Here is a 143,049-nt window from a genome sequence, read left to right on the forward strand (position 1 = left end):
CCATTCCGACGCTAGAAAGCGTTAGGGTCGTGATTCCGGTTGAATATGGCGGCATTCGGGCCCCGTACGTATTTTCCGTACAATATGGCGGCGCTCCTGCTCTTTACGTATTTCCGGTTTTAAATGGCGGCGCCCATGAGCGTCACGTGCTTCCGGTTCAAAATGGCAGCGCCCACCATCGTCACGTGCTTCCGGTTCAAAAATGGCGGCGCCCATGCCCGCCACGTGGTTCCGGTTCAAAATGGCTGCGCCCATGATCGCCACGTATTTCCGGTTCAAAATGGCGGCGCCCATGATCGTCACGTGCTTCCGGTTCAAAATGGCGGCGCCCATGATTGCCACGTGTTTCCGGTTCAAAATGGCTGTGCCCATGCCCGCCACATGGTTCCGGTTTAAAATGGCTGTGCCCATGATCGCCACGTGTTTCCGGTTCAAAATGGCTGCGCCCATGCTCGCCACGTGCTTTCGGCTTAAAAAGACGGCGTTCATGCTCGCAACGTGCTTTCGGTTTAAAATGGCGGTACCCGTGCCGCCACGTGCTTTTGGTCAAATATGGCGGCTCCAACGCGGCCACTTGGTTCAGGACAAGTATGGCTGCGACTAAATAATCACGTGTTGCCGGAGATTATGGCGGCGGCCCTTCGGCCTTGTGATTGGGGACATTTCGTGCGGCGCCAATGAACGTGGTCGGGCCGACGGGGTGATGTGGGACGACGGCCTCACTCGATGACATGGAGGGCAGGCCGACCCCGTGACGCGCGGGAACGGTGACGGTGCCGGGCGGGCCGACCCTATAACCCGGGGGGCGGCGGGCCGTGCCGCGGGGGGCGGGCAGTCGCTGTGAGGCGAGGGGCGGGGCCGTTGCTGTGGCGCGGGGGGCGGGGCCGTTGCTGTGGCGCGGGGGACGGGCAGTCGCAGTGAGGCGAGGGGCGGTGCCGTTGCTGTGAGGCGGGGGGCGGGCAGTCGCTGTGAGGCGAGGGGCGGGGCCGTTGCTGTGAGGCGGGGGGCGGGCCCGTTGCTGTGGCGCGGGGGGGCGGGGCCGTTGCTGTGAGGCGGGGGCGGGCAGTCGCTGTGAGGCGGGGGCGGGTCCGTCCCTGTGGCGCGGGGGGGCAGTCTGTCGCCGTGTCGCCGTGTCGCCGTGTCGCCGTGACCCGATGCCGTAGTGCCGTGGGCGGAGCCCGGGCCGCTGAGGTGGGTTCCCCAGTGGGACCGGGGTTCCATTCGGGTGCTGTCGGTGCCGGCCGGGGATCCCGTGCCGAGCGGTGCCGCCGCTCCCTCGGCGGGCGGAGCGCGGGGCTCGGGGACCGGGCGGCATCGGGACGCGCGCCGGGGCTGAGCACGGCGGTGCCGCTGCCGCTCCAGGGTCCCGCCGGGGCTCTGGACTCGCTCCCGCCGCGGCGCGGGGACCCGGGGCGGAGGGGCGGTGGCCGCGATTGCCCCGCGCTGACCGGAACCGGCCGGGGCGCGGGGACCGCCCGTGCCGGCCCCAGCACCTCCAAACCCGCCGCTCCCGGCGCTGCCGGGGAATTTGGTTCCAGCGTGGACAGAGAATTCTGTACACCTGTAAGTAATTTCTGATGTGATTGTGCCACTTTAACAGTATTTGAAATGCCTCTCCATGCCCTGGCAGCAGCATTTTTGAACTAAAATGGAAATTCAGCCCTTCTGCCGGGGTCTCTGCACAGAATCATGGAATCCCAGAATGGTTTGGGTGAGAGGGCTCCTTTAAGCTCCTCCAGTTCCACTCCCTGCCGTGAGCAGGGACACCTTTCAGTAGCTCGGGGTGCTCCAAGCCCCAGTGTCCAACCTGGATTTGGACACTTCCAGGATTCCAGAAGCAGCCGCAGCCTCTCCTTGCTGGACAGCAGCATTGAAAGGCAGAGGGAAGGTTCAGCTGTGATGCTTGTGTTGCATTTAACATTGTACTGTGTGACAAAGGTGCCTTTCATCTTTTTTTCTTTTTTTTTTATAAATTAAAAGGTTGCCTTGTATTCTTAGAGTGTTGCATTCTACCTCTGTTGTTTTTCCTGGTAGTCTGGATCCTCTGCTTAGTTTTTTTTCTTCATTTATTAGATGCCCTGTGTGTGGTGGATGTCCTGATTTAGGGCAGTGATGACTTTCATGAAGAAATCTTTAAATGAAGACATGATTATCCAAACATTTCCCTTCCTTGCTGTTGTCCATGCTGCATTAGAAGCTACTGCTTCAGTCTGAGGATGGAACAGGTGCAGGTTTTTTGGTATTGTGTAATTTCTACCAGTGGAGTGAAAGGGGCATCATTTTTACCCATTTTTAATATTTTTTTACCATTTTTTCCTTGAGCTGTTTTATTGTCTTCCCTGCAAGCAGAAGGGGGTGCAGATCCATGGTATTTCCTCCTCAAGAGAGGCATTGAAGCTCTGTAGGTGCTTCTGCCCTTTTCCCCTGACCCTAAAGAGAAGAGACACTGTCCCTGCATGGACCACCTGGCTTCTGTCACAGTGTTTTTAGGACAGTGAGGTGATCAGGAGAGGAAGGTGGTTTCCGTGGCTGTGGGCAGCTCTTCCTGAGATCAGGGAGAGAGGACTGTGCTGTTAAGTAGGAAATGGATGCATTTTCCAGAGAAAGCTTCTTCAGGAATGAAGCTCTGGTGGCAAATATTGCACAGTTCTACCAGCTCCTTGAGGAAAGTCACAGGGGAGTCACAGGGGCACCAGTGGGCTTGGAGCAGGATTTGCCAACCCCACAAAACCTCACTAAGTTCTCTGTGGGTATTTGGTGCTCAAGTAGCACCTGGGATGACTGAAAGAAAATTCTGTTTAACTTGTACATGTTAACTGGGGTGTGCCCCCCAGTACAAATCAGTTCTTCTCCAAGGTGGTGCTTGGCAGGGGGCTTTTCCTGTTAAAATACAAGCATGCTTGGCACAGCACAGTGAGGATGGGTTATTTACTTCAGCAGGAACTAATGTGTGGAGGATTTTTCAGGTTCCTCAGTGGTCAGGAACTCTTGTCTAACACTTCTTGATCTTACTCAGTACTTTTCTGAATGATGCTCTGTGGGCTGCTGCCAAGGCCCAAGGTAAGGAGGGTTGCCCCAGTGTCTGCTCAGGTCAATAGCTAAATTTGGTTTTGCTTTTCTAAGAACACACATAGTGGAGTACCTTGTTGCTGTTTTCACTGAGCTCCTGCTCTCTCAGAGAGAATCTCTTGCTCTCTGCTTGATGCTCCAACTCTATGATAAAGATCTTGAGTCCCTGAAAGTTGCTAAGTATCCTCAGCTCTACCAGTTTAACCAGTACTATAAACTCTGGATACCCAAGCAATCTCAGGAACCTGTGGTATGAAGCCACTGAATTCTTGAGCCAGTATTCCTATCAAACCCTCACAGTTTATAGAGGTCACATTTCCATCAGAAAGAGCATTTCTATATCGAGCTAATTCTGTATTTCTTGTTGATCATGTTAGACACAGATTTGCTGCAGGGCTTTTCTCTGATGACACAAGAGGTCTCTGTGGTGTTTGGGAGGTGGCTCAGGGCTCAGGGGTGGGTCGTACACAGGTTCCTCACCGGGCACAGCAGAGCCTGGTGCATACAGTGGCCTCAGTTCAGAGTGCCTGGAGTTGCCCCTGGCTGGGTTGGGGATCACAGGCCCCCCGGGCTGGGTTTGGTGTTTTTCTCTAAGGCCAGCAGTGAACACTACAGATTCCCTGGGGGCACTGCTGGATGGCTCTGTTCTAGCAGGACTGCACACTTGTGCTCCTGGAGCTTTGCCCTGGGTTCAGCCCACAGCTCATCTCAAAACATGGGTAGCTGAGGAGATTTTTGTTTCATATGCATCACTGTTTTTCTCTTATGCTTTTTTTTTTCACTTTAAACAATTTAAAAATTACAAGGAGGTAGACGAAGAACCTGCTGTGCCCCTGGATTCTGTATTTACCACTTTGCTTCCTCTCTCATAGGCTCTCTTTAGCAATACCCTACTAGAAGGTGGTGTTCAGACAAAATTGGCTTTCTGGCTCCCACCTGACCAGCTTTTGTTAGGAGTAAAGCACGTGCTGTTATACCTGAAATCCACAGTGGAGAACTTCAGCACTGTAAGAGCAATATTGTAATAATATTGTGGTTATGTTTGGTTTATTTTCATGCAGAAGGTACAAATTACTTAGCTGTTAAAATTTAGGTTCCAGTTCTGTAGCTCTTTTTTTCTGTACTTGTCTCTGAGGTTGCACAGCACTGTACAAAACTGCATGTAATTTGTAAACAAATGCCAGTTCTTATTATTGAGGAGCTTTGCATTTACTTTGCATGGGTCACCTTGCTGATTGGTGTGAGTGCAAATAAACTCGAGATTTTAATCCAGCTCCTGGGTCTCCCTAAGAAGCCTTTGCAGAGAGTAAAATTCACTGGTCTGTGTACCTCCAAATGTCACAATATAAATAAAATTCTATCACTGTTTATTTGGCAACCTGAGACTTCTCTTAGAATCAAGTTTCTACATAGGGAAGTGGTTCCTTCCCCCAGAAGAGGCTGTTGTCTATGTAGTTCTTCATTAACTCCTATTCCTGTTGTTTAAGTACCCTTCTGCTCCCATCCTCTTTTCTACACTTCCAAGATGTCTTTATTTTCATAGCTTGGTAAAACCTTGGGTCCTCAGCTTGCTGACCTCTGTGTGGACCTGCTGAGCATCCTGTTGTGCCGGGGCAATCAAATAAAGCCGGAGCAGCAGCAGGAACAGGAAGAGCGTCAGGCTGATGGGATCTCTTTGTGGATGAGGAGCCTCTGATGACAGAAGTGTCTTCAAATGATAAGGTACCAAATCTCTGCACACAGAGGTACCTGTTAGTAAACTTGGATTTGGCTGATTCTCTAGGGAATAGTTTGGCTGATCAGAGAGCTGTTGTTAAGCTCTTGGAGGAGAATTTAGGAATGTAGAGCGTGAGGTTGCTAAACTACTGTGTGGAGATGTGACCCAGCTGCATCACCCACAGTGCCACCCTGAGCTGGAACATGTCAGGAGAAGTCCCAAATGAGATCATCTTTGCAGAAAAAAATGTATTCCCTCAGCCCTGTGTAAAGCCTTATTGAAAATTATGTACCTGAGGAGGGAATTTTCCTCCTTTCATCTGTTCTGTGAATTTGTGGAGATTAGAGTGTGTAGATGAACCCCAGAATACTCAGTTTTCCTCTGCAGATGAGCTCAGACATGTCCAGAGTGTTCAGTATAACAGCATAAATCCCACAGCATAAATGTTGGGAGAATGATATTCATGTGCTTGTAATTCATTAATATTGTTTATCCTCTGGCCAGCGAGTAGACAATTTCATGTTCAGTGAGTGTAACTGATAAACTGTGGAAAACAGGCAGATGAATGAGTTTATTTTTTACCCTGCACCATTTTACCCATTCAGTGACACTGTTACCTCTGTGTGTTACAGACCCTGGAGGATACACTCACCTTGATTTTCAGACAGCCTACACTGGAGAGCTGGTTCCTGGCGTTGGAGCTGCGCTCTGTTCCTCAGCCTGGTCTGAACCCTGTCCCTGTGAAGCTCCTGTCAGCTCACCTCAATTCTGGGGTGCTCCAGCTGCTGAAATCAGGCACCCCCGCCCTGCAGAGCATCATGAGGGATCACAGACACGTCTTGTCCAAGTATTTCAAAGCCGTCACCAAGAGTGTCCGGGAAGAGCTGCTGACTGTGGGGCAGGACAGAAGCCTGGAACTCTCACCAGCTGCACATGTACATGACTGCAGCCCAGCTGAAGGAGATCACTTTAACCATGCTGCAACTTCCTGAGAACAGCTTGACTTGTCAGAAATCTGAAAAATCCCCTAAAATAGGGAAACAGTTAAGCTTCTATGGACAAATCTTGGTGCAGCTCCTTACAGACAGCTACCAAAGACATCCCCAGCAAGGAGAACTTCTGCTGTCCGCAGAGCACGTTCAGGCTTTGGGGAAATTGATGTCAGCATCGGCCAGCAAAGATTTGGAGCGAGTTTTCCTTCAGGCTCTCCAGAGTGAGCCAGTCCTGGCTCTCGCAGGTGGTGTCGAGGTGCAGGCTCACTGTCTTGCCCAGTGCTCACACAACTCCCTGGCCATTGTGGCCATGCTGATCCAGCACTCCAGGACTCACCTGCTGCGGTTGGAGCTCTGGGGTCTGAGCAGTGCCACTGGGAAGTACCTGAGGAAGCACATGGAGAGCTTTCTTCCGCTCGTTCACGTGTATTTGCAGTGCAGAGACCTGGATGGTTTCAGCCAACCTTCCACAGGTAAAGGCACCTCTGAGCCCTGCCAGTGATGCAGGAGCCACATTCCCTGTGCAGGATCTGCTGGCCTTAAGAGCTGGCAATCTTCACAGCACAGATAAAGGTGATAAGACTTGGATGTCTGACCTCTAGTGACTGTCTTGGAAGTACCTCTGCAGCACTAAAGGTGAAGAGCTGTTCTGAGGCTTGCCTGTTAGACTGAAGCCAAGTGCTCTTGCAGTTACTGCTGCCCAGATTTCTCTTTTGAAGCCCTTATTTAATGCTTAGTGATTGTGGAAATCTGCCATTGTGCTTCTCCTGGTTTTCTACGGGAGGTAAAACCTTTTTCTCAGGCACGGATAGAAGAGTGTCATATGTACAATATTATTTTTATGATTTATCATATACATAATCTTTATATTGCTAATATTTTTTCTATTTTATGTATATCTATATCTTGATATATTATATATTTGTATGTTTCTAATTTTAGTATTATTTATTTAAAAGCCCTACCTCTAACTAAATACAAACAAAAAAACCCTTTATTTTAAACAATACTTAAATATATGTTTCTATTTATATTTTTCATATTTATATCTTTAATATATCTCACCAAGATAGGGGACAGTCAGGGAGGAGAACTGGCCAGTAGTCAGACTGGACAGAGCTCCTTTAGGACAAGAATATTTACAGGTAGAAGCAATTCCCTCCTTTGCATCTCCTTTTTATTTAGCCCCCCAAAACTCAATTCCTATCACAAGGAATGTGCAGTCCTGTCTTTTCCCTGCACAGTGTTTGTACAGAGGACCTGGGCCCAGCAGGCACCCGTGAGTCATTGAATAAATCCAGGTTTATATTTCAAAGGTTCTCCTTCTGGCACTGCATGTTTGGAGATCTGGGCTGGCATGTTTGACTCCCCTCACGGCCACAGCCAAGAACAATTGATCAGATTTTGCAGAGAATTCCCACTAAAACTCAGGTACAATCAGTGAGCAGAAAATCCTTTGGGGTTTAGCTCCATTTCTCACCTCTTCCAAGTGGAGGAAGATGGCCTTTTGTCACACATCACAGCAGCAGTGACAGATCAGGGTTGTTTTTTTTTTTTTTTATTTAATAAAAGGGGAATAAAAATAAACCAGGTCTGATATAAATGTCTCCAAACCCCATTAAAGCTTTTTAAACCCAAGATGACCATAATGATTCCCAAGTTCAGTCTTCTATTTGTACCGGTTTTGCTATCATGAAATCAATCAGGTTATTTTAAGAAATAGCAAATCATCATGACTAAACCTCTGGCTCTTCGTTATTTGCACTTACAGTCCCTTGTAGGAAGCACTGCAGCCTTTTTCCCATACTACACTGGAGAGAGGATGGACATTAATGACACACATATGCACAAACAGTCTTTCTGGTTCTTCAAAAAGTTTAAAAAGCCTGTAATAAAAATGATGTAAAGTAATAATGTGTCTCAGACTGTTCAAGAAAAGGGAAAGCAGAGCTTTAATATCCCACTGAGAGATGTTGAATAAATCTTCCCCATAACTTTGCACACAGTAATAAAATCTTTTTGTCCAAACAAAACCAAGATTTTTTTGACCAAACAAGTTAGGTCTGTATGAGAACAGCTCAGGAGGCTTTCAGGGCTCACAGTGATGAGACTATGTTTTAAAATAGTTCCCTAACTCTTTTCCTAGATGGAAAATGTGCAGTACCTTTGCCCATGCAAAGCCAATGATCCTGCCCTCTTTAAAATCCCATTAAAAAAACCTTCAAAATCCCCCAAATACTCCAAACCCTCTTTAAAATCCCTAAAAAAACCACTAAAAAATACCCCAAAACCCTTTAAAATTCCCTAAAAAAACCCTTTAAAATCCCAAAAAAATTCCCCAAATTCCTCCAAAAAGCCCCTAACCCCCCCAAAATAACCCCAAAATTCCCCCAATAAAACCCAAAAAAACCCTTTAAAAATTATTTTAGCACCCCCCAAAATCCCCCAAAAATACTCTTTAAAATCCCCTTAAAAAAACCCCTGAAAATCCCCAAAAACCCTTTAAAATTTCCTTAAAAAACCTTTTAAAATCAAAAAAATATCCCAAAATTCCTCCAAAAATGCTTTTTAGAACCCCTAAACCCCCCCACCCCCAAAATAACCCCAAAATTCCCCCAGTAAAATCTAAGAACTCTTTAAAAAAATCTTTTAAACCCCCCCCTAAACACCCCAAAATCTCCCAAATTTCCCCAAATTCAGCAAGCAGCAGCACGAACCCTGTCGGGACCTGTCGCGAGCAGAGTCTGGCTACCATGGCTTGGAAGGATGCTGATAAAGCATCCAAATGTGACAAAGGTAAGAAAGGTGGACACAAATGACAGAACATAGGCACAGATTACATAAGATACACTAGTCATTTACTCAGAGCTGAAAGGAAATGGAGCAGCCATCAAGTGGAGCATTTACTATTGAACTTATGTTTTAAGGCATCTCCAAGGGCTATTGCTTGGGATTTAATTTTTGTGAGGGAAGATTCCCTTGGCTTTAACACTGCTGTTGTGTGATGTCATCAGGCTGAAAAGAAAGGGATTCAGGGTGGGTAGTACACACTTGGGTGAGTGTGTGGGAGCTCTGAGAGGTTGGCACTGTGAATTGTTCCCTCCACAAACACAACATGCTGACATTCCCACGTGCCAGCTGGTTTCTTGAGGTGTTTCTGGGGTGTTGGTGGGATCTGTCTGGGGTGACGGATCTCAGGTGCCTGTTCAGAACAGCCCATCACTGAGGAGCTGAGACGAGAGCTTTATCTGTGCCCATCCTGTCAGGGCATCCCAGTGCCCACCATTGTGTTCCCATCCCTGGGATGTGTTTTGCTGAGGAGCTCCGGCTGGGAGACAGATCCATCTTGTGCCAGATGGAAGTAGCAGCCTGCTGCTTCTCCATCCCTGGCTCCCACAAACCTGTGCCACGAGTTCTGTGGCCAGCAGGGCAGCAGCTTCCCACCACCCAACCCAGCTGGAGCTGCTGGGACTGAGGGGGATGTGGCACCGGTCCCAGGCGACCCGCTTAGGGCTCCAGTGGTGCTAAATTTTTTGGGAATTGTGCAGCATCTTCAGTGGTCATGAAGAGATGCATTTCAAGAGTTTTTACTCTTACTGAATTCAGGTATTTTGGTTTCAAAGAAAATCAAGAAAAGACCATACAGGAGGTAATTCCATTTTAATAATCTCCAAATCTCCAATATGTGAAAGGAAAAATAACAAAGTGTGGCAGTATACAGCCATTACCAATAGAAGCAGTGTTAGTCAGCTTCTCAATACTGCTTTTTAGTATTTCATGGCAAAAAAATCTGGCCAAAAACTTCTTATCCATGACTTGTTGGGGGTTATAGGAGGTGGAACCTGACACTTAGTAAACTGCTTGAGAACCACAGCTCAAGGTTACTCGATGTCTTCTGGCCTCACAGGATGAGGCAGAGGTATAACTGATTTCTTCTCTGTATCTCTGGAAAGAGCTTTTCTCATATCTACAGCAAAAGGAAAAATGTTGCAATAGCAATGCAGTCATTGTAAAAGGCCATGTTAAATGAATTCTCCATTAAAATAAGATAATTTTTAATCAAAAAAAATTCCTAGAATCATGAGACTATCTCAAGTTGGAAGGGGCCCATAAGGATCCAACTCTCTGCTCCACATAGTGCTACCTAAAATTATACTGTATGATCAAGAGCATTGTGCAGATATTCCTTGAACTCTGATGGGCTTGGTGTCATGACCCTTTCCCTGGAGAGACCACTGCAGTTATCAACCACTGTCTCAGTGAAGAGCCTTCTAACAACCAGTTTGAACATTCCCTGACACAGCTTTGCTCCATCTCCTCCTGCCATGTCACTGGTCACCGGAGAGAGGAGATCAACACTCCCCTCTGCTGTCCTCTATACACTATGATGAGGACATGTCTCAGCTTTCTCTTCTCCAAGTGGAACAAACTCATGGACATCAGCTGCTCCTCCTAAATCTTGCCAAGACCTCCCATCATCTTGACTACTCTCTTCAGGACACACTAATGTCCTTAGTGTCAATGGCAATGATAGTAACTGATATAAAACACCGCATGAAACTCAGCTGAGTGGAAAGAAAATGACAGGCTAAGGGGACAAATATATGATTTAAGTCACTTGCAGCAATGTGTAGGTGTAGACAGTAGGTGTCTATCCTAGCCCTTGTATTCCACAATACTCCTACATAACAAATAAATAGCTCAAGAACAGAAATTATAAGCAGTCTGGCCATGTAAGCCTTTGGGAGGATAATTTTAAAAAGGATCTGGAAAGAGGATGCACCTGATTGTTCACTTTTGTTAACATAATTAACATGCTCGAATTTCCACATTCCTTCCTTTTTAAATTGAAAATGTCACACAATTCTCTGTCATTGTTGAACACTGCCAATTGTTAATTTATAGGCAGACATGTGAGAAAAACAGTCTCTGTTGTGGGATGAAAGGAAGAAAGTACTGACATTCCTTCTTGTTTATTCTTGTTCTGCAGTTGATTTTGCCAGAGAGGGTACAAAATGTGTAAATGACAAGATTAAGTTTTGTAACTGATATAATCTTAAGTAAGAAAAGTTACCTAAAGGAGGATACATAAATGCCATTAACCTGCAACTGTCTGAAACTGTTTCACAAGCCAAAAAAATAATAATTGTCTTACAAACAAGCCCAGGAACCCTCAACAAGAGAATCGTTCCATTCAATTTGGGACTGAGCATGAACTTACCATAAGCATCTTCATCTGGCTCCCCACTGCTAGCTGAGTAGTACTCTAAGACTGTCCGGTACACACTGTAGCCTAGTTGCTTATACATATTTACAGCAACCTGATTTGATACTCTCACAAAGAGATCGACAAAAAATCCACCCTTTCTTTAGGAGGGGAAGAAAAAAACAAACAAAACAAAACCACATTAAAGAAATAGTAGGAAAATGTATTTCTAAGTAATAACCCATAAATTGTAATGAAACCAAAGCAAGTCTAATGCAGTATGCTAATCAAACATCTTTCATGTAATGTAATGTAATAACAGATACACTCCTTTACCAATGGAAAATTCAAATACAGACACGGATTTCATTTTATTTTTGTCACACAGCCCTTCTACACCAATCGGTGGGCTCAGAAATTTGAAGAGAAAGAACAGGACATGCTAAATGCTCCCACTGGCCTAAATCCATGAGATATGATTAAAAAAGTATCCACATTTTACATTGCCTGGATTAGAAGGAGTGGAATCACTCACAAAATTCAGTTACTTAACAGGAGATGACAGACCCTTAATTTCACAAGGCAACTTTTTCAATACATCATACTATTCTCCAATTTCACCAACCAAAGTGGAGTTGCTCTACCAAAATCAGTTAAGGACATTTCCCAGTGGGTTCATCTTACACTAAACTAAATTTTCTCAGGTACAAGTTACCAAGCACGGGATGGCAAGTAAACTGAGATACTGTCTGCAGTAGAAAATTTTTTCAGGATTGTGTCTGAGTGCATTGCACATAGCCCACAGTTACTGAACATGTATATTGGAGGGGCCCTACAGGAAACAGTGCTGACATTTCCCAAAGCTCTTTTCCTGCCAAGAAATGTTCTTCTACACAGTATCTCTACTGGAATTCAGGCTATGTCCTTCTCACTCTGGCATGTTAACTTTCACAGACACCCTGAGATTTTAAACTGCTAAGCAACTTTCATAACTCTTTTTCTCCAACTATGAGAAATTTTATAAAATCAAAACACCACGTAAACCAAAGTTCTACCACATAAACCAGGGACAGGTGTCTGTAGAAATACTACTTTAAAATATTACTTTAAAAGATAAACTTAAAGACAGACATACTACTCACTTTTCTGAAATTTCTTCCAGGAGCTCCATCAACTTAGCAGCCAAACCCAGCCGTCGAAATTCTGGTGCAACAGAGAGAGCAGTAACATGTCCATGCCATTCTTCCCTAGCCACAGAGCCTTCGGCTTTGCCCATAACTGTGAACACACAGAGCATCAGCACAGCAGCGCCTCTGGGGTAATGCAGTGCCTGTAGCCAGACAACTTCATAAGAGGAATAAACCATGGATAAACACACAGTACAATGGTTGTTGCAGAGACTAAAACAGGGATGTCTACCTTTTCTGTCTATGATTCAGCAGCCACTAAAAATGTTATTTTGATCAAATATTACAGCAGTTTCTTGACTAGTGTAAACAAACACCCAAGAATTTTGCAAATTCCTTGCTTGAGGTGATTTTTAAATGCAAATATTAAGCAATTCTCACAAATCTTTTACTGAACCAAAATTTAATCTCTGACTAAAACAGAGGACGAACAGAGGGCTAGAAACCCAAAACTACCATTCCAGTAACTATTTGAGACTTTTGGAGATTATGGGGGAATAGAGCTTAGGACGCTTTACCAATCTGGCAATAGAAAGCTAAGGCCCTACAAACATGATGTGTTCAAGGTGGAAAAAAGGAAAAAAAACCCAAAAAACAAAAAACAAAAAACAAAAAAAAAAAAGAAAAGGAGTGGAGGTAGGGATGGTGTTTTTTTTCTAGTTTCCCTCCTCTCTACACTGGGCCAATCCAATGTCAGTTCATTAATAAACATTCACACTTCCAATATATCTTTTAGATATACTTATATAGACATAGATATAGATATCACAGTCATTGCCAATATGCAACAACTATGGTGAGTACAGAGAAACATTCTATACACCACACATTTTTTCAGCTTTAGCATGTCAAATACTTTTATTTCCTGGGTCCCTGCAAAAACCATTACTCTGCTCCACCCCGCCTCCTGCCAGCTCTCTTTGGCATGATTTCTGAAAAACACAAATATTCCACAGCAAATTACATCCTGGCACAGAGCTTTCCAGTACAGGGAAATGCAAAACACAAGCCCAGCACTTTTACGCACTGTGTGTAGGGAGTGTAGGGACTTAATTTCAGATTAAAGAAATACCCATTCACCGAATAAAGCTGGATGTTACCATAGCTAAGGCTCCCCGTTGCGCTAGGAACATCAAACTGGAAGCTACGGCCATGAATCCTGCATTATACCCTAGGACATTTAAGACACGGGAAGATGCAACGCAACGTTCCTCTTCCATGTCGAACATTTGGTAAACGCGAAGAGTAAGAAAAGCTCCCGCGTTATAATCCCCGAGATAGGCAACGAAGGGAGACGTTACCGCCGGAACACCCGGCACTCACTGTAACCCATCAGCTCCCCGCCGGGCGCCTCGGCGACGATGAAATACTCGGGCCAGTGGGCGAGGTACTGCAAGTAGAACGGAATCCCGTACTGCGCGCTGGGTTAAGGAGCAACTGCGGCCGCCGCGGCTGCGCCGCCCGCACCCGACCCCGCGCCCCGGAGGGAAGGATACGGTCTCGGTCAGCGGGTCCAGATTGCTGTGGGGGGAGAGAGTGCGGCGATCACCCCGGGCCCGGGCCCTGGCCCGCCCGGCCGGCGGGCCATCCCGAGGACCCCGCGCGGCGGGGAAGCGCGCAGGAGCTCGGGGGCAGGGAGAGGGGACAGCCGGCGCTCACATGTTGTTGAATCGGAAGAGGTCGTCGCAGGTGAAGGCGCGGAGCGTTGTCATGATGACGGTGATCACGACGATGCCGGGGAGGATGACGCTAAGAATGACGGTGAGGATGACGGTGACGACGCTGCCCCGGAAGCGCTCCCGCGCCCAAGGGCCACTTTTGCCACGGAAAGGCGGCAGACGGGGCGCCCCCGCCCCCCTACACAGCCCCGCCCCGCGGAACCGCCCCGCAGAAGCGCCCCGGCCTCGGCCCGGCCCGTGCCTGGGGCCTGCCGCAGCGGGCCGCGCCGAGCAGGGGCGGCGCGGGATTCCGGGCCGAGAGCGGAGGGCGGGCGGCTGGCACGGCCGGTCCGGCCCGCAGTGGCGTGAGGCGCGGTGGGGCAGGGCCCAGTGGGGCCGCAGTACCGGGAGAGCCCTGAGCTTGTGCAGATTTACCCCGAGCGCACGCGGGCTGCACGTAACGAGACGTGACCGTAATGTGGGAGACTGCCACACGCAGAAAAAACAATGTATCTGGAAAGATGCCGCCGGACGAGGCCGAACACGGGCGGGAACTGCTGTGCACAGCACATGCTCGCCTCATGTGCAATGAATGCCACACCTGTTATCAGCACCAAAACATGACTGATCCTAAACGCCCCTCACCACTGCACTGATTTAAGCACCTCGCCCGTCCCACTCTGCAGTCTCTCCACTTTACCCCGCAGACTTCTGGCCCCTCAATTTTGCTTTCAGAGGGCTGCGCATCAGAATCCATGCTCGAGAAGGACAACATCGATTTAACTGGCATGCTGTTGCCATCAGCAGGTAGGTGCTTCTTCATCATTAGCAAAAACACAGGGCTGAAGGCCTTCCCAGCCAACACTGACCTCTTCCACAAAAGTAGTCCTCAGTAGCGGACAATACTTCACTCAAATGTTGCACAGCATTTCCTGTGGCGCCCAAAAAACCAAAGAGACATGATGTCCACTATGCCCATAAGCATTCACCTATTCCACATGACCCACTGTGCCATTCCTCTTACCTCCATTGGCATAATTCAAATGCTGAGCTATTTCTGAACAAAGTTACCACTGCAAGGGACCCAGATCTCTCTGGATATTCTGAAGGAAGGTTTGGTTCAAGATTTGCTCAAAAGTTTGAGGCTATACTGTGGGTTTGATTTTTGTCCTTTAAAATTCTGCATGAGATGCACTGTTTTGGGACAATGAAAGATGCCTTGACCTAGAATTCAGAATCAGGAGATGCTGGCAAGGCTACAACAGACAGAGAGTAGCCTATCACACTCGAGATCTGTCAGAGTTCTGATAATTTAAGAGTTAACTTTTTGGTAGAAGAAAGTTGATGCAAGGTCTGTAGTTGTGGTAAAACAGTCATGTGGGATTTCAGAGTTGACAGAAGCAGGAAGAGACTGCTTTTCAGGATGGTGGTGGATGTGTGAGGGGGGAATATGAAATCTGGGAGAAGGAATAGGCCGCTTCTAAGGTTGGTTCTTGGTCCTTTCAGGTGTTAGGAAATGTATAGTTTTATAGCCCTCTCCTGCTTGAGGTATTCTTTTCCTGCAGAACTACGAGAATGATACAAACTGGACTTTGGGATGTTTTGCTGTACTCAAGATAAAGCCTTTACTTCTAAAGTTCTGGAAGGCACTTCCGTTACTGTGGCTGAAGTTTGCTCAAGAGCTGGTCATGGCTAGAGTAGTCTTTACTATTATTACATGAATCTCCAATATTGTAGCCTAAACAAATTTTCTATTCAATGAGTTTGGGTTTTTATTTTAAATGACTGCACATTAATATATAGTTCTGCTAGTATGAAAACTGTGCAGGCCAAATCTTGGGTGGCTATCTCTGCTGAGTACACATGAAACAACTTTAGGCCTTACTTAAGCATAAGTACAGAGATTATCAAAGACTTCCTCCCCTTCATAATTACCTTTTACTGTATATTACAAGTGGAATATCATACAGTCTCAGCTAGCATGTGTGGAATGTAAATTAAGAGGCAATTTTAGCACTTCTGTGAAGACAAAGAGGATTTCACCCTTCAGAGAACAAGTAATTTCCACAGTTAGTTTTATTTTCAATTACTCCATAATCAAGTGTTGACAATTACTGTCTTAAAAGCTACAAAATCAGGGTTTCAAACCAGCAACAAATCTATAATCAACTCTATGTTGAATTATAAGTCACTGTCCAACAGAAACCTCTAGAATGTTTAATGTTGCAAGTTTCACTATGCATATTCAAGGTATGCTGTATTTCGAGTATCGGTGGAATTTTGTATAAGGGACGCATCAATAAATGAAGACATTTATATATTTAAAAGAACCATAATTACTGGTACCATATGACTTGGTTTTACTGGTATCAATTACTGTGAGAAAAAGCAGCTGTTTCTCAGTACAGAAGTGTGATGGTAAATGTGAACAGGAAGAATCAAATACATAAATGTGTGGTATTAAGTGCATGGCTTAGGTAGGATTGTGTTTTGTTGGGGTTTTTTGCGTACTTTGCATGATCCACCATCAAAAGAGGCCTGTATGAAGACCAGCAATAGCATGGTTGATATTACAGGAATAGAAAAGTTAAGCATTCAGAGTCAAGCTTTGATTTTAATATTATATTAAAAAAAAAAAAAAAAAAAGCCAAGGCCCATACATTTAGATCCAGAATTGAAATTTCTACACATCTTGAAATACAACCAAAGAACGTTACACTCAGATTATGAGAACCAGCCTGTTCTGATACAATTTATAAAGTGACAAACACAGCAAAGCCATTGCTTTACTTCCATGATGTAAACACATCTGAAGGCAGAATATGCTAACAGTTTCACAGATGAGATTATAAATCAGTAAAACCAAAGTAACTGGTCATACAAACATTTTGTCTCTACAAGGCTTAGCTTATAAGCTCAGGCTGTACGTTTATTCTTCGAAGGACATCTTCTGGCATACAAAAGACAGGATTGACATCCTTAATTTGTTCTTCTCCTAATAAAGATAGTCCAGCAATACCAAATAAGGTGTGAAATGGATCCACCTGAGAGAAAAAAGAAAGCTTGTGTCTGTTTCCAAAATCAATCAGTTTTTCACTTGTATGGAATGAAACTTTTGTTTGCCACCAAGAAAACTGAAAATCTCTATGGCTGGGAAACACAATACAACTGAATAAACTTTCATTTGTGCTAACATGTGTTGACAGGCAAGACAATTTCCATAGCATGCATCGACAATACTATGATTTACTCAGGAATGCTTGTCAGTTATCTGCTGCTAAGACGATTTCCAACTCTGAGTTAAGACAGAAAGCACTCACATTTGTCTATTAGCATTCAATATCACAGTGTAGTAGAAGCAAAGATAATTAGCATTTTAAAGTAAACTGGTTGATCTACAGGTACCACTTCCATAAATTCCCCATTTGTTCTTCAAAAACATCATAGTGCTCTTTAATGGTCTCCAAATACAGAGCTGTGCTGTATAAAAACCTTGGGAGGGAAGCAGCAATCTATTTTGCTAGAAAACCTCCCAGAGCTATAAATAAAAACAAAATCCACCACCCCAAGTTCTACTCCTAAAACCACATGACCACCACCCCCTCTCCCCCCAACAAAACAAACAAATGAAAACAACAACCCAAACACAAAATCCCCCAAAACAAGGAATATTAGGAATGAGTTTCTGCGGGAATAAATAAAAAACATGAGCATCAACATTTCTACAAGAGTAGAAATTTCTACACTTCAGCAATCAAAGATAGGTAAAAATAATATTAAATGACTGCTAATATATCATAGAAAAATTCTCACAAAGGTGCTCTCCTTAGATATAGAGAAGAGGCTCTGCAGAGCTGCTCTTTCAAAAAGACACAAATATCTCAGTACTCAAAGCTAGAAAAACATTTGGAGTTCAAGTTCTGGGCTTTTCTTGGAGAATTCTGAAAGGGGAAAAGGTCTTCCTGTAAGCTCCTTAGAAATACAAGCTCTTCCTATTTTAAGAACACAAAACCACTTTCCAAATGACAGGTCAGAGTTATTAGATTTCTCCTCAAAGTGGGAATAGAGTAGCTGCTTGAAAAAAAAAAAAAAAAAAAAGTTACTTTATTTTTTAATGCATTTGTGGGTAAGGGATCAGACATGGGCAGCTGCAACAAAGAAAAGCTAATACCTCTCCAGACTATAAACAAATAAGCCAAGTGTTTGATAGGAACTGCAATGAAGTCTCATAATACTTTTTACTTTATCTGCCCAGCACTCTTGGAAGATACAAACTTTATTTGCCATTTCACTGGGACAGTATCAATTACTTCCCTCTTGAAACCAGAGAATAGACCAGCTAAATCATAACTGCTCTCTCAATGAGCAAAAAGTCCATACCACCAGCCTCTTGATGATGTTATCACAAAAGCTTCTTCCTCCCTCTGCCAGACAAATGCCAGCTACCATACTTATTGAGTGTCTGGGCTAGCAAAGTAAGTTACTGTATAGGAATTGTTAATAAAAACTCATTATTTCTTTAGATGAGACAAAACCACCAAGATAATTGAACACTACTTAACCTACTTACCAGGATTTAGCTTGCAGATCATTTCACAAAACAAAATATTAAACCCCAAAACCCCACACACCCACCAGAAAACCCACCACCAAAAAGTGTTTTTACACAGAACTTCCAAAAGGTCTTGCGAGACATGGTTTGTGTTGCATGTGTTATGCGAACCGAACCAGATTGTGTAAGGAATGGCAACTGACTTCCTCAGGGGATACAAGTGCATTGTGGAGAATGTGCTCCCCAGGTACACCTTCAATGGCAATTCTACCCTACTCTTTCTTCAGAGTAAACTGCAGCTTTTGCAAAACCCACCTGGACCATGAGTTGAGTTACACTCAAAGTTGAAACTTAAAGTTGAAATTTCCATGTGCATTTTATTCAGAAAAAATATTACTTACCATATCTCCTGGTCTGTCAGCAAATCCTCCAGTTTCCTCATCCTGGCAAGCCAAAATAAAGCAGCGCAGTTTCTCTCTGTCAATCCACTGTATCCTACCAATCATCTTCAAAGAAGCTAGCACCCACCATGAATAACATACATCAGGTAACTGGCAAGCAGAGAAGCAGATTAATATTTGATTTGGTTTAAAACATAATGTTGCAAATTTTACTGGTAATTCTGACCATTATCAGGTGTGCCATCATAATACTCTTGCAGAGACACAACACTTAGGAGTGTCTTTAGAGTAAAGGAGTTTCTTGACAGTCTCTTTTCAAAAAGGGACATTATCTTTTACAAACTTCTTCCCTTCTTCAAGAAACAAGACCACAAAAATGTGATTTTTAAAGACTTCACCTTCTGTGAGAGAGGCTGAAAAACCACAACACTTTTTTCAAGAAGAAATAAAAGAAGTTCATATCAACTATTTGTATTTTGGGGGCAGGGGGGAAGCAGGGGAATCTGTTGGTTGATTATCTATTTGGCAGAGATTATACTAGGTTAAACAAATTTCTAGTGTGATGTGGAACACTATGACACTCTGGATTTACATCCAGTAGAACAGTAATTTTTATACAAATACTATAGAAAAGATTATTCCCAAAGTCAGAAAATATTAAAGACCCAGTTTAACAGGATAATGGTTCAAATGGTCAGCAAGACATGCTTCAGGATGTGTACTTTCCTATACTGAGGACTCAAACAAAGCATAGCTAAGGACTGCATGACAAGTGTTAGTAACAAAAGAAAGTATCAGGATGAAGGCCTGACTTCTTTGAAAAATTTACTAACTGTTTTATAGAAGTCATGACATTTTGCAGAAGTAGTTCAGCTGCAGAAAAACCCATCTCTATTGAGATTTGAACAAAGAAGCCACACAATACCTTCTCGGGTCGTCCGTTGAGACCTCCCGAAGGTAACTGACGTTCACAAAGCCACCAACCCAGCAAGTCAACATTTACTTGATGTAACTGGTCTGTTATAGCCAGAAATCCTGTGCAACAATAGATCTAAAATTACAGACATAAATTCTGTGTGTATTTAAAAACTAAGTAAGATTAGCAGACTAAATGCAGGAAGATCTCAAAGCAGCAATACAGTCATGTAAACAATACAAAATAAGCTAACATTTTAACTTTTAGTTTCAAAGACTTTTCCTTCAGAAAAGTATGTTACTGTTACAGTTGCTTCTGCAAAAAGTACTAGTAACACAATTTTATTACACAGCAGTAGTATTTTACTAATATAAAACACTAATGCAAGGTTGGGAAAGATAATTTCGCAGAGCAGATAATTCCTGATTTTATAAGGCCTTTCTTCTGTAATATCTTTACCTGCATGTAACAGATTCATGTCTCATTTTTATTTGGGTTCATTGGCTGATAAATCTCAAACATACTATATGATTGACCTTTATGTCTCATTATGATCTATGTCAGAAGTAGTGATAAATCTTGTCCACTCTCTCCACTGACACCCATTTAAAATTCTCTAAAAATTCTGACGCTAACAATTTCAAAATTGCTATGTGAAGACTGAAATACAATCCTAAAAGCTGTTCCGTTATGATCTTTTTTCCTACCTAAACTAAACTCTCAAGTCTCGACTCACCTTCTCAGATTAGATTACGTATCTGTTCATTTATTTTAACTAAGATACTAAAATCAGGCATTTGGGAAACGAGAGGTACATCAATTGTCATAACTGATACATGTTGTAAAGAAACATGTATAGGCAGTATATGATGCTTGCTAATTTAAAATATTTCCATACAAAGAGAAACTCACCTGTCCTGCATGTGATTCGGAACCTGGTCTACAACCAAATCCTCCATCAAAGTTCATACAGGACAAAACGAATTCTACTGCTTTTCCCACATCAATAGCATCCAGCTTTCCCTGCAAGTCAGAAAATAAGTAATGCACTTGATATTCTACCAAGCTGATCTTCTGCAGAAACTTCAGCAGTACCAAAGAGCAGTATTAGTCAATTCCCTACTTGTGCAGGTGATGGTTTAGGACTTACCAGAAGTGCAAGAGCTGCTGCAGCACAGAAAGAGAACCTTGTATCTATTTCTCCTATAATGTGGGGGGTAAGGAATGAAAGAAGATTATTTTTTCAAAAAACATACATTTAAATCACTATTGAAAATACGGAACAAAATGTTAAAATCCCAGGTTCTACATCGAAAAACAAAAATCAGCTTAAACCCCCCCAAACAATTTAATTTTCCAGCTTATCAATTATTTCCCAAGTAATTTAGAAAATACACATTACCATTTAAGTGATGTGTATGTTTCACTATGCATAAAAGTCAACAACTCATGTAGAGCTGGACAGCTGTATGTCCAAATCAATTCAGCTAGTGGTAATTTACAAGTAACTGTTTTATTTTATCTGTAGTGCTCTACAGATAATTGCAGAGCAATGGAAATAATGCAAAAATAATCAGACAACTCTTGCTCTGCCTTAAACCTGGCCAGAAGCAGGAGCCATTTCTTGTTTTTGGTGAAATCTAATTAAAGTTACAAGGTTTCCTTTGCATATTCAGACCAAGAAGAAAAACCAAACCCCCTATGCCTATAACAGAATGATTGTTTGACAAGTCCATTTTAACTCTTGTAGCACAAACTCCAGGCAATTAATTCTTGAAGTCACAATTTAAAATTGAACTGAGCTGCAAACATTCAGTTTCTTGTTCAAACTTATGTTTCTTAAGAAATTCACAAGCTGAAACACATAAGGCAAACATCTGCTGCTCTGTCCTACATCAGGGAACCCAGTCCTTCAGCTGCACCTCTTGGAAATAATGTCAATCCATTGTGTAATCAGTACACTTGTGACAATGCTTCAGCAAAAACAACGCAGCAAACTGTGAACCAATTTAGCAAATAGCATATCATCTACATATCATATAATTTACAGTAGCATACATACACTGCTAAGATCTCAGTTGCAGAATTTTACCTGAAGAAGACGATATGCAGTAGATTTTCTTAAAATTTAGGTCTTCCATGGTGAGAAATACTTTTAGAGTGACTAAATATTTACGCCACAGATTAAAAATGCCATGTTTGTTCATAAAGAATTTATATCCAGAAATAAAAATCAGTATTAACAGAAGTTCACGAGTACACACCTAGTTTTTCTCACTCCCGCACAGGGAAAAAATCCTTTCACAGTTGACATGGATATAGATCATTACTAACTACCATCAAATAGCAGCTATAGAACATTGATTATGAAACAGTGTACCTAGTATATCAGACTACTGTTAAGTTAAAAATGCCCATACATTTTTTTTTCTTTAAGAACTGAACACTATTCTTAGTACAAGAATGGAACTGAAGTTGAGAATATTTATGAAAGGAATGAAACCTAATTCTGTCCTGTCCTTCTTTATCGTGACTCAGAAAATAAGACTGTTCACATACATGTGCAAAAAGACCATCCAAGGAAACTTAAGTTTACAGACCTAGACAAGTCAACCTAGACACTACATTTAAAAGACCTAAAAATTACCCCATTCATCTCCAGCAAATGATCCATCTTCTTTCTGCAAGCTCTGTATATATTCAACAATTTTATTTACATCAACTACGTGGAGACTATCATACAAGATCAGAATCTGAGAGGAGAAAAAAAAGGACACAGTAACAATCAGAGAGAAGCAAAAATCTTTAAAGTCTATTTCTTAACCAAAAAAAAAGGATTTATAAAAGTCTTGATTTAATTAACTCTGAATACTGTTTGGTAAAGTTTATTAAACTTTTTTTTCCACTGTAGTAGTTAATCTCTGCACTGTAGATTATCTCTGTCTAAAAACTTTAGGACATTCTCAAATGGAGATACAAATAATTCAAACAGAACTCTTTCATGCTTTGTTGCTTTCCAGTATTGAGTTCTCTTTCAAAAGCATAACCAGGTTTATTTGTTTTATGTTAGCAAAATGCAGAACAAAGATTTGATTATTGTTAATAATGTAATGGGACAATGACACCTTCGATGTACCAATTTGTAGTTTTGCACTGTGGCTACTTGGATATGTGTACGTTAAGATGCTAGTTACTAATTCCATTTACAGTACAAACTTGCCAACAATTACTAGTTTCAAGTTATTATTTTTATTTACATTTACATTTTTAAAATATAACTAATAGAACCAATAGAAGCAATAATTTAAGACAAAAAAAAATTCTTAAATTATGATTATATATTACTTCTTAAATAACGACTATGCACCAACTGTACAGCCAATATATTCTGGAAGAAAAAGAAAGGTTATAGTAGGGAATACAATTTTCCAAACCAGCAAATCTGTATGAACAATTTCATGTAAAAACAGCAATACTGATTCTGAGCCCCATCTGACTTCATGTTTTAGAAGTAAAACATTCTCAAATACAACAATTTTTAGAAAGTGATACAGCTAAACCCTACAGTTTTGTCCATTAGGTTATTATTTTTTTTTAAATAAGATCCTGAAATAATTTTTGCCATGGACTTCCAACAGTAACTGGTTCATAAATCCGCAACCATCAAAATCTTAATCACAAACAGTTTTTTCTAAAATTACCCTGCTACACTTACTTGGACAGCACTGAGGGTATACAGAAGATGAGGATCATGACCTATGCTGGCACTTATTCCACCACATTCATGTTGACACGATTTGATGAATGATAGAATTTCTTCTTTGTTCATTCGGTGCAGCTGCCCCATGAGATCCATTGCTGTCAATCCCCAGTACACACCACTCATCCTCAAATACTCCGACATACAGTATTCCTAAACAGTGCATTATTTTAGTTCTTGATCAGATAAGCACACCATCTATATAGCGCAATGAAAATATATTAAACTTTCACAAACAGCTTCCAGTTAGTCAACCATCTTCCATCCATTTAGCAACTACACGCCAGCCACTCACAGACATTCCATACATCATATATGTGTGTAGATATACACTCATACATACAGGAAAGTGCCTATGTAGATATCAACACATACTGCACTCCCTTCCTCCCTGTATTTTTCTAGCTCAAAGCATCAAGCTCAATGTCAAATTAGGCGCAAACAAGTAGTTGTGTGCTAATTCACTTCAGATCATCTATTATCTTGGCATTCAAAGAAGCCCTCAAATTGCCACCCCAACTAGTCTCAAAAAATAACAAGTCTATTATTTCCAAGTGCTAAAGCTCTCACGATTTGAAGTTGCACTAGTAAGTGAAGTTTTATAATAAGTTCTCTTACACCGATTACATCACTACACTACATAAACATTATTTTTCACATGCAGTACAATCAAAAGCAGCAGAGCTTGGCGTGCTTTTATGAACAGTAAAGGTAACTGCAATTTTTCTTCACATAAGCTGTTACTGACAATTTTCACCTGCTGGAAGTGGAATTCCATTGTTGAGGGCTACATCAGACCACTTATGACTATACAATTGATATAAGTTGTCCCATCAAAAGAGTAACACGCAAATGCAATTCTATTTGTGCATTCTAGTGGATGAAGAAACTAGTAGCTTGTTTCTCAGGTCTCAGAGTAATTATAGAGCTAAAATGATAATCTTCAAATTTATAGTCAGATAATACATGCCAAGACTCATCACAGACCTTGAGAAATTAAAGGCACCTTTATTTTATATTTTGGATTGCAGGGCAAAAAACAATTAGCTTGTCAACATACATCTAACCTTTAACTCTGAGCCAATAAATAAAGGTTATTACTGTTAACAAAACCACAGCTGTACTGTAACAAACTGATACCTACATAATCATCTTTCTTTGTTCCATATGAAGCTATATAATCCGCATGCTTTTCTGAAAGTAATGTGCTTGGGGCATCCGGTTTTATTATAACATCCTTTTGCGGTGTCCCCTGTCAAAAGCACCAAAAAGTCAGTCGCAATGTTAGGTCAAAACGTTTTAGCAACTTGGTATAATATAGCCAACACCGGTGACTGTGACTCTGGGGAAAAAAACCAAAGATCTCTTCAATATTCTGAGGCCAGGTCAGGTTGCGAATCTCACGCCATCACTGTTCAGCACAGCTAAACCCTTCCCCGGGGAAGGCTGCGAACCAAACCTTGCAATAAAGCTAAGAAATAACACCAGCTCGACAAGAATAACCCGAAGTGCCGGACGCAGGAGCCCTTCCCCGGGCCCGGCCGTGCCGCCCCGCGCTCCCACGGCCCCGCGAGGCCCGGCCCGGCCCGCTCGCTCCCGGGGCCGCTGCAGAGACGAGTGCCAGCCCGTCCCCCGAGCGGCCCCACTGCGACGCGCGTTCCTCCAAGGCGAGTACAGTCGCGCGCTAGAAGGCAACGCGTTCGCGCAGGCGAGACGAGCCGCAGCACGGAGGGCACTCACCATGGTCCCCGCAGCACAGGAAGAGGCCCAGGGCAGGCGGCGGCGGCGCGGCCTCGCTGTGCCCGCCCGCGGCTGCGCGGAGCCGAGCGGCGCCGCCCGCCCGCGCCGCGGCCTGCGCGGGGCCCTGCAGCGCTGAGGGCGGGCGGCGGTCCTGTGGCGTGCTGCCGAGGAACTGTGCTATGAAACGGGTAGTAAATTTAAACTACACTAACTCCTCCTGTGCAATTTCTTGCATCACGGCAAACAAGGCGGCATTTAGAATAACTTCGGTCTCCTTCCTCAGCTCTATAGAAAAGAAAATCCAATAATTTAGTCACAAGCAAAACAGGAAAAGACAAGTGTCGTTTTGCTCAAAACCGTCTCTCTTGCTTCCTAATTAAAACAGTCTTGGGTGATTATGTTCACGATTACCAACTCTTGGTGCTGGCACATGTTCCCCTTGAACTATACCAGGCAGGAACATCAAACAAGTATTATGTATAATGCTGGGTTGCATAGGACAGTCAAAAATAAGGTCTATGTATTATGTATGTCAAATGCGTATCAAAGACGTTGCATTATGAGTCTTCCTGGAGGAAAGTCGGTAATTTATAGAGACTAAACTTTCTTTAAAGAACTAACTTCCAGGTAGCTTACCTAAGAAGTAATGATTGCAAAGCTTATACCTGATGACAGTAATAGTACCATCCAGCACTAAATTCAGATGAGACATGAAAGAGACCAGACAGAGCAAAGACATTTTGGAGGGAAATTGGAAATTAATTAATAGAATTACTGAGATTTAAACATACCTCTTCAAATCATGGAGCACAACTCACCTATACCAAGTATGCTTACCTAGAGCAGGTTGTTCAAGACCACTCCCTGTTGAGTTTCATGTGTCAGATGGAGACTGAACCACCTCTGCCAGCATAAGACACCTCTCACACTAATAAAATAAATTGTGTTCCAGTGGAATGTCATGTATATTGTCTCCATTGTCTCTTGTCCTGGCTGTGGGTACTACTGAGGTTGGCTCCCTCCTCTTCATTGCATCCCATCAGGTATTTATGCACATAGATAAAATTACCCAAACTCTCTTGTCCAGGCCAAGAAGCCTCTTCTCACATGACAGATGCTTCAGGCCCTTAATATTTTTATGCCCATGTTCTAGACTCCCTCCTTTAAGTCCCCATCTTTCTTATACAGGGGAGCCTAGAACTGGATGCAGTACAGCCTCATGCATCCAGTAATTTGTTCGAGAACTCCAGGGAATGTCCATTCTGCCAGCATTGCCAAGAAGGGTCTATCCAAGGTTAAAAAAAAAAAAAAATCTAATTCTTTCTTTTCGCTGCTCTTGCTGCAAACATAGTTAAGTAATACATTGATGGAAAGGAACAGGTTTATATATACAAGAAAGACATGAAGCTATTAGAGATCATGCAAAGGAGGGCAATGAAGGTAGTGAAGGGCCTTGTGGGGAAGCTGTATGAGGAGAGGCAGAGGTCACTTGGTCTGGTCAGCATGAAGAGTCGGAGGGGAGACTCATCACAGTCTACAACTTCCTTGTGAGGGAAGAGAGGTAGACACGATCTCGTGTCTTATGGTCAGTGGCTAAAGGAATGGCTGGAGCTGAGGCAGGAGGCTTAGGTTTGGTATTATGGGAAGGTTCTACCCCCAGAGAGTGGTCAGGTACTGAATAGGCTCCCTATGGCCGTGATCACAGCTCCAAGGCTGCCAGAGCTCAAGCAGCATTTGAACCATGCTCCCAGGTGCAGGGTGGGGTTTTTGTGCAGGGCTAGGAGTTGGTCCTTGTGGGTCCCTCCCAACTTGGCGTACTCTGTGATTCTGCATTTAAATATACTAGATTTTAGATAAAAAAACATATTGTAAGTAATAGATAAGGGAAAGCTACACATTTTCACATGAAGTGATTCATCCTTAATATGTACATGCTTCAGAGTGTGAAGGCCATTGATTCTCTCAAGCTGAAACTGCTTCTGCTGGACAGTACATAAACCCTCAGGACAGACACAAAGACAATAGTGATGCAGACGTTCCTGCTGGTGAACTGGAAGGGCTGTTCAGCTGCTTGGGGCAAGGGCATAGAGAAACTGAAATACAGCTAATTAACCTACTTCAGAAAGTGTATTTTGGGTTAGTTATTCCCGTGTAAGTGATATGACAAGCAAAATGAATACAAACCAACCATACTTCTCTTAAAAATATTTTAATAAAATGCAGCATTGACTGTCAAAAATTACATTCTGATTATCTTATAGTGAGAACAGAATCAGTGCTTAATAATGAACAGAATAATAATATTTTGAAGGCTTTTTTTTCTTCATCCCTTTTTAATTCTATTGAGAAACGCACTAAAATGTTTTTCCATATAAACTCAGAACACTACAGCAGAACCAAACACACTTTATACATTTCTTTAAGCCTTAAATTTGCCAACATGTTCACGAGCTATGATCATCCTTTGAATCTGAGCAGTTCCCTCATAAATCTGCAAAGAAGAATTGCAATAATGTTACTGAGTGATTTTAAAAAGGGCTTTAACAGGTATACATTTGTAAACATCCATGGCACTAATCCAGTGTGGATTATGATGTGCAGGAAGACAGAAAAAACAGAAAATTTCAGTGTGACAGAGTATTTACAGTGGGCTAAATGAAACGTAACTCATACAAGATACTGAAAAAGTCTTGTTCACTCAGGTGCTCTTAAGTCAGTAGGGCTCTCAAGAAAATAGACAGGTGACAACATTCCTCTTATTTGAGGAAGAAAATACATTATTTAGTTTTCAAAGTAGTATCTGAAATCTTGGTTGGAAGGGAAGAGATTACTTGTCCTTAAGTGTTTTCTTTGGCTAGCCTTTCAAGGTCATAGCATATATTGGTTGATCCATTTATTTCCATTGCTTCTTGTTAACTAGTACTCTCTCCCATACAGTTTTGTTTATGGTTTTCTTTATTCTTGCATTTTCTTCTAGAAACAGCCTGCATCATCCCTCTGTTCTGTTTGTTTGTCAAAAGTAGATAAAAAAGCACCTAAAAAGTTCTAATGCCAAAGGAAGAGGTATGCTCCACAGGCATACTGCAATGTAATGCAAGGGCTTAGGCAACATAGTTTAGTTTTAATGTTTCAGCTCCCAGTTCTGCCAGAACTTGGTTTGACAAATTGTTGAAAATCATACAAACTCATGTATAGGAATAATCTTTCCAGGAACCATTTTAAAAATAAGAATGCTATAACCTGTATTCACATTAATGTTCTGGTTCAGAAGAAGTTGTTGATTCCCAAAGTGAATTCTCTGCTGCTGCTTGCCCCATGTTGATCCAGTCTACAGAGCAGACTGTGTTTCGTGAATAACAGGTGCCTTCTGAAACCAACTGAAATAGCAGCTCTGTTTTCTCTCTATACTAAACATTGACCAATCCCTAGGAAAGCCATAATGGTACAGGCCTGCACCTGGACCCTAACAACTGGATGCCTATCAGGGACATACATTCCAAGGGACCAAACAGGCTTGTTATGAACTCAGTCTGCTCAAACTGCTTAGAGCGCAGCTGTCAGGGTCTTGGCAGCCCTTCCTCCAGTCTTCCAAACTGCTCCTACTGCACTAAACTTGCACTTGCTTATGATGACAGCCATGGAATTTAATTGTAAAGACATCACAGCTCACAATCTTCTTAAGTAATTACGGAAAGATTTTGGTTTAGAAGCTGATGGAAATAGTTTTATGATTGCTTGATAATTAAAGAAGTTTTCCAAATTTCCAAACCTAAGAGTTTCTACCAAAGTAGCTTAGATTTGTAGCCAGAAAAAACTAGGGCAAGTAAGGACACATAAAAACGTTATCAGTAAACTATAAAAGGATCATGTAACACCAAAAAAGATCAAACATATGAAAGACTAGTTGAAAAATCAAGCTTTTTTGCATGCAATGTATGGCCAAAAGTATACACCATCTGGAATTGAGCAGTAATACAGCAAAGCACAATGAACTGCAAGATATAATCAAGAGACATGGGTAAAATAATTACTAGATTAAATCCTTTCCTAAAATCTTTTGGGACTGAAATGGAACTGACAGTCATCAAAAATTTAATATGAAATTTGATTAATTTCAAAAACAAGCCTACTTAGCCATGCACTTGAATCACTGTAATGAAAAAACTAAGTAATAATAGGGTTCTGTCAAATCAATTTCAATCAATCTGAGTTTCAACCCTCGCACCATCATTCTCTAAAAAAGCATTCAATCTGACTGGAAAAAAATCCCAATCATAAATTTCAATTAGTCATTCATTTCCTCACTCATGGAAGTGAAGTTAATTATAGGGACCTTAGATTCCAGCATAGCAATTGTCTTTCCTTAAACTGAGAAAAATTCTTGGCTAGTGGCAGTAATTGTTTGCATTTTGAAGTCAGCTGTAAGACAAATATTAACTACCTATAATCTTGGGAATGACAACTGTTATAGCTAACAATCATTATAGGTCATGGTCTCTGTGTGTTTCTTGATATATCTATTTTGGTATGTTTTATCTAGTCACTATTAGTGTTTGATGTCAATAAAGATTACTGGTTTTGCTAAATGTAATTAAAATATTTGTGCTGAATGAAGAACTACAGCATAATATATGCCAATATACTAATTACAACAAGACACAGAATAATTTCTTGACAGTAACACTGCAGTGAGAAACCTGGGGATTACAGTGAACTATGGGCTAAACATGAGTACAAAAGAGTCTTGTTAAAAATATAGATAATCACTCTAGCTTGTATCACACTTCTGTTGATACAACACATGCAAGGTAATTATTTTGCATGTCATGGTGTCAGCTAGGATAAGGTTAATATTTTTCCTAGTAGCTGGTCCAGTGCTGTGTTTTGTGAGAATAGTGTTGGTAACATGTTCATGTTTCAGTTCTTGCTCTGCAGGGCTTATTCTCAACTTACTCCAGGACTCTTACTCTTACTCCAGGACTTTTCAGTTTCCTCTGATCTGCCAGGGAGGAGGTGCATAAAAATCTGGGAATACAGCCAGAAGTGCTGACCTGGAATGGCCAAAGGGGTATTTCATGCCATAGTGTCACACCCAGTAATATAAACGTACTGGGAGTTGACCAGGAGGGTGCTGATTGCTGCAGGTTGATGGGGAGGGCATTGGTAACTAGGTGAACAGCTCTATGGTGCATCACTTGTTCTTCTTGGGTTCTATTCCTATCCGTCTCTCCCTTTAATTACTATAATTTACTTTATTTGTATTATTAAACTGTTCTTATTCTCAATGCATGAGATTTACTTTTTTTCCAATTCTCTCCACCATCCCTCTGGAGCAGGGAGGAGAAGGGAGTGAGCAGCTTAGTTGCAGTTAAACTGCAACACCATGATACTCAATACCACTGATACCTCAGCCACAGCATTCTATACAGTTTATAATACCAAAATTTGAAACAGAAAGTTTAACGGAAAAGAAAAACAAAAACAAAAACCCCAACCAAACGAAAAACACCTCTTCCCTCATAAGTTGTTGGGGTAAGAAACTGCTTTGGTGTTCAGGCTAAGAAGACAGCTAAGCTATAAGCAGACATCAATCCAGGATACAGATAGGTGGTCAGAAGATTTCAATCTCTGAAGGTTTTCAAGAGCAGTATGATATGTAAACCAACTCTACTCACAGAACACCAGAGCAAACATTGGTATTTTGATCAGGATCTTTTCCCTAAGAGTTCAAAAACTTCAAAATTGAGAATCCAAAAATTGCAACGAGTTACCACATTGGGGCAAAAAACCCAAACACACAACAATTTATTTCTCTTACATGGTTTCAGTTTTCGTCAAGTGCAATGACTTTTGTATGGAAGTAATTTCCTGATTTGAGGTAGTTTCCTGATTTGAATGACTCTTTCTTTAAATGGAAGGATTACTGCTTTCATTCTAATTTTTTTTAATGTGTACATCATAATTTGAAGTAAGTAGCCAATAGTTTATTCTATACAAAATGTATGCATTAGCATATTTTCTTTTACTTACCTGGTAGATTTTAGCATCCCTCATTAGTTTTTCTACAGGATATTCAGTATTAAATCCATTTCCTCCAAAAATCTGTACTGCATCTGCAGCTACTTGGTTTGCAATGTCACCAGCAAATGCCTTTGCAATGGAAGCATAGTAGGTATTCCTGCGACCAGCATCAACTTCCCATGCAGCTCTCTGGTAAGCCATCCTAGCGAGTTCAACTTTCATTGCCATTTCAGCAAGCAAGAAAGACACTGCTTGATGCTATGATGAAATAAACTGCGTTAATATTGCCTGCTTTAAATTCTATGACATCCAAGAAAGATGTAATCTCCTTAATACAGTGATTTTTTTCAAAAAACTTAGTAAGTTATACGAGAGAAGTTCTACAGCATATGCATCATGCTCTCATACACATATATTGAATTATAGTCTTAAGCTTTTGATTTCTAAATCCATTTAGTCATAGGGAATAAATACTGATTAAACAACAGTTGAAGTTGTTCTTTCCTATTTATGAGATTGGTATTTACCTTGCTGTTTAATAGTATTTTTTCACATCTGGTAAGCAGCACGATGGGCAATGTATTCTATTGGTGTTCGTTAATACTATACGTCTTGTTTCACATACCTCAGATGTTTTCTTGTCCCCTGAAAATCTCTCTTTACTAGCACTGAAAAACTTAAGTATGCCCTGCTGGTATGTAAGTTCTGAGCTTCTGGGCAGAGTTTTCTTTCTGCTTTTACTACTTGATAATTTACCAAAATTGATAAATTATCAAAAATTCTTGAAGATACCACGTAGCTAAGTTTACTTACGGTGCAGCCTATATGCTTGGAAACCACAAAATGGAAGAGATATAATATAAAAATTAAGGAAATATAAATATCAAGGAATAACCTTGAATAATTGGTAGTAGTATATCAGGTGAGAAAACATGAATTTCTGTTAAATTCTGTCTGCCCCTACACTTACTTCAACAATTGGTTTCCCAAAGGTTTTTCTCTCCAAAGCGTATCTAGTAGCTTCATCGAGGGCTCTTTTTGCTAATCCAACAGCACCAGCTGCTACCTAAATTGAATACAGGCCAGAATGAAAAATCAGAAATTCCTGCTGTATTTTATAACAAAGGTTTTTTTGATACTTACAGGTGGTCTGGTCTTATCAAAAGCTCCCATTGCAATTTTAAAGCCAGCTCCTTCACCTATCAATACATTTTCTTTTGGTACTCTCACATCTTCAAAGACAATGCCTCTTGTATCTGAGCAGCGTTGACCCATATTCATTTCCTGAAGTGGGAAATTTACAGATGTGCTATTAAATTGGAATATTGGATAATTCAAAAGTACAGTATGTTTTATTATTTCATTCAAAGCATATAATTTTTCTTCCCCAAAGCACTTAATCTAAAAATTTCCACATACAAGACAAATACTAGTTTTGTACTTCCAGACGCAGAATGCTCTTAACTTATCTAAGCTGGGCAGTTTACTTTCTCCTGTCACTGTAATCAGCCTTCTTGTGTTCTTCTAGTTCAACTATCTTTGAGATGCAAGTGGGAAAAGAAAAGAATCTAATGTGCAGGAAATTCTGGTATACTACAAGTAAATAAATAAATGAGCTTTTCAAGTTTTCAGATTTCTTGCCTAATGTTGAACATTCAGTTTCACCTACTATTAAAAATAGTACTTTTTTGTAAAGAGAGAATTAGCATCAGTATATCTAAAGCCTCTTCTTTGACCAGCACTATCTAAAATTAAAACTCACTACGTGTGTATTTATAGTCAAAATTGTCCAACTTGCTTCTTACTCTGTCAAGGCATACTACTTCTCATTCATTGGCACCTGCCAATACAGTAGTTCCCAAAGACTCTTTTGCAGCTGTTCAAAGTAGTCATCTTACTTTACGCCATTCTGAATAATTCCTTTTCTGAATTGATACCTTTAAAATTGTGTTTTATGAATAGTTCCTCTATATTGTGAAAATGAAAGGATGGTTGTACATAAGCATATGAAACTGTTCAGTTGTGTAAGTCTTTTTTCTTTAGTAGTACATTTGTTTTATTATTGGTTTAGAACTGAACAATAATTCCTGGCTTGTCAGTCTAGAAATATAATTTTCACCTTTCTTCCAATTTGGATCCCTGGGCTGTCTGCTTCCACAATGAATCCAGTAAAGGCTTTGCTGGCAGGAGCTTTTGGATCTGGATTGGTCCGTGCTAGCAAAAAATACCTAGTATAAAACAAAGTAGATGGATGCAGTTTATCCTCACAATTAACAACATATATTTATCTAGCACTTTAAACATTTTAATGTACATTTCTACCATATAATGAATTCTGTCTGTGAGCTAACAACCTTCCTTTCTTGTCCATCCTGAAATTAAAAGGAGAAGGAACAAAAAAGTAGAATTTTCAAAGATTCAAGATTTCATAACATTTAATAAAATTATTCAGATGAACAGGCAAAGATACCCTACCTTTTCCTGTATCATAAGTCTTTATGATATTAACAGCTTCCCTAATAGACTAAAGAAACCTAGTTCATAGCATGTACATAAAAATTAATGCTTAGGACATACATTCTTGGATGTAAAAATTGTCACTTGATTTCAAAGATCTTGATTTTGTTTTTCTAAGTGTATGTTATAAATAAGTATTTATCTTAGAAACTGAACAGCTGTAAATCACTTTTATGGTATTCAATAAGGCAAAAAGAAATCTGATAGATTGTCTTTGGTGGGTCTGCCTTCAATAACAAAAAAACTAAAAAATGAGGTTTTGGGTAAGTGCATAAATTTTTTTCCACTTGAATTCAAGGAAATTTCTGTGTTGTGATTCAGCATGATGTAAGACACAATTAAAGAGGTTTACATTGTTAAAGCATGCTCCAGACAAGACAGCCACATCTGCAATCTTTGACAGATGGAAAATGTCTTCTTTTCAGAAAATAAAAACATAACACTATAATCTAACAGTGTTTCTAGCTTCACTAGGAGTAAGAGGTGTTTCTAGTAGAATAACATGTAATTTTGATAGCCACAAGATTCAAGAGGCCATTCTTGAGTGTGGAGTCATGATGTCATCACTCATTTTCCTTTTTAGCCTTTCCATAGCACTCAAGACTGCATTTGTATATGCTATCCTGATAGCTATCCTGATAAACTGTGCAGAGATTAAAATGTAGTCTGCTGAAAAACAGAGAACACTCAGATTTTTATCTGAAGGATAGGTTGAAGGATGGGTCTTTAAAGGACAGGTCTTTAAAGAATTTAACTGAGGTTGGAGGGGTGGGGTAAAGCTACTACATAACAGCATAGAACTATGACACCAGTTGACATACCAGTTTGCTTTCCCCCCATTTGTGATCCACATCTTCTGACCGTTAATAACATATTCATCTCCTTTCTTCTCAGCCTTTGTTTTTATACCAGCCACATCAGAGCCTGCTCCAGGCTCTGTTACACAGTACGCCTAAAAGAAACGAAGATGAAAAATCTTGGAGAATAAAAGTTTTATCTTTAGTCAACTGCAAATTATGTGCATCAAACTAGTTGTCAAAGGTTAAAGTGAACTGCATGGTAAAATCCAAACACCAAATAAACAAAATCCCCCAGTAAAACCTCAAAACAACCTGACACACAGCCCCCTCCCCCTTGCAAACAGCTGGCCAGGTAAGGGTCCATTTTCTTTATACATCCATAATAATACATAAAATTGACTTTTAATCACATAAACATTCTGTAACCCATAAATTATTACTTCCTTCGGCTTCAAAAATTCGGATGTGAAAGCTGAGGATCTTTAAAGTCTGAAAATAAGACCACTAAGTAACATTTTATATTTAGGAGGCCTTCAATTTAGGAGGCTTAGTTGTAGATTTACATACATTGCACAAAAATCTTTACTTCTTTCTATGTAACAAGTACTGTTTATGTAATATTTAAGATCACAGGTAGAATTTCATTCCCATCTAATTTAATGGTCTCCTTACACAAACCTTGTATTTTTTCTTTAACGTCTTCAACTCTTCTTGAAAGGGAAATAAAAACTATTAATTTTTTGTAAGTGTCTTAGCATGAAAATAAGTTTCCAAGTAATATCTTCTGTTTATTTACTGGATGTATCTCACTAGGTATTCTCTAACTTTCAGTAAATTTCGCTGTTTACATACAAATCAGAAAGGGCTAAGTTGTGAGTACATTTAAATGTTAGGGGGAAAAAAATCACAAAAAAAGAGTGAAAAAAAATAAAAGGAGTAACACTCTTAATATGGTTTAGAAACATTCAACAATATAGAAGTCATACTTACACACATTATTGGTTCCTCTGTCATTCTTCCTAAGTATTTTTTCTGCTGATGTTCATTTCCTGCAATGATAACTGGCATTTGCTGAAAGTAAATATTTAGACCGTTAATCTGGCTCTTTCAAGAACAGAGATAGTAGTTTAAGGGATGTAAGAAAAGACAGAACTTACCCCTAGGGAGTTTGCTTCAATGGCAGTTTGAACCCCTGTACATCCATAAGCTAACTCTTCTGTAATAAGGCATGCTTCAAAACTGCCAAGGCCAAGGCCACCTATAGTCGAAGTATTTAAGTTACTCAAGGGGATTTAAATAGCATATTAATATTAGTGATTTATACAACACACTTAACAAAAATGTAGTCTTTCATATACATGCGATTGTGTACTGTGTTTGGTTAGGCATTCTCATGCAAGCTCTTTAAATAAACCTTTGTCAAAAGAGTAACAGGTGATTTGAAAGCTATGTATCATGTGTCCAGAGTTACTGTTTCATTAATATGGGACAACTTGCACAACGTGCAAGAATGTACCACTCATGTTGTTTTACTACAGTACATTCAAGAATAAAGAGTTCCTAAGAAACAGAAAAGGGGCTCCTGAGCCAAAAGCATTTGGGAACAAAGAAGTGCCCTTATTAGTAGACGAGCAGTGAAGTAATCTGTTTCTGAAAGAAGCAAACACTATGGAAAACTGGCCAACACTACATAAAAATACAATAACAACTACCTCAAAAATATTTTCCATAACTTTCAGGTGACTTCCTTGGTCAAAGAAATAATTCTCTTTGGTATCGTTGTTATGCCAACCCTTGACAGACATCTGTTACATGAATTTGTCCAGTTTCTTTTTGAATCTATGTAAAATTTTAGCATCTATATCCCACAGGGGCAATGAATTGCAAATTATTCCATGCAAGCAGAACAATCTCCTTTCACTTGTTTTGGATCTAGCATCTGCTGACATAATTTGATGCCTTCTGATTGTATTGAAAGGGACAGTGAACTATTAATTCCTTTTCACACTCTCCCATGACACTGACATTTTAGCCATTTCTCCTATAGAATTTACATCTCACATAGAAGATAAAACTTTTATAATCTTTGTCATCCTTTTAAAAACCTTCTCCATTTCCCCAATGCTCTCTTGAGATGGAAGGATCTGACTGTATAATGACTTAAAGAGGCAAGTGCAATTTGGATTTAGGAAGCAGCATAATCACAGCTTCTGCTTTTTTCTTCATTCCCTTAAGGGTCCCTCTTGACCTTAGATTTTACAGTTTTGACTGATTCTGAGAATTATGCTCATGTTCACAGGATCCAAAGATATATTTTCTGACAGGCAGTATTTAATGCACAGCATACCTTTTCTCTGTGAACTTCAGCTTGCTTCTTTCCCTTCGCATGTGCATCACATTTTCTTTTTGGAATTGCATTGCCATTTAAACTCTCACTCTCTTTCATGACCTTTTCCTGCAGCTCTCTGAACCAGATCATCTTTTCTACACTGAATAATTTAGTATTATCAGCGAACTCTATCACCTTTGCATTTACTCCCTTTTCCAATTTATTTATAGACATCTGACATAGCACAAGACCTAGCAAGGCTGTGCTGCTAATTTTGCCAGTATGAAAGGAAGTTCAGGCATTCTCTATCAACCAGCAGTCCCTTGTTCACACGTTTATTAGCTACTTCAGAAAACTCCAATGATTTTATGAGGCAAGAGTTCCTTTGACTAAAATCCTTCTCTAGCACATCATGTTTGTCTGTATCATTCATGCATTTTATAAGCCAGGAATCTGCTGTACTACACTTAATCTAAACTGAAAAACTGTCCTTCTGGGACAAACTCTTAAATTGCTTCAGCCTGTATCAGAGACTAGAACAAAACATGACCTTCTAATTTCTCTGCCTAATCAGCTGACACTGCAGCAGAGGAAATTAAGCAGCTGTAATCATGGTAGAAAAATCTGGTCATAAATTACGAAACCATAATCTGTCTAATTTGTCTCCTGATTACACCCACACCTAGTAATACAGTTGTGTGGCAACCTGCCTACTGATTAAATTTAGATTATTCAAGTATGCGACTATTTATTCAGTACAGAATCCATAATTACACATAAGAATCTCATCTAATGTCTTTTCATTGTTTCATTTTATGGATTAAAAAGAATATTTACTTACCACAGCTTTCTGGTATGTGTGAATTCATAAGACCAAGCTCCCAAGCCCGCTTTATAAGTGGAACAGGATACTGAAACATGGAAAATCACCTTCTGATTCACCACAACCAAAACTTTAAATTTTATGCAGGTTAAGATAAAAGTCTGGTTTTTCCCAGTTTTTTTCCTTACGCTATGGTAGATTTACCTCTCCAGTTTTGTCATATTGTGCAGCAACAGGAATAATTTCCTCCATAGCAAATTTACGAGCAGTAGCTTGAAACTCTTTCTGTTCATCAGTAAGTTCTATTTTTAAAAAGGAAGAGAAAAAGATCATAAATCCTCTGCTGTCTTTTATTTTGCCAATTGTCAAGACTACAATTGAAAAAAAAAAAAAAGCGCATCCTTCCAGGACAACCCAAACCACCACTATTTGGGGCTCTCCAGGAAGAAAAAACTCAGGGTCTTCTTCTTCCTGGGAGAAAATCTCCACTGTTCTCTGATCAGCCCTACAAGCACTTAGTTACATCTGATGAAATTATCCATAAAATATTGAAAACAAAGTAGAGAGGTGTAATATAAAATGTATTACCAAAGGAAAGAATACTGTGTTAATTAAATGAATAAAAAGAGAGGTTGCCTAAAGATCCTGACTCTTCAGTTTCAAACATCTACCTCTGACCCTCTACATTTGTTTGTAGTTTCATTCTATATAATATGCTAAGATAAAGATTAATTTCTTTTTTTACATATCTTGATAACCAAGTTCAACTATGACTACATTAAGGTACTGTAACATTGAAAAAAGCAATATGAGGTAAGTATTCAAAGGTAAAATATTTTGGCAATAAAAATTCTTAAGACAGACATGAGTTAAAAAAAGAAAAAAATCTTAAGAACACTACACATATCTGCCTTGCCTCAGCAAAGGATAAAGTTACTTTGTTTTTTAAACTAATTTTCAAATAGATACATGTTTAGTACAAACACCTTCATTTTAAAATCATGGTGAACTATAGTATTGAATATATTGGGTATTTAACTCTGCAATTTGCTTTATTGTTACATTTCTTTCAAAAACTGTACTACTTACCAAAGCTAAAACCAGCTCCAGGTTTGCCTACATGTAAGTTTTGAGCAGGTTTACTAGAATAGGACCTCCATCCATGCCCTGCAATGCTTTGCAGCATTTGCTAAAGAGAAAAGAATACGAGGTATAAGATCTTTACAGCTCAAGGCTCCTAAAACTACTAACCTATCTGCAGCACAACATTAAATGTAGACTCCCTCTCTAGAAATGGTATCACATCAAGTATAATACAATTACTACAGTGATGAAAGAATTACTGGCTACGTTGTTTTCCTCCTGTGGCAAGCAGCACTTACATGAACTGACACCTCTGCTAGCAATCTCAGGCTGTAACAGGACCAAGAGTGAGTGAACTGTTGTATGCATTTTAAGTATTGTGCAATTGCGTATTTAAAAATTACTAAGCATAATTAAAATTTGTGTTCACAGAGACATAGCAATATATATTTCTTTAATTTATACATACACGTATCAAACTTCATTTTCTGGCCCTCTAGTGAATATCTATTACTCAGTGTTTACCTAAATACAGATTTAGCAAGATTTTAAAAACAACCAATATATCAGAATATTCTGATAATGTCCTAGACTTATCCCTGCTTTCTTTTAATATGCTGCTGCCACTGACACTTGGTGACCCTCCAAACAGGAGAGAACACAGCAGACTATCTGAAGTCTATTTTTCCTCCTAATACTTATCACAAATTTATTCTCTTCCATTATAAATACTTTCTCTGTTTTTTAAAGTTTAGAGCCCCAAATACTGTTGTTACAGCTATTTTCAGAATGTGTTAATACTGGCAAAAACATGTCTGAATTTGTTTTAAGAGGATGGTTTACTCTCTTTCAAGAGCTATGAACCTCTGAAATGTTTGGAAATTAGTGAAAAATATGTAACTGCTAATTTTTTAGAATGATCCAAATCGATATTGCAAAAACAAATTTGCCTGAACACTATGGAAAGGCTTCTTCTTAATTTTCTTTTGTGAAAATGTAGACTTCATTTTTAAAATTGTGATCGGAGCAGTCACTTATTTCCTAGCATTAAAAAAAATTGAATTATTGATAGCAACGCAAAAAATATTGCAGAAATTTTACTTGGAACTCTGGAAGACAAGCACATTTCAGAAAGTTACATAGCTGGGGAGGCAACAAGTATCTTCAAAAAAGTTATGGTAGATGTCCACCGGTAGCTGTGTCCACCGTTAAATGGGAGGCGCCAGACGCGGCCTTTGCCACATGAGGAACTCCAGGGAACTCTGAAGAACATCAGATGGTAACACCCACTCGAACCGTGAGGAATAAGGCAATAAACTGGGGGTAATACTGCGAGGCAGGAAAAGCAGCACAGCGGGCGAATTCCCCTCTGCCCGCAGCTGTTCCGCCGGCACGGCGGGCGGAACCCAGGCTGGCCCTGCCTCTTCCGCCCTTCGCCCTTCGCCCTCTGCCACACCGCGGCCCTTGCCCGCCGCCCGGGCTGCCTCGGCCGCCAGCACCGGCAGCGGCTCGGCTCGGCTCGGCTCGGCTCGGCTCGGTCCGTCCCGTCCCGTGCCTTTTCCCGGGTCTTGTGTCCTCCGAGCGCCCGCCCGCCCCAGCCACTCACCCGCGTCGCCCTCAGCGCAGCCATCTCGGCGGGAGTGCCCGGCAGCCGCAGCGGCTTCGGTGGGGCGGTGCTCGGGAGGCCGGGGCGGTGCCACGCGGGCCGGCCCCCGAACCGGGCGGCCGGGGAAGCCCTGGGCGGGACGGGCCGCTCCGCCCTGCGAGGGCCGCTCCGGCCGGGTCGCTGTCCTCCGGCCGCCCTGCGAGGGCCGCCGCTCCCCGTGCCGGCCCGGCCCGGAGCAGCGGCAGTGTCCGTGCCCCAGGCTTGGCCGGTTTGTTGCCTGTTTGCCGAGTGTCCTGGGCTGGCTCAAATCACCTACATCATTCACCTCCTAGCAGAAAAGCCCGTGTAAGCAGTTTTACTGTAATTTGCGCCTCGGGGAATCATAAACTCGTGTTTCGGATTTGTGCCAGGAGCTGGAGAGTGACTGGGCCTGGCTCACGGGAATTGTTACCGTGTTGATAGTTACATAAAAGGTGCTTATAAATGCTCTTAATTCCGGTTGTATTTTAAAGGAAGAGCAATGCTTTTGGAAATTACCTGCGGTTCGTAAAAGCACACGCTTTTGGGTATCATTGTTTCCCTGTTTCACAGCGGTATTTTTTAGGGGTTTATTAAAACAAGGATTTCAAGAAAAATGGCAGCCATCGATATTTCCATTAATTCCTTATTTGGTGTGAAATTTTAACAGAATTTGCAAAATATTTTTCTGGAAGCTGGATTTTGAATAATATTTTGCATAATAATAACAATAATATGCAACAAATATTTTTTCATCATTATTGCCTTTTTATGTTTGGCTCTTAATTGCTTGTTTTGTTTCTGATAGTTGAGAGTACTGATTTTGTAGTTAATACCAAAGAAACAGTTTGATAGAAAACTAGCCATATAAAAATTTCCAGACATATTTATTAACTGTCTGAAAGGAGATGATTGTAATGTTTTATGTTTTAAAGACTTCATACTGTTGTGATTGCAAGTGATTACCTAAGGGAGGCATGTAGGCAGCTTTGATTCAGGACTGCTGCTTTTTCACTCTAATATCAGTAGAAATTTTTTTTCTGTACTTTAAGGGTAATTGAGTAAAAGACATAAGCATAATTTATAACTCTGTGTTGCTTAAGTATTCTTGTGGATTCAGTATGTTCCTATATCAAGTATACCATACCTTTGGAATGTAAAGCTGTAGTGGGGCTTTTAAATACCAGCACTCAAAGTCTGCATTTTGTGTTCCATTTTATGTAGGGTCAAGTTTCTGAATATAGTGTGGGAATTTCCTTACTGAACAGTCAATTTTCTGTCTATATTGTATAACTATTCGTGTGGTTTGTGTGTACGCAGTATCTTTGTATTCCTCAGTTTAGTTATCATCACTACACTGTGTTGTGATGATATATAAGGAAATATGCTGATCTCATTTGAAAGCTTTCAAGTTTTAATTTTTGATTTGCAGCATTTACTAGACATTAATTTTTTAGTGAAACGTGTATACTTATTTTTATTAAGTGCAGTAAATGACAAAACAATGTCTTAAATGACAAGACTTCAGTTTCTACAACAGCTGTCAGAACTTAGGCCTGTATAATAAAGACAGAATTCAATCATGATTATAGCTGTTGCCTCTTGTTGAATTGTATAAGGTAGAGTTTAGAAACGCTAGCTGAGATTATAGCCCTATTGAGCACATGCAGTGAAAAAGTTAAGAACGGGAGAAATCTTGGGTTGGAGATTCTGAAAGGAGAATACGGGGATTGAGAATACAAGCACAAGAAGGTGGCGATTGAGATTTTCATCTAACATTCATGTGACAAACAATGAGGCCTTTTACAACATGAATAGCTGAAACTTGGACTAGGTGAGACCAAGGATCCATTTGGCATAGTATCCAGTTTATGGCAGTGCAATGAAGAATGGTCAGGAGATGGTTCCAGAACAGAAAATTTACCAATAACATAGTGATTATTCTTATCTCTTTTTTTCTAATTTTTTCTACACTCCAAACATTTTTCAATTTACAAGTTTCCTGATCTGGAGGTGATGCCTTTGTGTTTAATAATGCTTCATAGATGTCTATTCCATTAACTTGACTGGTTACTTTTTGAATGTGTTGGGAACCACACTTAGTTGCTACACTATGAAGAACCACTTCATGTTGCTTCTTTTTAATCAGACATCTGCTAAATTCATTTTTGGTCCCTACTGCTGGAATTCAAACAGGCACATTCAAACATAACATCTTTGAGGCAGTCATCCTCTTTGGATCAAAGATTTAATTAAAAAAAAAAAAAAAAGTGTTGAGATCCCCATAGCAATTACTTTTCTGAGCTGAATAATAATATTTGAGTACTTTCAGCAATATCTTAGCTTTATGTCAAAGAATCAGAATCATAGAGTCGCTCGTGTTCTTGCAAAAAGATAAGAGTATAATTTCTGTGGTCTTTTTGTGTGATTTTCTGTTAAACTTTTTTTAATACCTCTGAACACCAAAGTGAAAATTTTCATATATTATCTATGATAACAAGATGTGGACTGTAATGGTCAACTCAAAGCTCATCTTTGTACATAATTATTTCTCTGCATCCCTTGTCCATGACATTTAATATTTTATTTGCCCTGAATTTACCTGAAATTCTTTCAGCCCTGTAACTATTGGCATCAAATTTTCCCACTTCAGTATTCCTCTCCTGTTTTAAATCTTTGATGAGTATCTGGAATGAGAGTCCCAACATGCAAACTTTTGAAATTCCATGGGTGACCCCACCAATTTAACAATTTTTTTATTAGTTTTCAGATTTTAAAAAGTATTTTTCATAAGGATATGTGAAATGAACATGTGTGCTTCCTTAGGGATATCTGGTCATGAAACTTTGCAGTGCAGAAACGGAGGAAGCCATAACCAAGAACATGAAGAGACAAGAGACCTGACTGACAAATGGTAAGGGAGTCAGGGATGAGACACAAATTAGACAGTCACACTAACTGATAAAGAAGGTTTATTTCAGTATGATTATTTGATCAAAGGTCTTGTCAAGTGAGATAAGAAAAGGTGGAAAGTTGTAAACAAAATATAGAGACACAAACTTGACAGAGATAACAAAGACAAGAAACAAACTGCCTCTCAGTAAACTGCAGGCAAACTGGGACTTTACACTTGATAAGATGCAAACCTGAAGGTCTATAATGTTGGAAATGTATCTGTGGAGATATTCAAACTAATGAAGGAATGTGCAGAGGAAGGGCATCTGGAGAAACAGAGGAGAAAATAAAGAATGGAGCATTAAATGGACCAGTCATGTAAAAGGGCAGTCAGTACACTTGTCTGACTGAGCCCTATCTCACTATCCCATGTGTATGTGTGTTGTAAGGATTAAGTAGCAACTACTGAGGGTCCTCTCTGAGTGGATTTTGTACCAAGGTTACATTTAGGAATGTGGGTGGCCACTGGTGCTGCTGATGTTGAGGAGCTCTCAGTATCTGCTGCTGGAGAGGTTGGAGGTCTTAGCTGCTGAAGTGGGAACAGTGCATGTCCTGAAAATCTTTACTGGGAGGGACTGGTGTGGGTGAGGTGAGTGAGGGGTTCAGCACCTGTAGTTGGAGAATGACCACATCTCAGCTTGTGTACATGGTGCTGGATTCTGAGGGTGCCATTATCTTCCCCAGAGTGGGTGTGTGTATCTCATTTCCTGGCAAACTTTAAGCTGGACTTGCCAATGAGTAGGAGACATGGGGTCATCAGATGGGCAGGGATGCATTCCATCATCCATGGTGATATGTGAGCGTGATATGTGAGTGCCTGTGAGATGTGTAAGTGCAATATGTTTGCAGCAAGCACCAAGCTGAACCGGCCTTGAAATCGGCACTCCTGAGGCAGGTAAGGAGGCTGGGATCTGGGCGGGGGTACTGGGTGAATGTGCGTGTGCTGGGGCATCCCGGGAGTCTTGTGTGTGCGCCTGCACTAGTGGCCTTCTGTCTCTGCCAGCCCAGGAGGAGAGGGACGTGGCTGCCTGTGCCCTGTGCTGGAGCTGAGGGTGAGTCCTGCGTGTAGGTGCTGTTGAAGACTGTGCACCACAAACAGGAAGGTGGCAGCAGCCGTGTCACTGCCTGCTAGGGACTCTGCATCCTGCAGTGGCTGTGCAGGACAGAAAGGGTCTGGAGCTGCAAGAAATCACAGACACTTCTAACAATTTTTAACCATAAAATGACTTTCCCCTCTATGCTGGCTTATTTTATTTAAAACTTTTTTCATTAGGAACTGTTTGGAATGTTTTCAGATACCCAAATAACTTGAAAATGAGCTGTATTCCCTCATTTTCATGTCTGCTGGCTCCTTGGGAAGTTTTCAATAGATCTCTGAATTTGACTTTTCTTTACAAAATTATACTTTGCAATATATTGCATATTCCAAATCCGTCTGCATTATTGCAGTTTTCGCCATTTGCAACATGCAGAGGCAAGGTCTGCAGTTTTATGGATTTTCATTGGAAGTATTTTCAAAAATTTTGAAAATGTTTCTCACCTTCAAATTTATATGTGCATAGGAAAATATCCTATTAACTCTACATACTTGGCCTTTAGAAGAAAAGGTTCTTTTTAGCATCCATACTTTCTTGCAAATTAATGGTCAAACTCCTTTTTGGCCTGCCTTACTGTTTTTTCACATTTAATCTGCCCAATTTTGTGATCCTTTATCATTTACTCACTTGAACACAACCATTCCCTATTTTGATAGGTTACAGGAATATAGGAATATTCCTCCTTGTTTGTAGCTACTCCCCCTTTAATTCTGTCTAGTCCTGGTGACTTGTTTCTGCCCTTTCTCAGGCTTTTTGGAGAAACATGAATATACAAAGATGATCTGATGTGTCCCAAAGTGGTCTCCTTACATAGCCTTCTATCTATCTGAATAGCTGTCTTGTAGTTTTTAGCATTATTCTAACCTTTTGAATTCTTTTTAGCAACTCTTCTCTTTTATTTTAGAGTATTTTTAAGTTAATCCTTGGTTCTGGTAGTCAGGACCAAGTCAGGACCTTCTTCTCCTGGAGGATATAAATATTCTATAATATAAACTGTGTAGTATAGACAAAATATAGGCATTGTATATGCTCTGTGCTATATATATATGTATCATATGTAATACTTATGGATTTTATATATTTATGTGTACAAGAGGCTATACTACATGTATTACCTGTGTTTTTTATTGTTGAGATTCCAGTATTCATTCTTGAAGGTAGGCTATTGTTGTGGATTGACACTGGCCCGAGGCTGGGCACCTGCGAGGCCATGCCAAACCAATACAGCTATATATAGTTACATGCTCTGCACAAGGGGAGCAGAGGAGCACTGAGCTGTAGAACTCAAGCTTTCCACTTAAGCTCTGACTATCAAATCTGGTCATGCCCTGCTGCCTTTAGGTTGCCATGCCTTATCAGAATGAGCCAGAAAACATTAATACACCTCCTTCCTTCTTATAAAACTGTCCTATGCCACTTTTCTCACGTTTGACTCAGTCTTTGACACAAGAAGCTCTTTCTTCTGTAGGTGAGATTGTCTGAATTGTTTTCCTAGTCCACATCACTGAGATGAAATAAGAATTTTTCTTAGATAGCAAAATATGTCAACCCTTTTCCACATTAGGTATTTACTTGAGATCCATTTCCTGGAACACAGACAGGCATCTTGGGTAGCTAGGTTAGGTAAGTTGCCTAGAGGACAGGGGGATGAGGTTAACAAGGAACTCTTGTTAAATTTGTTCACCACAGGCAGTGCACAGAATCATAAACCTCTGCCCAGGTAATACTCTGATGAAGTGGGATGACTGAAGGAAGCAAGTACTCATTTGAAAATATAATGTTTAAAAGTATAAATTCTAACAATTCAATATATGGGCTGGGAGGGAACAGGATGACTGACTCCTAGTATTTCTACTACTAGCAGACAAAACTACGTATGTGAAATTCAGTAATTATTGGAGTGACTGGCCTGAACTGAGCCCTCTAGGAGAATGGATAAGGCCGTACATATATGCCTGATTTAGTTTTCTTGAAACTAGCCAAGGCAGCTACCTCTACAAGACCTGATGATACACAGACCATGTATGTAAGAGGCACATACCTTCACTAGCGCACAGATGTTTGGTTTACATTTCCATGCAAGCATAGCAACAACTGCCATGATCTATAGGCATTAATTTACTCATAAATAAATAAGCCATGTGCTTTTGAGGTCTTGAGCAAATTTTTGAAAGGGTACCTTTATTTGCAAGCCGTGGAAAGTAACTTTTCCTCTAAGGCTCATATCTGAAAATATAAGTAATGGCCGCCAGGTGCACTTTTGTAATTTCAGAATGTTTTCTCTTACCAAATACTCTGTGTGTTGGACTTAGTGACAACAGACTAATAGCATCATGACATCTGCGTATAGTGGCCTTTTGCTGTAGTGATGTTTTGTGCTGTATAAGACTTTCAGCAGTCAGACTAATTGCTCCTAAGTGGCCGTTGCCCCATTCAGATAAAACACATGGAGGAGGATGTCAACTGACGGAAAGTTTATGACCAGAAATGCGTATTTCTCAGTACTGATTGTGTTTTTTGACTGAATCATGAAAATGCCCCAACCCAGAAGCAACACGGTTCCCCCCGTGGGGAGGCAGACGCACGGCTGTCGGTGAGCACGTAAGAACGCGTGGCCTCCTGCAGCCCCGGCGGCCCGTGCCGGCTGCTGGGCACGAGGCTGCTGCCCGAGGGCGGCCCAGCCGGCCCGGCGATCAGCACGGGCGGCACGGACAGCTCCGCCAAGGCAGCTGCTTCCCGGCGGGGCCCGGGCGGGCGGCGAGCGGCTTCGGGGCCGGCCGGCCGCTTCCCACCAGCGACAACACCTCCGGGCTCCGCGCAGGGCAGGGACACAGACGGGCAGCGCACCCGGCTGCGGCCAGCGGCGGTTGGTGCGGGAGGATGGAAACCGCGCAGCCAGGTACGGCCCCGCCGGGTCCGGCCCCGCTCTCGTCGGATGTCGAAGTTGCCGCCGGGCCCAAGCGAAGTTGGCGACGTACGACCCGTCCCGGCTCCTCTCGCCGCCCGCGGCGCGGCCGCTCCGCCTGCGCTCCCCCTCCTCTCGACCCGGGCACCGGCACCGCCCCCGCGGGTCGGCGCAGGCGTCGCCGCGGTGCCGGCGGGACGGGAGGGTGGGCGTGGGGTGCGGGCGGTGCTGCGGGCGGCCGCGGCAGAGCGGAGCGGGAGGCTGCCCGGCCGCCGCCGCCGCCTCTCATGCCTTCACGGCAACAAAGAACGCGCTGAGCGGCGGGCGGAGGCGCCGGGCCCCTGCCTGTGCCCCGGCAGTGCCGGCGCGGAGGGCGGCGGGAGACGATGGCGAGGAAGGGCGAAGCCTCCGCACATCTCTACGGTGAGCGCGGGGCACGGCGGGGCGAGCGCAGGTGCTGGGGAGGGGGCGGCCGGCGCCTGTACTGCCCTTCGGCCTGTTTACAGCGCGGATCCGCACGGCGGGCAGCGGCGGCCAGAGACACACGGAGTTTGTTTCCCTTGGCGAATATGGGAGCGCAGTGGTCGCAGGGTCTCCCGTGCCGGAGGTAGACCCTGGGACGCCGGAGCACCTGGCCCGGCCTGGAGCAAGCAGGGCGATCGGTTCAGGGAAAGAGGCAGCGGGCGCAGAGATGGGGGCGGGCAGACCTGGAGCTTCCGCCGCCGCCCCCGCCGCGGGAGCAGGTGCGTTGTGGCCGCTTTGTCCGCGTTCTGGGGCTGAGAGGGGCCGGGCGGCAGGTGCACAGGCCGAGCCGAGCCGAGCGTGGGATGCCCGCAGCGCTGCGCGGGGCCGGGGGATGTTCGCGGCGCTGTGCGGGGCCGGGGAATGTTTGCAGCGCTGTGCGGGGCCGGGGGTTGCCCGCAGCGCTGTGCGGGGCCGGGGGTTGCCCGGAGCGGCGCCCGGGGCCGGGGGTTGCCCGCAGCGCTGTGCGGGGCCGGGGGTTGCCCGGAGCGGCGCCCGGGGCCGGGGGTTGCCCGCAGCGCTGTGCGGGGCACAGCCCGCTGAGCCGCGGTACCTGTGGGCTGCCGCTGTTCGGGGCGCGTACATCGGGAGCTTTCCGCTGGTCCTGCAACCGGCGCCGCGGGAAGGTCACCGGGGGCAGAACTTCATCTGGGTGTTTGGGCTCTGCTTTAATTGCTCCTTAGAAGGCGATGTATTTGCGATGGGGCACACGGGGTTTGCAAAGCCGCTTAGCCTGTTTGAAGGTGTCGCTATAAAGCCGATTTCCTCTTCCAGTGTGCGCGAGATTTCCGTGGCAAAACAAACGTGCGGAATGAGCAAACCCCCTTAGGACGGGTCTGCTGCTCCAGGATGAGCAATGAGCCGAGTTATACAAAAGGGTAAACGTGGCTTGGTGAAGCAGCCTTTGCCACGGTACCACTGGCATACTGTATGACATGTTTACACCTTGGAAAAATCTGGGTTTTTATTTCTCTGCTATGGTCTGAACCTTGATCTGACTAAAGGAAAATCCATGGCTTTGCTTCCTTTGAGAAAGGGAAATTTAACAAAAAAAAAAAAAAAAAAAAAAAAAAAAAAAAAAAAAAAAAAAAAAAAATTTAGGAAGGGAAGACAAGGCATAAGGCTAAAGTGAAATAAAAATTGGTGAGTCTGAAATAATTTAACTTCTGAGATAACCTTTTTCTACTCCTATGGAATTCAAATAGTTTTGGAGATTACTGCAAAGAGAGAGTGTAGTCCTAGGATCAGAGATATTCAGCACTGATGACAGAGTGCAAGTACTATTCTGAAAGAAGAGCAGAAACACAGTATTCAGGAAGGGGAAAATAGCTTTCTAATAGAGTTCAGTAAGTACACTTACTGAAGCAAGAACACTCTAGAAAAGTCATGATGAGTGATACCAAGTGTTTTACCGTCATAATACAGTAATCTTTTAATTTTGAAAGTATGTTGCATGGGTAAGAAAGGGTGAATCTTTTTATGCACCTGTAGGGAGGAAGGCAGCATTCTGAAGAATTGTAGATTTTTTGCTATTTGAGCTGTTTCATCAGTGTGTTTACTTCCTTTTACTTCATTTGCATGTATGGATATTAATATTGGTAATGTTTATTGTGTTACTACATTTGCAGAAATCTTGAGCAATTACTTTACTCTTGGGTTGGGAAACAAGGTTCTTTACCTTGTTGGATCACATGATGTTAAGGACTTATAAAGCAGAAAGTGCAGGAATTTCAAAATAAGCCAATGTAATTTTAAATTAGGTTGCTGCAATGGTTATTCTCTTGACTTTGTTGTCTTTGCCAGCCACTGGTTATTTTGCAGAGGAATAGATGTCCTAAACTTCTTTCCTTGGAATCTCAAGGATTCCTCACAGCATTTATAAGCAACAAAGGCAAATTCTTCAATGTGAGTGATTCACTTGATCCACTAAAAGGAAGCGATGCCATTCAGGGGGGCCATGACATGCTTGAGGATCTGCAAGCTGCTTGAAGTCAAGCAAGCCCAACTGCAAGGTCCTACACCTGGGTCAGGTGGATCCCCATTATCAGCACAAACTGGGGGATGAATGGTTTGAGAGCAGTGCTGTAGAAGAGGGACTTGGGATACTGGTGGATGAAAAATTTGCCATGGTCTGGCAATGTGCACCTGCAACCCAGAAAGCCAGTTGTGTCCTGGACTGCCTGAAAAGAAGTGAGACACCAGGTTGAGGGAGGTAATTCTGTCCCTCTGCTCCACTCAGGTAAGAACCCATGTGAAGGTACTGCATCTGTCTTCAGCATTCCTCACACAAGAAAGACAGGGATCCTGGAGCAGGTCCGTAAGAGGGTCACAAAGATGATTAGCAGAATGGAGCACCTCTGCTATGAAAAAAAGGCCAAAAGAATTGAGATTGTTCAGCTTTTTTGATCTGTATGAAGGGGGTTTGAAGGAAAAATAGAGAAAGGTTTTTTGTTTTTTTTTCCTTTTATATTTTCCCCTAGATTTATATTGACATGACACGAGGCAATGGTTTTTAACTGAAAGAGGATTTTTGTTGGACATAAAGAAGAAATTTTTTATTGCAAGGGTGATTAGGTTCTGAAACTGGTTGCCCAGAGAAGCTGTGGCTGCGCAATCCCTGGAAGTGTGTAAGGCCAGGTTGAATGGGATTCTGAGTAACCAGGTATAGTGGACGGTGTCCATGCCCATGGCATAGGGTGGGAATGAGATGAGCTTTAAGATCCCTTCCAACCCAAACCATTTTGTGGTTCCATGAAAATATGAAAAGTACTGCATACCAGAAATGCTTTGGTGTGTAAGTGAATAGGCAATAAAACTGGTAGGATTTAAGTAATACAAGTTTTCCTCATCTAGTGCTCTAGCACTTCTTTGTATTTCTTGAACCAAATTAATTACTGCAGATTCCAGTCCAACCAAGCTTCTAGAGTATCTGAAAGCGTCCAGGTTCTGCATTTGTTATTCTTTTAGCACTTGAGTGTTGTACATCTTTTAGCTTACTGACTTAAGCTGAGCCATCCTTGGTAGTAAGGTACTGGCTCAGCCATGAGCAAGGATGATCCAGTCAGAACATCTATAAGTAAGGAGATTAATGGAACTGTTATGCATAGTTATACACTATTGGGTGGGTTATGTATAACTGTCACTGAACATTATCTAGAAAGAATATAATAAGCTGGGCTTCTTGCTGATTAATTAAACTTGCTTATATCTTTTAACTAATACACAGTTGAGGGCAAATTCTCTCTACTATTACCCCAAGCCTGTATAGTATATTATTGTGCAATCTTGCACCTGTGCTTCTCAAAGTCTCTCCTGTTCCACCAGGCCTGTATTTCTCTATACTGTATCCTTATGTTAGAGTCATAAATATCTCATTCTGCATGGGCTAATTAGTTGTTACTCTAACATAATAAGCAAAAATAAAATAAATCTGCCATAATCATCTGGTCAGAAGGAAAAATGATGCTACAGTTAAACACACAGAAATGTGGAGGTGATTTAGTAAATTCAGTAACTAATCTTCACTTTTTTTCTTCCCATTCATCTGCTGTAGCACTTTGCAGCAGCTGGGATGCTATAAGCACCCAGGAATAAAGTCTCTCTTGCTTGTGGGGTAATCACACAGAGTCTACTGCTGATGTAGAAATTCAGTGCTGTCCACAAGCCCATACAAATTATGGGCAACTTTTCATGGGCAGAGATGGGATAGATCTGACTGTTCCTTTTAACTAAGGGATATTTTCATTTTTCCAGCCTCCTTCCACATAAATGAAATAATCCTTTCCCCCCTAGATTGTGCTGAAGAGAGCTGCAGCAAGTGACTGTACTATGAAGTCAAAGGTCTTCTGTTTTACTAAAACCTGGAATGGTGCCTTTGATTGAACTGTGACATCTGCCAAGAAAAGGAAGCTTTGCCTAAAGCGATCCTCTCCCTAAAGAGGACCACTGATTAAGGTTCCCAAAAGATGTTTGGTGGGCTATTTCTTCAGCAGGAAGTCCCATGCTTGTACCTACTTTTAACCAGTGGATATCTTTTAAAATATGATTTAGTGTGTACTTCTGATGTGATAAGGGTGGGGACCCATTCGTGCTTTAGGAGTATTTTTCACCAGAAAGAGGAGCTCTAACATGAGTGGACTGAGATACCACATAATTATCTCTTCTGCACAGCTGATTGTATATATAGAAGAAAGTAAGTGCTGCATGCAGATCATCTAGACTTGTACAAACTGATGTGCTGTGGAATTTGGTAGTGATTTGGTGTCCTCTATAATCCGTGTACTTTGAAGTAAATGAATATGTGGAATAATACCTCTGGTATTTATTATATAAGATTATTTGTAGCAGATATTACATGAAAATTAACTGGTATTTTCATCATTGATATTCTTCTGTAGGAGTTATAATTTCTTGGAGATGGTCAGGTTGCTAGCAAAGTGTAGCAAAATACAGTATTTATTTTTAGATTCCACCCCCTCCCTGGCAGAATGATAAATAATTTCTATGTTGTTGCTTTATTCTGTCAGACAAAAGGCAATAAGCTGTATCTGTGAATGCGCCTTTTTGTTGGTTTCAGTACAATGCAATATCTGTGCTAGCATCTAGGAAACTGCTATAAACAGAGAAATTATGTGCCCTGTGACCAATACTCTTGAACTCATATATTTACCCCATAAGTAATTTAAAGGTTGTGTAGGATTTGTGAGATAATACAGTTCTTCTATACATATATATATGTATATATATATGTGCGTGTATTTAGGTAAATATGTATATAATATGCATATATATATATATATTGTTATCAGAATTATTATAACTAGGAATGCATAATTTCATTTGGAAAGCAAGTAACATAATGTTGCATTATAATGTATTTCTAGTTCATGCAGAGCAGATCCTTGCTAGTTTATACTGATAGGCTCTTCACAAGTGGCTAATTATTGTGGCAAGAGCCATGTAACACCAGTCCATAAGCTTGAGATTAGCCATCATTTTGGTCTCTTGTTGGAAGGAAAACAAACATCTTGGCAGCTGTCTGGAAGCTTCTTTTGGAATTATAGAGAAGATAATAAAGAGATCTCAGCTACTGGAAACATGTCTTTTTCTTCTAATCCTTTTATAATGAAAAATTTCCTTTCAACTGGGGGAATCAAAAATCTATAGATAGTGAATGAGTGGTTTGGGATACTGACAAGCAGAATAGGAAGAAAAATCTGTGAAAGTTTTTTAGCAAAGTGAAAGTAACCCAAAATCAAGCGAATCTGTAAACAAATAAAAAAGTGCACTAGAATTCTGAACCAGTGACTATCAATGAAACTGTATAGTACACCTGGAAATGTGGCTCTGCAAGCAAAAAAAAAAAAAAAACAAACAAAAAATCTGTTGTGTACATTGTAACCACTGCCAGAATAAGATATATGAGAAAACGTACAAATGTTGTTTATTTATGCTCTGTGTCACTCAAAACATAAGAAAAATATAGTAAGAAAGGATGGCATGGTAAAGGAACAGTGTGGGGAAGTGTTTCCTTTTTGTCCCCACAGAGTGATTCCTGGGGAATGTTGATCGTCAATTAATGTATTTTTGGTCACCTGTTTTTTGACTTCTTTTAAGCTGTTGAGTCAGTTCAGTTAGTGGGACCAGTTAATGATAATATTGCACTCAATGTGGGAATTAAAGTTCATTAGATTTGACTAATCCTAATGGGCATGTGCTAAATGGTGTAGTCTGTAACCATTTTCTGTTATACTTCGAGGCAAAGTATCATAGTTTTATGTCTGTACCAAAGATTATCTTTAAAAGGCATCCTGCAGTGAACTGGCTTTAAAGTATTGAATTTGCCTGTATTGATTTTGCCTTTAAAATAATAAGTCATAGTTGTCCAACCAAACTAAGGCAACTGAATGACAGTGGTTCTTAATGCAGACTGCTATGTCTTTGGAAAGATTCTCTTACTTTTTGGTAAAATTCTGCTAGTAGCCTGCATAGTAAATGAAACTGAAAGAGGAAGTGGATTCTGTTCTCATTGTGTGACCCCAAGAGCCTTTCTGGGGCACTTACAGCTGTAGTCTGTATAACTGTGCCCTTTTTTGACCTTTCAAACATGTTTACACTGTCTTGGCCTGTCTGCTCATCCTCTCATGCAGACCTGATAAGCACTTGCAAACTCTTGAGATAGCTGTGCAGTACCTTAAAACATGTTTTCCTGATGTTAGGGCATTTTAACTTTGATATCAGTCACGATTAGTGTAATAAAGGGCAAAGCCATATGTGTCTGCTTTCCCTTGCTGTGCTCTTGTACATAATTTCCACTTACAGATAGGATTGGTTTATTCTTCACCTGTGTCCTTACCTTTTCTTTTTCTAAGATAGATGAAAGCTAAATATTTGGTTAGAAGATTAAATCATGTGTTTATATTTTTGTGGGCTATGTTTACATTTGATGACAGCTACATATTATGTTGTCTTTCTCTGCTGCTTTGGCTGCACTACAAAAGCTGTGGTAGGTTACGTTGTGGTTGCTCACAGCTTCCTCCTGACCATTTGACACAATCCCTCAACTAAATGCTGCTAATGTTACTAATGTAGATGCTTCTAAATAATTGTGAGGTTGCATCCTTGCAAGGATAAAAAAAGTTTATGCAAATTATTACTACACATGTCAACTTCCCGTACTATAGCTGTTGTCATTACAGGCCACTATTACACATCATCTATGCATTTAGCATCTGAAGTATCTGCTTTGTCTTTCATTATTGTCTGTTTTTCTCTCTCTGTTCTAGCAATCTGTCTTTTTGTTACAAAATGCAGTTTTACTTTTTCGCGTGCTTCTTCACTGTTGTCCTCTGTTTTAGAGGAATTTTGATTTTTCCATCCTATTCTCACTCTAATGGTTTCAATTCTACAAATCTGACCTACATCAAAATAAATATGAAAAAAGCAAGGAATTTGAAGCTTTTTTCTGTGTTGCATTTGCAGCATATTTCACCATCAGAACTTTCTTAAAAGTAATTGCAGATTGCCAAAATATAATTGTATTTAAAACAAAAGATTTCTCTCAGGATAAGTTTGTACTTGACTTCCAGCTGTGAATCCTCTGTAACGCCTGACGGACCCCTGTAGGAAAGCTCCCATTTTCTTTGGCAAAACCTCAGTACTGATAAGCATTGATCAAGAAGTTGTTGGAGGTGATTTTGTTAATTTGTTTTGCAGCTTTCATAGAACTAGGTAGAAAGCACTTTGCGATTTTCTATACAGGTGAAAGTTGTTTGCAAATCTTTTCCAAATCTACTGCTGAGTTAACATGCTGAATCTGTAATAAAATAAATCTTTTGGCCATGAGAAAATCTTCCTCTGGAAGTACTAAGAAGAATGTTGCCATGTACTATCATGTTAGAAAAAGATGAGGAAATGTTTATTTGGTAAAGGAAGCCTCTTGTTTGTTAGTTAAGTGACTTGTGCTCAAGATGGGAGACTTGCAGAATGTGTGAGAAGTTGTTCATGCTTCAGGACCATTTCCCAGTAGCACTCAAAGCAATTGTAAATGTAATTGTATTGATACTGTGTCAGAATGTCAGAGTATCCGAGAAATAACAGGTCTTAATACCTAATGCAAGCTCTGCTTGGCTTGGTGTATTTATTCCTGGTGATGCACTGAGCCAAACAGTTGAAACACTTCTATTCTGGGAATACCAGTAGGATGGAATGTGCACTGTGGGACAATTTTTCACTTGAATTCTCTAGTAGGTGGGAAGTATTAAAGAGTGGGGGGCCAATCCACTGCCATCTATTTTTTTTTTTCAAGTCTGAATGATGCTTTTATATGTTCTGTGAGGACACACAGTTGCTTCAGTGTTGCAGCACAAGTTGCATAACAAAGTAGGACTTAGCCGGGTAGGTATCCAAATCACAGCGAGGGAAAGGGGAACCATGTCTTGGCGTAAAATTATCAGCAAACACATATTTAAAAGTGTTCTGCGAGACTATAGAGTCACTGGCAAACTGATGTAATTTTCCCATTAGGACAGCAATCAAACTCAAGCAAATTTAAACTTTTTTTCCTAGCCTGTAATGAAGCAGGAAGAGAGGCTGAGGATAATTATTGGTATGTCTAAAAAAGCCTGGAATTGAAAAGCCTTGGCTTCCATCCTTAGAATAGAATAATAACTTGGAGCAGCCTTCTGGCATGTGAGACCAGAAAGTCAGTCTTCTGTGTCCTGGTATTACCAACTTGTCCCATTTAATCTATACTAATCCTTTCAGTTTGTATAGAAACTTTGATTAGGTTTAGTGATTGAGATGTCTCACAAAAGGTACTCTTAAGAAGAAAACCATTTTTTAGGCTTCATTTTGTCTGTTAATAATAGGAAAATTATTATGTTTCAGGTAATTTTCCTTCAGTCACATTCCTTATTGCATTTTCTAAAGCACTCAGGATATACACATTCTGTCACTTCATTCTGCATTTTACCACTACATGCTCGTTATCTTTAGATTTCTGTCTTTGTTGTTAGCATTCAGGAATTATTTAATTAGTGTATTATCCAGAAATCAAAATCAAGTTAGTAACATATTGTGGCTATCAAATTCTCATTTATGCACAGTTTACTGCAGTTACAGTTTGACTTCAGTGGATTCAGTGGATGAGTGTATTGTTAGTTATAAAATGTTAAATGCATTGAAAGAAATTATTGCTGATAGATAAGATTCAAGAAGCGACCCTTTGTAAATCATATTATGAAATATATCTTGAAGACTTGCTAGAATTTGAACTTCTTTCAGTTCACACTGTTGTTAATCATAAAATTCCTGTGCTTTAGATTCAAAATTTTGATTCATAAATTGATTTTTTGAATAGTTTATTCCATTTTGCACCTGTCAGGATAACTGAGGTCCAATTTGAACTTAATGCCTTTAGATTGCCTACTAAATACAACTTGTGCTGGACTTATCTTTAGTGAAAGGCATATGGATAATTTGCTGCTGTTTCTGGATATCTGATCTATCTTGTAAACTGCTACCCTTGTGCTACAGTTTGTTCTTCAGTTTACCCTTCTATATCATCTTGTTCCTGTTTCCCTTACTTTACCTGATTGTTTCCATTTCCACTTGCTTTCCACTCTCATTTTTTCATTCCTTTTTTCCCTCCAGAAGATTTTTTTATTCTACTTAATCATTAATCAAGCCCCATTAATCACAGTTTAGATGGACATCTGGTATTCTGTCTTTTAAGCTGAAGAACAAATATTGCTGTTGTTGCATTGACAGGGAAAGAAGTCTGGAAAGCTGAAAACATAAGCACAGTCCTGTATTAATACCCAACCAAACAAAAACCAGCACCAAAGAAAATACCCCACAATCCTGTCATCCTGGAAGCAGCACATAAAAAAAAGAAACACTGCTATAGCAGGCCACATATATTTTTTAGCAATGACATAAGTCTTGTTTAGGTGATTGGGGAGTCTGAATAGGCAAACATTCAGAAGAGCTCTACTGCTGTAAAAATCTTGACAGAATAATTCCTGTATGGGAATGCTCTGGCTAAAAGGGCAAAGAAAGTCCTGAATGAGTGAGTTTGTTTTTTGGTTTTTTTGGTTTGTTTTTTTTTTTTTGGGGGGGGGGGGGGGTTGTTGTTGTTTTTGGTTTGTTGTTTTTGGTTTTTTTTTTTGTGACGGGGAGGGTTTGGTTGGTTGGTTGATTTTGTTGGGGGTTTTTTTGTTAGTTTTGTTTGTGAATTTGTTTGGGGTTTTTTTCCCCCCCTTTGGTTTGTTCATTCATTTTGAATTTTTTTCTGAAAGCTCTTTAACATAAAATTAGTACTCTGAGATTGGAAACCAAGCATCTCCCACCAGGCAAGTGTATCTGTCAACCAGTCCTGTTTTCCTCTTGGCTTACTGACAGTGATCTTCACTTCTAAATTACTGTCTGTGTGGTCTGCTTGTATCAGGACCCCTAAATCTGCTTATTTACATTTTTTATGCCCCTAGTTCAGTTTATAGATGTCTCTTCACCTTAGGTGAGTCTATACTGGGTTACTAGAGTAGAGAAAACCTTCCAGAAAATAGCAAAAGGGCAGTCAAAAAACCTCTGATACTTATCTTTGGCATCAGTTTCTGTAGCATAAGGTCTGCTGCTTAAAACATGAGAAAAATTCAAAATTTCTTGCTATTTTCAGTGCATATGTTTGCAACTTTTCTTGGAATTTCTGTAGTAATTGCCACACAAATTTAGGTTGCTCTTTAAGAACTGCATCTGTCTTATAAAAAAACAAACAAGAAGATACAGTTTAGAAACTGTAGAGAAAGATGAAGTTTCTGAACCACTATTTCAAACTAGTTCAAATCTCATTCAACTTACAGGAAAGACTTAACCTGGGCCCTTTCCTGTGGAATCAATATGAGATACCTGTCTTTTTAATTGAACAAGTTAAAAAAGATTTGCAAGATTTAGAATCTTAACTTCCAAATTCATAATGCTGAATTATATCCAGAAAAAGAACATATATCAAAATGAATATATTTCTTCTTATAAAATAAAGTCCTTTTTTTTGACATTTCCTTTTATAGTCTGTCAATACAGGGTTGTTTCTACATAACATCTCTCTTTTTTCAAATTAGTTTCTGGTTAACTTACATAATTTACAATATTGTTCGAATGTTGATTTCACTCTTTGCAGTTATTTTCTGTGATAGGTTTCCAAACAGATTGACTCTTGACTGGCAAAATGTTTTAGGGGATATGAAGAGCTAATTTTGTTTTAATGGGCGATGGTAAAGTGTAAATCACACCATTTCAGAGGAGATTAGACAAATGCTACTTCTCACTGAGGTATTTAATTAGTACTATGCATTCTAAGATACAGAAAGCAGATTTAGTGCGCAGTAGTCCCTTTATTTGATTGGTCTTTATGCACCTTCTTAGGTAGCCTTTTGATTTTAGATGAGCTCTCCACATTAAAAAAGTATGAAACATTTTTATCTCTAAGGCTGAACAGAATGGAAACCTGTCATTGAGGAGCAGACTCACTTCATATATAGCAGCAGAATGGTAATAAATATTGACTAGAAAGTGACTAGGAAGAGAAGGGATAATAATTTGGGATTCAGGATGGAGAATTACCTAAGAATCTGAACTAGGAAATGAGGGTTGAAGGACATTGACAGAACAGAAGGAAACATATGACAGGACCTTGAATATTGGAGGTCACAGGTAATGGAAATAGCACTTATGAATCCTTGAACATGTTCTACTTATTTTTTAGCCAGAAGAATTCCATAAAGGTCTCCCTATTTCAAAGGGATTACTCTCCCAGCAGAACAGTCTGCTCAACTGCAAAGGAAGTATGTAGCATGCCAGCTAAATAAAGGTGAAAAAAAGTGTTATTTTGCAATGACATGTGAACACATGTCACCGAGTGTTTAAATCATGCATTTTAGAATCACAGTGAAGAAAATGCTTCTAATTAAAATTTAAAATATATGTGTTTACTCACAGACCATACATGGAAAGAAATGGTAGGTAAAATACAATTGTTGCAAAATTGCTAGTTAATAGTTGGGGGTGTTTTAGTTTCTCCAGAAATTTGGGATATTTAGTGAGTGCTGATAATAAATTCACATATTTCACATTTTTATATAATACAGTACAGATATAATGTCTTTCTGTTCACTTTCCATTCTTTAAAGAGATAAGTGGATTAACAGAATGTAGGAAGAAGTAGGGTCCAAGCATGCACTGTGAAGTCTTCCCTCCACACACTGCCACTTCAGTTTTGCAATACCTTTTGTTTGCATCAACCAGAGAGTGAACAACTATGTTGTGGTGTCTCACCAGAGCAGGCAAATTCAGACTACACACCATGACATTTATGTTGGTTTGCAATTCCCTCGAGGTCTTGAGATGAGATTAGGTGTCCTGTGGTAATGCTGTCTGCAGGCTCAGTCACAGTTTGGGCACAGTATCTGAAGGCCATAAAAAGAGTGTTGCGACCTGCGCTGGCACCAAGTACATGTGTCCTGAGGGCATTTGCTTAGAATGCTGTTAGGAAAGACAGAGTAGAATTCTTCATGGCACCAGTAGCAGAGTTACTAGCCACAGAAACCTTACTGCTATAAATTCCGTGTAGCAAAGCATGTTAGCAGCATCTTCATAGCTGAATGTTAAGCTGATGTGCTTTCAGTCCACCTCTTTGGTGGCACCATACATTTCAGAGAAAAGTATAAGTAACTTGGGTGTTAATGTGTAACACTAAAAATGCAGTTTAAATGGGGACTTTCAACAACAATAACAATGTATTATTTCTTTATTAGTAGTATAATATTTTTTGACTATACTTTTCAGTCCCAGATAACTCTAAGAAAAAAGCCCTGGAGTTGATTCAGCAATAAAATTGTAATGCTAAAGGCTCAATTTTCAAAATTTCTTCAGGTTCCTAGGGTTTCACAGGATATTACAACCTTGTCACATATAAGAGCAGAAACTAATTTCTAGTTATAATTTACGTGAATATTAATATTTATCAAATATAAGACATCATTTTCTAGGAGTGAATTGGAGATTAAACCAGAGATGAACTTTTAGTTATCTAGGCTGAATAGTAAGGATTTTTAGCTGAGGAAATGGTACCAGAACTTCCAGTCAGCAAGTTCTTATATACATTATGATTTCATTGCTTACTGTTGTTCTCAAAATGTTAAAGTACATCTGCAGTGCATAAAGCTGAGTCTAGGACTGTAAAATGCTTGGGTTTTGTGACTTTTTATAAGGAGGTGAAACTTGTTCTACTTCTGAGACTGGGAAGGAATTTTCTGATCTTTCATCAGGGTAAACCAAATTCTTATTTATACAGCTTCCATCTTCTCATATTTTTTCACAACTCTCTTAAAAGCTTTCTCAGTGTTGCTAAGATTAATACCTATGCTGAGAAATCTGCCCAAATCCCCCAAATAATATTTTACCTTCTATATTGGTCCAGTTTTGATTTGTCTTTGAGATGTTTCTTCTAAACAAATTACTTGTCAGTCTGTTAAATACTCATGTGTTCAACATTCACATTAAATGTTATTATCTATATTGGGCTGGAATTCTCTCTTTACTTCCTCCCTCTCCCACCAGCAGCTGAAATAAACTTTTCACATCATTTATGTATAACAAGTTGTATTATGTATTGTGTTGTATTATGGAGCTGCTGCAAATTCTGTAAAAATATCTCCTCCCTCTTAGAAAGCAGTGGGGGTCTGATCCAGCATCTGTTTTTACCCAAATGCCCAGCTTTTGGATCCTGAACACTTGTTAAGATGCTGGGAAGGCCCACGGCCCATTCCTGTAATGAAGCAGATATTGGGTTGGGTTATCACTGACTACCCCTTACTTTGAACAACAACAAGCATTGTAGAAATGTTCCCAGAGGATTTTATCTTTTGTGATCACATCTTCATTAATTCCACAAATAGCTAATACATATCTAATGATTCATATATAGGGGTTTAGTCCTATAATAATTTCAATCTAGACTGAGCATTTAGGACTGTTATTTATGCCACTGTGTCTAGGATTATGCTCTTCAGTTGTTTTGTTCTAAATTGATACACCACCAGCAATAGAAGACAAGTTTCAAATTAGGGTTAGGTTACCCATCACAAACTGGAAAATCTTAAAACTAGTTATAAGAAACCTAGTCTTGTACAATGAGCATATCATGTATTTTTCTGTTAAAACTGACGGGGAATCTGAGCCAATTCTGTGCTTTAGACACTAACTTGACACCTGCTTCTGCAGAAACAGGTTATTTCCTAGAAACAACCTTTTCTCATATTGCACAGCGCCTGGTATAGCAGCATTGCAACTCAGTCTGCGTACAGGTTTAGGAGTCCCTGTGTATCAATTTTTACAGATATCTAGCTAACATGAAATTTTCCCAACTTAGTTCTCTTACATCCAAAATTATTCAAACAGTTTTCAAATCACCATTCAAATAATAATTTATTTTTTGTTACACCTAATAATGAAATGTATGGAGACATTGTTTTCTGCAATAGTGTGTAATAACCTCTGATTAATTGTGCTTGTTAGAAATGCTGACAAGTTCCTTTGAGGAATAAAAACCTATAACTAATATTGGATTTTTTATTTGTTAGCAGTCCTAGGAATTGAACCTGGCTCAAAGGATACAGACAAACTTAGCATAATATGCTGTTCCTTTAGAAGCATATAGAAACAGAAAACATCAGTAGCTACAGTCCTCTTCTTTTGTCTACAAATGCATTTGGCTTTGTGTAAAGCCAAGCTTTTGATTCCAGAGTATTTTCTTTTATGAAGACAAAATAGAGAATACAGTGGAAGTCTGTTTTTATTAATAAGTGAAAAAACTGGGAATAAAGGGTGACTTCTACCCTTTCTAAGCAACTGTATTTGCTCAAATAAATGCTTCAACTGCATCTGCCTGTATTACAATTTTGAGAATACATTCACTGTTCCAGACACAGAGCCATTGTTAACATTGCTAAGAATACAGAAAATATCCTTACAGTAAGTGGCAGAAATGAAGGCAAAACAAATGAAAATGTGCCTGCCTGTTAAAATACTGGATCTAATTGACATAGCCTTACAAACTCTTAATTGTCACTGCATATCTAATGGTTCAGAAACAGCCAGGGAGAGCTGGTGCTTTGTTCATTATACCAGAAAGTATGCTGTACAGAGACTGTTTAGAAAGACAGGCATTCATAATAATGTATCCTATATACAATGTTAAATAAACATACATTTTAATCTCTGTTAAAGCAGCAATAGTCACGACTCACCAAATCCCCATCTGAATGGTTTTATTTTTGTATTCTAATATCATACTGAGTACTTGTAACCAAATGCAAAAGTTGGTCGCGCATTTGTGTAGCAGGACTTTTAAGTGAAAATCTGGGTGCTTGGTTCAAACAATGCCCTTTGTAAAGATAAAATAAGACATTTTCTACCTTTGGAAATGCCTTGAACTGCCAACATGTTGTATGTTAAATTGTCCAGCTTTTTGTAGTGTAATTTAGTAGACATTGCTCTGCAGACATGATCTATTGGTATTCAGCAATGTTTGGGTGAAAAACCCTTCAGCCGTTGTGGAGGGTACTCTTGAGAGAAAATGTTTTACTAATGTCAAATGTTCTTGAACTTAACGTTCCGTTGTTCTTTAAGAAAAATTAATTAGTCCCTCCCTAAGTAACCATCCTGCTGCCAGATGAAGGGTTCCCGTGGCAGCTGGGCCACGAGTGCGGGAATCGCGCTGGCGGGACCGGGGGGTCCTGTCGGGACCGCGAGGGGCTGTCGGGGTCTGTCAGGGCCGGCGGGGCGGCAGGGCCTGCTGGCTGGCGCTGGGCGCGGCCGGGAGCTCCCGGCCGGCCCGGGCTGCGCTGGCTGCACGGGAGGCAGAGCCGGCGGGCAGAGCCGGGGGCCAGAGCCGGCGGGCAGAGCCGGGGGGCAGAGCCGGCGGGCAGAGCCGGCGGGCAGAGCCGGGGGCCAGAGCCGGCGGGCAGAGCCGGGGGGCAGAGCCGGGGGCAGAGCCGGCGGGCAGAGCCGGGGGCCAGAGCCGGCGGGCAGAGCCGGGGGGCAGAGCCGGGGGTCAGAGCCGGCACTGCGGGCAGGGCGCAGCTCCGCGGGCCTGCCTGGGCTCCTGAGGGTCGGACGCCGCCGTGGGCTCGAGCAGGAGCGCGGAGCGGCCCGGGCGGGGCTCCCGAGGGCGCTCGGCCTGGCTGAGGCCTCCCGGCGGCGGCTGCCGGGCCTCTGCAGAGCCGGGGACGGAGCCGGGCCCGGGCTGCGGCGGAGCGGAGGGCGCGCAGGGCTTGGCTCTAGCGCTTCTCTCGCTCCGGTGTGCGCCTAAAGGGGTTCCTGAGGCGTAGACCTGAAGTAGGCAGAAAATGTCTTGCTCTGCTTTCAGTATTTCAGTCTCGCTAAACAAGAGTGGTTTGATTTCAGATGTGAAATGCAAGCAGAATGGTGGCGACACCCACAGAAAACGTGTTGCAACAGCTTGTCTTACAATAATGACATCCCAGGACTTGCTAAGGAAACTGATTAAAATTTTACTAATTCTCCAAGCTATACAAGGATGTTTTCTAGATGGTTGTCTCCTTTAGTAATCAGCCATCATAGCTCAGTGCAGTTCCCATGCCAGATTCTCATAGATGATAGGACTAAGAGTTTCTAAAAGCTGTTAGTTTAATTACTGGAGACAATTTTCCCAGAGACTTTGTACTAAGACTGTACTTCAGAGGTTTGTGTTCCTATTTCCCTCAGAATAAAGGACTGTGGGAGTGGATATTTGTATATTCTACTGAAAAACTAAAGGTGAGAGACAGGAGTTTGTCTTGAGTGAATCAGTATGTCTGTCTTATAATTTAAAAAAAAAAAAATTAGTGGAGTATGTGTATACTTATTTTACTAAACTGATCAATGCTATGAGGTTCTTATTCAAAAGCTTCTACTTCAATAGAAGGAAAACCATAATTTTTAATGTGACTTTGAGTATTCTGTTTGTATCTAAAAGAAATTTAAAATTTGCTACGTAAGTTTTAAATGGAAGGTTCTAAATAGGCTGTAATAATTGTTTTCTGGTGGATACTTGTTAGTATGAATAATGAATAGGAAATAAAAGACAATTTAAAATTATTGTTTTTAGTTCTTAATGGAAAATTGTGACAAATCTATGAATTGTCTACATTTTGGAGTAATTAATCATGTAGGGCCAAGAGTCAATCTTACAGAGATGTAAATATGTTGTGGAATTTGAACCTTCTGCTAAAGGTTCAGTGGCATAAATTTTGGTAGTCCTAAAAATGAATTGTAGAAGGCTATTAAAATATGGTTTCCCCTTAACAAAATATCATGTAACTTGTTCTAGAGCTAAAGGTTCTCTTATTTATTTTACACCTTCATTTGATTTCAGTATCAGACTCATGTAATTCTGTAATATTAGTGATGGGGGTTTTGTCGCTGTTGAATGAAAAACCAGAAGATGAGCTAGAGGACTGAGCAGTCGCCAATCGTGAGAAGTTGGCCAAGGGCAGGTGCCAGACGGTGCACCTGCGAGGAGCAGCCCTGATGTACGGACAGACTGGGCAGCGCCATGCTGGCAAGCAGCGCTGTGAAAAGTGTCCTGGCATCCCGCTGACAGAAGGTGAAGTGTGAGTCGGCAGTGCCCTGGGGCCGGGGAACCGGCCGTGTCGGGGCACGTTAGGCCCAGCATCGCCCCGGGCCAGGGCAGGGATTGTACCACCCTGCCCCGCACCTGCCCGCCTCAGCTTGACTGTGGTGGGTTTGGACACCGCAGTGTGACAAAGATACCGAGCTCCTTAGAGAGCATCCAAGGACGGCCATCAGAGATGCTGAGGGACCTTGAGGGGAGCCGTGTGAAGGGCCACTGAGGTCACTTGGTCTGTTCAGCCTGCAGAAGAGGAGACTGAGGGCAGATCTCATTGCAGGCTTCAGCTTCCTGATGAGGGAGGAGCAGGGGCAGACGCTCATCTCGGCTCTGGTGCCCAGTGACGGGGCCCGAGGGAATGGCCTGAAGCTGTGCTAGGAGAGGTTTAGGGTGGGTGTTAGGAAAAGGTTCTTCCCAGAGGTTCCCCAGGGAACTGGTCACAGCACCAAGCCTGACAGAGTTCAAGAAACATTTGGACAATACTCTTGAGCATGTGATATGACTCTTGGGGATGGTGCTATGCAGGGCTGGATGTGGGAGTCGATAAACCTTGAGGGTCCCTTCCAACTCAGTACATTCTGTAATTGTGTAAAGATTGTGTTCAAATTACTATGTTTACCTGCAGGAGTACAGTTCCTCTTAAAAGTGGGGTCCTAACTGTACAGGTGAATTTGCCAGTTTCTGAATGTGCTCAACAGGCACTTCCTGCTGAATGGAAGTGCTGTGCGTATGTCCTACATCAGGAACAGGGCAGTGCACACCAGACATAGAGTCTCCAAGACCTGAAGGACCATAAGGGGAGATAAAAGCTGCATTTTTAAATGTTTATAAAGACTGTGAAGGGAAGAGAGGAGAGAAAGGATAGAACCCTTATCTTAGTATTCTGAGAATTGTGTAAGTAATACTGACTGAAAAATTTTGGAATTATGGAACAGCTTGAGAAATAGCAATGCTCATTTTATATTGGACATTGCACAAACATGTTACATTAGGATTTTTGATGTCTAGCTTTCAAAAGAAGAGTCAGCTCATTAAACAAATGTAGGCAACTATTGGCCATTCTTTATTATGGAGCTATTAGAAAAGGCCTGGTAAACAGAGAAAGACAGATCTTCAAAATTATGCATTGTTGTCAAGGCTCTGATTACTGCAGTTTCAACATGGCTTTTGTGAATTAGACACTAGTTTATTCATAAGGTTGTGAGTCTGACTGTTCTCTTGCTTCCAAAGTAATTGAATGCATTTGTACAAATAAAATAGTGGCAGATAGATGATGTACACAAAATCCAGAATAATCCAGCTCTTGTTTCATCCACCTGGCATTTTTATATATAAAAAATGTGTATAGTTGCACTTTTTTTCCCAGTAGCAAAAGTGCTAAGTTGTGATTAGCAATGGTAAATGCTGGAGATAACTCTCCCTCTCCCACTTATGAAAGTGCTTATTTTAATGATTTATAGAAAAACTCTTGGTATAGTATCTGCTTGCATCATTTTACTGCATAAAAATAACTAGAGAAGGTTGCAATGATATGTAATGGTGTAAAGCATTTGGGGTTAGAGACTCTGCTAGGAGAAAAAATCATTAGCTGCCATCTGTCATTCTAGATCAGCTGGAATAAAGCAGCATAGAAGCAGAAAACTCTGATGTTTTTTGATACTGGATAGGAAGCATCTGATTATTTCAAAACATTCCTTTTCCTGGGTAAAGCATTGTCAAAGCTGTATTTTAGATGCTGTTTTTTTCTAAAGCATGGAAGTGTGTTCCAAGACCAGGACCCCTTTCTAGCTGGATTAATACATCAAAATGTTGGGAAAAGGAAATATTTGACAAAGCAGTTACATCAGACATAACTAACAAGCAGAACTTGCTTTGTTTTAGAGTTCACCCAGTTTCCTGGGCCCAACCTCACTTTGAAAAAAAAGTCTTTCAGATAGTTGAGTTTCCATAGAAGTACTTTTCATAGACATATAATTTCAGAAGTATCTTGGTAGCTGTGTCTGTGCTTGGATAGCCCATAAAACTTGTTACTTCATTAGTCCCAGAACAAGAATAATAAATGGAAGCTAGGAAAAAAAAAAAAGAACAGACAATTTCAGCTCCAAAGAAGAATTTGGGGGAGCAGCTAATAAGCATATTGAAATGGAAACCATAACGAAGCTCTGTGTGTGACCCAAACTGCTGGGAACATTTTGTTTATTGTTCAGAGAACTGTAAAACTTCCACTAGCTATTGGTATTTTTGCTCACGTGGCAGAATTGCAGTTCAGTGATAATTTGTGTGTAATACATTAACACATTTTCAATCCCCTTTCTGAGAGTAATTGTTTGACAACTGATGTATTTCGATACCTGCCTGACAGCCTGTGCTGTCACTAATATTAGGAGAATATTAGATGTGGACCTTTGACATGTGATTATGTCATGCTGGTGATGTTTTGTCTAATGTTAAGTGAACATGAGCAACATGTTAATTGTATAGTCACCATCAGGAAAAATATTGCACAATCTTTGGACTGATTTTAATTTGGAAATATGATATGTTGTTGTTCACTGTCTTGTGGCTGTGACATGGAGCACATAATACTTTTCCAGCTATATGAGTAATTAAGGGACTGCAATGATACTAATTTCATTCTTTCTTAGAGTTTGATTTAGTGTTTGGTTTTTTAACCACACTAGAAAAACAGTCAGCCATCTCCACTGATCTGTCAACTCTCAGAATTCCTGCGCAATTCTCTTTTATGTGGTGCACATGCCCTGGACTTCTTGAGAAGCAAAGGAGTCTGAATGATGGGTAAAACTAACTAGTACATAGCAATTTGGTCTGCTTGAAACATTAAACCCTTGCCTTTCACTGTGTTGTGTTTTTTAGCTGCTGTTCCTTTACTGTGTCCTTTAGTAAGACTTGCAGCAATGGCACGTGGTTTGTGAGCAGTGCTGAATGCCCTCAGCTTCACTGTAGATCAGCAACAGTCACTTTTGAAACTTGGACTAAGTGTGGGTGGGAACTGACTTGCACGTTGAGATCTCTGTCTTTGCAGCTTTGTAAATAAACAACACTGAAGTGATGAGGTGACTTGTTTGTCTTATCTACCACTCCTCTTCCCTCTTCACCCTTCTATTTTTTGCATGTTATGAGTCAGTATCAAAGTATAAGGGCAGTCCAGGACCTTATACTGGCACTTAAAAGATATTTCAAAGATAGCTACCATTTAGTATGATTTATTACACAGGAGAGGAATCCTTAGTGTGTTTTTATTATAATTGCAGTTTATGTGAGTGTGACTGTATGAAACGATGCAGAGTCCCCAGGCAGGTGCAAAGGAGAGCTGCTTCATTGCAAGAACCAGGCCTTTTGAAGCAGTTAGCCCATTATCAGTTACATAGTTGTAGAACATAACAAACATAATCCAACCAACCCCTGTAAACCACCATGTGAATGTGTAATGGTTATTTAACTGGTTTTTCTACCTCCAGTTCTTCTGAGTCACTTTCTCTTCTGCTTAGATGAAGTAGCAGGTCTAAGCCATGATTTTACAAGGGTAGCAAGGCCCTTATTTTTTATAAGGTTTTACCTATACGTAGCACATGATCTTCTAAGAAATAAGTTACACCTGAATCTTTCAAAGAGAAAAAAACCCCAGGATGATGGTAAACCAGGTACAAGACTTATTGAAAGAGTTGTTTTTGTATTAATGTCAAGCTTTTAATTGTCAAGCTTTTTAATTTGAATTTTAATTAATGTCAGACTTAATAGACTGTTTCAACACTGTGTGTTTTACAGTAATAATGTGTTATTTTGCATTATTAGGATTATTAGGCTGTATCTGCATAAGTAATACTGAGCGTGGCTTAAAATGTACCTTAAGTTTGCTAAAAAAATATTCTAAATAAAATTAAATTTACTACCACTAAATAGCAGTACATTTTAAATAATTATTTGGATTCTTTGCAAAATTAAGACTGTAAACCTTGAAAAGTTTAAACTTTTATATATATTCAAGAAATTTCTGCTTCTGAAAAGGATCGATCAGGAACTTGTGCAGGAACTTGTGTTGGGATTTTTTTATAATCCTACTGAGAACAGATGGGCAGAAGCATCAAAATCTTAATGTGATTTTTTTAGAGAAACATAACTGGGATGAACATCTTTCAATCCTACTACACCCTGTGCATTTGTTAGCAGCCTAATTCGTTGTCTTGTGCACTTGCATCTTTGAGCATTCAATTAGCAGCTTAGGTTCATGGAGGCCTTATTGTTGCTGAGACCTTTTCTAGAAATACTGTGAATTACTTGAACTGACCGATGTGCTCCAGTAGAAGGGAGCAGCTCCTACACATGCAAATGCAACGGCTTGCTAATAAAAACACTGTTCTCTGTACTTTGACTGTTCACTACCTGTTCTAGTCACTGGCATGTGTAACTGTTGATCATACACCAGGGAAGAAGAAACTAATATTTCTCAAACTAGAAATAACTTTTTATTAGAATTGAGTAATATATTGCTGACAAAATACATGTTAATTAGTATACATTTTTGCTTAGCACTGTCTGTTCAGTGCCTTCTGTTCCTTTACTAAGGAAGGAGCCTTTCACAGAGGTGCAAACTTGAGTGGGAGCACAGTAAAATCAATCATTTGGCCTCACTGCATTTCTTTTTTTTTTTTTTTTTTTTTTTTTTTTCTGTCTGCCTAAGAATGACAGGAGGTCTTGGGAGGTAGTTAAGTACGAGGGTTCAGCCAACAGTTAATATTTTGCAGCAGATCAGTCTCTATCTTCAATGTGTTACTTTTGCCTTGGTTACCTGATAATGATTATATTAAATATCTACTTTGGCAAACATTAGAACATTGCTGCTAAGTTCTGTAATAACAAAATGGGCTTTGACTTCATATCACAGGCATCATTGGTTAAATGTCATATGAGATTATTCTTCTTTGTCATTGTGTACTATGCAGTGACAGTACTGACTTTAAAATGTCATTTTTGGCATTCCAGCATGTAGTTAAGCCTTGTCTTGTACATTATCGTAGGAGTGTGTATACAAGTGTACACGTTTCTCATTGCAGAATTCTACAATTAGTGTTTTAATCATATTCCACAGAGAACAGAAATTTCATTCTGGTCAGGATCACCACATGTAGATTCTGTTCCTATGTGGCTTCAAAGGAGAGATTGCCACAGGCTTTCAGATTCCCATATTGAGTATAATGCCTTGTACTTCATTTCACTATAAAAACTTTACAGTATCAATGTAACAGTGCTGAGATCTTCTAGTGCTATGTCTTCTGTTCTGTTCTTTTGTGCTGTGCAGAAATACAAAAAGTAGTGAATTATGACTACTTCTAAGAATAGATTTCCACTTGACAAGACTGGAATTTCAGTATACAGAAGACAGTTTACACTTTGAACTTACATGACTTGAATTTTGGGGTGCTAGTCATATAGTGGAGGAAAAATGTGGCTACCTGTTGCATGTAAAGATTGTATCATAGTAGCACAGGCTACAAAAATGTAGCCGACAGTGTTATACCTTATTTTCAATTAGCAAATCATCAGGATTTTTTTCGGTTGTACCGACTTCCATGTGTTTTTTTCACAAAGGGTATTCAGGTGCAGCCGTTTCCCTTTCTGTATGTACAGTGTAGGTGAATACAAGCTGATAAGAGTCATTCCTCTTTGTACAGACTGGCTTGGGTAGGTGGACAAGGCACTGATAACTTTCTATTCACAGAAAGGCCTGCCTACTTTGTGAATTTCTGTTCTGGTTGGAGAAGTCCCTGACAATCGGCTTTATTTTAAAATCTATTTAAATAGTATTTTTGTGTATCTCTGCTTGCTGGGGAAGGTGTGCTAGCTAGCAGCACAGAAATACACAGTCAGTATCTCACAGAAAGCTCGCTCAACTGATCCAGCTACAGTAACATGGATAGAGATGAAGAAAACTACTATGGAAAACATGGTAATTTACTCGCTTTCTTAGAACAATTCAAAACAGCTGATCTAAATCTCACATATTTCCACTTGTGTTATTTCAGTTGACTTAAATGGGCTTGGATCCAGACTCAAATGATTTTCTGTAACTTCTTCACTTATTAGGAATATTCTAATTTTTTCCTGCATGTCATTTGCTAGTTTATTTAAATTGCACATCAAAGGTAAATTTTACGAGGGTATATAGTTGATTTTTAAGTAAGTAATTTAGAGTTATTTTTTAGAATTATTACAATGCTAAAGTGTTAACGATTCACTTCATATGCTGTTTGGAGTCAGATTTCGTAAATGTCTTGTGAGTTATTTCTTGTAATGATATTTTACTCCAAATTACACAAGTTTCGTATTATAAGACAGCCTGTAAAATAGGTATGTCTCATCTGCAAAGAACTAATATAATCACAGTTTTTAATCTTAGTGGAAGGTGTCAGTCCCCCCTCACCACTGCTATCTTCCTTATGCCTGCCAAACTCCTAAAGCTTGGAATTGGTTTTCTAAATACATTTGGGCTTTTGTAGCTGCGGAAGTGGTTTGCTTTTACCAGGAGCTATCTAGATACTAGAAACATAAAAAATTCCCGTCTCACCCCCCAAAAAATCTTCTGAATTTGGAAAGAACAGTAGTAATTAAGTAGGGAATTTGAATTTAATTTAGAATTAAGTTAGAAAACTTAGATTAAACAAATTAAACATAGCTTCTTCCACTCCCTAGCATTGCTATCATACATCACTTTTCCAAAGTTTTAATTTTTTAATCTCTTCTGTATTAGGGTATTTTTATTGCAGGAGCTTGTTAAAGTGTTTCTGAGTACCTCAGATGAAGGGCAAATAGGATTTTATTAACTGCTGTGTTTATTTTACTGATCTATGTGTATTTTGATAAGGTTTTTCTGATACAAACCAAGAATAAAGTCTGGCATTTAGTTAATAAGCAAATTCTGCTTTTGAGAAGTTGCTGAGTTGTTCTCTAATTGCCAAAACTTTGAGGCCCAGGGGAGGAAATTTAGGCTGGTAGCACCATGTAATACCAGGGATGTTCAGAAGAGGAGATCCTTAAGAAAAAGCACTCTGAAGTAGTAATTTGTATTGCAGCTTTGACATTTGAATGAAGAACTAATTTTTCATTGCACAGAGTTTAGTTCAGTAAATCTTCATAATTGTGTAAAGAAAGTGTCTCATAAAACTGGATAGGTAACTTCAAAAGGAAAAATCCAAATTCTGGTCTGCTGAATGGAAAACTGCTTGTTTCTCTTCATACAGTAGCTCAAAACTTGAAAATTTTAATTTGACCATAAGTTTTTGTTACTGTTTACTAAGTGAGATCATACTTTAATTTCTTGTGTTCTGGTCCACATTGGAAGCACAGGTTGGTGGGTTTGTATTTGGTAGGTTTTTAATGCAGTTTTTTTTGTGTTTGTAGAGTAAATCAGTTGGAACTGTGCTGATCAGGATAGCCACATGGAAAACAGATTGCCAGTGGAGGGTGTGGATGCCCCAAACCTTGCATTGTTCAAGGGCAGGTTGGATGGGGCTCTGAGCAGCCTGGTCTAGGACGAGTTGTCCTGTCTGTGGCAGGAGGTGTTGGGACTAGATTATGTTGAAGATCCCTTGTAACCCTTTAATATTCTATGTAAAAATCAGAAGTCTGTAACTGCAGAGATAGGTTCATTTACTCGCTGTCAGACACACTTAGCCTGTGACTGGGAGACATAATCCTTGTCTCTCAAATACAGTGTGAACCTGAGCATAGGTGTAGTCATAGGATGTACATTAAAAGTAATTTATCATGTGGTAAATATGAGGCCCTCAATGTTTTTAAGTTAGGAAAAAAACCCCTTAATTTCATATACAAAAATCTAGGTAATTTTATTGGTGAATTACTGGTATTGCCCATATGAAATTATTTTAACAAAACTGATTAAATAGAAATATATGGAAGATGCTCTTCAAAGGCTGGTGTTAGCACCCTCCCCCCCAATTTTATTTTAAATAATGGTTTTATGCTGTTTTATTTTAAATGCAGGTGAACCAAGGAAATTTGACCCAAAGTTCAGAGGACCTGTTCATAGCAGGTAAATATCACAACCCATTCTGTTAAATTATTTTGGTGAACAGGGGTTAAAAATGTTTGTTAGCAAAACTTGTGAATTTTATTCTGCAAGTCTTTTAAATCTAGATCACCATCCTTAGTACCCTTGAGGGTGGATGATTACTGGGACATGTTAAGTTGTGTTCTCTTAAGTCTTTTTAGTTTGAATGCCAATTCTGTGTGCCTTGCATTGACTAGTATCTGCCGTCCAACATGTGCAGTAGTTCTGATACACCTCTTTGTGACAGAGCCTCTTATTAGAGCAATCTGGCTTGACTTCACTTAATTTTATCAAGTGCAGATGAAAGCATATTACCACTTAGAAGGTTCATTTGTTTGCGAGCAGAGTGCAATTGCACAGAAAGCATCTAAAGAAATCATAGAATCATTAAGGTTAAAAAATACTTCCAAGATCATGAAGTCCAACTTTTAACCATGGTTAATTTTTCAGTATTTTTCCAGATGCAGAGAGCTAAGTTCTAAACAAGTATTTACTGTCCTTACTGAGAAGAATAAATTAGAGAACCACAAGTTATTTCGGTTTTATCATTCTCAGGAGAAAATTTATGATAGAGAAGATCACTGCAGACTTGTAATACTGTCATTTGAATACACACACTCTTCGTGTCTATGAAGGATGTATTTCTTTCCTTTCTGAAAGCTAATAATTTTAGAAATAAATAGAAATACTTGTTTAGGGAGTTCGTCCTTATTTGTGAAGTATCTTTATGATGCTGGTGGTGTATCAAGCCAAGCTTGATTGCTGTCAGAATTGCATCTGAATGGAGGCTGGGAAAATGAGAAGCATTGTTTTAGCATTGCTTCTTCAATTTTGGGCAGTTGTCATATCTTAGGTTACTGTCCTATTGACCCTGCATCCTTTACCACCTCACCCAAAGTTTATTTCAGTGAGATGATAAAGCTGTTCCTCTCTGTGAAGGGAGAAGTGTCCACACTTGGTAACATGTTTCATGTTCTCCAGCTGTTTAAAAAATCTCTAAATCTCTTTTATCTTAAAAGTGTTTCTCTGTAAGAGGAAACATAGGTTGGAAAACAGAAAGAATGGCAGATACTAAAAATGAATTCTGAGGCAGATGTTCTGTAGCATATCTTGCCACTTATGTGATCACTTATATGATAAGCGATCTCATGGGTTCACTTGTTCCAACAATATTTAAATCTGTTCCTCAATATGTTCTCATTGTCTGCAGTGGAAAAAGCATATGCATTTATTTGCTGGTCTTGCTGCAAAAACAGGACCTTACACCTCAAATATGAGTTTGTGACTAAAACTTCTGCAAGATGCTGGTCCAGATGTCTCATTCTGATGTTAAAACACCCTATGACAATCAGTGGTTTTGAAAGGTATTAAACACCTTATTTTTAAAATGTGTTTCTTCTTGCTCCTAGACGCTGCACAGACATTATTTGCTGTGTGATCTTCATAGTTGTCATTCTGGGTTACATTGCATTGGGAGTTGTGGGTAAGTAAATAGAGGTATAGTAATGCCTTTTCATATAGAGGGAGGCAGCTTTGTGAATATTGGAATTTTTAATTGAAATGTTCCTTTGTCTTATATTTGTGCAAAGCTTTCCAATCAATTAGTAATGCCTTTTGTAGAAGTAAATAATGAGTTAACATTCAGTATCTATTGTAATTCACAGAATCATTGGATAAGGCTGGAAGGGACCACAGTGGGTCATCCAACATCCTTGTTCAGAAGGGTCATCTCAGAGCATATGGCACAGGATTGCATCCAGAATCCTGGATGATCCTGGAATATCCCCTGTGAGGGAGACTCCACACCCTCTCTGGGCAATCTGTTCAAGTGCACAATCACTGTGCAGGAAAGAAGTTCTTCCTCAAGTTCATGTGTAGCTTCCTGGACTCAGTCCCTGCCTGTTCCTCTGGTGCCATTTCTGGGCCCCCAGAGCAGAGCTGGTTCATACTCTGGCCCCCTCCCTGCACTCAGGGACAGCCAGGGCTGAGCCCTTGCTGAGCTGCAGGAGCTGCTGTGCTGAGGAGAGCTGCACAGAGCCCTGCAGAGGAGCCTCCAGGGCTGGCACAGGGCAGGGGCTCTGCCCGAGGCACCCAGGATCCCACTCACCTCTTGGCCCCCAGGACAAACTGCTGGCTCAGAGAAAGCTTGTTGTCCCTGGTGACCCCAAGGTCTTTCTCTGATGAGCTGCTTCCCTGCAGGTAATTCGGGAGAAGTTCAAAGCCATGTGTTTGCTGACAAAAAAAATCTTGTAAGATTAAGTGTGTTCAAAAAAAATTACATGGTTTGATAAGTTTGCTGTCATAGAGTAACTGTGTTGGAAAATTTACGGCAAAAAGCTAGAAAAAACCCATTTGGGTTGAAAGCAGCCCTGAGGAGAAGGAATTGGCAATGCTGATTTATGAGGTTTGGCCATGAGCAAGCCACGTACACTTGCAGCCCAGAATGCAAAACGTATCCTGGGCTGTGCTGAAAGAAGTGTGGTCAGCAGGTGGAAGGAGGGGATTCTGCCCCTCTGCTCTGCTCCTGTCAGACCTCATCTGTGCTCTGGAGCCCCTGCACAGGGAGGATGCTGACAGGCTGGAACAGGTCCAGAGCAGAGGGGCTCTGAGGGTTGGAGCCCCTCTGCCAGGGAGGCAGGCTGACAGGTTAGGGGTGTTCAATGTGGAGAAGGCTCTGGGGAGGCCTTAGAGCCCCTTCCAGTGCCTAAATGGTCTCTAAGAGAGCTGAAGAGGGACTTTGCACAATGACATGGGGTGACAGAAATGGCTTCTAAACTGACAGAGGGCAGAGCTAGGCTGGAGATCAGGAGAAAATTCTTCCCTGTGAAGGTGATGAGGCCCTGGCACAGATTGCCCAGAGAAGCTGTGGCTGCCCCATCCCTGAAAGTGTTCAAGGTCAGGCTGGAGGGGGCTTGGAGCATTGGACTGCTTTCTTACAGTTCATATCTTAGTATAGCTTGCTGTGCTTTGCATTTTAGTTTTTCATTAGGAAACCTACTAATCAGAATTCTTCAATGTTGATCAAAAAAATATAAAAATATGGTGCTTTAGAAGTGATACATTTTCATGCTAGCTACTTTTAATCATTAACTGTGGGCACTTGACTAAAATCTTAAGAAGTATTTTATATTTTGCAGCTTGGGTGCACGGGGACCCCAGGAAAGTGATTTATCCAACTGACAGCTATGGGCAGTTCTGTGGTCAGGGAGACACCCCCAATGAGTGAGTACTAAATCCATTCCTATACCTTTATTACTCATGCACTGTGAATACTATGTGAGGTTCCAAATCTCTCTGTCAAAGAGACAGTGACACTTTTACTGTATTTATTCCAGATAAAACTCAGAAATATGTTAGTTTCCCAGTGCAAATCCAGATCCAAATTATTGCTGTAATGCAGTTGTTTATGTCATTTAGAGAATATTTTTGTAAGGTATCATTATAACTTAAATATTGTATCAGCAGTTTCATAGTAAGTGACTAGCTGGCACAGCTTCTAACTGCCAAAGTTTGGGTAATTCATAACCTGTTGAGTAATTCTTCATCCACCTTGGGATAAGAGTAGTCTTAAGGAATTGTAAACTGGTCTATAGTTTTGTCAACATGCACCAGGTAACAGAAAAGTTTGTAGTGAAAGGCTCTTGGGTTTTTTTCTGGTGCTTATCTGGTGCTGGTAGAGAGGAGACTAGTCTGGGAGATGGGCAACTGTAACCATATCCTCCTTGCATAAACAGTAGGTAAATACAGCTAAATGGCTTCATTAACTTATCTCTGGTTTTCAGTCATTTTAGATTTTGAATTGTAAGAGTTAAATTAGTTAGTTGATACTAACAGAGTACTTACACATGAAGATAGCTTATGCTCAAGGAAGAAAGATGTTGCATCGATTTTTTTCTCTGAAAATCTAAGTGGTTTAAGAAACAGTTTTATAAAGATGTTTGCTCTTTCACTCACTGCCTTCCTTTCAAAAGGTAAGTTTTAGGCACACTTTATGCCCTTGTCACTGTCAAGAAGCTGGATGCTATGCTAGTGTTTGCTAACAACTCTTTTCTGCTTCTTTCTTTTCCTATTTGGCTTTCTGAGGAACAAAATGAGGAAGCCACTGTCTGAAGGGCAGTTCAGAAGGGGAGGAGTAGGAGATAGAGACTGGAACAAAAGTAGAGCTAGGGCTAGGTTTACTCTCAAGTTTTTTTACAGGGGAAACAGGGTAGTGAAAGATAAACTGTTCTCTGACTATGCTTCACAGTAATTGTTGGAGAGTCAAATTTTCTGAAGAGGAAAAACAAGAAGAAAAAGTTGTAGTGGTGTGTCTGTTCCACTCACCACACCCCTTTCTCTGCTCCCCACCTCACAATTTGTCCTTGTCCTTTCTGTTGGCAGTGGGAAGTAGTGGACAAGTGGCTTTGGGAGTCTCAGACACACAGCTTCAATATCCAGTGTGATGTGGACCCAGGTGTTTCTTACCATTTACTCACATTCCCTCTTTCTTTTCGTTACTTGAGTCTTCCCTTTAGTTATTTCTTACATTAATTTTGGTTTCTGTTTTTTAAATGACTCTCCCTATATGGGATTGCTGGAGAATAATACAGCTACTGAGACTCCATTTTGGAATTTATTTGGTACATTGAGGAGATTGTTATAAAAATATAAATCAGAAGACACATAGTGCAACCTGCCAGAAAAGCAGGAGTGTTTATGGCAGGAGGCAGGACACCCCTCTGAATGAGTCCCTCTAGTCCCTGGAGTGGGGCTGTGGATATGCTTGTGAGGCTCTCGTCAATACCATTGTTTTTGGGATTCCCTGAAAGTAAGCAATGGGAAAGACTAACCCAGAGCTATGGTTTTCTGAAGTCCCCAAGGGTTTAGTCTGAGACACTTTTCTGAGAAAGTAATCACAGTCTTCATGTTTTGAATCTTGTCCTTGTAGCAAGTATTTTCAACAATCTCACTGAGGAGTAGAAAGGACAAGTTAGAAACATTCTAACACTCACAACTTGTGCAAAAACCCATTTGAACTCCAGCAACTGCTGTGCAGTCAAATAAATTGTTTGTATCATCATGAAAGTCTCTGTTAGACCTCTTCATGTCTTCTTGTAATCTGTCTCCATTAGTTGCTGTGCAATCTCTGAACTTGTTTTACATTCTACAGAGCATAATGTACTAATGGAATACAACACAGTTTCATTACACAGAATACAAACCTAATTCTCAGTGAGTGTTTTGTGTTATGTGTATGTTTAAAGTTTCTTTTCTGCTGTCAATACCAGCAAGTGGGCAAAGAAAAAAAAATTCATAAATGGTTTTGCGTCACTCACAGATTATAAATACCTTCAAGAAACTATTGAAGAATGATGACATTTCAGTCCAAAATTGTATTCCATTAATTTAAAGAAATAGCAACTAATGACGGTGAATTAGTTTTGCCAGGATGCATCTCTTCTTAAACAGTGCATAGCAGAATATACCTCAGTGAAAACAAGTGAACCTTGTAAAATGTCAGGCAGTTGAGTTAATCCCAGCCTTAAATGGAGCTTGAATGTGCAGTGGTGCTGTGTGAGGGTTTTGAAGGCATAGCCCCATTCAGCAATTGGTGGGATTCACATGCTGCTGGGAGAGCAGAGGATATGTCCTGGACTGGGGGATACAGTGAGATGTAGAAGCAGGACTGGTGTTGAAGCAGGACAGATAGAAGAGGGGCAGCCTTGTTAGCTCAAGCACCCTTCATTGTTAATGCTGCCATCGTGCTCACAGACAGAGCTCCCACTGTGCTGCATTGCCATGGTGAAGGTCAGTGAGGGCTCAGACACTGCTTTGTGGTGTCTCTTGCACATCACAGAAGCACGGAATAGCCTGAGTTGGAAGGGACCTTAAAGCTCATCTCGTTCCAACCCTCGTTCTGTGGCCAGTGACACCTTCCACTAGATCAGGTTGCCCTGTTCAACCTGGCCTTGAACACTTCCAGGGATGGGGCAGCCACAGCTCTGGGCAACCTATGCCAGGGCCTCACCACCCTCACAGCCAAGAATTTCTTCCCAATATCCCATTTAAGCCTACTCTCTGTCAGTGGGAAGCCACTGACAGTGGGAAGTCCCTGTTGTCCTATCAATCCAGGTCCTTGTAAATAGCCTCTCAATATTTTTGTAGACTCCTTTCAGGTACTGGAAAGCCACAGTTAGGATATCTCTGAAGCCTTCTCCAGGCTGAACAATCCCAATTCTGTCAGCCATTCCTCATGGGAGAGGTGCTCCATCTCTCTGACCAGCCTGGTGCCCTTCATGGTCAATAGAGGGTATGCACCATTCTCTCAGGGACACTCATAACCCCGAGTAGCTGGCTGGGAAGTCTTGTTTAAAAAGAGCAGGTCTGCTGCCGTATTATCTTCACTAGAGCTATCTGATAGTTTTCTGACGTAGCAAGGACTAGCAGCACATTTTGCTGTCTTCAAAACCCAAGTCTTTAAATCAAGAGATCTCGGAGTCCTCAGTTTCCAAAAAATCCAGATTTAAGTGACAGCTACCACAAGACTCCAAGTTCCAGTAGATATCAATTACGTGGGACTGACAGACTGACTCTTACTTATATCAAGGGGCATCTTGTCAGTGTTATTGGTAAATGCTATTATATTCTGTTTTCTGGAAAACTGCCTTTGATTTCCAACCATGAAAAGCTTCTGATTGATTTTGGTGCCACCTTCTGATCAACAAAAATTAGGCAGCTTTTACAGTGAAGCATTTGCTAATGGTGAGTTTGCATGCAATGCATACACAGGATGTTGGTGGCACAGAGACTGTGGTGTTTTTTCAGGGTTATTTTTCACCCTCTCGAGGCAGGACTAGAGACACATGGATTGTTTCAGCTTAAAATCTTGGTGTGGAAAAAAAGCTTGTCAAAATTAGCATTCTTTAAAGCAATTACTTCTAGTTTCATAGATGTCCTGATGTGAAACATTCAAGGTCTGCTTGGGATTTTTTTGTCTTGTGTTTGCAAGGATCATATGAGTATTCACAATAATAGAATTTAAATATCAATATATGCTGCAAATTTTGGAATGGTAGGATGTATAGGAAGCACCTGTATTTATGATGATAATTATCTTATATCCATTTTCATAGGAACAAGACCATTTTGTTTTACTTCAACATTCTGAAATGTGCCAACCCCGTAGTGATAATAAACCTACAGTGCCCTACAACACAGGTGAGTGAAAATGTAGAGATAAAATATTTTCCCTGCATCTTAGTCTTGGTGCTTAAAAATGAGACGTATTTGTTTGGATTTAAAAATTGTTGTTTATGTCCTTGAAAATATAACATGATTGTTTTATAAATTACTTGTAGCACACACTATCTGTAGCATGTGATGGTCAGAAAAATGAAATGGAAATCCACAAGATTTGTATTTTGCATAAGAGTAGACAAAAAAATCTGCTGACTTGAATACAGCAATATTTTTCTTATGAATTCATCATAGGCAGCTATCCAGTAGTATTCAGTGCATGCAGGAAATATTTATACCTAAGGTTTTTAAAGCTAGACATGTTCAAGAATCTGTGCATATTGCCAGTGATAGGAGTATCTGGGTGTGGTTGGAGCCTGTGGCTCTTTCAAAAGCGAAGGTTTTGAAAGTTAATTCTTGCCTTATGCCACAATTTGTACTCCGTTTGTTGTGCTGTGACTCCTCATGAAGGTGTGAAATAAACCCACTGCATTTGTGTGGGTTAAGGGAACCGATCTCTTTGGTAACCAGTCTTTCTTACAAGACTATTTTCCTGACCATAAAACATGGAAATCTGCAACAAGGAAGAGCAAGCACCCTTTTAACATTGGCTAGTTGCTGTCAGGATGAAAACTTGCTCCATCAGCTGCAGATCTGCTTCAGGAATCCCCATCTGTCCACATGCAGACACTGACACTGTTACCCTGCAGTCTTCAGACTCTAACTAGAACAGCTCAGTCTGTTCGCAAATATGAGGTCATTGTGTGGATTTGACTGGTGCTGTGGTCAAGTTGGCCATGGCCATAAATCAAATAGGGTGAAATGCTTGTTGAAGGAGTTTTTGGGAGTAGTTACTGTGTTCATTTTCAGATATGCAACAACTCCAAAACTAAGAATGCTGTTTTTGAATGCTGTTTGTTACTGCAGATGGTTAAGTTACAAGTCTTTTTGGAAAATGATGAAGATAATTTTTTTTAATCATTCCTCTTTTGAACTGCAAACAGAGTCCTTCATTCCTGACCTATACATATAAATTGGAGGAGAAAAAACCCCAATAACTAACATGAGAAGAGGTTCAGTTCTTGAATAAGACTGGATTTGAAAACTGTTATTTACAGTCCATTGGATCCATAGACAGCACATTTCACTGCCTGTTTCATAGATGGCAAACAGTTTACTGCCAAGTGTGTACTTGTTAGTCACCCGTTGCCCCAGCAAGGACAAAACTCTTCTTTCTTTGTTCCTTGGCCTTGGGTAGTCTGTAGGACTGAAATACTCACTTAGAAAGACCCTCTTGCAGCATCTTCGCTATTCTAAGGATCAGTACAAGACCTTTTCCCAAAATTCTTTGAGTTGAATTACTTATGACAGAATGCTCTTGACATGAAAGACAGTTTTTGTGCTTGATGTCTCTCTGGTACACAGACAGCAGAGCTTTGCAAAGTATGTTTGGATAGCACAGCTTTGGAAACAAACTGCCTTCTAGAAAAGGCTGAAACTTGCTGTAAAGATGAAATTCAAACCACCTCAGAGTCTTAATGCTGAGGAGTCAGAATGTCTGTCAACTTGTGTGATTCCAGGGACCAGCAAAACCTTGAGAGTCTGTTTATCAGGCCAGCCACTTCTCCATATCCTAAATCTAAATCACTTCTCGGTAGATGCATTCAATAAACCCCAGTCCTCACCTGATTTCTCAGGTAAATCCAGCTTAAAATGACTGTACCTTGATTCATGTGAAGTTCATGCTTGACATGTGCATCCCCTGGCTTTGTAACTAGGAGAGATCCATTCTTAGTCTGCAGTTAAAATTCACTTTTGAATGATTTACACCTAACTTGACAATATTTGTAGAGATGTAATTGGCTGAAGAGGTTTTGTAGAAGGGTGAAACAACAGTACCTGAGACTTTTGATTTTAGTGAGACTTTCTTTAAATAAAGTTCTCCTTCTACCTGTTGTAGAAAGAAATTGCATGGATCCTGTGAAAGTAGCTGTCACACCGCCTTGTGCATGTATACTTCTGTTGGTAGATGTACAGGAGGACCTGACAGGCTTTTTCTTGCTGTCCAAAAAGATAAGTAATACTCTTCAACAGACTGAAAGCTCTTCTTAGTTATCAGAATGTGTAGAACCTAAGACAGACAGAGGGACTTGATATGCCAGATATGAGGAGAACACACTTTGAAAGTGTTTTCTATCAAAGTATTCTGGAAGTATTCATTTAGGGAATCCAAATGGCAGCATATCCTTTCTAGGTCCTGCAGTAAACATTACTGAAGGCAGTGGCATTTTTCTTTCTTTTTCATTACACCGACTTTTCTTACCCTTCTCTACCCAGCGTGTATCTTTACTTACTTTTTTCTTTTATTGCAGCTTTGTGTCTCAAAGTGCCCAGACAGATTTGCAACCTACTCTGATGTTCAAGCTTCCTACAGATATAGACCAGATCAGTGGAATTACTTCAGGCAGTTCTGCAGACCTGGTTTTAACAATCCTCGCAAGGTGTGTATGTATCTCTAGATAGTAAAGTCTGTTTTTTCTTCAAGCAGTATGTAATGTGCATGATTTTACTGAGCTGCCTCAAAGATTTGAATTATTCTGATTTCAGCATAGAAAATGTCCTGTTTATGTGATTTGACAGTTGTTTAATCCACACTGAAAGTCTTGAATGCTCACTACATCCCCCACCCTTCAAATGATTGCTGTTTGCTTAAAAGACTACCTGCAGCTACACATGTAGTTGCAGTACTGTGGCAAGCAGCATCCTTTAGTACTTAGGTACCCCACAGGGGTAAAGTGGAGTGTCTTAAACCAATTCTTAAGGCTAAGAATTATAGCTACTTGGAAAGTTAGCCAAGAAAATTAGTCTATCCTTCATATAACTGATTTTACACTCAAATGTACTGCATTACTTCTCTCATCTTTAAAGCATCTTGCAATTCAGCTATATTAATGGGGTTAAATTCTAACTTTACTTTAAGAAAAAAGGTGAAAAATTGCCCAGTCAGTTCTAGCTTACATGCTGGTCCAAAGGTCTTTTCTTTAATGACACTAGAAAAGAAAAGAATAGTCTTTTTCCAAATCTCAGTGACAGTTTGGATTCTTACTTAGATACAAATATATTTTGCAGCTCCACCAGGGAAATTTGGGGAGGAGGTTACAAAGTCCAGTTTGGGGCATTCCCTCAGATTGGGTGAGAAACAAACATTAGTTATACTGCTGTGTATTCAGCGTTCATCTTTTTCCCCCTTTTCAGTCTGCTGCTCAAGTCCTACGTGATGAAGATTGTCCTTCGATGATTGTTCCAAGCAGGCCTTGTGAGTGGCTCTACTTCTTATACACATCTTAGCAGATTGTGAGCATTCTTACTAAACCAGAACTCCAGTCTGAAGTGTATTTTGTGACAACGTCACTAGGAGATGTCTGTTGTCTGACATTGACATCCATTCAGTTTTAAAGTATAAGTCAAATAATTTTGAAAATACAAATAGTAATTAATATTTTTTTCTAACAGTCATCTGGGTATATTGAAGATGAGCTCTTTTTTATTCTTGAATCATCACTGATAGCAAAAACTCTTCAGATCAAATTGTGCCTTCCAAAACAAGACCAGGCAAAGCCATTGGTATAAAGAAAATTCTACGAATGTTGGAAGGATCATGTGGCCAGCTGTTGAAGTTAAAATGTTCAGCCCTGTTACAATGCAGCTCTCTTTTCAGTGCAATGCTGGCTACGTAGGGCATACAGAAGAATTTAGGGGCAAGAAATATCACAATGCTAAGCAAGTGTTTATGAGTAGTTAACCACTGATCTCAGAGCTCATCTCAGCTGCACAAGTGTAGTACTGAACCCACACTCTTATGGAAATAAGAAATTGCTGTTTATTTTTGCCATACTTCTTTAAAGTAAAGATCATGTAAACTAGGAACAGGTCATTAAAAGGACAAAATGTGTATTGCATTTTTAAAATGTAGTATGAATTTGTATGGAAATTGAACTACTGACCCGAAAGACTAAATAATTTGCAAAGAAGTTCTTATATTCTTTTTGACTACGTCAAGGGGCAAAGGTTACGGGGGGTGGGGAGGGGGGGGGAGATATATGTTAAGATATGTTACTTAATCATTCAGTCAGAGTAATTGCTGGGGGAGATACACCAGACTGAATATTGGCCTTGGCACTGGTGTTTGTTGGAATCTGGTAAGGAAAACGCTGAATCCTTATGTGAAGATGTGAAGCAGGACTCACCTGTTCCTTTCTTTGGGATGGAACCAAGGACATTTTGCAGCAAAGAGCAGGGCAGTGTAAATGAGTATGCAAACATCTCTCCTTTTCTCGCTCTTTTATAATCTCTTCCCTCTCTCTAACCAGTTGTTTCTGTCTTTATTCTGTTGCTTCATCTCCAGCAATATCTAGTGGCTGGTGCTGGAGCTCATCTGGTATATAAGGAAGCTGACACTTGCTGTTATGGATTGTTTTGGGGGATAATATTTTTAGTGACCAGTCAAGTGTAATCTGTTCCTGGGTGGTGGTCGGGTTATTACCATAAAATGGTGTATTTGAGAAGCTGCAGTTTTTATAAGATGCCCAGATTACTGACAGAGAGTAAGTTCCACATTTATTGCAAATTCTTAAACTCCTGCATCTAGTACTGTTGTTATTTGGTAGGACTTAGCATCTCCAGTTGATATCTGTGATCTCACCCTGCCTGAGCTTTGGCAAAAAGGCCCAGAGCATAAAAATCATAATCTTGAATGTAATAGCTCTTCCAAGATTTGTCAAAGTCAACATATTGTTGACTGAAAAACAATTGACTGAATATGAAATTATTTAAATATGTTACAAACCACACATTACAAAAGTGGAGCTTGACATGAAATGTAATATGTAGGCTTTGTTTTGATATTTTGAATAGTTCTGAAGAGATGCTTCCCAGACTTCTCCACGAAGAATGGTGTGTTGACCGTGGCAAATCAGACCACATTCAAAGATGGAAGAGGGAAAACAAGAAATGTAACTGATCTCAGGGAAGCTGCAAAGTAGGTTTTACCCTTCTTTAGTCTTTGTTGGATTCTAAGATTGTGCAGTAATTTAGTAATGGAAAAAAAATCAGAATCTGCTGTAGCAATTGACTGAGGGTACCCAAGCAAGACTTGGTAGTAAATGATCTCTCTGTGCCTGAGCACTCCCAAAGTTCCATTAAGGAAATCAAGCACTGTGGTGTGCAGAAAGGAGCAAAAAGAGCAAGAAGTTTTAGTCTGATGGTCTCAGTAATTTGTTGAAATAATTATTGGTTTTCCTAGCGAAAATAAGTTTTTTGAGGAAAGTTAACTGAGGTTCAAAATGCAATCCTCATGCTGCAGGACTCGGGCCAGCCAGTAATGGCCTTGGCTGTCCTGTTCTGTGATGACCTTTCCACTGCTGTGGGCTGGCCTAGTGCTTCAGGCATCTCACCTCTTCAGAGTGCTCCTGCTTCTGGAAAAAAGTTAAAAAGTCTATTGGAATATTCTTCAGAAAACAATTATATGGCCAAGCATTCTGCAGGGTAGAAAAACAGTTCCATGAATTTCTTCACTCACCTGTTTTCTGGTTCTGTGCTATTAGCAGTTTTAGGATCACAATTGTTTTTTCCTTGGTACATTGCAGATATTGATAGTATACACTTAATGACTTAATAAGCAATTCTGACAATAAAGCCTTTGTAATGGTCAGGATGTGTAGACATATGCAGTTTTTTTCTTTGCTGTAACTGATTGATGTTGGTGACAGAAGTGAAGCTGGAAAGTTTTAATGTACTCTTACCACTGCCAAAGATACTTCAAATTCTTTCACTGATCCTATTTGTTGTTTTAATAAATTATCCTTTTCTACCTGAAGCAACTTTTTCTTTGACTTTTCTTTTCTCAGTGGCATCAATGTTGTCCTGGATGGAAGATCAGTTGGAATGAAAATTTTTGAAGACTATGCCATTTCTTGGTATTGGATTTTAATGTAAGGGTTTTTTTTTTTTTGTACTTTTAGTGTTTCCAAACTCATTTTGGGGTCTGCAGGGAATTAAAAGAAAAAAAAAAGATCATGTATGTATATGGTACAAATCCTACTTTAAAACTCAAGGAGCAACTGTGATTTCCTTTCATCACAGATGATAATAAGGTTGTTACGGTTCTGTGGGTGAGGTAAGGATAGTGTAGCATACATACATAGAGTGTCAGTTGGTCTGAAATAACTTTGTAATGTCCTGCCAGAGAGAAAATCAGCAAGTGCAGTGTTCTATTGCAGCACCCATGTGTGCGACAATTCCAAAACTTAAAAGTCTAATTAAGTGATCTTTAAGCTAGTTGCAGTTGTCAAGTGTCACTAGTAGATATATAAAACAGATAGTTTCTGATTTTTTGCAAGCAATATACGATTAAAGCCATTATAATACCTAGGTTCAATATAAGCCCATAAATCCAATGCAGCAGGCAAAGCAATATCAAAAAAAAAATTTACTGAACAGTATTAACTTTATCTTGCAATTAATATTCATTAATCACCAATTAATTAAAATGCAGCACTGAAAAAATAGAAGTAGCTACTTTGCTGAAGCAAGTATGTAAGTATTTGTGAATTCCTAGTCCATTAATATTGGTTTTGATGATCAACACAGCCAGTGTGTTGATCTGTTTCAACAGGTACAGAAGTCATGGCCAGGTGTGACCCTGTAACGTGCACGTTAGCATACATTAGTCAATCCTGAAAGCAAATCCATGACAATTAATGCATACTTTAGAAAATAATACGGAGATTTAATCAGTTCAGAAACACGAGTTGTCAGCTTCTAAAGGTGTTCAGTCACTGTTGGAAAGATGGGTTTCCCATAGTCTGATACTCAGCTCACAATATTTAGTAGCAGGAAACTCACAGATACTCAGCAAGTTTGGGTCTCTCTGTCTCTTACTGAAGTCAGGCTTATGGTACAGATTCTTTCAAAGGAGATACCACTGAACACACTGGAGAGAGATGTGACTGTTTTTGTTAACAGAAATTCTGAATATTGAAGCAAGTTTCTACACTTCAGATATTTCCTGTGTTTCTGTTCCTTCACTTTCTAGTGGGCTGTTCATTGCAATGTTGCTGAGTCTGCTGTTCCTTGTGTTATTGAGGTTCACAGCTGGGGTTCTCTTCTGGATTTTCATCTTTGGTGTGATTGGAATTATAGGATATGGTAGGTGTAATTTTTTAGCCTCTGGGACTACTTTTCCTTACTGCTTAAGTCTGGGCAAGGAAAATCAGTAGTTACTTTAATTAAATGGTGCAATTGGGTGAATTAATGCCTAGTTTTATACACAGTTAAGTGAGAAGGACATAAATGGCAGCAAAATGTGACAAGAATCCAGCTGTGCTGATACTTAGCAGCAGATGTAGTAACTTGCATTACCCATGCACAGTATGCTTGTTCTGTAATCACTTGTACTGATATTTCTTTCCTGAATATGTGATATCATAATTGACTAGTCTCATAGTGATGCATTTTGGGGTTTTGCTTACCTGACAGGCTTATACAAAAGCAAAACATTTGGCTTGTAAGATTTTTTTTAGATTTGTCTTTGCACTCTTCAGACACACTCCTATTATATTGATTGTTTTTTAAAAGGCATCTGGCATTGTTACTGGGAATATGATCATCTTAAAGGAATACCTGGATCTGACCTCACTGTTTATGATATTGGATTCCAGACAGACTTCAAAGTGTACCTGCAACTGAGGCAAACATGGTTAGCATTTAGTAAGTGCCCTTTGAATTTGCTATCTGTTATGGGTATTCAGGAAAATCACTCAGTGTCTTGATACACTTTCTGCCTTGTTAAATCTCCTCCTCTACACATGATGCTCAGAAAAGAAAGCAGAATTCCCTTTCTCTCTATTGTGTAAAAATGTGGTTTTTTTCAAGGAGACTGGTATATCTGTAAGGGGAGATAATGCATTCACACTAGTGATAAGAGTGAAAAAATCTTTTGTTATTAGCATTCTACTTCCTGTGTGTTCAGTCTTCATCATGGGGAAAGCAGAAGGCAATAATCAAGTTTGTCATGAAGTTGCAAAGGAGGGGTACCTTTCTCTGTCACATTATTTTTTCTCCTTCTTTGAGAGCCTCAGAAATGAGAGTAATAAGTCACATTAATAACTACATTTCTTTGTGTCTTAGAATCATAAAATTGCATGTATTTTCTGAGAATTATATAGGTTCCATTTTTCTGTTAAAATATCTATATCAGGGTGATACACATTCTAACTCTCTGCATATAGAGTTGCTTTACAATAGGATTTAGAAACCTATGAAATGGGATTGAAGTTTGGCAGGTGCAGTTGGAGATAGAACTGCTCAAGCAGAGAATTTTACAGAATTCATGAATAATACTTCATATTACAAGAAAAAAACATACAGAGGCAACATATTGGTCTGATTATTGATAAATCTAACTTCTTTATTTGCTTGTTTACAGTGATAATACTTTGTGGTGTTGAGGTTATAATCATACTGATGCTGATCTTCCTAAGAAATCGGATCCGGATTGCTATTGCACTGTTGGAGGAAGGTAGTAGGTATGTTAGTCTGATTTTAATATAAGTTGAATTTTATTAAATTATCTCTAGAGTACACTCTTCTTGAACTCCATCTTGCACTACTAAGGGCAGAAAATTGGGCTCTAAAATACAACACTGCATTTGTTGAACCAGAAAGGTTGAACAAGGAATTCAAGGGAGGCATTCAAGGATTGCCTGTTATCCTTTCATGAGTTTGTGCTTAATAGAGCTTTCTCTTTTAAAGTAAGAAATTTCTTATCTCTTCACTTCTTGCCTTAAGAATACATATACTGTTATGTTACCACATATCCTTAGTGCAAAGAGACTGTCTCAGCAGAAAAGCTAAGGTGCTTTACTGGAGCCTGGAACCTACAAGGGCAAACTTTGCTCTGTCATTGGATTGTCTCTGGAATCATAAACCAGTGGTTGAGGATTGCTGTTGTTTTGGCTGTGGCTTCTATTTAGGAAAGACTAGGAGATTTTACTGGCTCAAGTCAATCTTATGTGTGGACAGGCATAAATCTGCAGAGAGAAAAAGAGACTTCTGTGACCAGACATTGTAAGAAGGTGCAGTCTAAGACATTTCTTTTTTGCTCTGAGTAAAGAAGAAAGCAGAGCAGGATATGAGAGTTTAGGACCTAAGGGACCTCTTCATTGTGTGTTTCCTGAAATCTGTATAGGCTTTGTTCACAGTGGTTCCTGTTTTACACAGTGGGAACACTTAATGTTTTTGTTGTTTTGGTTTTTTGGGTTTGGTTTGCTGGTTTTTTGGTGTTTTTTTGGTTGTTTTTTGGTTTTTTTGTTTTTTTGGTTTTTTTTTAATGGGAATATTACAAAGTATAAATGGACTTAAAACTGACTGACTTAAAACATCAGGCCCTTGGGTTTCATTGCAAATAGGCTATGGTGTCACAGGCCCTGAAAGCAAGGCTGTGTTCTCAGAGCACATAGAATTAGATCTCAGTTCATCTCTGTGCACTTGCTTGTGGTTTCCTGCCATCTCTATTGCCACTGTGGTTCCCAGGAATCAGGATTTGGGATTTTTGTCATGGGATTAAGAAACACTGAAGTTCTGCATTTAGCCAGGTATCTGTTTCTTGTCTTATGCTGCTGTGCAATTAAAGCATAGCAATTAATTTACGCAGCACCAAATTATACTCTTTAATTCCTGTTCATTAAAATCCAGTAACACTTTTAACATTCTTCAAAACCTTTGTTCATAACCTTGACAGGTGGAAGGATTTTAGAAAGTTCATGAACTTCTTGCTGACTAGCAATGACATTCTTTAGTTTTCCAGCACCATGGAATGGTCACTTGAAGGTGAACTTTTTTCTCTTGAGCATAATAAGTGAGATGAAACACTGTATGTAATTACTGTAAACCTAACAGACCATGTCCTGTATTTAGGAAGACAAAAAGTAAGGTGTTAATGACTGGATATCAAATTATGTTTCTCAATACCTTTTAGCTACATTTTCCAAAATGTTGCAGTTATAGTGCCAACAATTGACTTGCAATCCATAGCTGGGAACAACAGTTGTTAATCGGTGTTTTAGAGTAATAGGCTTGATGGTAACTAAGAGGCCTGCCAATTACTGCTGAACACAGCTAATTTGTTGTGATTATTTTTCAGACAGCATAAGGCTGTGTTCTCCTGTGTGACCCATAATGGACTTTTTTGTCTCTGGACTCAGACAACAATTATGTTTTGCTCATTACCTCTGGATTGCACATGACAGTTTCCTTGCATTCCTGCCAGCATTTACTACTTTACCTTTAGAAACGGAGTAAATTTTTCTCCTTTTGCATTCTGGAAACTGCATCCTATAAAACAAATAGCATCAGAAGTGCCCTAAGTCGTAGGAGAAATACTGTAGGAAATAGTACTGGACAAAAAGGGTTGTGATAAAGAGAGCCAACCTGTCAGTGAGCAAAGGACATGCTTTCTGAATACACATCCAGTGAGATACCCAGCTGGAGGTGTTCACTTCTGGAGTAGCAGCAGGTTTACCAAGAGGGCTGGTATCAACTCCCACTCACAGGGAATGAGCCCCTGCAGGGTAGGAACTGGCATGCTCAAGTTCCTGCTCACTAGTCACATTCTAGCCACAGGAATTAGCAGTGCAATATCAGTCTACATATGCCTTGGTGTTAAAAGAGGCTCTCTAAGCTGTCAACAAGAAAATGCAATTATTTGTTTTGCCTTCCAGTAGTCATCGGTGGGCACCACTTACGTGTGGCATGTGCAAAGAAAGTCACATATTTGCAGGACAGTGTCAGTCTGTCCTGCCATTACAAAGACTAGTTTACTGCCTCTGCCTCTGAATAGCCAGCACTTAATGCAGGAGCGTTTCTGGGAACAGAGGGGTCAAGTACAAAATACAGTAAGGTAGTTTCAGGTCTGTAGGAATGAAGGAAGAGCACGGGATGAGCAGAGTGGGGTAAGCACATAAAGGGTAATGTCTGCAGCAGTCCACAAGATGTCATGGAAATCAGTTAATGACCTGGGAAGAGATGGATCTCCAAAGCAGTCGTGAAGAGGGAGAAAGCAGAGGACAGGTTGGAACATGACAAATTGATAAAGTTCACTGTAGTACTATTGATAAAAGTGGAGTGGTAGAAATGACTAAGTCAAGGTTTGAAAACATATGAAAAAATTCCTGCAATATTCTGAGAGCCAGTACTAGGTTATGCTATGAGTGTCAACGAGGTTCTGAAAGTAAAATTGCTACAAGAGGACTGATAAAAAGCTTATTTATGGAATTGTTGTAGCTTATTGGTATATTTTGTTTCTTTTATAGGGCAATTGGCTACATAATGTCTACACTATTCTACCCAATTGTCACCTTCTTACTCATTGCAATTTGTATTTCCTACTGGGCTGTGACAGCCGTGTATCCTTCTGTCTGTGTACCTATCTGGAGCAAGTCTTCTGGTCTGCAAGACTAGATAATTTTCTGCTATTTCATGTTAATTAAACCAATCTTAAGAGGGCTATTTGGTTACTTAGCACTTACTCTTCTTAATGCAGTCTTCCACACTGCCCATCTGCGTGGGATGTACAAACCAGACAGTGATTTTATTTGAATTGAAAAAAAAAAAAAAACTGGACTAAAATTCAGTCTGAGGCAGGAGAATAATACAAAACCTTGTGTACTGCATAAGGTTGACTCCAGAGGGTGAAAAGGGCCATGTGCTCCACAGGCCTGGTGCTAATGGGTGCTTAGTTAACTGGAGGTGGAGTGGGGTTTCTGTGTGTTTTGTTCAGAAAAATATGAGAAAGGAGTGAGAGAATATGCAGTGCACTATCTTCTCTCAATTGCCTATTAGCAACCTCTGTTTGTTCCTGAACTGCAAGGGTTTGCTAAGGACTAAAATAGGGGAAAACTGCTATTTAAAAACCAGCTGTTGTTTCATATATTATTCTTATTTCATATTTCGAAGAGGGTCAGTTGTTGCTGTTCAGAGCAGTGTTAATTCATCCTTATGTTCTATATCTGCTTCTGCCAAAATACAAGAATTACTTCATCGTCTGCCTTGTCAAAGATAGATGTGGAGGAGAGATGGGGACAATGTTCAAGGCTACAAAAACCATTCTGGTCAGGGGTTATTACAGCTCCAGATATGAGTTTGCCTTATGTCTCTAATTAATGAAAGTACTTGGTCTTGTCTGTCAACCCTTCAGATACATCTCTGCAGAGCAAGAGCAGTTTTTCCTCTTGTGTACACAAGTTCTTTAGAGCCAGTGGTTACCCAGTGCAGAATCCTAAGCTGCTCAAAAACCACAGTTCTATGATTTCTCCTTAAAATATTTCCTTCAGTTTTCTGGCCACATCAGGAGAACCTATATATAAAATAATGGCTAATCAAACACTGTGCAAGTATGCAAACCTGACTTGTGATCCGGAGGTAAGTGTAACAAATATTAACCTATAGTGAGAGCTATACTAATTGCATTTCTTAATCACTATTAAATGCACTGCTAGTAAAAAATTTGCATATTTTAAGTCATGAGTCCCCATGTTATATCTGAAAATATTACCTAATGTTCAGGTAACACTATTTTATTAGTTTTTCTGCTAAACTGTCCTGTAAATGTTAACATTCTAATTCACAGGGTGAGAAAGGAAGGGACTAAAATAAAATTTTTTTGAAAGATGTTCTTGAATTTGTGAGGAGTTTGTTTTTTGTTTTCCCAAAGCCAGTGGCAAACTTTGAAAGGTGCACCTCAAACTGCTCAGGGACTAGCCATGATTTGAAACAGAAGCTTAGCTTCTTCTGGCACAGTAATTACCTTTATGAAGCTCAAAAAATACTGTTGGTTGTTTTTTTTTTTAATTTGGCCTTCAGTCAAATTTTTTAATTTGTGGATTTGAATTCAAGGATTCTTTAAAAGCTGGAAATATTTATCAAATATTATGCACCAGACTCCTCTGCAGGGCTCTGTGCAGCTCTGCAGCCTCAGCACAGCAGCTCCTGCAGCTGAGCAAGGGCTCAGCCCTGGCTGTCCCTGGCTGTCCCTGTCTGTCCCTCTCTGTCCCTGGGTCTGTCCCTGGCTGTCCCTGGGTGCAGGGAGGGGCACAGCAGGGTCCAGGCTCTGCTCTGGGAGCCCAGCAGTGGGACAAGTGAGCAGAAACTGATGCATTAAATTTTATTGCATTGCAGTGGTGATGCACACTCTGCTGATGTCTAAATACTACAAGAGAAAGGAATTAGAATTGATCTGATTTAGTTTCATGTCCAAACCAAGCAAATGCATGAAGTGAACACTAGAAATAGGGAAAAGTAATTCAGCATAATGCTTACTCCCTTTTTTAATAGTCTGAGATGCATAAGTTAAGTTGTGACCATAACCACAGTTTGAATTAAATTGTATAGCTCAGTTTTTCATTTCAACCATGGTGATTTACCTGAACATCCCACTTGGCCTCTAGTTTTCAAGGAATTTTTTTTTTTTTTTCCCTAATTGAGCAGATGTTCTTTAATGAAGCATTTATCTATCTTAAAAGTAGATTCCTGAAATTCAAATTCCATTTATTCAAGTTTCAAGGATGTGGTGAGCAGCCCTGTTTGCTAATTCCTAGTTTAAAGTTGTCTTTGCATACTTGATATGAAACCTTAAATATGTAAACAGGTTATGGAGTGTTGCAGTTTTGAATGTGATAATGAAACATCGAGCAGAGTTATGTTATTTGTATTAATCTGCTAAACTTCAAGAGGCTATGTACATAGAATTCATTGCTTATGATTGTGTTGTTTATTTTCTTTTTATTTAGACTTTTAACACAACCAATGTGACTAAACTGTGCCCAGGTGCTCAGTGTACTTTTGCTTTTTATGGAGGAGAAAGCCTGTACCATAAGTACATCTTCATCTTCCAGTTAGCCAATGCCTTTGTCTTTCTCTGGCTGGTGAACTTTGCAATTGCACTGGGTCAGTGTACCCTTGCTGGTGCCTTTGCCTCTTATTACTGGGCCTATCAAAAACCAGCTGATATTCCACTGTGGCCACTCTTCTCTTCCTTTGGACGAGCAATACGGTAAGACTGTGGAACTGGGAGTGAGCCTTGTCGTGTCTCTGACAAATGCCCTTTTTACATTTAGGGAAGCCAGTTTTAGAATATCATAAGAAAATGGTCAGCCAGCATTGTGGTTTAATCTGGGTGGCAGTCAAGCCCCGCAGAGTTTCCTGCTTGTTTCCCCACAGTATGATGGAGGAGACAATCTGAAAATGTGAAAACACGGGCTGGGATGAAGACAGTTTAATAGATATAAGAAAGCTGTATGCACAAGCATGCAAAGCAAGAAATTCATTCCCCATTTCCCACAGGCACGCACGTGTTCAGCCATCCACAGGGCTTTGTGTATAGCAGTGTCTTGGAAAGACAAACTTTGTGACTCCAAGTGCTCCTTCCATCAGCTGTTGCTGCTGAGCACAGCACGGGAGGCAGTGAGGGATCCCTGGGGTTGTTTGGCATCATCCATCCTGGCCGTGTCCCCTCCCAGCCCTTCCTGCACTCCCAGCCTGCTTACCAGAGGGGCAGGGTGAGGAGCAGAGCAGTCCTGGTGCTGTGCAGCTGCTGCTTGACAGTGGCTAAAGCATGGGTGTGTTACCATAACTGTCCTGTCAAAAATCCAAAACGTAGCATAGCATGAGCTACTATGGAAAAGACTAACTCTAGTCCACCCAACCAGCACAACTGGGAAGATGTAGTGATCTGGGGAAGGCTGAATCCTGTAGCCCTGGAGCAGCGAGGCTGCTGCAGCTCCTGCCCAGGTCCAACCATGCAGAGCAGGTACTCTGAGTGCACAGACACATGAAATACATGTATACAACACGTGTGGACCCAGACTGAGAGACAGACACAGCCCTCACAAGCACCAGCACACCAATGGCTTCATCCTGTTCCTCTGTGGTAGATCAGCGTGAAGGTTCCTTTATTTTATGTAATTCCCACTAATGGACCTTCCTTCACTTCCTATTTTATTTGTGTATACATACCATTGTGCATACATATATCCATGTACGTAGGCATACGTGTGTTATAACAGTCAAATATTTTGTTTTTAGATACCATACAGGTTCACTAGCATTTGGAGCCTTAATTATTGCAATTGTCCAGTTTATTAGAATAATACTGGAGTACTTGGATCACAAACTGAAAGGTGAGATTTACTAATCTGCCCTAAGTTGTTAAGACCTTCCTTCCTAAATTATTTCCTTAGTTTCCCAAGCTTTTTTTTAGCAAGGAAAAGAGACTAATTCCACATTATACACTGTAGTTTCTTCTGAAGCCAGAAAATTTGTCTTCATTTACTTGAACTGAGTCTATGTTCTTGGGAACCTAATGCAAAGTTCAGATGGGATATGAGTATGATTTAATTGAAAGCTAGGGAGTTAAATTTGGTTGAGAGAGGGTCCATACCTAGAAATAAAGAAATAATGTCGCAATTTAAGATCTTCTTCTTTCTATATACTGAAGACTGTTCATGAGTTCTATGTATGATGTACCCTCTCCTGTGCTTTTCAGGTACTCAGAACTCCTTCACTAGATTCCTTCTCGGCTGCCTCAAGTGCTGTTTCTGGTTATTGGAAAAATTCTTAAAATTTATAAACAGAAATGCCTACATCATGGTATGTCCTGTGTCTGCATGTGGCCTCTCCTATCTAGGACACTAAAATATTCTAAACACTACTAGTTGATCAGAAGCCAGCAGTACTTGAACCTGCTGAATAAACAGGATTTATGGGAGTTTTCAGTAAATGCATGTGGTTCTATCAAGAAAAAGTAAGATGATTTTTTTCCTTATAATTTCAGCCTCTTTTTTTTCCTGTCTTTGTCCATTACCCTCACCCCCAAAATAAGTGGGAAGGAATGGAATAACTGGTTAACTCCTCTTGTAATTCAGTAATTGATATCCTGATTTCATTAAGAATATTAGCTTATTTCATATTGCATATTGATGACATTTCTGTTTGGAGGTGATATTTGAGTAAGGAGATCAGAAGGCATGTGATAGTTGTATTTCCACCTGGAAATTAAAAGTACAAATTCTACTAGAAGCAGCAGTGATATTTCTCTCAAGCCTTCTTAGCTTCCAGATTAGAGAAGTTTGAAATCTTCACATAAATTAACATACACAGATTTCAGCCTGGAATGTTCTGGCTTGAAGCAATTTCAATGATTGCATGGTACAGTCACAGACTTCATGTCTCAAAGGAGGTGGCTGTAGTGGGTCCAATACAACATGTGTTGATGCAATTGGTGTTTCAAATTTTTGCCATCTTGGTGTTGTTTTTTACAATCTTTCTTTTCTTCTTTCAGTTCATAAACTGTCTGAGCTGAGAGTTGTTCTAGTGTATCTTATCCTGGTGGACAGTATTCCAGGAAGAAGTGGTTTTGTTCCTGAATAGCTTTAGTCGCTTTACTTTATGCTGATTTCTTCTTCAGGGAATGCAGCATCAGGTCCAAGGAGATAACTAGAGGGGTCAGCTCATTTCAGCTCTACAAGGGCCTATTCTTTTCCACTGACTATAAATACAGTGTAGGTAACTAGCAAAGGGAGAAGAATCCCTCAACAAGTACCTTTTCTGCTCTGCTTGGCAGACTCAGTACTGAGTCTACTACCTGTGAGATGACCGGGGTGGCATGCTCATCACCAGGTGATTGGAAGGGGAAAGATTGGTAATATTCTGTCCCATCCTGATGGGAAGCATTGAAAAGTAGCAGGTGACTGAGAAAAGTGATTTGTGTCCATCTGAGTTTCAAGGCCCCACATTAGGGAGAATAATGCATTACATGCAGATAGATCCTGGCATACAAGAAGGTATCCTAATTATTGAAAATATTTAACAGCTACTGTTATTTTGCAGATTGCCATATATGGTAGAAACTTCTGCACCTCAGCAAAGGATGCATTCTATTTGCTCATGCGGAATGTGGTGAGGTAAGGGCCTGTCTCCCAGTCCTTGGGAATGTCAGGAGTTCTGCTCTTGCACTCTGGGCACGCTTCTTTCCTCTCCCCTGTCTCCAAATGCTGAGTGCTGCTCTTCTTACACTCAGTGTGTAACAGCAGGCTGTCCACTGCAGTAACCTGTGCAGAGCTGGTGTAATCTCATGGTTTTTTTAAGATTTGTCCTTTAAATTCCTCAGTACCAAGTACATTGTGATAATGCCTCCAAGAAACAAGTGGAGCCCCTGAGAGGAGATCTGTGGATATGTGGGAATGGGGTGCTCATCATCTGCCATATGCTCGTTTCTTGAGCTTTTGTCCACTTGGTCTGAGAAAGGGAAAGCAGAAAAACCTAAGTCTTAAGAGTAATTCAGAAATCTTAGGAGGTGTCAGGGAGTGGAAGCAAAGAAGACAGAATACTTTGCTTTCAAAAAGATTGTCTTGAACATAACCTGATCTTCTCTGATGCTTGGAAATTTCCTGGCCCTTTTCTCCACTACCAAGCGTGTTGCCAAACTCCCTGTTCCTTCATTGCTTCTGGCTCCTCCTTTGCTACTGTAGCATCAAAAAATAATAGGAGAATAACTTAGGAGAAGGCCGTATTGATGCAATAGCACACAATCTAATTACCGAGCAAGAGATTCAGTAAAGCTGGTGAGGGGGTGTGAGGCATTAAGTGAAGGAATGGGAGGAGGAGAGAAATGGAGGGGAAGGCTGAAAGAGGAAAGTGGAAAGGATGCTTAAGAAAGGAAACGAGAGGACTGGAGTTGGGAGATGGAATACATTCAGTGTGTTACCTGCACTGGTATCAGGACAGGGATGTCCATACTGTGTAATGCCTGTATGAAATAATAGAAATATGAAAATAGAAAAAGAATAGAAAAGAGAAGCTGCCTTTATTTCCTTACAGAATTATCACCGCTCTGCCCTTTATGACTTTGCTCCTAATCAGGAAGAACAATAGTTAAAAGCTAGACATATAGTTCTGTTGTTTCAAATAAAGATGTTTATATCTTGTGTATTTTGCTAAATCCAAATTCTGACAGATTAATGATGATTTGTCTCTTTAGTAGCTCTTGACGTTTATTTTTCATAGTAGTCAATACTGTATATTCCCATATCCATAATGGGAATGTGACCATCAGTGCTGTCACGAGGTTCATGATACAAGGTTCATTTTTCATCCCATTATTTATCTGTAGTTTCTGATTAGACAGGCTGGACATGGAGCAGAAACTCCCTGCTGTGCTTCAATGAGAGCTGCAGATTTATTGTCAGCTTTTCTGTGGCCTTCTTTCATCCGTGATTGCCTTCCTGCTTCGAGGTCTCCTGCCTCCCGTGTTGTACCATGACATCTTAAAATAGTAGATGTGGCATGTTATGGGTGGGTCATGAAAGATGGCCAGATAGGACCAGTGAAAAGGAGGCCTACATACATAAATACTGCTTTTTGTTGTAATGTGCACTTCCCCTCTTATGGCCTGGCTTACCTGTGCCCCTAGAAGTAAGGCTGAAATAAAAATATTTTGAAGTTTTAAGTTGATTTTTTAAACCAGCTTGAGGAATGAACAGTCTTCATGTCAGTCCTGTAGCAGCACTGCTACATTAAGGCCTTTACAAGGCTCAGTGCTTTTTTCCTTCTGAGATTATGCTGTGGCAAAGCCCATCTCAGCACTGCCTGTCTGTGGTGCTGTGTTGTCAGCCTGCACACCCAGCAGAAGACAGCTTCTGGTCATGGTTTGCAATTATCCATGGACTTCAGGAGAAAGAATACAAATGTTGGGTTTGTGATGATTATGTATCATTTGTCATTTGCTAAACAGGGTTGCAGTTCTCGACAAAGTTACAGATTTCCTTCTGTTTCTGGGGAAAATCCTTGTTGCTGGTGGTGTAGGTAAGCTGGTTGGTTTTTTCTCTAAATTGTATTCTCTGTTTTCTGGTACCCACAAGTTTGCCTGCCATATTCATATATGCTTAGGTAGCAGCTGGAGGTTCTCATTAGTCTGACTATTTGGAAATCTATGTTTCTAGGATTTGCTAGATTGAACTAAAACCTTTTTCCTTTTTTCTTTTTTCCCCACTTTTCTCCCCCTTGCCCAGAGCCTGGTTTGCCTTGACAGTATCTTTTCCTTAATTGCTTTTACAGCTCTTGAATGTGTGGCTGGTGCAAGGACTTGTACAGCCACAGCATCGTAGTTGAATCAGACCAAATTCATGTCCAGTAAGTCAGCCACAGTCAGTTCTCCTTTTGCAAGAACTGAACAAAATTGCAGACAAGGTTTTTTGTGACAGAAAAGTGATTTTCTATTTTTTTAAATGAAGCACTTTTAGAAATTCAGGTTGGCAGTGTTCTGTTGTGTTTTGGTTTTTCCAAATTGCCACAGCAGTTTCAAAAAGCTATTTTACAAATAACTATATTTTGCATTTTGTATACTCGCAAAGTTAACTAATTGATTATACTTTAATCAAAAGTAACACTAGTATCAAGAGCTGATCTAAAGTATTTTGTCATCACTGTAGAATTACATTATTTATTAATTTTGCTGTTAAGTTCAATAGAATGGTGAAACAAAATAACTCATTAAAGTCCTTCTAGGCCCATTTATATCTTTATGGCAATTGATTAATATACCATTTATATCTTTATGATAATTGATTAATATGCATGCCTCTTCTGTTAGGTAATTAGTACAGAAGAATGTACTGTTTACAAGCTTTTTTTGAAACCAGCCTTGGACCTGTTGTCTGTCTTATCCATTCTTTATGTTCTTGGAAATCAGAGCTAGCATGGTATCACTAATTGCCTGTGCTTCTTGCAGGTGTTCTTGCATTCTTTTTCTTCACACACAGGATACCAGTCTTTGCACAGGAAGTGCCAACGCTAAATTACTACTGGGTACCATTGTTGGTAAGGCAACCATTTAATCTCCTGAATGCCTGGGGCAGTTTGAGGTTCAGACTACTCAGGGCATGGTCTGCTGACAGCTTCTCTGGCCAGCATCTCAGTGGCACAGTGTCCACTCAAGTGAGGACTGAGCTGCTGCACTCCAGTCCCTGGGATCCTTCTGGCAGAAGTGGCACTGCACTGACTCTGATTCCTCAGAAAAATCAGGTTTCACATCCCCTCAGACTTCCAAGACAGCAAGGCACTGATGGCAGTATGGCTTCTAAGGGAAGGGAGGGACCTGCAATGCATATTTCTCCTTTTGTAGCCCCCCTTAAGCTTCAGAACATCTCTAGGCTGAGTGGTTCTTGAAGGAGTTCAGAATATTCTTGGCAGATCTTCTCCTCTGAGGTTGAAATAGTTCCAGTTTGGAACTATTTCCAGCTGGAAAACTGGAAGCCAGTACATGTTAGAATGCAGTGCCTTGAACCTGTGATCCCTGTCCACAGCAGTAGTAACCTTTAGCAGAAATTCAGAGCTGACATTAAATTCTAAATCTGCTTAGCAGAGTAGGCTTCTGACCTGTGTTAATACTACCACAGTGGTGCTGAAAGAAATTTGGGCTTTTATTGTGGTTTGTTTTTTGCAGACAGTCATCATTGGCTCCTACCTGGTTGCACACGGGTTCTTCAGCGTCTATGCAATGTGTGTTGACACTCTTTTCCTCTGCTTTTGTAAGTACTGTGTTTCCTTTCAGTAATACCTGCAATTCTTGGAAAGAGGCCTAGAAAATCACCTTATCCATTCCTTACAGAAGTCTGGTCACATACTAGGAAACTGTATGAAAAATTAGCAACTGCTTCTTTTCATATTGGCTATGTAATACAGTCATTTACTTTGTTATTTAGAATGAACTGGACTATACCAGCTTTGTTGATGCACTCAAAAACCAAAATATTTTCTTGTTAGTTTATTCCAGAGACATTTGGTATGTGTTGCCATGGAGATATATTAAGATTTGCCTCCTTTAGGTTCCTTGGCCACTCCTTACAGCTCAGCCTCTGGTTTTGGCTGTGCAGATCCAGCTGTCTGCCTCTGCAGGGCTGCAGTCTCAATGACTGTGCTTCAGTGACTGACTCTCCCAGCTGCCCACTGGTGTGTAACTGTTCCCTGCTCTGTCACTGCTGCATGGCACCAGCTGGGCTGAGCTCTGACTGGTCATGACCTTCTGTAGGAAAAAAAGTAATGTCTGCCTTGTTGTTTTAAATTCATATTCTGTTCTACTTCCCATGCTCCCATTAAGTAATGAACAATAGATCAGATAGAATATTATTAGTTCACAGCAATAGGTTTTCAAATGAACTTTATCTTAGGCACTGAAAAATGATCCAGTTTTAGAAAGTGCTTAGTTCCATGGCTGTCTTTCTGACACATTTTCTAGCAAGAGGTTTTCAAGATGCCAGAGTTCAGTGGAGGAATGACAGTTTCTGAAAATTTCCAGCTATGCTGCCAAACCAAAGATCTGGAGAAGAAAAATAATATATTACTATAATTAAAAAATAGCAGGATATTTGTCTCTGCATCATGTAAACACTCTTGTGGTCTAAGAAAATAGAAATTTTATAATGCCCATCATCAACTGAATAATAAAGCTAAATTACCTTGATTGCATTTCTTTTGCTGTTGGTTTGTTTCTTTTACTGTGTGTGGTTGTACTGTTTCCTTTCCTGACTGGTTTTGCTCTGTAAATTCAGGTGAAGACCTGGAAAGAAATGATGGATCTACATCAAAACCCTACTTCATGTCAGCTAGCCTCCACCGAATTCTAGGGAAAAAGAAGCTGAGCCCTAAGAAGTCAGTGGAATCATGAATGCTAAACCTCAACATCAAAAAGTATCACTTTTAAGCAAAACATGTATAAAGTAGGCAAAAGTAAAAACTGTAAATGATGCTTCTGGTTAATGGGTGATTCTTTTCTCCTTTTGCTTATATAAAAAAAAAAAAAAAAAAAAAAAAAAAAGAGCAACATTGGTAATGTTTATCTAGTTTAAATGCTTAAACTAACAGCTGTGAAAACAAGGCCACATTTTAGTTTATAGAGTGCCTATGAAAAGGAAAATGTAAATTTGAAACTTTTATAAGTGTATAATGATGTTTTAATAACTTTTGTAATACAAGTTGCTGCCTTAGATGGCAGCAGTTTTGATATAATGTTTCTTCTTATAAATGTATATTTGTAAAAGAAATTCAGGCAATTTTTAAAAGCACTAATGTATAACCTAATTAGCCATAAAAAAGGTAGTTTGAGAATCTAGTTAATGAGGAAATGGTACTAAATTTGTAAATATGGTGCTATGATTGTATTTTTTGTACAAGCTGGTTCACAGCTATTTAAACTGTGATTATACATGCATTAATGATTCCCTAAACTGAAAAATGTAGTGATATTTTAATCACATCCACAACTGCATCTTTTAAGACATGATGGTACCCTGCAGGTCCCAAAGAAGGTAATCAGAAAATACTTTAGTTGATACTGCTTTAAGTGAAGTTTTCTGGGAGTTGTGCCTAAAAGATAACTGAGAGAAGGTCCCACTGCAGCTGGAGTGATTTGTGGTTCACACAAATAGGTTTCATCTGGTACAAGATGGTGAATGTATAGTTTTTAGCTGATGTCTAAGAGAGATGCACGTGTTAGTATCCCCCTATCTCTGGCAAGTCTCTGATTGCATTCTGTGTTACAAGAAAGTTGAGCTTCACTGAAAGGAAAACTAAATGCAGTCTCTTTGTTCCTATTAAAAGAAAGTCTTTTCTCTGCATGTGTGCACAAGGAGTTCCATTGCCCCTGCCTAGCTTGGAGGGCTCCTCCCAAGGCACTGGAGTGACTGTGCGGGTGCCAGGGCCAGGGCTGCACGTCCTGCACGGCTCCCAGTGGCTCCGACTGTAAGGCACTGGGACCCCGAACTCAAGTCTTCTCATGGAGCAGGATGAATTATTCAGTTACTGAGAGATGCTCCAGAAGATTTAGTTTTCTTTTTGATTGTTCAATTTGCCCAGTCATTAGTACGAAGTCACTGATAGAAAGCGCGTTAGCGTTCGCTGTGGTTTATGACCCTCCCGGTAGTGGAACTGTCACTGCCATGAAGTAACAGCTCTGCTGATGGAAAAAGTCTTAACACTGGAGAGTTTCTCAAGTCTGTTACTGCCAAGACTAAAGAGCTAAAAAGATTTTAGTTTATTAGCCTCCTGGGTGATCCAAGGACCCAGGCATACTGAGACCTGCCCCTAGTTTTCATGGATTCCAGTATATGGAAAAGTTATTCCACTACTGTCCACTTTCCAGGAGTGGCATGTGCCATACATTTGTCAGTTCTGTGGTGGGAGGTCAACGCCTGGAAATACTTTGCTAACCCTAGAAGTCCACTGATGTCACAAAAAGAAATACAAATTCTTTTCCTAATGATTTGAAGCCAAGTTTCTGGGGAAAATTTACTGACCATCCACATCCCAATGGGATTTTGCTCTCTAACTTGCTCTCTTTCTAACTTTGCTCTCTGGTTTGTGATGACTGTGATCACTGCAAAGACAGTGACACTGTCCTTCATGCCATGGGTCTGGGGTCATGTTGATGCACAAGTGACCACCATCCACATGCTTGCAGTCGTGGGCATGGCAAGATCTTGAAGTTCAATGACCTGAGGTGCAAGTGGAAGTGTCCTTGTAACTTTCTCTGGGGTCCAGTGGGTGGTGGAGCCCCTTTCCCTGATGCAAAAGTGAGGGGTTCAGTTTAAGACTCAAATAAGGTAAAATAAAGGCATGCAGTTTCAAATGTAGCTACTGATTGTAGGCACCTTTCAATTTCGGTAACCCCTCCTGAGATACCCTAGAGTAAACTTGACTTTTGGAAAGGACTGAGAATCCCACCTTTGGGAAAAAAAAAGTACTTTAGAGGGATGAAGTTTTTCATTATCATCATCATCATCATCGTCATCATCATCATCATTCCTTTCTCATTATGTACATAGCATGGATTACACTACCCCCCATAATTCTAATATTTTCTGAGAATTAAGTCAGTAACTTTTGGAGGTATGTGTAACCATTCTGTGATTAAAGAAGCTATTAGTCTCATTGCAATCCATATTCTAAACCTTTCTTTTTTTTTTTTTTAATACTACTGATTAATTTTCAGCTAAAGAAACTGCATTACATAATCTATATTTCTACTGGACTTGAGTGTCTTACTGGAAGCTCAAATGAAAAAACATATTTCTGAATATAACTTGTTTTTTTAACTATATGAATGTAACCAGAGTTTACCAGGAATAAAACATAATAGAAATAGTATACAGTTATTTGATTAGAAAACTTTTGTAACAAACCTATGCATTTACTAAAGTAATTTCTAAAAGTGAAAGTTTTAAATTGTATTATTATTTATATATGGTAAAAAATATATATATGTATAAATTTGCTCCTCTCACTATTTTGTGAAAGTACTTAGAATGTAACTGATCATCTTTTCTGAGAAGAAAATTTAAAAGCCATTATCTTATGATGTAATTATGAGAACTGTGAAAATACAAAGCAATACCATGCAGATTTTGTAATCAGTAAATTCAATAAGTGGTAATTATTTAATATTAAAATTGGCTTTATAAAAATAAATTGCTAATAATTACTAAGTCAAAATTAATGAAAATATTTACTTGGGAAAGATTCACCTAAGATGTTTCAAGACTATCTTATTATAATGGTTCCCAATTAGTCCTGTGGGCCAGAGTCTGCAGATGTGCACCACGGAGAAGGTACTAATATTGACATTTATGGACTTGGACTTTTACTTTGTTGCTTGGTTTAGTGTAAAGTTCAGAATTCTGGGGGTGGAGCAGGGTCAGACAGGCGCGTGCTGTGCCCACGGACCCGGCTCTGGGCTGCCAGCTGCTGCTCCCAGGGGGAGCTGGGGAAAAGCCCTGCAGCTGAGAAAGACCCTTTGGCATGAGTGGGAAAAAAAGAACATTGTCAAGATCACGAACAAGCAGAACGTAGAAACCAAGACAGTAGAATGCACCTGCTATCACATCCATGAAATCACGTTTGTTTAGTTTGGTTTGGATTCACTGTATCTCCCTAGAGCAAATTATTGAATGACTTTCATTTGCATATTTTATACCAAAGTTTTAATGTCAAGCCTTCAAATTTTGTATAAAAAATAAACCAAAAACCAAAAAACAAACCCAGCAAAACAAACAAACAAACAAATTGCCCCATGGAAACAAAACACAGAAAAAAGGAGATAGAATAATTTCTTCTGCTGAGGTGGGTTTTTTTTTCCAAACAGTATTCAGCAGATGATTCTTGGGTGGTCCAAGAATGCTGAGTATTCTTTTAAGTGTTAGAATTTAATGCAATATTTTACTATTGCATGTTCTCTGTAGAACAAGAAAAATATTGTGGTGGATGCAATGTCAGGCTGATTCTGGAATAGTCAAGAAGTGTTCTTCCACAAACAGACTGTCAGAGAAGTGATTGTTGAGAATAAACTGACTGGTTTTTGGGTAACCCAGAATGTCTCCCTTTTTGACCAGTTGCTCAGCCTGGACAGCTGTGTCCTTGCAGCAAAGTGCCTTACTGGCTGTTACTTTACCTGGCTTACATTTTGAAATTCATTTAGACCATGTAGACTTCAGAACGGAAAAGGCTGGAGAGGAAAACAAACACTTTATTTCAAATCGACTAACAGAAAAACTGTAGCGAGGCTGTCGGATGTGTTTGTACTGTGTGATGCAGCATCCATCATCTCCCTGTTGCTATTGTCAGATTATGAAAGTTGATGGTGTGATCTGGGAGAAAACATGACAATAGTGTTGCAAATAAGTGAAAACAATGCAAGACTGTTCCATTTTTTTACAGATTTTTTTAAATAGCTTTAATTTGTGGTATAGTGGACTTCTGAGTAGGGCCTATTCTGCTTTCTGTTTACAATGATCATGTGTGTTGTACCTGTGTAACTGTGGGTAGAACTGGGCTCTTGCTACTTACAACAGAAGGAGTAAAGCTGAAAATTACATATATATTACTGTAATATATCTATCTGCCTGTTTATAACCATTAAGTTCCTTCTGCATTTCAAGACTGATAATTTCCTACTCTGGAACTGTTTTATAAATTGTTCTAATTTTTTTTAACTTTTGATACAGGCAATGATTTTTGGGGTAGTATGTAATTTGTACTTCACTGTAAGCAATTAGAAAATGAGTGTTTCTTCATGTTCAAGTAACACTAGTGCTACTAATATTAAAATTGTCTGTTACTCTATGCTATAAAATGTCTACATGCATGTGTTCCAAATAATGAGTTTTAAAACCATAAAAACGGCTCTTTGAGGTTTAAGAAATGAGAGGTAGGTTACTGTTTCATTAATATGATTCTTAAGATTGTATTGTTTTGCCAAAACTGAATTAACACGAGCATGATGATTTGACCTCTAAACCCTGTTTGCTTCTGCTATGCAGAAATATAATCCCATTGTTTAAATATCTTTGATATCGGAAGAGCTTAATTTTGTTGTTACTTCACCGTTTTGCAGTTCTTGGGGATTGTTCTAATAAAAGTTTCGATACAAGCCGGAGTGCGTCTGCACCGCGCGGGGCAGTGCGGGCGGGACCCGGGGCGCGGTTCGGCTCGGTACCGGCGGGCGCCGTTCGGTACCGCAGGGCACAGTTCGGTACAGGCACAGCGCGGTTCGGTACCACGGGGCACAGTTCCGTACCGGCGGGCACGGTTCGGTACCGCGGGGTGCAGTTCAGTACCTCGGGGCGCAATTCGGTACCGCAGGGCACAGTTCAATACCATGGGGCATGGTTCGGTACCGCAGGGTGCAGTTCGGTATCACGGGGCGCAGTTCGGTATCACGGGGCGCAGTTCGGTATCACGGGGTGCAGTTCGGTACCCCAGGGCGCAGTTCGGTATCACGGGGTGCAGTTCGGTACCCCAGGGTGCAGTTCGGTACCTCGGGGCGCAATTCGGTACCGCAGGGCACAGTTCAATACCATGGGGCATGGTTCGGTACCGCAGGGTGCAGTTCGGTATCACGGGGCGCAGTTCGGTATCACGGGGCGCAGTTCGGTATCACGGGGCGCAGTTCGGTACCACGGGGCGCAGTTCGGTACCCCAGGGCGCAGTTCGGTATCACGGGGTGCAGTTCGGTACCCCAGGGTGCAGTTCGGTACCTCGGGGCGCAATTCGGTACCGCAGGGCACAGTTCAATACCATGGGGCATGGTTCGGTACCGCAGGGTGCAGTTCGGTATCACGGGGTGCAGTTCGGTATCACGGGGCGCAGTTCGGTATCACGGGGCGCAGTTCGGTATCACGGGGTGCAGTTCGGTACCACAGGGAGGATCCTTTCCAACTCAGAATATTCTGTGATTCTGTGGAAGCAAATGCTCATGGAGAGGAGAATGACACAGCCCAGGAGATTTAGATGTGGGCCGGTTCAGTCCAAACTAGACAGCGAAAGGTGAAGAAGCAAAAGCGACCTTCAGAGGAATATCTTGGCGTTTCCTGAGCCCAGCTTAGCTGCCGGCCTGGCTGAGGCCATGCCACATGGGACAAGGTACGTTACAGTTGCTCAGAAGAGATGAAAGACACTACTGTTGTATGGTAAATCTCCATGAAAGTATATTTGCTTTTGTTTCCCTTTTATTTGTTTTGGGTTTTTTTTTCTTTTTAACATTTAATCAGATAAAAATAAAACCTGCCTGCTTTTTGTACTGTAAAGCGTTGCTGTGAAGCTCAATATTTTTTTTTTTTTTTCATGCCAGAAGGCAACAATAGCAGTAAAGCACTGTGTAGGTTAAAGAACATTTTTTTTGTTTAAGTGATGGTGTATAGCCTTGCAGGATCTAGCATAGTGCACTCAGACACTGGAAGGTACAATCATAATATAGAAGTTATTTTAAGGAGATTCTGGAGCATAAAGGATCTTTACTATGTGTCTCATATGCATGTTGTTATTTTGATTAAAATCTGGATGTTTTATTTTTTAAACTAACATCAGTATCTCCTGTTAACACATGCAGCCTGTTGGAACTGACTGCAGCTATTAGTTATGTTGTCCTCCTTCAGAAAATGTCAAAATTGCTTTCTTGCCTCTTTTAAAATTTGTTTTCAGGCTGATGGGTTTCTTCTCTCACATGGTTTTCTTGCTAGTCACATTACATTTAAATCCAATGTTGGCTGCAGGTCATAGAAACTTTAACAGATCAGTTCAAAGCCTACCTGGATCTTTTTCTCACGTACCAGCAGTCTGCTCTGCAGTCTTTTCCAGGATCCTGCTTGTGCGCGGTTTTTTCTCTTTGGTGAGCCAAGAGCAGTGTCGTGCAGTGCAGGTCTCCCTGCAGCAGTGACCCGCCTCAGCAGGGCTGCTGGTTTGCAGAGCAGGTTTGTTTGGGAGGCGCCGTGTTCTGAGCTCCTTGCCCACGCAGGGCCCTCTCTGGCACCGGTGCCAGGGCTCAGGGACGGGGAAGAGGAGGCTCTGCTCCGGCACGGGGGTTGTCATTGTGCTGCAGTTACAGCACCACACTAGCAGTGCAGCAGCGGCGTGGTCTGACCGAAATTTCTGCTGAAGAATGAAATGGTAACGTAACTGACCTGTTACAGTCAAACAGACCTTGGTCATAAATACGGGATGAAAATATTTCTGGTTTTGTCTCAGCCAGCATCTGATGCGTACCATCTTTGCGGTTAGACTTTGCATATGAATGTTGATTTTGGTGCCTTTTTTGCAAAAAACCTGGCATGTTTCTTTGCAAATCCACACATCTGCAGATGACTTGGAGAAGGAAAGGATTGTTTTATACAGAGCCTCATAATGTAGTTTCTGGTTGCCATCATTTTCAACACATCTGACCAACTCAATTTCCTGTCTTGAATCAACTTTCTTTTCATTAAGTCCCAGGTTCTCATTTCTGTTGGTTTGGCTGGGCTCTATGGGCAATCTGTTTTAATTTTGGAGTCTGAAAGGGGCTAAGTTTGAAAAAGAATCAAAGTCCTCCCAGGAGAAGGGTCTATACTTATTTTACTCCAAATGATAATGTCAAAAGGGTTTTGTAGTTTTTATTTTACTTTGTGCTTTAGTTTATAAAATTCCACTTTCTTACAGAAATACTGACAATTTGAGCAGTCACTACATTGGTATGTTTAAACTCTCAAGTGGGTTGCTTTTGTGAGAATGCTAACAATGGTCCAAAACAGATTAACAAGTCATAGTGTAACAGTCAGCTGTAGTGGTTCTGGGTCACTAGAGCTTTAAAAAATTATTGAACTCTTTGTGAGCTTTGTATGAGTAGTTCTTACATTGCAGTTGCAACTCTTTCTGAATCCATGTTGTGATAAACCTGCACTGGCATATTGGAATGTATCAATGGAGCATGTGTGAGCATCCCAACCAACTACCCAGTCACCTGCCCAAATTCCTGCAGAGACACTAGAGATCAAAGTGCATGTTGAAAGGCAACATTTTTATGCATTTAATAATGCATAACATAGATATACACTCCTTTGATCTTAAAATCATAGTTTGGCTAAGTGCCTGTATCCACATTATAGGAATGCTGGCACTTCTGCTGGTATTTTCTGAAAATAGTAAGAAAAAGTAGCTGCTAGCAATTCCTGTGTTCAGCATATTTCAGCTTACACAGTATTTCAATGATATTTTTATTATTACCTTTCTTGTATGACCTGCTAACTTGTATTAAAAAAACTCAAGTGCTTTCCTGTGTGATTTTTTTAATACAGTAGCTATCTTAAAAATGCAATGGCCTAATTTTAAAACAAGAAAACATGTAAATTTTTTATATACAATATACTGTTACTTGTCCTAAGTTTTCCCCGTTTTCGTGATAACCTTTGTTTTTGGGAAGCTTGGAGCAGGAGACATCTCTCTCCCATGAGATTAATTCAGGAAATAGTACTGGTGCAGTTTGTGATGGCAGCTGTCTTCTCATTCAGGAAGAGGGTTGGTTTCTGTTGCAGAAAGGCAGAGTTTTAAAAAGCTCTGTCAGCCCAACACCAGCTGCTGACAGGTCTGGCAAAGGAAGACTCAAGCCCAGGCACTCTGCTGCAGCTCCTACTGTCAGTGCAGTCGGCATTTCCCAGCCCCACCCATCTGCTCATGCACTCAAAAGTTCATAGGCAAAGAGGTAAATTGCTCCCCATGAACTTCAATCCTGTTCTCACCCTGAAACTGAACAGAAAGAGGTGTTTCATACATTATCTTAAACTTACTTTTGTTTTGGGCAACCCAAAGCTACTCAGTTCTTCAAATAAGAGTAATTGCTTTTCCTTAAAGGGGCTCAACTACCAATTTACATTAACATCTAAATTACCACTGTTTATAGTTTAACTGAGAAAACGTCAATATACCAAACAAATGAGCAAAAACTAGTTTATCTACTGCTACCCATGCACTGTAGTAGCATGCAGATATATGGAGCTAGCTTAGGTACTTAAAACATCACCTGGAATTCAGTATTCTGCCCAGGGCGTTTAACTTGGAAGCTGTGTATGCTCAAAGAAAATGTAAAGTCAGTCAAGTTCCACTACAGCCCCCATCTTGAGTGTTTTGAGGGAAAAAAAAGAAAAAAAAAGGCATAAAAAGGCTAATAAAAGCCTTGATAAATCACTGTACCAGTGAGATTGCTTTGGCTACTCAGATTAGCTTAGACATCTGTAAACAGCACTTAAAACAGTGCCAGCATTTAACCTATAGAACTTTATTAATTCAGAGCTTGCCATCAAAATTCTGCCCACGAGTCATCAACAGAGAACACTACCTTTTCCAAATTGAAGTGGTTTGACCAACACTGTTAAGGAGTTTCACAGAGCAGACACTAATGCATAGTTGGAAGAGAAAAAAGGGATATGGACACAAACATCCTTACAAAGTATGGTTTCCTTCCAACGCAAATAAAGTTTAAGTGAGCAAGGGGGATCTAAATGTCATTCAAGGAAACTAATATTTGAAGACAAAAATCAGCTGAATTTACAGTAACTGATGTGCTTCAAATTAGTGTATCAAAACATGCTCTACTAGTAAGTCTTAGCACATTGGCAGCTTTAAACACACAGGCTGTAGTGCATTTGACTGAATTCCAGCCATCGTTCATGTGCAGTTTGATATTGCCAAACTAAAAGTTACTTTTGAAAAGCAGACTGGTTAAGTACTGCCTCTTATTCATCGTCCTGCTTAACAAAAATCACAAGGTAAAAACCACAGAAGGAAACAAAAGCTGAAGTAAGAAAACTTCAAAATGTTAAAGCAGATTTGACATCAGGCTCCCCACTTACCAAGTCAGAATTTAGAATCTGTCCTACACAGCCCCAGTTTCTTTCCTCCCAGGTGTGCACCCTCACAAGCAGCACTGCTTTGCATGTACCCACTGGTATATCAGCATTTGGAGTGTTTCAAGATCCACCTAAGTCAATTAAATTATTTTTACTATCATTGGGAATAGACATGAGCCCTCCTGAAGACTTCAGTGTAATTTTCCTCGGTATACTAATGACCTTCTTAAAACTGAAGATTCAAGTTAAGCACTTGACAAATTACTACAGTTCAGCCATAGACACAGCAACATTCTTTCTTAGCATGCTACAGCAGAAACTTTATTCAGTTATTTTTGAAAATATTTGCAACCAAAATTTATTTTTGTAAACTCACAGCAATAAGTTTTAACAGATAGGCTGTAGACAACTCAAATACAGGTAATACTTTTAGCAATAACTTACAGATACAAACTAATGATAAACTACAATTTCACAAAGAATTGTAAACATTTTGCACAATTGTCAGTCCTTTCTTTTAGGCAAAGTGCTCTTTTGATGACAAATAAATTAACACACACAACTAGAGTGAACTACTTCCAGACAATACAAAAAGGTGTTTAATAAGGCTTGTAAACAATGTAATAGTTACTTAGGCAGAATCCATAAAAGTGTCTTGCAGGCTAAATAGACGTACATACCTGGGCAAAAATTATCTTGAAAATGCTTTGGATGTTAAATAAAAAGTTAACGTTAATATCTTTCCAATTATATTTTCAATACACTATGAGTTAAGGTTACATCTTTAATAGTTCCAACCCCTGATGAAAAGGAATTAGGTGTGACTTAGTGGCAGTTGTGTCATTGAATGGGGTAGCAAAGGCTGAAGTCCAAGAGCTGTAGGTGAATGAGCTACAAAAACAGAAACATTTACCAGTCAACTTCATTGAAAGTAGCAAAAATAAGTCAGTAAATTCCACTGGGTAATGACAATTCCCTGCCCCAGCCCTGCAGCATGTTTTTTTCCTAACCCAGCACCTGTGCTCCTCCACCCACAGCCCACCTTACCACCACTGCTCTGGAGGAAAACAAGCTCAGGACACACACGTGGCTCAGCCTGGTTCTCCCAAAACTGCCCCAGTCCCTCCTAACCACGAACAGGACCCAAAGCTGTTGTCCTGCTGGGTCATAAGACAACCAAAGACTGAAGCACTTTTGACCACCAGGCTCTCCCCCTCCCTCCTCTTGTGTGTTAGGGAAGCTGAAGCTCTCAGAATTTGCTGGGTTGAGTGTACTCACAGTCCATGGGATAAAAGCCAGGGAGCAGGTGGCAAACAGTTTTCATTAGATGTATTATTAAAATATGTGAAGTAGATATTTAAGTATTTTTTTATTATTGTTTTAATGGTCTAAAAGAAGCACAAATGGTTGTCTTCATACTCAGATCTTCAGCCATGCTATTGCAGTGAAGGGCTACTGCTTTCTAAATTAAGTGTATGATAGCATGTATGGTGTTGATATATCCATTAGATATCTTTAATCAGAACTGGGTAAACTGTTCTTGCTACAGCTGATAATGTTTTTATGAGGAGAAAGAGCAAAGCTCTTCTACCTACCATCCATGTAGCTATGCAGAGCAGTGAGCATTGTCCCATCCTGGGGTACGTATGCAGAGTATGCCATTTCTTCTAACATGGGTGGAGACAACCTGGAGGGCTGAACTGCAGTCACAGGAGCAGTGGATGAATGATTGGGACTAACGTGTTTCTTATGGCGTGCTCTGCAGTTCTGAAACCACACCTGAAAAGGAGGGAAACATAAATCAATCACATTGATAGATTGCATTCAATACTAGCACAACAACAACCTTATCTTAGGATGAGTTTGCATTGTAAATTGGGCCTTTGACACAATGCTGGCAGACCAAATGGATAATTACCCATTCTAAACCTACCAGTGTGGTCAAGTCAGGAATGCACCTCAGTACCCAGCAGCCCACCAAGGACAGGGACAAGCACAGTGGGGGCTGGGCACCCCGGGGCCAGTGCCCCCCAGGCCAGGCAGCATCACCTGCAGCCCCGCCCAGCACATCACAGACAATCTTCTCCTGCCTGGAACTACTGACAGCAAACCATATTTTTCATATGCTACCTACTTGCCTTTTCACATGGAACAGCATGCAAGATTCCTTATTTTTAAGGACTGATTGCAGCAGCCAGATACCTAATTTCTAGAAACACTCTGGCAATCTTCCAGGCTAGAAATGAGCCAAGGCAACTCAGAACTTATTTTTATTTATATTAACATATAAATATTTAACTTGTATTATATTTTCAAAGTCACATTTACATTTAAAAATGCATCCATGTCTTTACTGAGAGACATCTTCAAGCAAAGATTCCAAGTTTGTGTTTCAATTTTGGTTGGCATGTGCATACATTTTAACTCTGCTCCCTAGAATAATATCCTAGATATTCTCTTGCTCCTAATGTCATACCACAAGACACTTTCAAAAATAATTCAGGTCTTAGGAATATACTACAATAGTCAGAAATACCTATTTGAAATAAATTAATGCCAATTTCTATACTATTTAGGCTGAGATGTTGTTCCTAGAACACTTAATCCTCCACACAGTGTAAGAGGAATGCAGCAAGTTTTTCAAATTTTGATGCTTGTTCTAGGCCTATTCCTGACTAAGGATGTTGTCTGAAGTTAAAACAGATTAAGATCTTTTCCCATGTTAGAATAATCTCAGAGAAAATTGTGATTGAGCATTTCCAATGGATGAGTACCAGACTGTGAGCCAAGTAACTTCACACTTACCTGTATAACACGCCTGCTCAAGCCTGTTCTTTCTGCCAGTTTCTGAAGTGTTTGTGCATCTGGATTGTTGTCCTGAGCAAACTGTGCTTGCATAACCTGAAAAGGCAAGATAGGAGATTGCAGGAGCATTTATGTTGAAACCCAGATTGGATGGTCTTCTCCACCCAAAAGTAGACTATGGTACTAATCCTTGCCTGTCTTCAGGAAACTGGGATTTTTTTGTGATCACTAGTTTTTAGATCATGCCCACTACATAAAATTCCCCAAAAAACAACCCCAAAGATGAAGTACAAGTCCTTGCTATGCTTGACTGAACTATGACATTTACCAGAAATTGAGGAAACGGAATCAGCTTGGCAGTAATAAAAACTGAAAGAGGTCCTCTGTAAGTTTGCATTAAAAGAACTCTAGAAGAAAATCCGCTGCAAAGCAACCCAAATATGCTCAATAAACAGCTACAACAGCAGACCACAGCACAAAAATGATCCAGCACTGTGAACTTGTCAATCACTATCTGCATCATACATTATATGGAGTAAGTGGTTTTTTCACCTCCATGGAGGATGCATGGACACTCTGCTTCCTTTGCCTTTCACCAACCCAAGAAACAGAAGCTCTACCTTGACTGACCCGACCTTTTTGGTAATTTGGTTCCTCATCTTTGGACAGAAAATTGAAGTCAGCACTTGTCTTTAGGAAATAAATTACACTTTTTTTGAGGAAGTAAATATCAATTTGGCCTACACACTGAAGACTTTCACAGGTTTTAAGGATTTGCCCTGCTTATTAAAGTAGGGCTTCATGGATTTCTGCAGGGTATCTTCAACAATTTTCAATTTTCTGGCTTCATCTTTGAAGATTCAGACTGCTACTTACCATATTCAGAAACTATTTACACTTGCAATTTTTTATAGAATCACACTGGTTTGGATTGGAAGGGACCTTAAAAGCTCACCTTGTTCCATCCCTATGCCACAGCAGGGACACCTCCCACTGCCCCAGGGTGTCCCAGCCCCAGTGTCCAGCCTGGCCTTGGGCACTGCAGGGATCCAGGGGCAGCCACAGCTGCTCTGGGCACCTATGCCAGGGCCTCACCAGCCTCACAGGGAAGGATTTCTTCCCAAAATCCCATCCATCCCTGCCCTCTGGCAGAGGGAAACCATTCACCCTTGTCCTGTCACTCCAGGACCTGCCTCTCCAGCTCTCCTGGAGCTCCTTTAGGTCCTACAGAACAAAAGCACCCTAAAAGCACGGGCATTCTTTTGCACAAGTACTTTTTTTTGTGGTGAGTAGTTACACAGTAGGCTGCTCTGACTCTGCTCTTGTTCCTACAACGTTTCTCTTGTTGGAAGCAAAGTCTTAGAGCAGCCTGGAGGATGGTACCGAGGCCAACCAGCAGAGAGAAAGTATCATCAAATAACAAGATGCCAAAGACCTCAAACACCTGCTAAAGTATGTTACAATCTACTTTAAGCAGGAAAGAAGGGAAGCTGGAAGTTTCAATGACAGCAGAAGCCCTGAATACAGCTCCCATCCCGATGGATGGTCCCATCTCCCTTTCAGCTTCCACTGGGGAAAAAAAGTTCCCTTTTGCTGGAGTTCAGGCTCCATGCTTATTGTTCATGTGTTTGTTTTGTGTTAACACCACCTTGTGTCTCCAGTCATGACTATAATAGGAACCCAAGCTTTGAACCACCCCATGCCCTTATCCAGAGCACTACTTTAACACCTCATGTGTTATTACACTTCAACACGAGTTTCTCAACTGCTTTCACTATGGATAAGCTGACAGGCCAACAAAACAGAACTCGCACTGTGACCAGAAATTCCAAAACCTGTTAAACCCAAGGCAAGGATGTATATCCAAGATTAAGTAGAAAGTCACATCTTCCTTCTTGCTGCAGGTTAAAACCTGTAAATCTTGTCTGCCCATCCCCTCTTTCATTGGAAGCTGGCCCTATCTTCTGGTTTTCCCTAGAAAGCTAATTTAAGTGGAGTGGTTATCTAGAGTTTGAACTAGCTCTGGACTGTCTCAGTAGGAGTTAACCATTGTCAAGGCAACAAAAAGACAAGAAGTTTGGAAAGCAGAAGAGATGCAGGCATTACAACAATTCCAACATCAATCCTATTAATATCTTGAAGTCACATACAGTAACCCATCTTTAGTACAACTTTTCACATTACATAATTTAAGAAGTATTTTGTCTTTATTATGTTTAGTGATGTAAATGACTGATTAAATAGATTTCATCAAGTAATCAAAATAGAACCACCTTTTTGTTTCCACTCTTCAGAATTGCAACCTGCCCCCAGGGAAATAAAGAGCTTGAAGAATACTATTTCACGTTAAACTTCCAGAAACATGCTGTGTCTTGATAGTTTATGAAATAGTTTAAAGCATTCAAGCTTTTTTTGCACCCTGTTGGTTCAGCACCCATGTCCTACGTAACCCTGAGTTACACAAGATTTTAGCACTGTCTCTACCTGGAGTTGATCTGCTGTGAAGCTGGTCCGAGCTCTTTTTGCTGGTTTTGGATGATTAACATCTTGTTCCGTTAGTAATGCTCCTTCCACGCTAATCCCGTTTCCTGAAACATTGAAAACACCACCTTCTAAACATTCACAGTGATGTTGTAAGTCAGACAGTAACCAACAGCAGCTGATCTGCTGAATTTCAGATTTAAAAAACGATCTTCTATTTGAAGTGAAATTGATGTAGCACCATAACACATTATGCCCTAAACAACTTCCTTGCAAATGAAGGAAGAAATAATTCTAACATGATATTTTAAAAACAGGATATGCTGTTGCTGTCATGTCTTTAGGATACAAAAGAAGTTCTAAAGACAAAGAAAAAAAAAAAAAAAGAAAAAAAAGGAAAAAAATCAACAACCCACTCCCAGAAACAGCAAAACTAAAACAAACAAAATCCCCCAAATGTGAAATAATTTACCATTATTTTGTTTCAAGAACCTGTGCTTCCAGTCTTAGTAAAAGCAGTCAAATATCTCTCCATAAGGAAAATGAAGCAAACCCCCAACAATTTAATTAAACCTGAACCAACAGCATAGTTCTTAACAGAAGCAGTGCATTACCATTTTCAACTTCTCTTTTCAGGTTGTCCAACATGCAGTCGTAATGTACTCTGCAGAGGACTTTCTCCTCAACCAGAGCGAACTCCTCTCCCGTGGAGAGCTGCCTCTTGCAGGAGAAGCAGGCGAAGCACGCCAGGTGATAGACATTGCCCTTGGCCCGCCGCACCCAGTCCGTGGAGTGGATGTGCCGCCCGCAGCGCGAGCAGCGTGTGCCGTAGCGCCTGCAAGAGAACGGCACGGGCATGGCACCGGGCACCGCAACCGAACATAGCACCGGGCACTGCAACCGGGCGCGGCACGGGGCACGGCACCCCCGGGCACCGCAACCCCAGATACCACAACTGGGCATGGCACCGGGCACAGCACCCCCTGGCATGGCACCGGGCACGGCACCGGGCATGACAACCCCGGGCACCGCAACCGAACATGGCACCGGGCACTGCAACCGGGCACGGCACCGAGCACAGCACCCCCTGGCATGGCACCGGGCACGGCACCGGGCACTGCAACCCCGGGCACAGCACCCCCGGGCTTGGCACCGGGCACTGCAACCCCAGCACCATAACCGGGCATTACACCGGGCATGGCATCCCCAGACACCACAACCAAACAGCACCAGGCACGGCACCGGGCACCGCAACCGGGCACGGCAACCCTGGGCACAGCACCAGACACTGGGCATGGTAACCCTGGCAGTGCAACCGGGCACGGCCCACAGCGCACCGGCACAGCCCCGGGGCACCGGGCCACCCCGGGAACTCCACCGGGCACGGCCCACAGCGCCCGGCACAGCCCCGGGGCACCGGGCCACCCCGGGAACTCCACCGGGCACAGCCCCGGGGCACCGGGCCACCTCAGGAACTCCACCGGGCACGGCCCACAGCGCCCGGCACAGCCCCGGGCTGCGGCAGCCCTACTGAAGCCCACACCACCACTGCGCTGACATTGAAGAAAAGAAAAAAAAAAAAAAATCGGGGAATTTCTATGTGATAGCTTAAGGCAAGGCACTACTGAAACACAGAGGCTCATATTTCCAAGAGGCGGGGACCAAAGCTGAAGCATTTTAACTGCAACGTGAATTCATAGCTCATCATTCCTTTTATAAAGATAATTACTCTTAGAAGCTGAAAGATAGAAAAAACAGACTGTTCACAATTCTTCCAAGTTTTCAAATGTATTCCACATTACTCTAGTGGTAGTCTGAGCTAACATATTTAGCTACATTACCCCTTTACTGATCTTCCATCATCTTCAACAGAAGGGGGGAACCTTCATAGTTGTTTCCCAATTCACATCACATTATGATTTTTAAGTAAACTAAAAGGAAATCTGAATTTACATTATTACACTAGAAAATTCTTGTTTGAAAAAGAAATAAGCCACCAAAATATGTTGATTGTTTAGATAAGAATTTGTCCTGAAGATCATTGCAGACCCAAGTTTTTTCAAGTCCCACAAAATTCAGGTTTTTCGGAAGTTTACAGCACTCAGCCTGCCCCCCTCCCACTCGGTGTCAAACTTGACTAGCTGGATGCAATCTGTTCACAGCACAGCTGAGAATCCCAGGAACAGTTTGGTCTATCAATCAGACTAGAGAAGCACCAGCAATCACATCAAAATTAACAGCAACAATACTTGCTGCTTTCTGAATCCAAAACATGGCATCCAGAACACTACACTGACAACACAAATAATATCTTTCACTGCAAGATTATCATGTAATTTTGAAAGAATCACATTCTAAATCGAACTGATCATAGCAAGGTATAGCTGCTGAAAGCTTCTTTTAAATATCATGGGGTTTATTCTGGGTTGATTTTACAGCTGCTTGTGATGCCTTAAGCCTCACAGCAGTGAAGCACTACTCCAAACAGATCATCTCAAATTCACATTGCAGTCTCAGCCAGCATTCCCCAAGGACGACTCTTTGCACATACAATGGCTTCACAACCCTACTGTGGCACAGACTCGGACTTTTCCCCCTCGGTGCACACACAAGTGATGGTATAAATACAGCAGCTGTGCACACCAGAGGAAGGGAACACGGGAGACTTAGCAGGCAGTCACATTAAACAGACTTAGGGCTTCCCAAGTCTCTCCTGAAGAAAAGTCAGAGTTTAAACTGCTGAATATAAACCTACTAAATGAAAAAGAAAGAGCCTCAAGTGTATTTCAGTTGTGGCTGCAGTGAAAAGTTACAAGCAAGTATAACAAGTTATCTGATAAATTATATTCCTGGATGATATACCTGAAATAATCGAGTTTGCAGAAGATATCTTTATCTTTGATGTAGCAGCTGGTGTGCCTTCCCAGGGATGTTCTGCAAACGCTACATGAGAGGCAGCGCACGTGCCAGCAGAGGTCATTCACCTGCAGAAACCCAACAAAAAAAATAACCCTCAATACTTGTAATACCAACAGTGCATTTTATATTTACAAACACTGCTTTTTTCCCAGAAATGGTCAGAAGTTTTACACACAATGATTCACAGAAAAATGATCTCGAATACAAAACTTTTTCTTTACAATACTTCTTGCATATTGAAGGTTAAACAATCTGATTCAGGTCTTCAGAACAAGCTTTTATGGGTTTGTAATTAAAAACAGTAGAAGAGACAGCAAGAGATACAAGTTCCATGCAGATATTTTGTGACCAGTTCTGTTCTGATAGCATTAAAGTAAGAGAGCAAGTTTTGGCCTTATGCGACCTTGGGAAGACTACTAGCTTACACATGTCTGTTTCCTAGTCTGCATAAATTCCTGTCTAACAAAAAAAAAAAAAAAAAAAAAAAAAAAAAAAAAATTGCGAAGTTCTTTAAGATTTTAAAACATGTATTGAAGGGAAAAAATAAATCTGTCAGATAGAAACACACCACAAACCACTCCTCCATTTGCCAGGTTTCTGTTAAAGCAAAATTGGTGAATAGCATCTGAGTTTCAAAACAGCAGCAAGTGTTTTAATAGCAAATTAGACATTTCTTTAATATGTCCAGAGCAAAACTAAACCTAGTAATGGAATGCAGTAGAAATCAGCATTTTTGAAAACCTACACATGCTTTTGGGGCATATAAAATAAAAGCAATTATTTTAATTTCTGCTTTCCTATAAAAGGAATTCTTAATTATGCAGACATTGTGAATTACCTAAATAAATAACTTGAAAACCCAAGACTCCCAGTGACCACAAAAATTAAGTAATAACTTAACTCTGGATAATCCCATACTGAATAGGAGGAATTCTGAAAACCAATGAAGTTTAAATTTTTTTCCCCACTGAATCAATTTCTCATCTCATACCAAACAGCCCATATATTACCTATGGGAAAGCAGATTTGAGGTAACCCAGGACATGCCTTTCATCAGAGCATGGCCAGACAAACCCCAGAGAAGGCAAGGCATGGACTCCAGCACTCCTGCTAGGATTCCCTATTTCAGTCAGTCATTCTTCAGGCTGTAATACCGCAGTTTGCCCAATGCTTTCCTAACCCTTATCCTTGTTGGCAACTGCCCTCCCATATGCTGACAAGTTTACACCACAATATATGAAGCTGTTGACAGCAGATGAGAGCTGTCACCAAACCCTCCCAACCATCTCTTAGAAAGATCGCAGGGGCAGCGCTGAGCCAGACTGAGCCTGCCCTCCACCAGTCCTGCCATGCCAAGGCTCCCCGGGCCTCGCCGAGCTCCAGCCGCAGCTCTGCACGGCGTGAGCATCCCGGCCACCGAGAGCCCACCGCCCCTTCTGCAGAGACCAGCGCTCTTCCAGAGGGCGGGACAGCAGCGGCGCCCGCCCTGTCCCCTTTGGTGCCGCTTGTCCGTGCTCCTGCTCGTCCATCGGCTGGGCTGGAGCTGAAAGGTGTGCTGCTGCTGCTGTAGCACACCGGCATCGATTCCTCTCTGCCTACACCAAGCAGTAACAGCTAACTTGAACCCAAGGGTAAATAATTTAGAGGTCTTTTGCTCCAAGTCCCGTTATCCTGGTTGTTCAAAGGGGAGACAGCAGCGAACAGTAAACCATAAACGAGCTTCCAAAACGTCACGGGAGTTAACAGAACTGAAATTGAGTTCGAGTCAGTTCTGTCGCTGGTCCGCCCGTTCTGTGCTGGCCCAGGCTACTGCAAAGGGGATGGTGTCACGGGATCCAGGGGTGCGTGGCAGCTCCTGCCCCAGCCCCATTTCAACTGAACGCTAGCTCCCTTAGACATTTTCCTTGGACTTTCTCACCTGAACCAAGACCTAAGCATGATTTAGGAACACCGGTTATGCTTCCAGGGCTCTCAGCCGCTATCACTTTACAAGTATACAACTTTGTTTGAGGCTAATGGAATCGAGTGACTTCTGTCATGATTGTTACTCTCACTTTTGTAAGGAAAGAGGGAAAAAAATCTGAATAATTTTAACGGCTCTAATACAAGAGGCAAATAAACTCCCCACACCCCTCTCCCCGCCCCGCAGTAACGCTTCGTGTTTAAAGCCACTTGGTTTTGTTTGCTTGTATTCAAATTATCTTACTCGGTCCTGATTGCTAAGACAAGAGAACTGCTCCGAGACTGGGCAGCTCGTTTCTTTCAAATATGCTAGTTGACCACCTTTCTCAGAAATAACTTATTTTCACATTTCTCAAGAGGCACTTTTAGCTTTGAGGCTCACGACGTTCCCCCCGGACCTACTTCAGCACAACGCAGGTCGCGCCGCCGCCGTCTGACCGCGGCCGGGGCCGCCCGTTCCCATTCCCTTCCCCGCTTCTCCCGACGCGCAGGAACGCGCAGCCCGGCGCAAGCAGCGTCACCCGAAACACCGACAGCAGCCAGGGCCCCTCTCCGGCCCGAACACCGCCAACAAACGCGCTGCGGCTCCGCGCTCCCGTGTCCGCGGCAGCTCCGCACCGTCCGGGGAGGGGAGGGCTGAGCCGCAGGATGAGGGGTGCTGGAGGGCTGCACCCTCGGATCCCACCTGGCCCGGCTCTCCGGGCACTGCCCGCGGCCCGGGCCGACTCCGTGAACGGGCCGCCCTCCGCCTCAGCGGTGAGGGAAGCCGCCAGACGAAGGGGGCTCCGGGTGGGCGCCCTTACCTTGAGCAGGTACTTGTCCACAATCTCCAGGCCGCAGCTGCTGCACACGCACTTGCCGGGGGCGCAGCCCGAGCCCGAGGCCATGGACCGCGGCGATGAGGAGGGCGACAGGGCAGCGGAGGAAGAGCAGGAGTCCTCGTCAGCCGCCGCGGGGCTGGCCTGCGGGAGCGCGGGGAGAGCGCGGTCAGCGCCCGGCCGCGCCCAGGAGCCCCGCGCGGGCCCGGCCCGGCCCACCGACACCTGGGGGTCCCACCGGGAGCCGCGGCCACCGGAGCCGCCGAGCTGCGGCAGGCGGCCGAGCCGCGCCGCCCCCCCGCCCGCACACCTTCTCCGCCGGGCCGCCGAGCGCGGGCAGGTCCTTGTCCTCCAGCCTGCAGACGAACATCGGGTCGCTCTTCCAATACATGGCCCTACCCTAACACATACCAGCCCTCGGCGGGCGGCGAGCCGGCTCCGGGGACCCCGCGCCGCTCTCTGCTCTCAGCGCCTGCAGGAAAAAAGTTTTGTTTTCAAGTGGGTGGACCTGCCCCGCTGGCCTCACCTCCTGCACAGAACCCGCCTTCCAGCGCGGCGGGGCCGTTATCTCCACCAGCGAGCCCGTGCGGGCTTAGTGAGGGGAGGAGGCACGGAACCCCCCCAACATCAACAATAACAACAAAAAAGCAACTCCCCGCCCCGAGAACCCCCTCACTTGTCACATCTTTTACCACAGATTTCCCCCACCACTCCAGTCTAAGCACACGTTCCAGTTACATCTCCCTATGAGCGAAGAAAACAAACACGGAGCAAAGTGAGAGTCCTTGTGACGAGAGGGATGTTTCCACACTCCTAAATCCCAAAGCCCAAGCGAAAGCTGTAACTCAAACTCACAGCACCTACACCCATCTTACTACCTCACCTGCTGCTTGCACCTCTGAAATCCCGTTATAAAACCTTTCTCATTTAGCTAAAATAGAAGGACCTGAGCTGCGGAAGCTCCTCCGGCTCTGAGCTCCCACAGGTGCCGCTGGTTAACACCGGTGTCCCCGTGGCACCACGAGCAGAGGCTGCAGAGCCTGGCTGCCCCTCACTACCTGCAGAACCAGCCGGCGTCTCTTCGCGGAGACGCTGTGGGTTACGGGCACCCTTTCTCCACGATCGCTAATCTTGTCCTCAGAGCTCCCTCGCACCAAACACTGATGATGCTCTCGGAGCATTAGTGGAGAATAAAGGAGTAGCTTGTCCTTCGCACGTGAGTTAAATAACCGGGTATCTGCTTCTAGGCACGTACTTTACCAGCCAGCTGTTTTTAATTAAACTTGTCGTCAGTTTCCATCTTTTCTCTCACCTCTGTGGTTCAGCCTCTCCTCACAGTGGATGCAGGATTTGTTGTTGAACCTCGGCAAAGCGATCTGAGAGAATTGCCCCTACGTTTATGAATATGGTGGATTTGATAAAACTGAATTCTGTGTTTGAGGAGCAGTGTGAAAGGAGGAGCCCCCTATTGTTCTCCGTCTAAAAAGAATGATCGTTATTTCAAATCCCGAGACCCGATCCTGCGGAACAGTAACTCGGCTGTGCCGAGCCCCGGTAAAGTCGGGAAGTTCCGTCAATTACTCGTTTGTGCAGCGATTTAAACCGACCTAACCGTGGGGAGAATCTCGCTGGCATCCAGTCTCGGCGTCCCCGACACCGCTGCCTAACAAACAGGGCTTTGGGGTGCCGCGGCCGCGGCATGTCCCGGCGCAGCGCGACCGACGCCCGGCGCGGGGGTCCGAGCGGCGACAGGGAACGCGGACATCGCCGGCCCCTGCGAGCCCCAGCCCAGCCCCTATCAACACCCATGCTGGCCCGGAGCCGGCTTTCTGCAGCCTCCCCCGAAGACACGGCGCGGGCTTGCCCAACCTCCGACCCAAATACGGGCCCCGACCGACCCGAGCACCAGCGCCGCAGGTGACGGGCTGCGGCCCCGCAGAGTGCCCGGTAACCGCACCTCTCCGCCGCGCTCTCGGCCCCCCCGGCAGGGCTCCCCCGGGCTCTGCTCCCTGTCCGCAGCTCGGAGCACCAGCGGCCCCGCGGCCCTGGCGGGGCGGAGCGGAGCGCTCGGCTCGGAGCGGGACCAGCGCGGATCCTGTCGAGCCCGCATCCTGCCCCCCACGCGGATCTCCCCATCCGTGACCGACAGAGGCATGACAGCACTACTGTCGTCTGTCGCAGGTAGCACGACAGAAAGTGAGCACCTGGCAGGGGGCTCCGAGCGAAGCGTTGCGGCGGGGTCGGGCCGCCGTGATGAGAGCCCGTGAGGTGAGCCCGGACGGGGCGGACCGGGCACGGCCGGGAGCAACACCGAGGCTGTTGATTGTCGGTGCTTTTCCTACGCCTTCGAGGAGATTGTTAATGAAGTTGGTGCGCGCTCCGAGGAGGGCTGCGGGTTAGATTTCAACGAAATAACCCCCTTCCTGTGCGCTTTTTCTCTCGGGAAATACAGCTGTAGGAGTCAGCTAAGTCAATTTGCGCGTTGTTTGCCGCGGCGATCGGGATGTTGCGAGAAGGATAGTTCATACTGCGGTGCTGGAGGAAACCCCACGTTTCGTACCGTGTCGGGAGCCGGCTCCGCTGGTGACGAGCGGGCGCGGCCGCTCTGGCCGCCCCGGTCTCTCCGCCCGCCCCGAGGCCCCGGAGCGGCCCCGCAGCGCGGGGGTCTCCGCGGAGGCGGGGCAGGGGCCGCGCCGCGGGGTGCGGGCTCGGCGGGGCTCACCCGGGGCCTCTCCGGTGGCTGCGCGGAGCCACACGCTGGGTCGGCCGCTCCGGGGAGAGGGACGTTCGGGGAGCCAGGAGGAAAACGCGCCCAGAGAACAGTCCGTCAGCAGATTCGGGTTGTTGTTATGGCCGGAGGGGCTTCGCAAGAGGTGAGCGGTTTTGCCGAGCTAATTGGAGAGAGGCGCTATTTCTGAGAAGCGGTCAGAAACGCGATAATGAATAGAGGGTGGACGTGGGAAGTATATGGGCTTGGTTATCCGGGATAGACCTTGGTCCGTGCACCTTTATCACCCATCTCTCCGAAGTCCAGTCTGAACTTCATCGCTTAAATTATACGCCCTCGATATTTAAGTGCGTATTCCCGGAATCGTTTTCTGGAGAGATGGAAACGGCCAGAAACGCAGGCTCTAGAGAATTCCCGACTCTTGCGCACCCTGCTCGCCCACTGCCGTCTCTGTGCACATCGAAAGGATGTGTCCCCTTTTGGGGCACTCGGTAGGACCCCGCAGCGTGTCGTCGCGCTCTGGGCAGAAACGGAGGGAAGGAGAACCTGCCGGGGGGCGGGCAGGGTGGCCCTGGCCTCATCCTGCTGAGGCTGAGAGCGGAGAAGAGCGGGACTCCGGCGGGACCCTCCGACGGGGACTGTCTGGTTCTGATTCCTCTCTCTCAAGAGCTATGCCAAGATGTATGTAGGTGGGAGCGCTGACCAGTTGCACACAGAAGAGATCTCTAAAATATTTGACGATACGATATAGCAGGAAGAAAATACTGAACGCGAAGAATTAGGGCTGTTTTAACGAGAGGGTGTTAGCATACGGACTCCATTAGAGACTGCACCGTGCTGCAAGTGCATGCGGCAGGGCGCTTCTCTCTGGAGTCTTCCTCAGCGACAACCGGCTCTCCCGTTAAAACGAGTTCTGTAAGAATTGAACAACGGCCGTTGTGGTCAGCTTTACGAGAACGGGCACGGGGAGCAGGGCCGCGGCGAAGCGGGGTGCCCAACCTCGGCCAGTCCCGCTGGGCACGGAGCTGCCGGTGCCCGAGGGGAGCTCACCCAGCGGCTCCCTCCGCGCAGGGGAACCGGGGACGCGTCGTCCCTTCAGCCGAGCGCCACCGCATTCTCTCTCAGCAGCGGCTGGCAGGAGAGCTCGGAGAGGTGGGACGGCTCGGGGAGGGAAGCCCGACACCCGTGCGGGACAAGGTTCACTTCCCGGGAAGCTCTCCTCTTGTGTCAACCATCTCTTTGCACTACTTGCGTATTTGTACCCGCAAGTATCCAGAGGTTTTTCATCTGTAGATCGCCGTGTCTTGGGCTGTGGAGCCTCTGTGGGCTGTGGAAGAAAGAACCGAATCAGCGTCCTCAGGCTTGCTCTCTGTGAGTTTGCACGCCCACTGATCCCAGCCAGTGGTAAAAGATGCAGGGTTTGGACTAGCCCTGAATAATTGACTCTGGGCTGATTTAACGGGAAGGAAACGAAGTCAATGACTCCTTTTCCGAATCAATGCGATGCACTTCCCTTGGGTCAGGCTGTCTGTCTCCGGTTTACGGATCTAGAATATTTTGGGGCTGCAGACATGTGGCTTTCGTTCACAGCTCTTCCAGTGTAGAGCTCTGTGTTGCTTAGTTGTCAGTGGCAAGATAAGTAAAAGGAAAAAAATCCTATTTCGTAACTGGATTCCTGAGGCTATAGTACCCCTACCAAGACCAAGAATTTGAAGCAATTAGACTTTTTTTTTTGGTCGTTTTTATTTTTATTTGTATTTTTTATTATTATTTTTAGCTTTTTTTTTTTACTTCCCTTCAAGAGGGAGCTTGAGGTGGGGAGGCAGATGGCAAGAGGGGAGTCAATGCGATGCAACCTTGCATGTTTTTAGAGTGCTGGCCCTTGCACTGCGAGCAGAAGTGCAGGGAGTAATTTCGACATCCCAGCCTGGAACTTCTTCATTAATTTCAACTCTTGGTCTCTGCACTCTGAACATACAATCTGGATGAAAGCGGTGCCTGTTCAAATCAAGTGCTGCATCTCTGCCTTCCTGAAATCGCGGTGAACACTTGATGTGGAAGTTGACTTTAAAAGCATCTATGCTAATTTTGTCACGCTGTCACTCAGGGAAAGTGCTGGGGACAGAGGAAATTAGAGCAGAGATCAGATTATGTAAAAGAGCATTTTGCCCCTAACGTAATGGAAGGCAAAGCCAATGTGGAAACCATGGCGCGTTGTTTATAAATAAAGAGGAACAACCAGGATGTCCTGGCTTCGGTGGGCACGGTAGCTCCATGCTGGGGGGCCCGAAAGATATCGGGTCTGCCTGCCCGACTGCTTTCGCTTCTGTCGATGATGCGTAATCACTGTCTGGCAGGAGACCGGGGCCGTCAGGCGGGATAGCCTGTGCGGGGAGGCGGCGGCTGCAGGGGGCTCCGAAGGTTTTCGGCTCCTTCGGCCGTCGTCTGTGGACAGGGCGCTGCCGGAAGCCACTCCCTGGACGGGCTTCGGGAAACACCCGAGGGGTGCGGCAGTAGGAGAGCTTCCCTAGGAGCTACCTCTGCCCCTCTGTCCAGCTGCTCCGAGCGCCCCTCCACCGGAGCCGCGTCCGCAGCTTGCTGTGCAGGACACGGCGCGGCCCGGGGCAGGGGGAGGCTGCGCCGGGACCCGCGCGGGTATTGTGGGAACCCTGAGCTCTCCCAGATCCTCCTCGGAACCTTTTCCCGGTGGGCCCGAGGTCGTGCCCGACGGCGGCGCCGTCAGCGAGTCCAGCAGAATGCGATCCCCGCGGCGGGCGCTGCGCCCGGTACCGGGAGCTCCGTGAGCACCGGGAGCTGCGTGAGCTCCGTGAGCTCCATGAGCACGGGGAGCTGCGTGAGCACCGAGAGCTCCATGAGCACCGGGAGCTCCGTGAGCTCTATGAGCACCGGGAGCACCGCCAGCACCGCTCCGTCGCGGGCTCCGTCCCGCAGCGCCCACGCCCCGGGACTCGGACGAGCCCTGTCGGTGGCTGTCGGCGCTCGGCCGTGGAAGGACGGAGGCGGCGGGGAAGGACGAGCGGAGCGGGGCCGGCTGAGGCGAGAGCCCGCGGGCAGCAAGGAGAGCTCCGGGCGAGCGGGGCCGGGGCGGGACCCGCCGCGGCTGCGGCAGCGGCTCGATGGGCGCTGGGCTGTCCGGGCAGAGCGGGCGGGCAGCCGCGGGGCCGGGGACCGAACCGGACCGCAGCCTGCTCCTGGCGATTGCCCCGAGAGAAAGGACTCGGGCCGGCCGGGAGTTGGCAAAGCCGAGCGCTGTCCGGGCAGCGGCTGCCCTGGGCTCCGAGCCGCCCTGCTCGGTGCAGCCCCCGCCGAGCGAGCACGGGTGTGAGGAATCACAGCTCCCTTCCCCACAGCACGGCAAATCCTTTGCAAAGGAAAATCAGAACTTCACGGCAGATTAATCTTTCACGTTTTTCCCCAGCCAATTTGTGACTGCGTCTTTGTACAGTGTTAAGTGTGTGTGTTAAAGTGAAAATATCTGTTAAAGATCGAGCACATTTGGGATTAGCGAGTTTGGAGATGTTTTGTTCAGTAAGTGGGCAGGCTGGGAGGGGAACTCATGAAGGAAAGGTGATTCATTCATACCAGGTCCGAAAAACACGGAGAGCCTCCAGAAACGAGATCCTGGTTTGCTGCCCACAGGTTGCAACTGACGAAATGCTTGCATGTGTCTAAAAGTAAATCAAGATTTACAGTTTTTGTAACTGATGTTTACAAAGTGCTACTGTAAGGCTCCGAAATAAAATACGATTATTTGGAAAGTGCAGAGCCTGCAGGTTTTAAGTAGCAAGAAGTGTAGTGCTCTAAATAGAAATGAGAAATCTTGTTCTTCTTGATGCTTATAATTTTAAACTGATCTGGCAACATTAGGTCTTGACTGACACTTACAGAACTGAGTGGGGAAATTTTAGCTGGTGCCAGAGTGATGTTGATCTGGGGGAGAATGAAGTGCCTGAACAACACGTTTTTGTTCAGACATCTTTTATTGACTTTAGTACCTGAAAGCAGTCCAGTGGTTTTGGGCAGGTGACAAAATGGGGAAAATGTCATATTAATTTCAGCACAATTCCCTTTGTCAGCCTGCTTGGTTTGAGCTGTTTTCTGTGTTTAATTAACCTGCTCACACAGGAAAAGACACTGGTTAGGATTTAAAATACATCTTTGATCTGTGAGCACATGGTGGCTGTAGGAAAAATCATTGTTCCATGGTACCTTGGTTATAATTATGGAATCCAGTCGTAGTTCAGTTGCAGTCAGCAGTGCCCAGCTATTATCTCTTTGCTTTTGAAGGACAGCAAGGATAAGTTTCACTGAGCATATGTAAAAAAGAAAAAGGTAACTGAAGAGATTGATTACTTAAACAGCATGTTAACAACAGAGTCTTGTTCACCTCACTGCTCTACACAAAACTACTCATCCTGTTTTTGGGGCCCAGGAGATGCTGTGCTCTCATTATGCACTCTCAGTGCTCTTTACACTCCACAACGAAAGTCCACAGAAAATGAACTCTTTTACTGGTCATCTGAGAGAAGCTTCTATTTGTTGCTTTGGCTTGAGATTTCAGAAGGAGAAGTGAGGGACAGAAGGAACCACTAATTTTAAAAGCAACTGTTTGTTTTAATATATTCAAGGAAACACCCAAAGAGGAGTCAGTTCTGGCTAATTACTTGAAAAAAGGGTTTGCATACAACAGCACTTGTTTAATGTTTTGCTGCTCCTTGGTACCAATCTGAATTCTGGTGCTTGAGCAGGAGAAAAATTATTTCACCAACTCCCAGAAAGGTTTGATGGATGAAAGAAAACTTAGAATTGAGTGAAGCACTGACTTACCATCAGGGCTATAGAGACTATAAAACTGTTGTGATTCTACTGCTCTATTATAAATATCCAAGCACTACAACCCCTTGAATCAGCCTGTGGTGACAATGAGAGGCAGAGTTACAAAACAAAGGATGCAATGGGCCTCTGCTCGGCGTTTTGTGGCTAAAAGTGTCAGAAAAGTGAAGCCCTTGCACTGCCATGCTCCTGCCCACTGAGTCTCCCGGTGTGTGGAGGCCAGTTGGGCTGGAGCCCAGCATTTTGGCAAGAGGAAAGACAATGTGAATGCCTGCTGGCTTTGTGCTCATCACAGCAGCAGTGTGAGGTCATCAGGGTCTGTCTGGTTTTGCCTCCCAGAAAGCTGCAGGCAGAGTGGGAGGCATGGCCCCTCTCTGCCTTGTTTACTGGTTGTATTCTGTAGTTTTTGCTAGTATTTTTTGTATTCTGTAGTTTTTGCTATAGTTTTTGCCATATTTATGTTATCATGGAAATCTGCACTTTCTGGTGAGACAAAATCAAAGAGAGTTCAGAAATAAAAGTTGTGTTTATCCTGTCTTCACTGAGGTTCATGCCAGTGTTTTGGTGGATTTTCATACTGATGTTTGACTGTTCCTCATGTTCTCATGATGCTGCTTTATGTCTAAATGTGGGTGTAAGTAAAATGGGGTATGTATGATCCCATAGCAAGTATTTCAGACAGCTGAATCTCTGCAGGAGTACAAAAGGAGAACATATGGATTCTATTCAGTGCTAGAGGCAGTGAATGTGCTATTCAGCTATGATACATGTGACTAGATGATATGCACGAGAGTTTGATCAGACAGCTACTACATCTAAAGGCCAAAGCAGGTAAGAAGGTGTTGGTATAATGGACTCCTTCCCTTACTGAGTGAATAGTGAATGTAGGTTAAGAATGTTGATTTGCACAGCAGAGAAATGAAAATGTCAAATGTGCAGTGCCTGTCTAACCACAAATACATCTTCTGGAGCAGACAGGCACTGGTTAGGGCTCATCCCTGCAGTAAGAGGGTAACTGGTGTGCTCTATGGTTACAGTTCTGGAGGTGACACAGTTCACTGATACGCTTGCCAAACTGAAGACAAGGTACCTTCCTCATTGCCTGCTGCCCTGGGAATAGCTGAGAGCTCTCTCTGCAATGTTTAATTTGTGCTGGTTTTTGCCATGCAGAGAATTTGTGGTTACCATTGGTTGTATCTTTGGTGCATTCCAGGGGAACAACGCTTCCTCTCAGTTGCTCAGGCTGCCTGAAAATCAGCAGCTATGTTGATTCCCTTTCTCAAACTTCTCATTTGTGCTGCACACAGCTGCAAGCTCTGGCTGTCATCAGACTTTAGGAGCAGCCCATCAGTGCAGGGTCACATTTGCCATCTTCAGGGGAGAGGTTTGTCCACCCATGCAGGGGAAAAGTCCGGCCACCACTTGGAGGAAAACAAGATGAGAAGGGGGACCCACAAACTACATCAAGGTGACTGGAGAGCAGCTGGACCATCCAAAAATAATCTGTTTCATGTCACATTTATTTTCTGCTTTGTGGCAGGGTTACCAGCTTCTGCACCAGGAGCTACCCCATGAGTGTCAGTGGGCATTGGTGGGATGTGTCTGTGGGCTGGTGTCTGTGTGAGCACAGGTGGGCTCATTCTAAGTAGCAGATCCTGTGTAATCATCTTTGCACAGTCCTGAAACTGTTGAGCAACATTTTTAGCCAGAAATCCTAAGAAGAAATATTTATCCTGGAGTCACTGGGGACTGTGCACTTTACACAATTCTCAGCTCATAACAAATGAAAAGCTTTGTTTTAGTTTGGCTTTATCTATATGTGACAATTTCTGATTAGGGTTTAAAGAGAGGACTTAAAATGACTTAATTGTGTTTTGTGTACCTTTTATTTAACACTGCAAGCAAAATAAATCAGAACAAGATTAATTCATTTTAATTTGTTGTTGTTACTAATTATATAATTAAGACCTTAAATGCAGAAACACTTTTATTTGAGTAGAAAAAAAAAGTCTTAAAATAGGTATATAAGAGAAATAGAATTTGTTTTCAGGTTCAGTCTTAATAAATTGTATTATATATATTCCTGGAACCTGTTTTCTTTGAAGTTCATATCACTAAAGAGTTCTGCTTGGTGCAGCTGAAGCATCCCTTCTTTCTAGCTCTGCTGTCTTTCAGGGTTTGTAAAAACTCTTTTAACTATAAGAGAAAATTAAGAACCAAGTTATGTTTTCAGCAGTTCGATTTGGCCAATGAATGTACTTTTACCCACTGTGTGTAAGCACCAGTTGCATTTTGATAGTTAAGGTAGGGCAGCCTGCTCTCCAAGTGCATTTTTGTGGTTTCATTGGCTACAACTCATCTCATTTTCTCACTGGGGATGAGGCAAGAGATTCCTTCTGTCTCACGTTCAGAGAACAGTTTAACACCATCAGGCAACAAGAAGTTCATCATCTCGAGGCTCAGCTGAGATCATCTGCTCCCACAAAACGTGTTCTTCAGGGTCTGTGTCAGTCCTTAGCCAGGTGCAGAACCCGGCCAGGAGCTCCTTTCAGCTCGGTCACTTCCTTCACCTGGAGAACTGTCCTCCCACACTGAGTGCCCGTGGGTCACATTGGTGATTTGCCTGCCCACAGCCCCTTTCTGTCATTTGAGGGGTGAGGTAATACCTGGGCAAAAGCACAGGCTCATGGGTCTGATGCAAAAGGCTTTAAAGGCCCTGGTCAGGAATGAAGAGGGAAACAGGATTAGACCAGCTCAGTGACTAGAAGTGATGGAATAAATAAATTCTGCACTACTTATGTGTGCCTCCTTCCATTTAATTTCCCAAATAAAAGCAGTTATTTTAGGAAAGCTTTGGAAGAACAGTGGATGCAGTTAGGGGTATAATATCTTCCTCTGCATATTGTTTCTCTAAACTTTTTCACTTGTGACAAGTTAATTTTTAATAAGTTAAATTTTTAAATAGTTAATTTTTAATTAGTTATATTTTAATTTAAAAGTACTTGTCCATCAGGTGTTTTCTGACTGGTGCTGCTGTAAAATGACAATTGTTTTTTGTGTTGAGATGAAACTGAAGTTCTCTAACCAGTTAACAGAATTTTGCCTGTATCAAGTCCCATGTTTTTCGAGAGGTGTGGAAACCATCTCTGCTGTGGAGGAAGGGGTGGGAGGGTTGTGCCAATGCAGGAGAGGATTGTGAGCAGGACACAGTCCCATCCCCAGATGGCCAGAGCTGCACACCAGCTGGGCTGTGCCTGCACACTGAACAAACACACTGAACGAATTTTATCAGATATTTTCAAGGTAATTGCTTCTGGAGGTATTATCAGATTAAGTGCCAGTCATCCTAGCTTTAGCTAATTTCATCTGTTACACTGTCAAAATATTTTCCTATCAAAGATCAGGGATCAGGCTGCCTTGCTTCTGAAATCAAGGGCATTTTCTGTTGAGCTGAGTAGACAAGCTGTCCCACCATGCTTCTCAGAAGAGAAGGAACTTCACATTTCCCCAAACCTGTTGCCAATGTGCAGTGCAACACCTCAATGTCAGAGAGCAGGGTGTGCCAGAGTTGAGCACCCAGGGAGTGCAGTTTATCGGGTCAGAGCTGCAGGGCTGCCCACGATGGGGGCCCCGTGGGCAGGGGCTGCTCACCCACCAACAGCCCTGTGTGCTGCAGCCCCTCCTGCCTGTGCCACAAGGACTCCCCAGACCTGCCATCACACAGCAGGGGAGAGCTGGTGCTGAATCCTGTGTGTGCCTCAGGTGCCTCCAAGGAAAACAGAGCTTGTTTTTGGCAGATGATGCTGCCCTTCAGCAACTCAAGGCATTATCAGTCAATTCAAACCCTTGCTGGCCTCTGGAACAAGCGCTTACAGCAGTGTAGTGTCTAATTTATTTGTCTGCTTGATAAAAGAGTGCAAATGAATGACAGTGGTTTGAATGCCTCTAAACTGAGCATCAACCTACCATGTGCCTTTGGAATTTTTGTTTTCCCTGGGGGGCTGCATTTGGAAAGAGGGATGAGTTTTGCCTTCGAAGTGCAAACTTGGGCTTTAAGGCTGGCATTTGCCACAGAAGGATATTTGAAATCCCTGGGAGCTTTCCCACCATACACCACAAGAGATGCTCTCCCAGTCAGACAAACCCAGCCCACGGCCCTTCTTCCTGCAGAAAGCCCCTCACAGTGCTCCCCTCAGACCTTAATGAGTTTAGTCTGCAGGATTTCCTCTTCCGGTGACATTATCAGGAGAAATTACCCTGCATCATTCCCTGTGGCCAATGAAGGCTGACAGGCCTCTCCCAGGCTGTGTCTGACGGCCCCAGGACAGGAAAGTATTGTCTGGACTTAACCCTTTGAGGCTGCTCTCACCTCCACCTTCCAGCTTTCTGCAGTGGCAGCGCTGGGGCTCCCTGTCCCGTGTTCTTGGGGGCTGTGAGTGCTGACATGGCTTTTATATATATAGATATATATGTGTGTATATATATACACACACACACAGACAGACAGACAGATAAATATACGTGTATAATGTACATATACATATACATACACACACACATATATATATATATATATGTATGTATCTTGCACCATGGGTGCAATGGGTTTATAGCCAAACACCACTTTTCATTGAGTCTTTTCCTTCTCATCTGGTGTTACTGCACAACTCTCATTGCACGGGTGCATCACCCATTATGACAATTTGGGAAGGGACACCTCAGGAGGGTTCAGGACTCTGCTGGCTTCACTTCCCATCTTTTGGCCAGGTCCACAGCCAGCTGCTGTCTGGCCTGTGCTATATGTGTTGCTTTACATCCACTGTATCATTCTGTGTCTACTACAAAATTACTACACAGAGGATTTCAGGCCTTTCTCCCTGTACTACCAGAGTAGCAGTGATCCTCTGTACATGACCTGCAAGGGTACAGCGGGAGCCAAGCCCAGGAGAAACATCCCCCTGCCCAGTGCCAGCTCAGGCTGCTGATGCTCTGAGGGATCAGTGTGCAGGGAGGGTTTGCTGGGTACCAGCAGCAGCAATTCTGTCCAGGGGCCTTTCCTCTGTGCCCACCCTGGCTCGGTGCTGAGTGCTCTGCAGGGACTCGCCTGGCACAGCCCCAGAGCTGGGCACCCAGGATGGGAGGGGGGTTTGCTTCTTGTGGAGCACTGTGGGTCATCCTCCTTTCCTGGGGAGCAGAGACTGTTAAACCCTGCCTGGGGCCCTGCTAAGAATTTGCATTTCTATCTCTGCTTCTAATTCTTCAGCATTTCAGGGGCTTCATTAGCCCAATCACTAGTTTCACTGCTTGGAGAATTATTCTGGTTTTTTGTTAATGACAGGCCTTCATGTAAGGCTTGAACTTGGCTTCTCAGTCAGTTTGGTAAATTTTATTGGGCCTCAAAATATTCCATGGCTCTAGGACATGCTCTGTGTAAAACTCACAGCTTCATCTGGTAGTGATTTGTCATTTATCAGGCTTCGGGCTTGCTGCCGGCTCAGCTGTTGCCAAACAAAATGAAGGCAAGGGAATAAAATGATTATCAGAAAAGGGCTTAGAAATGCTGCAAATGAAATAAACTAAGAATATCTTAAAACTAAGATGAAGATATATATATATATCTAATTGATCACAAAAATCTTGGGGACAGGCAGCAAGAGAGTTCAGGTTTCCCCTAGACGAGAGTCCTCTTCACACTGGAAAACATTTCAGTATTGTCTGTCTCTCAATATAAAGAATTTAGTGGATCACCAAGACAAAATTTCCTGTGAGCAACAGACTTGTCTGTGCTTTGAGTCCTTTGCCTACAGAACAGTTGGAAGTCCATTTTCAGAAGCAGCTCCTGTCTATTCACCCTAGCAAGGCATTCACAGCTGGGTGAGGAAGTCAGTGCTCAGTGAGAGCCACAGCTCTGCAATCTTGCTGCCAGACACCTGGCATGCAGGTATTGGCTTCTGAAAGTTTTTTGCCTTTTGGCAGAAAGCAGCTAAACAAAGAAACAGCTGTTCTTGTAAAGTTGCACTTGCCTAGGCTCCAACCCTGCTTGTGACATCCCAGTTCCCTCAGTCCAGGCATCCTATACACTAACAAACTGCAAGGACTGAATTTTCTCCCCTTTATTCACTGCCCTTGTCATGGTTACCCTTCCCACTATTACTGCTGCTGCTTTCATCCCTTGCTCTCCCTTCCAAAGCCACTCTTCCTTCTCCTGCCTTTAATTTTTCTCTGCTTTGAGATGCATATTGCCTGAGCTACTTTTCTCCTGCTGTGCTAAATTGGCCCTTGAGGAAGGCAGTGCCTTCCATCATCATGCATCCTTGCTGATTTTCCCTTACAGAGAGGAATGACTGCTGTCGAGGGTGTCCTGGCCTTGATGATAGGTGGCTTCATGTCTGTTATGGTTGTAGTCTCAAATACATGAGTAGCAAAAATTTCCTTCCCTTATGACCTTTTTATTCCTCCTTGAATGTGCACTGAGAATAGGAGCTCAAAATGAGCTGTCAGTGTCTGAATAGCAGCACAGGGGAGTGCACTGCTGGCCCGGAGCAGGCAGGATGCTGCTCTTGGTGTGGGATGTGCTCCTGCCTTCCCTGTGCCCCACCCACAGCCTCCACTGACATCCAGCACCTGCATGATTTTAATGGTGGTAAAAATGAGGGTCTGTCTCCTTGATATAGTTAATGAAGCTATTAAATAGTGAGCTGTACGGGGAACTAAGATCAAAGAAATGTTGTTTTATTTCAGCCTTTAAGATTGATTTCCTTGGTAGTACTGTAAGCTGTGCTATGTACAAACCTAACTTCAGGAGTGTTAATGTGAACTGATGCCTGTAGGGACAGCACACTCCAACAAATGTCTGTTTATTGTGCCTGAACCATTGCTTAGTGAAAGACAGGATCCATTTAGAGAAGGAGAGGGTACAGGAAGACAGCTGAGATGCTAAACAGACATAGGAAGGCAATGATAATTTAGACATTGATTTATATTATGTATCTATAGCACAGTGACATATATACTTTTAAATATTTGGGTCTGTGAATTTCTTTTCCATGCTGTGTTCTAACAAAAGCAAGGATCTAGTTTTCCTAACCATGAAAATATAGATGGTCACCACACTGAAAACTCTTCTTCTGCATGTTTTGGGAACCTGTTATCCTATTTCCAATTATTTGGGGTAATTTGAGTGAAAGTCTGTAAATGTGATACACTGACTAACTCATTTCTCATGTCTAGGTATTTCTTCAGCATAACCTTGTTTCCTACTGCCTTTCTCTGAGAATACCCCATTCTGACTAACTGAACATGTTTTTGATAATTTAAAGACATGTTCATTATTCATTATTATGCTCCCCCCAGATGAGAGAGTCAAAATCCAGGCTAGGTGGCTGCCTGTGAGTTACACACCCAATTGGAAAGTTTATATCTAATAATTTCCTTAATCTGAACCATGGAATCTATCTAATATATTTGTCCTCTCAAAACGAATGACAGTGCCTTTTCTAAGCCTCTCTTAGTAGAATAGAAGCAATAGAAACTGACAAGAGAAAGAGAAAATATTTGCATTTCTGAGCAAAATATCCATTCAAGCAGGTGATTGCTCTGAGAAGGATGTAGGGAGTGCCCATGAGACCACACCAGGTAGGAACATCAGGGAAGGGTGACACTGTCTGTCTGTCTCCCAGCTGGGAAATACAGTGTCATGTTCTTCACTGCACTGTTAGTAGTTAATAGAATTAGCACAGTTTAAATAGGAATCCAGGAAGACTTTGAAGCACATCAGTTTTTTAAGCTAACAAACACTCCTGCTGCTATTTTCACAGTCAGAGAGGATGGCTGTGGTTGGAGGGACACCCAGACTGCCTGCTCACACTGAGCAAACACTCACACAGAGCCAGCTGCACAGCTATTAAGCTATCTGCAGTTTAGAATCCACGGACTCAAGATGCTAAAAGCAATTTTGATTTAAAACAAATAAATCCCTATTTTTTCTGGTTTTTTCATGCTGTTATTGCCACTGTGTAATCTGAGCATAAAGGAAAGACTGCTGCTGAACTTTTTGAAGCCTTCATTTAGCATCTGTATGACCAACATTAGAAGAAATAATACAAACAAGTCGAATGTATATAAGGAGTCTTAGAAGATTGTACCACAGATAAGGAAAATGCTTAGAATTTTCTTTTTGTATGTGCAATGCCTTTGCAACCTACTCACAACATTGTTCCCTGCATGAGGGCCCCCTAATTATTTCATCATGCAGCAGGAAATTCTGGTCGGTTGTATATAAACAGCCCGAGGCAGAGACCTCTCCATCAGATAGAGCGTGGCACTGGCATGTGCTCGGCTGCAGCTCGCACGGCTCCGCCGCGGGCAGCCCCGCCGGACAGCGCGGGGTGGCCGCAGGCGACAAAGGGCTCCTGTCACCAGAGCTGCAGCTGCATCCCTTCCCTTCTACCCCAGCTCTCTGCAGCCCTCACGGCACCAGCTGGGCCGGGGGCTGGGTCCAGAGATGCTCCCCCGAGCCTGGGGTGTGTCCTTGTCCCTGCCCCTGCCCTGTCCCTGTCCCTGCCCCTGTCTCTGTCCCTGTCCCTGTCCCATCCCTGTCCCATCCCTGTTCCATCCCTGTTCCATCCCTGTCCCATCCCTGTCCCTGTCCCTATCCCAGCCCCTGTCCCTGTCCCTGTCCCTGTCCCATCCCTGTCTCTGCCCCTGTCCCTGTCCATGTCCCTGTCTCTGTCCCTGGTGTGAAAGCAGCAGATTTTTTGCTAGAAAGAGAGTGAGGCTGTTACTGATGTGTGGTGTAACACGTTCTGATTCCAGTTTGTGTGCTGTAACATCTCTGATTCAGTCTGGAAAGCCCCATGGAAAGGTTCTGGGATGAGCACTTGGTGACACTGAGCTCCTCAAATCTGAGTGCCCAGTAAATGCTGTCCTGCTCACTGCTGGAGCTCACAGCATGCTGGGGATTTCAGGGCTGGCAGTTTGGCCACATGTTTTATAAATGGGTATTTATTAGGACATGCTCTGCTCTGAGGCTCTGCCTGTTCTGGGTTCAGAGGACTTTTCCACAAGGCAGCATGAAGTTTTAATTACATTTTACTGGTTCATTAAAGTATATAGGCAATCAGCTGTGTCTGAGGCCAAATTCTGAGTAAACTGTCCTGGGTTTCTAGAAATAAAGAAGGTATTCCCCTTGGATATTTGACTAGGAGGTCTTGCTACAGATTGGTGACTCCCAAAGCCAGTAGTTGAGTGGTCTTTTCTATAACAGAATCTTCTGTGCAGATTTTCATCTACTTTTACATCCCTTGATCAGCTCAGTGTCTGAAACCTGCTGTGTAAATCTCTTGTGTCAATGTCCTGCAAGTGCAGATGTGTCAGCTTGGGAGGCTTGGCTCTCCCTGAGAGCTCCCTGACTCTCTCAGAGCATGTTCTGCTTGTGAAAAAGAGAGAAATACATGGCTTAAATGAAGCCTTGTTGGTGTAGCTCACACAGATACAGGTACATTTTTTGGCAAATATATGATGGAAAGGATGATTATTTATCACTCTGATCTTTAGGAACCTCTGAAATCCAGCAACCTCTGGAATCTATGACAGCCAGTGTCAAAGCAGTGGAGTGGGTGGAAGTGAAATTTGGTGTCATGGCAGTCCTGGTGAAAATCTCACTCTGGGCTTGATGCTGCTAACCTGAGCCTTTTAAAATTCTTCACTAATAAATGTTAAAATTTAATCACTAGTAATTATGTCATCAGCTCCATCTATTGGAAATAGCTGAGACTTAAAGATGCTGAAGATTTTTAAGCAATTTGCCCTTCTGCACCACAAAGTATGTGCAACAAATACTTCTGACTGTTTTGAAGATCTTTATGTTCGCTTAATATTTCTTCTCCACTTCTGCATCAAAGTCCTACGTTTACTGGTACAGAGGAATGCGAATTCTCTGCTCTTTGATAGACATTACATGAAAGACATTACATGAAAGAGGATGGCAGAGGAAGAGACTGTATTCCTATTTAAAAGGTCTAAAGATACAAAAGTTGGAAGTAAATCCTGAAATAAAAGCCTTTGATATGGATGGAAATTTCATGAATGAATTTCTTTTCCTTTTTCCCTCCTCTTAATGAAGAACACAAGTAAAATTGCAGATTCAAACACTTGAGTGCTGAGGCAGGCAGGGGGTTGATTAGAGTTCTCTAATTATAAGTAATGACAGAAATAACACGGGCTCCTGTTTTGCCTGGATGGCAGAGGAATTGAGCCACTCTCACGAATGCAGCACGTCTCTCCTCATTTTCCTTATGCCAGATGGTAGAGAACTGACTCAACAAGCCAAGCTACTGCTTGAGGTTCTCAAGAGCAGCCCCTCAGTGTGTCCCTGCCCTGCTGCCCAGGCTCCTGGGCAGGTGGGGTGGGACTGAGAGCCAAGGGCAGCAGGTGCTGCAGGGCTCTGCCCTGCTCTGCTCTGCCCTGCCCAGTCCTGCCCCGCCCCACCCTGCCCCGCCCTGCCCCGCCCTGCCCCGCCCTGCCCTGCCCTGCCCTGCCCTGCTCTGCCCCGCCCTGCCCCGCTCTGCCCCGCTCTGCTCTACCCTGCATTTCCCTGCCCTGCCTTGCCCTACCCTGCTCTGCCCTGCCCTGCATTTCCCTGCCCTGCCTTGCCCTGCCCTGCCTTGCCCTGCCTTGCCCTACCCTGCTCTGCCCTGCCCTGCCTTTCCCTGCCCTGCCCTGCCCTGCCCTGCCCTGCCCTGCCCTGCTCTCTCTGCTGGCCCTTGCTCTGGCTGCAGCCTTTATGGGGCTGGGTTGCACATCCTGCTCAGGGCTGCAGCCACTCTGGCTGGGCCACTGTGCTTCTTCCATGTGTGCTGTAGCAGTGAAATTCCTCTGCTGCATTGGGAATGGTGCTGCTCTCTCTGCTGGGAATCCTGGTGTGCGTTTCAATATTTACCCATACTCCAGCTTGTGGGGCATCTCCTAGGAAGGGCAGGCCAGGGAAAATGGCTTTTTTGCTTCAATATGGTCAGAATAAGATACTGAGGAATGCATTGCTTTTCCTGCACCTGCCCCAAGAGGCTCCCACCAAGCTTCATTCAGTCAGCAGTGTCAGACTCCTCGGGGGCAGCAGGACAGTTTCTAAATCAGGCTGTGCATCACTGATCCTCTTTAAAACAGATCTTCTGATCCTGTTTGTTTTGTCTGCTAATGAACAGATTCACTGAAACGGGCACCTCATGTCCTGAGGCAAAATTTCAGTTCTGAGGGAAACAGAAATTACAAATATTTTTGTTACATGTATTTCTCTGTCAATATTTATACAACCCAATTCCCCAGGAAACTGTGGGTGAAATTACAGAGGGGAAAAGGAACTCTCCAGTGAGAGCTGCTGGAGCCAGAGGCAGATGTGGCATTCAGAGAGGTGCACAAGAGCTGCCCATTTGTTCCAGCAAACACTGTGGGAACAGCAGGATGGAGGAACAGGGCAGAAGCACAGAAACAATCTGGCATGCAGACCACAGGGACTCCTCTCTTCTTAAATTTTTTATTTCCCCAGGGAATCACATGTTTATTAAAGTGGTTAAATTTATTGTCTCACCCTTCCTTTAGGCTAATCCCAGAATTTGCTAGAAAAATCCCTTCTTGTAGAGCATACATTGTAAATCTGTTTTGTTTAAATAGGGTTCACAGTAGAACTTTGTGAATGCCAACATTTAAACTCAGCATTTGTGGGTGTGCATGGATAACGTGGCTTTGCTCAATATGAGAGTATCTACTCACACAGCTGTGAATTTCCTTAAAGCTCAGGAGAAAATGAGTGTGTGCAGTAAATGTGGGTAAGTGTGGCTGAGGGAGTGAGGCCTGAGAGCTGGTTAAGGTGACCTGCTCTAATAAACTGCAGTCACCTGAGTGCCTCCTTTACTGTGATTAGAGAGCAGATTTAATGCATTAAACAAACAGTGGGGCACTCCAGGTAGAGAGTTACTGAAGGGCTACTGGATTTTAGAAGAATCTGATTCTTGCAAGAAGTTAGAACATGAAACCTGCCTTTATTTTAATTCTCCAGTCTCTTTCACTGTCAGAAAATACAGAACAGGTCACTCATTTCAGTCACAGTGTTGCAGCTCCATACCCTTCCTGGTCCCTTGCTTATGCTATAAATCCATATGATTTAGATAATAAGGGCTGTGAAATTACTGTTTTTAAAATGCTCCTTATTAGACTATCAAGATGGGATAAATTTCATTTCTGCTTCAGTGGTCAGAGGAATTTCAGAGACATGCATCTTCATTAAAAATGATGTATTTATCACCTTTTCATTAAAGAGATATATTTATTTACAATTTATATTTATGATTTTTATTTACTTCTATTATCTTTATAACTTTTTTTTTTTTTTTTTTTTTTTTTAATAATAGACTAGTCTGTCAAATAAAGCAGTGTGGTTTTGGGTCTTCTTGAGGGATAAAATATCACATCAATGACTCTGGGAAAGTGACACATTTCACTCCTGAAGCAAACCTTACATTTTGAATAAACGATGCACTGGATACATTTAGCCTAAAATATTTCAGTTTGCTACCAATGAAACAACACATATCACCAGCAGCATCTTCTTCCATTTCCATTTTCTGATTTCAGAGCTCCTGTCTGCAACAAACCAGGATATTTCCATAATAAAGGAACTTTGTAAGTAGAGATAAGACAGGCAGAGAATCTCTGCTGAACACTGGAGAGGTCCCAGCCCTGCTCACAGGCCCCATGAACAGGAACCTTGATTTGGGTGATTTGGCAGCACTGGGGTTGCAGTGCCAGCTGGTGGGAAGGATCATTTTGGGCAGGGCACCCTGGGGCAGGGCAGCATCCCATTCCTCCTCTCC

The 143,049-nt window shown here is 42.0% G+C and overlaps 5 protein-coding genes and 1 long non-coding RNA gene across 13 annotated transcripts; 2 read left to right on the forward strand and 4 right to left on the reverse strand.

Annotated features, from left to right (window-relative positions):
- The first annotated feature begins 3,976 nt into the window (after positions 1–3,976).
- LOC306805566 lies at positions 3,977–5,620 on the forward strand. The gene is made up of 3 exons (XR_013775243.1): positions 3,977–4,076; positions 4,613–4,791; positions 5,419–5,620. It is a non-coding gene; the product is annotated as an uncharacterized lncRNA (long non-coding RNA).
- A 3,801-nt stretch (positions 5,621–9,421) lies between these two features.
- On the reverse strand, positions 9,422–14,006 carry NAA20 (N-alpha-acetyltransferase 20, NatB catalytic subunit). Its single transcript, XM_079314439.1, has 6 exons — positions 13,831–14,006; positions 13,668–13,692; positions 13,495–13,585; positions 12,127–12,262; positions 11,000–11,145; positions 9,422–9,745 (listed from the first exon to the last, which is right to left on the reverse strand). The coding sequence occupies exons 1-6, from the start codon at positions 13,881–13,883 to the stop codon at positions 9,660–9,662; spliced, it is 537 nt and encodes a 178-aa protein (XP_079170565.1). The 5' UTR covers positions 13,884–14,006; the 3' UTR covers positions 9,422–9,659.
- Positions 14,007–15,887: 1,881 nt separating this feature from the next.
- On the reverse strand, positions 15,888–35,199 carry RABGGTB (Rab geranylgeranyltransferase subunit beta). The gene is made up of 9 exons (XM_079314371.1): positions 35,196–35,199; positions 24,603–24,711; positions 23,414–23,611; positions 22,346–22,451; positions 20,849–20,901; positions 20,611–20,721; positions 19,708–19,833; positions 18,783–18,932; positions 15,888–16,873 (listed from the first exon to the last, which is right to left on the reverse strand). Coding segments are annotated over exons 1-9 (996 nt in total). The 5' UTR covers positions 35,198–35,199; the 3' UTR covers positions 15,888–16,732.
- ACADM (acyl-CoA dehydrogenase medium chain) lies at positions 27,392–40,824 on the reverse strand. Its single transcript, XM_079314362.1, has 12 exons — positions 40,378–40,824; positions 38,778–38,877; positions 37,893–37,990; positions 37,707–37,776; positions 35,694–35,794; positions 35,527–35,607; positions 34,558–34,688; positions 33,339–33,447; positions 32,363–32,503; positions 32,190–32,285; positions 31,229–31,477; positions 27,392–27,689 (listed from the first exon to the last, which is right to left on the reverse strand). The coding sequence occupies exons 1-12, from the start codon at positions 40,399–40,401 to the stop codon at positions 27,618–27,620; spliced, it is 1,272 nt and encodes a 423-aa protein (XP_079170488.1). The 5' UTR covers positions 40,402–40,824; the 3' UTR covers positions 27,392–27,617.
- A 5,767-nt stretch (positions 40,825–46,591) lies between these two features.
- SLC44A5 (solute carrier family 44 member 5) lies at positions 46,592–102,218 on the forward strand. Of its 4 annotated transcripts, none has more exons than XM_079314353.1 (22): positions 46,592–47,346; positions 73,082–73,130; positions 74,558–74,631; positions 76,286–76,370; positions 80,261–80,345; positions 82,736–82,864; positions 83,619–83,679; positions 85,278–85,401; positions 86,270–86,353; positions 87,457–87,569; positions 87,999–88,130; positions 88,849–88,948; positions 91,733–91,825; positions 92,753–92,840; positions 94,208–94,470; positions 95,502–95,596; positions 95,962–96,065; positions 97,305–97,378; positions 99,208–99,278; positions 100,204–100,292; positions 100,918–101,002; positions 102,023–102,218. In XM_079314353.1, the coding sequence occupies exons 1-22, from the start codon at positions 47,328–47,330 to the stop codon at positions 102,136–102,138; spliced, it is 2,133 nt and encodes a 710-aa protein (XP_079170479.1). In that variant the 5' UTR covers positions 46,592–47,327; the 3' UTR covers positions 102,139–102,218. The 4 variants fall into 4 exon arrangements, with proteins under 4 accessions (XP_079170479.1, XP_079170477.1, XP_079170476.1 ...); XM_079314351.1 differs by lacking the exon at positions 46,592–47,346 and adding an exon at positions 47,386–47,775; XM_079314350.1 differs by lacking the exon at positions 46,592–47,346 and adding an exon at positions 47,865–48,095.
- A 9,690-nt stretch (positions 102,219–111,908) lies between these two features.
- LHX8 (LIM homeobox 8) lies at positions 111,909–124,428 on the reverse strand. Of its 5 annotated transcripts, none has more exons than XM_079314366.1 (9): positions 123,548–124,428; positions 122,912–123,073; positions 122,587–122,745; positions 119,765–119,886; positions 117,517–117,737; positions 116,906–117,009; positions 114,422–114,517; positions 113,212–113,395; positions 111,909–112,507 (listed from the first exon to the last, which is right to left on the reverse strand). In XM_079314366.1, exons 2-9 carry the CDS (start codon positions 122,990–122,992, stop codon positions 112,431–112,433), a joined length of 1,044 nt encoding a protein of 347 aa, XP_079170492.1. In that variant the 5' UTR covers positions 122,993–123,073; positions 123,548–124,428; the 3' UTR covers positions 111,909–112,430. The 5 variants fall into 5 exon arrangements, with proteins under 5 accessions (XP_079170492.1, XP_079170491.1, XP_079170490.1 ...); XM_079314365.1 differs by having other exon boundaries at positions 123,660–123,797; XM_079314364.1 differs by lacking the exon at positions 123,548–124,428 and adding an exon at positions 123,329–123,466.
- Positions 124,429–143,049: the final 18,621 nt, after the last annotated feature.

Source organism: Erithacus rubecula (assembly GCF_903797595.1).
Source record: "Erithacus rubecula genome assembly, chromosome: 10".
NCBI classification, from domain to species: Eukaryota; Metazoa; Chordata; class Aves; order Passeriformes; family Muscicapidae; genus Erithacus; species Erithacus rubecula.

Excerpts from the sequence above, each read along its gene's own strand:
- NAA20 (XM_079314439.1), bottom strand. The coding sequence starts at position 13,883 with ATGACAACGCTCCGCGCCTTCACCTGCGACGACCTCTTCCGATTCAAC. Across the intron at positions 13,586-13,667 it reads TGGACCCGCTGACCGAGACC|TACGGGATTCCGTTCTACTT; the intron begins GTATCCTTCCCT and ends CCCAGCGCGCAG. Across the intron at positions 11,146-12,126 it reads CTGGAAGAAATTTCAGAAAA|AAAGGGTGGATTTTTTGTCG; the intron begins GTGAGTAGTATG and ends CCCCTCCTAAAG.
- RABGGTB (XM_079314371.1), bottom strand. Across the intron at positions 20,902-22,345 it reads ATTTGCTGGAGATGAATGGG|GAGAAATAGATACAAGGTTC; the intron begins GTAATTTTTAGG and ends CCCACATTATAG. Across the intron at positions 20,722-20,848 it reads CAGCAGCTCTTGCACTTCTG|GGAAAGCTGGATGCTATTGA; the intron begins GTAAGTCCTAAA and ends TCTGACTTGCAG.
- ACADM (XM_079314362.1), bottom strand. The coding sequence starts at position 40,401 with ATGGCTGCGCTGAGGGCGACGCGG. Across the intron at positions 33,448-34,557 it reads AATGGGGGGAAAGCAAACTG|GTATTTTTTGCTAGCACGGA; the intron begins GTATGTCAACTG and ends GTTTTATACTAG. Across the intron at positions 32,286-32,362 it reads TTGATAAGACCAGACCACCT|GTAGCAGCTGGTGCTGTTGG; the intron begins GTAAGTATCAAA and ends TATTCAATTTAG.
- SLC44A5 (XM_079314350.1), top strand. The coding sequence starts at position 48,044 with ATGGGGGCGGGCAGACCTGGAGCTTCCGCCGCCGCCCCCGCCGCGGGA. Across the intron at positions 91,826-92,752 it reads TACTGGGCTGTGACAGCCGT|TTTTCTGGCCACATCAGGAG; the intron begins GTATCCTTCTGT and ends TATTTCCTTCAG. Across the intron at positions 96,066-97,304 it reads ACAGAAATGCCTACATCATG|ATTGCCATATATGGTAGAAA; the intron begins GTATGTCCTGTG and ends GTTATTTTGCAG.
- LHX8 (XM_079314366.1), bottom strand. The coding sequence starts at position 122,992 with ATGTATTGGAAGAGCGACCCGATGTTCGTCTGCAGGCTGGAGGACAAG. Across the intron at positions 117,738-119,764 it reads TGCAAACTCGATTATTTCAG|GCGCTACGGCACACGCTGCT; the intron begins GTATATCATCCA and ends GTTCTCTTGCAG. Across the intron at positions 114,518-116,905 it reads TCACAGCAGATCAACTCCAG|GTTATGCAAGCACAGTTTGC; the intron begins GTAGAGACAGTG and ends TTGCCTTTTCAG.